This window comes from Macrotis lagotis, chromosome 1 (assembly GCF_037893015.1).
Source record: "Macrotis lagotis isolate mMagLag1 chromosome 1, bilby.v1.9.chrom.fasta, whole genome shotgun sequence".
NCBI lineage: Eukaryota > Metazoa > Chordata > Mammalia > Peramelemorphia > Peramelidae > Macrotis > Macrotis lagotis.
The window spans coordinates 265,733,969-265,878,147 of record NC_133658.1 but is presented as its reverse complement, the minus strand read 5'-3'; the positions used below and the strand labels follow the sequence as shown (position 1 = coordinate 265,878,147).

At 35.5% G+C, this 144,179-nt stretch overlaps 4 protein-coding genes across 8 annotated transcripts; 2 read left to right on the top strand and 2 right to left on the bottom strand.

The window, feature by feature from the left end:
• Positions 1–37,130: 37,130 nt before the first annotated feature.
• LOC141504965 (cadherin-like protein 26) lies at positions 37,131–99,507 on the bottom strand. Its single transcript, XM_074210395.1, has 18 exons — positions 99,433–99,507; positions 85,312–85,374; positions 84,892–84,996; positions 83,388–83,546; positions 75,771–75,918; positions 75,163–75,329; positions 73,636–73,764; positions 72,068–72,253; positions 69,250–69,518; positions 66,464–66,606; positions 64,567–64,800; positions 64,163–64,384; positions 63,238–63,368; positions 58,084–58,143; positions 53,723–53,806; positions 53,301–53,384; positions 52,832–52,915; positions 37,131–38,940 (listed from the first exon to the last, which is right to left on the bottom strand). Exons 1-18 carry the CDS (start codon positions 99,460–99,462, stop codon positions 38,734–38,736), a joined length of 2,505 nt encoding a protein of 834 aa, XP_074066496.1. The 5' UTR covers positions 99,463–99,507; the 3' UTR covers positions 37,131–38,733.
• Positions 99,508–103,887: 4,380 nt separating this feature from the next.
• LOC141504962 (protein FAM217B-like) lies at positions 103,888–123,795 on the bottom strand. 4 transcript variants are annotated; one of them, XM_074210391.1, is made up of 4 exons: positions 123,454–123,795; positions 112,320–112,431; positions 112,143–112,228; positions 103,888–110,360 (listed from the first exon to the last, which is right to left on the bottom strand). In XM_074210391.1, exons 3-4 carry the CDS (start codon positions 112,166–112,168, stop codon positions 109,154–109,156), a joined length of 1,233 nt encoding a protein of 410 aa, XP_074066492.1. In that variant the 5' UTR covers positions 112,169–112,228; positions 112,320–112,431; positions 123,454–123,795; the 3' UTR covers positions 103,888–109,153. The 4 variants fall into 4 exon arrangements, with proteins under 4 accessions (XP_074066492.1, XP_074066491.1, XP_074066489.1 ...); XM_074210390.1 differs by lacking the exon at positions 123,454–123,795 and adding an exon at positions 113,973–114,062; XM_074210388.1 differs by lacking the exon at positions 123,454–123,795 and adding an exon at positions 113,968–115,586 and having other exon boundaries at positions 103,889–110,360.
• LOC141504963 (protein phosphatase 1 regulatory subunit 3D-like) lies at positions 115,282–122,490 on the top strand. Its single transcript, XM_074210393.1, is given in 2 exon segments — positions 115,282–115,627; positions 115,629–122,490. Coding segments are annotated over 2 exon segments (888 nt in total). The 5' UTR covers positions 115,282–115,360; the 3' UTR covers positions 116,250–122,490.
• A 5-nt stretch (positions 123,796–123,800) lies between the features above and the next one.
• Positions 123,801–130,473, top strand: LOC141504964 (synaptonemal complex protein 2-like). Of its 2 annotated transcripts, none has more exons than XM_074210394.1 (4): positions 123,801–124,039; positions 125,697–125,743; positions 127,041–127,184; positions 129,999–130,473. In XM_074210394.1, the coding sequence occupies exons 2-4, from the start codon at positions 125,720–125,722 to the stop codon at positions 130,140–130,142; spliced, it is 312 nt and encodes a 103-aa protein (XP_074066495.1). In that variant the 5' UTR covers positions 123,801–124,039; positions 125,697–125,719; the 3' UTR covers positions 130,143–130,473. The 2 variants fall into 2 exon arrangements, 1 of the variants encoding a protein (XP_074066495.1); XR_012473514.1 differs by having other exon boundaries at positions 123,805–124,039; positions 127,044–127,184.
• The last annotated feature ends 13,706 nt before the right edge of the window (positions 130,474–144,179 follow it).

The following is a 144,179-nucleotide window of genomic DNA, read 5'->3' as shown; positions in this document are numbered from 1 at the left end:
TAGTTGAGAAGTGATTTGATCCAGGCTCATGGGTACTAAGTGGCTGAAGCTGAAACTAGAACCAGAGTCTTCTGACATCTAGGCTAGTGCTATTTCTGCTGTCACAACATTGCTTTTAAGTTGTAACTCTGAGCTTTGCTGTGCCCTTTCCTTTCTCAACTTGCCTCCCAATTGGAGGAGAGGGTGGGCAAGACTGTCCAAGTTAAACAGCTGCCAAGATCCAGTGATATTCTTACCACATCCACATAAGCTAAAACATCCTTTCCTATTAAGAAGCTCCCAGAGAAGCCTTGCTGCTCAGCCCTTGAACTAACCATAGGTAAACTGCAGAGGGCACCTCCACCACACTGTCTCTCTAGTTGGCCACCACTCGATCAAAAGGGCACTGGGTCCTTCCTGGAAGTAGAAAGTATGGGGAAGACTCTTAAGTCTCTGTTCTCTTTCTTCCAAATACAGCATGCAGACTCAAAGGTACTAAAAAAACTGATGTTTTGTGCATCGTTACAATTGTCAAAGTCATAACTAACCCCATCATGCCATTGTTCAGAAATCAGCTGAATTTTCCAAAACCCAATTTTTCCAAGCAGTATTTCAAGTCTGAATTCTGGCCCTTGGGTAACAATCTCATAATTAGTTTCCTTTCTTTCATAATGTTTACATTTTTTAGGCATGAGGAAGCTTCCTCTTTTGTTACCCCAGCCTTGCAGAAGTTGCTCAGGTAATCTGTGGTTACATTAGGTTATGAGAAAAATTTGCCAGTATTTTTCAGTTCCAAAGAACCAGTTTATCTAAAAGCAGTAGGGACTACAATTCCTCTATTGCCAATTCTATTCAGTCTAATAAGGGTAGGTATCTGTGTGATAGGTTCTGGTTTGTGAGTCACGTATATATTAAATCAATTATCCCACCCCACCCCAACTCACCCCCAGTGAATGGATCAAAACTTCAGGGAAACAAAGCTAGAAAACAAGTTTGCAGCTCAGTCTTCCTGGTGACAAACCCTCAGACCCAGGAACAAGGTGAAGCAGAGAATGAAGTGGCTGTCAGTCTTCTGGTTGCCTTACTCTCCAGGCCTGAATGCCACAAAAGTTTCTTCCATTTTTCATAAGACCATGAAAGAAAACATAACATTAGAATGGTGATTATTATAGAATTATTATATAATTTCTATTTCAAGAATTCCAGATTTCACTTACTATATATAAACCAGAGGAACTTAAAATAATTATTTTTATTCTATAAAATTTAATGTGAACCTCCTGAATTAATAAACTAAATCTTTCCAGTGGAGAAATCTGTCAGACACACAAAAAGAACATCTGTGTAATTTAGTCTTATGGGTGGTCATATTCTAACTTTTGCACTTGAAATGATATGCAACAGTATATAAATACCCTAAAGTCAGAAATTTCTCTGATGACAATTGTTTGGACCCAAATTTCATCATATCTTAAAAACACTGAGATCATGGACCTTGGTTTTCTTTATGTTCTAAGAGAACCTTAAAACTACAGATCTCGGGGGTGGCTAGGTGGCGTAGTGGATAAAGAACCAGCCTTGGAGTCAGGAGTATCTGGGTTCAAATCCAGTCTCAGACACTTAACCTAGCTGTGTGGCCTTAGGCAAGCCACTTAACCCCATTCGCCTTGCAAAAAAAAAAAAAAAAACCTAAAAAAAAAAAACTACAGATCTCCCTTAAAGCAGGAAACCCAGCATTGTATAACTCTTTATCCTGTCAGAGCTTTAAAAAGCTTTCTTCTTTTGCAAAGGTTTTCAGGTGTAATGAAATTTAGGTGAGGATAAGAGTGGAGGAGGAGATCCTGGAAAGCCAGGTTAAGTGGGATATCTCTGGCCTCCCCAAAGTAGCAAACACCATGATTCCTAAAATATTTATCACATAAGGTTAATGAGAACTGACAGCTGTGGGCTACTTTATTGACAAATTCATGGTTCAGATTGTCTTCACATTAACTCAAACAAACAATAAAGATCTTTTCCCTTGGTCCTGAAGAGCAGAACTGGGATAATTGAGTAGCAATGACAGAAGCCGATTTCAGTTTAATGCAAGAAAATATTTCACAGGTAATTCTGTTTAATGGTGGAATCAACTGCCTCTACCTCTGGAAACTAGTGATAAAGACCCCTGGACTGAAAGTCAGATAAACCCCAGGGTTCAAATCTGTTCTCCTATCCTAGTGGTGTGACTCTGAGTAAGTCACTTCATCTCTGTCTAGCTGTTTCCTCATTTGTAATTGGAGATAGTGTTAGCTCAGAGCTCAGAGTTGTTCTTCCAGGAACTTGGACTGCACTTAATAAATGTATGTTTTCTTTCCTCCATTTGGCTACCCCAAGATCAAATTTATTTATTCTGAACTCAACAAAAACAAATACAATGAAGATTTCCAAATACATAGTAAAACAGGGGGGAAAAAGGAATTAAATGCAAATTTGTGACTATTTTCTACTTAAAAAAAAAGCATATAATGGATTCAGCAGTGAGTTAACTTTCAAAGCTCTCCTGCTTGTCTGTGATTCCTTCTGGCTTTCCTTCTGTTCTTTTATGCACATTTTAAATTAAGCTTCAATAACCCTGATTTTTTCTTTCTTACTTTTGGCATTCCTATTGCTAGCCTCCCATCCCCTCCCACTTTCTTCCTCCCCATTAAAAAAGAGTAAAAACACAGTGCTTTTAAAATATGTAGAGCTGAGTGAAATAAATCCTCACATTGGCTGTTTGGGAAAAGTTTGAATTTTTCTGCATCTTGACTCTTAACAACTCTTTTTCAGGTGGTAGGTTGCTTCTTCACTGCATTACACAAATATTTCAAAGTTGATTTTTATTACAATTTTGGTTTTAATGTATACATTTTCTCCTGCTTTTGTTGATTTTTCTCCACATTAGTTCAAATAAACTTTCTCATGAATTCTTTGAAACTGTCCATTTCCTCATTTCTTACAGTGCAATATTATTACATTCATAGATCATAATTTGTACAGCTATCTCCCAAATTATGAGTTCTCCTATTTAGTTTCTATTTTTTTGCAATAAAAAAGAACAGGTATTAATAATTTTGCATAGATGAGACCTTTTCTTCTTTCACTGATCTCTTTTGGAATACAGATTTCAAAGTGTTATCCCTTCCTCAAAAGTTATATATAATTTAATAATATTTAAGGCATAGTTCCAAATTGCTTTCCAACATTGCTAATTTGCTTATGATTTGTTTTTTTATATAGAAGTCATATTTGTGGAACTTGTCATGGTATATGGGGTTAAATGTTAATTTCTGCCAGACTGCTGTCCATTTTTACCAGAAATTTTTGTCATATATATATATATATATGCATATATATATATATATATATATATATACATATATATATATATATATATTAATCAGTGTTCTAGGGTGCCTTGTTTTGCTGAAATATAACTACTATCAGTTTTCTTTTTTCTCAATTTACCAAACTATAAGCATGAGATGGAACATCAGTTGCTTTAATTTGAATTTCTCAAATTATTGGTTAACTGGAGTATTTTTCACTTGTTCATCTAAACTCTCTGCTTACAGCTTTGAATTCTTTCTTTAAGAACTGCTATTTTTTTCCTACTAGAGTTCTTTTAAATTTGAACCAGTTTCTTGTGTATCTTGAATATGAGACCTTTTGGGGGCAGAGAACCAAGATGGCAGCATGAAGGCAGCATTTCCCAGGGAACTTCTAGCCAAAATTTAGAGGGGCAGAACCCACAGAAAGACTGAGTGATACATTTTCCCAGTCCAAGATAACTTAGAAGTTCCGCAGGAAGGGTGTGTTTCACCAGGACCAGGAGTTGGAAAAAGCCCCAGTTGCAGCTCAGCCCAGGAATAGCTGGAAGGGGCAGGGAGAGAATTTGGGCTAGACTAGAATGAGTGTGGAGTGAAGAACACCAGCTGCAGAACCTGCAGTGAGAATAGGGAGAAAACAGCCTGAATCTCCAGAGCATGGCCCACAGATGGTACGGGGGCCAGGGGATAATGCAAAAATATCTCTTCTCTCCCTGGGGGCAGGACTCTGCTGTTTTCCCACACTCAGAACCAGGTTGCAGTTTGGGCTTCCATACTAAAATAGCCCAGCAGGGCTCCTCCTTACAGCTTCAGGGCAGAGGGTAATGCTGTAGTCATCTGCATATCAAAGCACAGGAAAGAAAGCATAAGACCTTAAAGAAATAAAGGTCCCAGTGGGGTCCCCCCCAAAAAAAACCCCAAAGCCTTGGAAGTGCTGTAAATTAGTCTTGGGCAGAGGAAAAGAGTAAACAACAGAAAAAGAATATGACCATAGAGAATTACTTTAGTCCCATGAAAGATCAAAACACATACTCAGATATTGACAGAATCAAAGTTTTCACATTGAAAACCTCCAAGAGAAACAGAAAATGGGCTCAAATTATAGATGAGCTCAAAAAAGACTTTGAAAAACAATTTAGGGAGGTGGAGGAAAAATTGGGAGGAGAAATGAAAGCAAGGCAGAAAAATCATGAAAACCAAATCAACAGCTTGGTGAAAGAAACACAAAAAAAAATAGTGAAGAAAATAATATGTTAAAAACCAGTTTAAGTCAAATGGAAAAAGCCAAACAAAAGGCAAATGAGAAGAATGCCTGAAAAAGCAGAACTGGACAGCTGGAAAAGGAGATAAAAAAAGCTCTCTGAAGAAAATAACTCCTTCAAATGCAGAATGGAACTAAAGGAAGTTGATGACTTTGTAAGAAATCAGGAAGGAATAAAACTCTTCCCAAAAAGAGTCAAAAATTAGAAGAAAATGTGAAATATCTCATTGGAAAAACAACCGACCTCAAAAACAGATCCAGATGAAATAATCTGAAAATTATTGGGCTACCTCAAAGTCATGACCAGAAAAAAGAGCCTAGACCTCATTTTTCAAGAAATAATATATCAAAATTGCCCTGAGATCCTAGAAGCAGAGGGTAAAATAGAAATTGAGGGAATTCACTTGTCACCTCCTGAAAGAGATCCCAAAAGAAAAACATCCTGGAATATTATAGCCAAATTCCAAAACTCCCAAATCAAAGAGGAAATTCTAAAAACTGCCAGAAACAAACAGTTCAACTACTGAGACTCCTAGTCAGGATTACACAGGATCTAGTAGCATTTACATTAAGGGCTCGTAGGGATTGGAATATGATATTCTGGAAAGCAAAAAATCTTGGTTTGCAACTGAGAATCATCTACCCAGCAAAACTGAACATCCTATTTTGGGGGAAAAGATGGACTTTTGATAAAACAGAGGGCTTTCAAACTTTCCTATTGAAACAACCAGAGCTGAACAGAAAGTTTGATCTCCAAGTACAGGACTCTGGTGAACCATAGAAGGGGTGGATGAGAAGGACTAGCTATGAGGAACTTAGTGATATTGAACTGTTTGTATTCCTGCATGGGAAGAAGATATTGATAACTCATATGAACTTTCTTATTTATAAGAGCTGTTAGAGGAGCATATATAGATCGGGCACAGAAAGGAGCAGAATATAATGGGATAATATAGTAAAAAGATGGAATCAATGGGTGATAAAGGGAAGTACTGGGAGGAAGGGAAAGGAAAAGAAGAAGCTAAGAAATTTCATGTAAGAGCCAAGTAAAAGCTTTTCTAATGGATCGGAATGGGGCAAGGCAAAGGGGAATGAGTGAGCCTTCATTCTCATCAGAAATGGCTCAGAGAGGAAATAACATACACACTTAATAGGGTATAGAAATCTATCTTACCCTAGAAAAAAGGAGAAGAAAGGAATGGAATAAGGGGGAATGGGGGGAGGGAAGGGAGAATTGGAGATAGAAGAAAGGGAAGATTGTGGGAGAGGGTAATCAGATACCAACACACTTTTGGACAGGGCAAGATGAAAGGAGAGAGATCATAGAATAAATGAGAGTGGGGAGGAATAGAGTGGAGGGAAATACAGTTAGTAATAGCAACTGTGGGAAAAATATTGAAGTAACTTCTCTGGTGGACTTATGATAAAGAAAGCAACTCACCCCAAAGATAGAGCCATTGGAATCTGAACACAGTCTGAAGTACAATCTTTTTTTTTCTCTCTCACTATTCTTGAGGTTTCTCATCTTCTTGGGGTGAAGGGGGGTTTATGTTTACTCTTATAACAAAGTTATTGTAATAATATAAAATAAATCATGAACAAGAAAATAAAAAGAAAATGAGACGTTTATCAGAGAAACTAATTTCAAAAATTTCCCCTAATTATCTATTTTTCTTATCATTTTTACTATACTTCATTTACTTGGGGAAATGATTTTTTAATTTTATATAATTAAAATGGTCCATTTTATCACATAATCCTGTCACTCATTTTTTTCATGGTCTTTTCTCTTGTTCATAGATTCAAATTGCTTCTACAATAAACATGACCAAGCCAAATAAATCCTCACATTAACTGGGTGTGGAAAATATATGTCTTTTTCTGAACCTTTAGTCCATTATCTTCAATTTCTCATTCCTCTAATTTTCTTATGATTTTGTTTTTTTCATGTCTAAGTCATGTTATTTGAAGTTTATCTTGGGTATATATGGTATAAAATATTGGTCTATGCTTAATTTCTTTCAGTCTGCTATGTGATTTTATCAAGCACTATGGTATGTTTGCTTTTAATCTGTGCCACTGATTGGACATTTTTAAACCCATATCATAACATTTAACTATTTTGTAATACAGTGTGAGTTTTATATATCCTTAGTTATTTGTAATGGAACTTCTCTTTCTATTTCTTCCTGATGGAAGTCCCAGTGGCATATATGGATTGACTTTACATCCTGCTAATTTGTTGAAGTTATCAACCATATCAATATAATATATCATCTGTAAAACTATATAGTCATGTTGCTAAGCTAACATTTCTAGCATTATATCAAATAATTCTAGCGGTATTAGAGTACTGATCTTACTGGAAAGTCCATAGGTCTTTTTTTCCATTATATATAATGATGGAGAACTGGCCTTGGAATCAGGAGATCAGGAGTTTGAATCCATCCCCTTGACACTTGACACTTACTAGCTGTGAGACCTTGGGCAAGTCACTTAAATCTGATTGCCTCACATCCAGAGCAATCTCCAATCATCCTAATTCATATCTGGCCATTGGACCCATAGTTCTGGAAAAGAAAGTGAGGCTAATGACTTAGCACAGCACCCCCTCACTCAAATCCAATTCATGTGCTTATCATGGCATCACCTCCCTGATCATGATCTTCTTTAAGAATGAAGGGCAAACATCAATAACGTTGACTCTAGGTTTTAGATAAATGCTACTTACCATGGATCAGGAAGATCTATCTTTCTGTGTTCAAATCTGACCTCAGACACTAGTTGTGTGACTGGGCAAATCATTTAACCCTGTTTGTCTCAATTTCTTCATTTGTTAAATGAGTCAGAGAAGGAAATGGTAAACCACTCCAGTATCCTGGCCAAGAAAAATTCATATATGATCATGCAGAATTATTACTGAAAACAACTGAATAATAATAAGAGTCTAGTAAGTCTCATATTATCCTTATATTGAACATCAAAACAAGATAGAGTATTTTTCTTAATATATTGTTTTATTCTCCTTGCTTTTTCATTTAATCAATCAATAAACATTATCATGTACCTACTATGTGCCAGACATTATGCTTTAATATTTCAATACAGAGATTACTTAATATTTTAATATAATTATTTAAAATATTTTAATATTTAATTGGTGCATCAATATTTATTTGGGATTTTTGTCTCTAGTTTTCTTTCTTTGCTTTATCTCTCATGGTTTAGATATCTAGACCATTTTTTAACGATAAAAAATAGAAGGTTCTCATCATTTTTACAAAATTTATACAATATTTCAATTGATATCTTTTTCTAATGATTTGATTACCTTTAAATTTTTAGACACTGTCATTCAATACATGAATAGTAAGTAATGATATCAATTCCTTATGTAAAGTACTTTGGTTTTTGAGTTCCTTGTTTCTCTCTTTTTATCCTGTTTTTGCCTTTGCCTTATCTGAAATCAGAATTTTTGTCTTTTTTTAATTTATCTGAAGCATAAAAGATTTTCTTCTAGCATTTTATCTTAACCATTCAAATCTTTGTTTCTGGGTGTTTCTTGTAAAACAAACAAATCTATTGTTGCATTCTGCTTTAATCCTTTTCATTTATAAAAAGATAATAGTCACAGTTAGGTTTATGATTAGCAACTGTGCAATTAGTGAATCATCCTGATCTTTTCTTTATAAAGAAGGTGGCAAAAGATAAAAAAGTTGCTTGACACTAGTAATCCATAATTATTCGACTCCATTTCCCATTTTCTCTTGCCTTTGCCCTGCATTTGATCATAAGTTTTTATTTTTTTTCTTTTAATTTCACCTTCACACTCCACAACTGAAATTTGTTTTGCTTATGATTCTTTTCTCGAGAAACCTGCTATCTCTTTAAACCACTCCCTACATAATAAACTTGTGTATGTATGTGTGTGTGTGTTGCAAGTAAATGTGTTCTGTCTTCCTTTATCTAATTCAGATTAAATTGAAGTCCATGGGATAAATATTAACCCATCCCTTCCTCTACGTTTGTGCATTCCTCTTCTCATAAAGTTCTATTAGATAAAATAGCAAGAATTCTCCTTTTCCTCCTCCCCTAACCCAGTACATTCCATCATTCATTTTTTCATTTTTCCTTTCCATTTATTTTTTCCTAACACTATCTAGCATATATACATACATACACACACACACATAAATACACACAAAAGCCCTTTTCTTTTGAATTTAATTTTTAGACTTGAAGACATTAGGCTTCTAAGAATATATTTGTTGCTATAGTTAAAAATTCATCAATGAACCTTCCAAAGGGGAAGGGGAATGTTAAGGGAATAAAATTTTATCAATATCCTAGTATATGTAAGGCAAAAAGAGCACTGATCTGGTGTCATGAAATCCCGGGTTTAAATCCAACCTTATCCACTCACTTACCCTGTGATTCTGGCAAGTCTCTTAATGCTGTGTGCCTCAATTTCTTCATCTGTAAAGTGAGCTGGAGAAGGAAATGACAAACTACTACAATATCTTTGCCAAGACAACTTCAAATGGGTTTACAAAGTCAGACATTACTAAAATGACTGAACAATAAAAATGTACCAGACATTGATAAGTACTGTACTTCTTCTAATACCTTGACAGTACCTCCAGGGAGATACACATTGACAATGAGATTGACATTCACATTGCCAGAGCTAGTTCAGTTATTTGGGAGTCTCTGAAAAACAGTGTAGGAGGGAAGAGGCATCAGACTGACTACCAAACTGAAATTCTAAGAGCCATCAGACATTGCCTGTGTGGCTTTGGACAAGTCACTTGATCTTTACCTATATTTCTTCAACTGTAAAAAATAGGATTAATAACAACACCCACTTCTCAGAGCTGTTGAATGATCAATGAGCCCCTACCTTGAGGATCTCAGTTTGAATAAAATCAGCACCAAGTGCTTTGCCATATGAAAGATGCCTATTGGCATTCAAAACCTCTTCTTCAATTGGAACTTCAGCTTAAGTTGGATTGACTTCAACTTGAGATAAACACCAATGACTTCTGGATTGATTGATGACAGACTATTAAGAACAGTATGAAAGTGTTTAGAATCTTTTCCCTATCACTGTAATCAGTTGTGCCTCCTTTAGCACTGAGCAGCTGAGAAGCACCATAGGCCTTTGTCCCATAAATAACATTCAGGGCATCATAAAGACATTTTGATTTGTTACTATCTGCTGTCCAATCTAATATCCTTTAATAGTTTTATTAACATTTATTGATCTGTATAGTTCTGATTCTGTTAACTCTAATTAAGGACTATAGGTTCAGAATGTTTTTCTCTGCCCCTTCTCAGGATCTGTCCTTTTTGATAGATCAAATGGAAAGATTTTTGTCTGCTCGGACCTTTTGAAATGTGTCTCAAAGAATGACTTTCAAGTTGTGTATCAGATGGAGAATCATCCTGCCAAGGCAGAACTGCTCTAGTCATCATAGACAAGAGATAAACTCTTTCCTTTTAACACCCTGGTAAGAAGAGACAGCAGTTCTAGGAGGTCTTATCAGTATTGACACCTAAACAGACCTCTGGATCAAAGTAATTAATGACAAACAAATGTAAAACCTGATTGGTTATCTGCCAAAGGTTTTATGACTCTGTATTCATTCTGTATAAACTGTCCCCCAAATTTTTTGTTTTTGTTGGCATTTGTAAGAATGTCATCCACCCACAGGTTTCTGGTAAGATCCTAGAGAATTCATTTATAAAATGAACTTCATTGTTTCATTTGAGCCAAAAGGAGAAAATAGTTAACACTGCTTAAAATTGAATTTTATCTGCCCTCTTACTGAGCCAAGTCATTCATCTCTCTAAAGTTCACTCATACTTTACTTTTGATGGAATTAAATGCTGCCTCCTTAAAAATAGATAAAGCCTATGTATTTCTCATTTTTCATTTAGTAGCTTCTGTATTTCCCCATCATTTTCATCAAACCAGTCTTATTATTTGTGAATATTCTGATTCAGATGAGCAAATGCAGCTCTCTGAAAGCTGCCCACTCCTTTTCTGCTCCACTGTTGCCAACTCAGGTGCAGGCATATGTTGGCTCAACTTTGCCTCGAAGTTAGCAGCAAATTGTTCTCCCAAAGAAACACTCACTTCTCTTGACATTAATTCTTTCAGTAGTCACTTTGCTTTGGGGACACCTCTTCTGTTGAATGTAGCTTGGAGAGGATGAATCTGTGATCAGTCCAGGACTCTTCACCACACATTGCCTTTGTCACTCTTACATCCTGTCTGTCTCTTCTCCTATATAGTCTATTAGATATCAAAATTTGCTATGAGGGTGTAAATAGGAAGTTTTGTTGCTTTTAGGTAAATAAAAACAGTGTTTATGAGGAAAAGGTCATGAGTTTTCAGTAGAAGGTGACCACTGTTGTTGCTGTTTCCAACTCCATTCCTCCCAAGGACTCCTGGCTATGTTTGGTAGTCTGAGCCTACTCCATTATTAAAGCCATCCAGATTTACAAGCTTGTCCTCTTTTGGTACATTGATGATGAGGGTCTCCAAGTCATCATAAAATTTTTCTTTGACTCCATCAGTATAAGGTATGGAGTTCCATACTAGAAGAAATTCTGCTTCCACGGTTAGTGCCAAATAAGGAGTTGTTATAGAAGGAATGTTATAGAGACAGATAAAACTGTACTGTTCTGTAAGATTAATGGTCTGAGGCCCCAGTTTTTGGGATGAAAGATCAGTGCCAGCTCAGAGCAGTTTGAACTCAATAATTAATGGCCTGGTTAACATGCTTAATTAACTTCATGCAAATTAACTTCTCCACCCAAGGAGGAGCTTAAGGTTCATTAGTATAACATGCAATGCATGTGGAGGCATGACCAGGGTAGGGGAACATATCAACATATCAATATCAACATAGATTATATGTTCATATGTAAGAAGAGGGTAAGAGGGGTTGTAACCTAGAGAAGTCTGGACTCTGATGGAAGGAGTAGGGTTGAACCAACAGTATGTAAGCTTACTCTGACTTCTATATAAGTGTGGAGATGCAGAGTTTCTCCACCTCTCACTTTCGTTTAAATTTCATTCCTTAGACATAGCATTTTTCCCAGAGGAGTGAGCAAATGATGTGGAGGAGGAAGAGAGAGAGTGACAATGAATGCTGAGAAGAACCATGCATCTGATATATGGGGTAAGGCTGGACAAAGTTGGGGTTCATTGGTCTAGAGTCTGAGGAGGAAAGAGACCTGTCCGTAGTTGGAAAGACTTTCGGGGATAATCTCAGGTGAGACCAGTCCTGCGGTCTGCGGGAACTTTGGAGAAAAAGTCCTGAGATGGGGATGAGTGCTCTAAGGAAAAGAAAGTGTATGGAGGAGTTCCTCCAGAGATCCCTGAGGACCACCTCCTTCTAAGTTTTCTGTTTGGAACAGTAGGGGAAGGACACAAGACACATCGTGGAGTCTCTGACAAAATAGGTAAGATGGGGAAATAAGGGAAATTCTGGATACTTAGGAGTAAGGATGATGGATGAGATGCGTTATTGTACGTGTGTGCTTAAATTGTGCTGTCTCAGTGTCCTGATTTCTATTGTTCTGATTGGCCGATTTTAGCATCTTGGTTTTTCAGACTCCTGGGACAGGAGAATTCTCCATCCCCCTTTTTCTTATAAAATTTGTTAAGTTTTAAACCTGCCAGCTTAGGTTCAGAGTAGAAGGACTCCACCTATTTGATAGGAAGAGAAGAAAAGTGAGTTCCTTTCTTTAAGATCTGCAGCTCTCTTCGGAAGTCTCTTCTGCATCTCACTGGGACCTAAAGCTGGGCTGTGGAGCTCAGCCCCGCCCCCTGCTCTGACGTCTCAAGCTCCTCCTCCCTACTCTGGTGTGCCAGGCTGTGGGATTTGGGAGGGGCTGTTTTTCAAAGTTAAAATAGTTTTGAATGGGAAGGTAGGCTGTAAGAGTGGAATTCATGTTATAAATTAATCCCCTTACTTCCCCATAAAAGTTGCTAAAGTAATTTGAAGTTTTATTGCTAAATCATAAAATATAGTTTCAGAGGTTAAAAAATATTTTTGGTTGATGTTTTTAAGGGGAATATTTTAATTGTGTCTCTGCCTAACTAAAACAATTGGTCTAAAAAGTGAATCCTTAGGGGTGGCTAGGTGGTTCAGTTACTAGGAAATATAATAGAGGAAATTTGGATAGGAAAATATTAGGTAATATAGGTAATATACCCTTAAGCTAAATATACACTCCCACCTTCATCCCATTTTTAAGGTTCTTGAAATAAGGTCAAGTAACTTTTAGTTCCTTAATTATCTCTTATCTGAACTGAGTTCTTAGGGTCATTTTGAGCATTTTACAGAGGAAATGGAAAAGAAAGTCTAACCCTTCTTGCAAGAGTATCAGTGTTGTAAAATTCTGGCAAAATTCTTGCACAGAATGGGGTGTAATTGTGTAATTTAAATTGTCAGGCTTGTTCCATCTCAAAATATACTTGTATCAGTTAAGGTGGAGGACAGAGAGCACATTTTGTCAGTACTAGTCAAATAAACCATCTATGTAGGATTACTTCTAGTGCCAAAGAAACATTGTATTTGAATAAATCTTAATGCCTTGGTAAACTTTATCATTTGTGATAAGAATAATTTAGTATGTTCTCCTTGTCTTAAACCTACAGACCCTTCCTTTTGTAAGCACCCTTAAGTTCAAGTGGGTGGTATTTAAAAGTTATGTGGTAATTGGAATTTACTACATGTGAAGAAATTTGGGGGATTTATTTATGAAATTCCAGTTTTAAATTTTATTTTTGCTCTGAAGTTGAATAACTAAGAGATCTATTACTTATAAGTTCCTAACTAATGTAATGTTTAAGGTTTTGTGATTATCCTTTTAGCATCATGAATATTGGGGTTTTTTTTAAAAAAAACATTCAGAAGCGAAATGTTTTGCAAAAGTATTTATGTATTAGTGTCTTCTAATTCATCAAAATAATGTGACAATATTGTTTATAGCTATGCTGAATCAATTAGACACTGGGTTAATATTAAAAAGCATTTAAAATTACTGTAATAAGTGCAAATAGAAAGGAGTTTGCTGTTTTGATCTAAATTTGCTGCCATAATATGGCATAAGTAAGAGTTATATTAGTGTTTTGAAATTATCATATGTATAGCAGTAAATTCCTGAAGAATATAATTTTCTTTTTTGAGAATATAAGTTTATCTGAGATAGAGGTAAATAAACATAAAACAAAAATGTAAAACCCATTAAGATAAGTTTAATGTTAAGAACTTTTTTGCTGCTTTGTTTTGTTTAAGTGAATAAGATTTCAGCACAGAAATTTTGTCTAATGAAGGTTCGTTATTCATATGTCACTTTATTGGAATCTAATATATCTAATGTGTTTTTCATCTGGAATTTAAAAAACACCTATGAAACTATATGCAAATTATTTGAAAGTAATCTAATTGTTTTAAAGGATTTGGGAAGCAATGAGTCTGTTGGTCATGTTTATTGAACATGAATAATAAATGAGTATATTAATAGAGAAATTTATGTAAATTTGGATTATTGTAGTTATACATCCCAAATCCTTAATTGTTTGCTTTGAAGTAAAAGTACCTATGCAACTTGGATAAAATAATTTGAGATTTTTCTGTGATAATCTCTTACTATTTCTAATGTGAGATCATAATTGATATTTGATCCTTGTGAGTTGAACTTACCTAATGGTATGATGATTTGGAGTTTGATATTTAAGATCTAACAGGATTGTTGAATTGGCCTATTTCAGGTATGATCAGCAAAGGAATTGCTGGGGAGGGGGCAAAGTCTTTAGAAGCCAGAAAACTCAATGGGGGTTTGTTAGGAACTGTTGTATGTGGGAACTATTATCACCTGGTGTCCTTGAGCACCAGAGTCTTATTTTACTAAGTGCCATGGGAGTGGGAGTGGATTAAGGGACTGGGAATGATATTTAAGCAATGGTATTGGATTCAATAAATGGAGACCTTGGTGTATAGGGAGAAACTTGTTTTCCTTGTCTTCCTTGTCTCCGACCCCTCCAACATTCACCTGGGGAAGATTGAGGGAGTCTAGAAAAAGGGACTCAACAGGGGTTGGACATTGCAGGTAAGAAATTCATTGGGATAAGATTTGAGAGTAACTTTCAATAAGTTCTGAAATTGAAAAGTTTCTGACTCAGCTTCCCAAATGTGATATTTGGAAAATATCTCACCTCTCAAATTTAAAGTTTGGCTTAAGGCATTTGGCTACCCACATGACCTCTACCTGGAAACTGATATTTAAATGCATGTGGGGGGGATGGGTGTGTGTAAAAGAAGTTTATTTTTATGTTCCTTATCTTTACAGTAAATTGCTGTAATCAAGTCAGGTGATCAAAAATAAAATCAGTTATAGAAATTTTAAGTCATTTGACTTACAGTAATCTAAATTCTAATAGCAAGGTAAGCTAGTCTAAGGCCTTGACATCTATTGTCAGCCATTTGCTCTTAGGAAAATTCCTTTTAATGCTAAGAGGACATTTAAGTAAAACAATAAGAAGTTTTTATGATATCAAGATATGATTCTCTACTATATCAATCTCAAGTTCTGTTTTAAGGAAAGGAATAAAAAATCAACTAAGTATATCAGAAGAAGGATAACCTATGACCTATTTGGAAATATTTTAAAGAGAAAAATTCATTTTTGTTAAGGCTATTTGTCATTATTTCAATAATAGAAAAAGGTTAAAACTTTTATTTGTAAATCACTTACTGGACATTGTTCTAAAATGATTATCAAATGTATATGTTTTAAGGTCAAGTTAATTTGGCAATCTTCAGTGAATTCACTTTTGTAGTGAAACTTTTATGGAAGTTTACTTTTTAAAAAGGAGTAGTTTCCTCCAAATGCATAATCAAAAGAAGTAAGATAATATCAAAAGCAAAACTAAGTTAATTCCTACTTATAAAAAAATTTTCTTATATCAATATGATAGTGAGCAAGTCAAAATGTAAATTGTAAAAAGTAACTCCATAATTTTATTTATTTATTTGATCTATGTAAAATATTGTGTCAAGAAATTCTTTTACCAGAAAAGAATATCTCTACAAGTTACTTGAACTAGAATCTTTTGGAACAGATTCTGAAAATAAAGAACAGAAGATATCTCCAGAAGAAAGAAAAATTGGACCAGTTCATCTTCTACATTTTGCACCTATTTTGTATAAGTTATTTAGTCAAAGGGGACTTCCCCCTTTTAATCTCTCACTTTCCCCTTGATTCTGTAATTGTATCTCTCATGCATATGCCCCCTCCTTATAGATAAACCTCATATTTGTTGTCTGCCCATTACCAATATTGCATAAGCAAAAAGGCCTTTTCTTCCTTGACAAAGTACAGGGCAAGGAAAAAGACCGTATGAGAAAGAAAATGAAAAATGGGCCAAAGGTGTGGAACAGAACCTATATTAAAAGAAAAGTAGGGAATTGTAAGGTCCATTGTAAGACCCCTTACTAGAAGAAATTCTGCTTTCACAGATAGTTTCGAATAGAGTTGGTCAGAAGGAATGTAATAGAAACAGATAAGACTACCCTGTTCTGTAAGATCAATCATCTGAGGTTGGAAGTTTTGGGGCTGGAAGGCCAGAGCCAAGTCAGATTAGTTGGAACTCACTAACTCAGTCATAGTACCCTAAGTTATTTCACATGCTTAATTAACTTCATACATTTTAACTTCTCTACCCAAGAAGGCACTTAAGGTTCATTATAATAATATATGATAAATGTAAAGGCATGACCAAGATGGGAGAACATATCAAGGGAGTACATGTAAGGGGAGGGTAAGTGGAGTCTGGACCAATCCTGACTCTAATGGGAGGAGTAGGGTTGAACTAATAGAATATGAACTTGCTCTGGCTTCTGAACTGGTTGGAGAACTCTGCAGAGTTCCCCACCTGCTTCCCACAAGAACTTCCTGCAGTCTCGACTTTAGTTTCATTTCTTAAGGGGGGCTTGACTGATCCCCCTTTCTTACATGGGGGTTCATCATGGTGGGAGTACAGGCACTGTTGATGGTGATGTAGCATTTTCCTGCAAATGGCAATCTCCTTGTCGTGAGTCTGTCATTCACAGCTTTTTGAAGACATTCAGGCCTGTTGACTAGATGAGTTTTGATTGCAAAACCTATCCCAGCTTCACGGTGCTTCCCTTCACTGTGGCCACTCCAGAAAAATGTGTGTTGAGCTCCAACTTCAGTAAGCTGGCCTTCATGTGCTAGCCTTGTTTTACTCAGGGTTGCTATTCAAATTTGATACCTGTTGAGTTCTTTAGCAGTAATAGCTGTTTGTCTTTCAGGTCTATTAGATCTTGTATTGTCTATGAGTGTGCACACTTTCCATGCTCTGATGGTGAGTGCAATCTTCTTTGAAGAAGTTTTTGTACATTTTTTTGTGTTTCATCCTTGCATTAGGACTGCCTGCTGTGGACTTGTTCTCTGAGTGAGAGTAAGAATACTTGACCCTGACTCTGGTTTTGAAAGAGAGGACTTTATTCACCTTAAAAACCCTGCCCCTTCTTCACACCAGGAGATGAGCAGTACAATCCTTCAAAGGCTATTCAGACATCCAGGGGGCTGTTGAATCCCACTACTGCTTCCAGGGAGGAGACAACCCTATGGCCTGGGCCACCTTGTGTGCAGGTTTGTGACTACAGCTTCCAGTATATCTGCACCTGCTGTTTCATCACTTCCCATCACCACAGGACTTTGATAGAGGAATGGTAAATGGTATGGATTATGTCTTTTGATTTATACATAAATTGGATTTAAATGAGGCAGAGTTGCACAAAGTTGTCAGCCTCACACTCTCTCCCAAAGTCAACACGGACCAGTGGCAAGACAGAGTCAAGACAACTAGTGATGGCTCTAGATGCAATGGATGACCTTGGATGACTTTGGTGATTTGGATGTCTAAACAAGCTTTAAGTGCTCCACAGCACCTCTTTGGTTACCTTCATGGCTGTTGGAACATAACATTCTCATCTGCCCATTCCATCAGTGGAAGACTTCAAATGCTTGGGGTAGACATCTCCTCTAAATCACCGATGACTGAGACCCTCTTGGTTACCCTCAACCTAGTTTAGACTGTCTACTAAAATAGTTTACCAGCATGTGACCTCTCTGAATGCTACAGCTTCCTGGAACCACAGGTGAGAATTAGGTGACTCAGGTAGACATCAAAGGTAGAAAGTAGCCCTGAAGAAGGCTCATACCAGAGGTACTAGTCTTCCTTGAACACACCTTACACCCCATTTTGGTACAGCTTTGCCAATACTTGTGCTTCACTTCTGATAACTTAGAGACATCTCTTTATTATAGTGGGGCATTGGAGAAGGACTTGATGGTTTGTCTATATTCACAATCACTAAAAATAAATTGTAGACAATGCACAAATAAAGAACATTTAAATTAAGGTGGTGATGTTCTCCTACCCCAAGAAAAAATAATTACTTAATATTAAAGTAAGTTCAAAAACATAAAACAAAATAATATACATGTATAATTTAGAAATTTATTTAGAATTTATTTAGAATAATTTATTCTCAGGTGAGAGAGACACAACAAGGCTGATATGTAACCCTAGAACCATAATCCATTGGTATAGAATATTTTTCTTTTTTGTGGATATCAATGTCCTGTGCCTGATGAAGGATGGGGTAAGACTGGAAAAAATAATAAAGAGAATTCTTGAGTTCTGTTCAAGCTTCAAGTCTTTTCGTATTTTTGGGGGGGGGGGCTTCAGACCTTCAATTACTCAGGTATTTTGGGATTTTTGCTTTAAGAGGGAAAATGGAAAAGGTCAACCTCACTTCCAGTTGCTGAAGGAAAAATTATGGGAAAATATGGGAGGAATTGGCAAACTCCATCATGTCCTAGTTCCCAGCTTGGTATACCATAGACTTTGGGGAGTTTCCATTTGAGTGAGACCCAGGATTCTTTCTTCTTCCCCCCCCTTTTCCTCTTCCTCTTCTCTCTGTCTCTGTCTCTGTCTCTGTCTCTGTCTCTCTCTCTCTCTCTCTCTCACACACACACACACACACACACACACACACACACACACACACACACTTCATTTCCAATAAGAGAGTTTCTTCATTCTCTAATATCTAGTATATTGTTGTTGTTGCTGTTTGTCCTTTGTTCTCAAAAAAGAAAAATCAATCTGGGAGGGGAAGGTCCTCAATTTCTGGCCAAAACAGAAACAACTGCTATTTTAGTTGAATGATTGTCCCAGGATCACACAACAACTAGGAGGAGTACTTGACTTCAAGATCAATCTTATTAATTATACCCCCAGCTATGATGTAAAAAAACATGTAATTCCTCTACTCTACTTGATATGCTCAAGGCCTTTTTTGAATGCTTAAATAAAAAAAGTTAATCAGTAAATTTTTAAAAGTCCAAATCTGCTAATAAAACATCTCTTTGCAGTAAAACTGGGTTTCAAGAAATTAGTTGTTTCTGTGATAGGTAGATATTAGTTGTTGGGGATAAGGCACACAGTGGGGGATATTCATGTTCTGAACCTTCTCCTTTAATTTTTCCACCTTTAATTTAATCAAATTGATTCATGTTTCCTCCCAACCCCACCCTATTTTTAAGTTAAGTCAAACTGGATGAGTTAAATATCACAATTACACCTAATGAAAGGGCAAGAAATAATAATAAAAAGTAGTGTTGATTGATTTTCTTGGGAAGTGAGTAATTCTTAATTTAAATAGAATACAAGAAGAAATTAAATATTGACTTTTAGGACTTTGCCAATTCTGTTATCTGAAAAACTCTCCCCCTCTCTGAGTCTCAAAACCCTACCTATCCTTCAAGTTCTAACTCAAGTTTCTTATCTTCTTAAAAGTCCCAATGGAAGCACTCCTTCAGTCTATATTGTCTGGTATATATTCTTCCATGAATTCTTTCTCTGATTTCCATTTTGCTCTCAAATTGAATAAATGGATTTTCTTAGCCAAATACCATGTATTTATTATGAAACCAGTTCGGTAGGAAAAGAGTCAAACCTTGGATACAAAACTTGGGGGCTTCTTGCCCCTCAATAACAAAGAACAATCAATGGTTAGATTGAAACTGAAAAACTCATCCCTAGACTAACAATATATAAAAGAGCAGATAGGTATAATTCTATTTCTGAAAAGAACGAAGTAATGTCTGACCCCAAATTCCTGCTTCTTCTTCTGGCAGGAATTAAAGTTTCCCCTTAGAAAAGGGTGGAGGGAGAAGAGCTAGTAATGCCTATTCTGCCTCCTTTCAAGTCACAGCTCACAACTCAAGGGACTTTTTTACATGTGGATCTTGCTACAGAATTATAGGAAAAGGAAATAAATCCAAGAAATTATAGCAGGAAAAGGAAAAAGAAAAATTGGAGAACATGGAGGGGGTAGATAGTCAAAGGAGAAAATGTTTTCTGGGAGATGGTAAAAGATGGACAGGAAAGAGAAGACACAAGAAGAAAGGAAGAATAGATTTATGGCATGTTTTTCAGGGCTGTAGCTAGAGCAGGAGGAATACAATTTTTCACTAGAAAGCCAATGTGGAGGAGGAGGAGGTAGCATTGCCATGCTAATCAATGCTGCAAGGGTCTGTCACTGAGGCATGTTTTCCCCTGAAGTTTGACTTCCCCCTGAATCCCTATGTGGCAGAGGGCAATCCCTCCCTAACATGACTGTATGACTTTAAGAATGTTGGTCAAATTAGTCACACCCTATTATACTTCTGAAGCTGTGGTCATTCAATATATATGTCACTTATCAGCACTCTAAAATCTAGAACCCTGGAAATTAATCATATTAGCAGCTGTTCCGGGGAACTTCAATCTTCAGTCATCTATGACTAAAATAGTCGTAAAGACTCGCTAAAGAGAAATTATTTTCTGGGCCAGGAAAAGTAAGATCAAAGCAGCAACTCCTTTAGAATAACACTTGCCCAGGAGCTACATGTAATCTAGCCAAGAACTGTGGACTTGAGGTTTCCCTCATGCTATGAAAAACATCTTTTTAAAAGCAGATCAACTAAATTCAACGATTCCAATTTTAAATATTTTGTGCTTATTGAGTTTAAGGTGAGTGATATGTTGTTCTTATTTTTATATATCAAATACAAATAAATATGAACTAGCTTTGGAATATAGGAAGCATTCTTCTGCAGTCTACTCCTTACCCTTGTTCTATCAGCTTATCCCATCAGTCTGATTCACACTTCTTCCTTTATAAGTTTCCAAGTAGAAGTTCAGTAAACACTCACATTGTTAAAGTGAACAATACTTATTGTAATTTTAGCTTACTTTTATGTAATGGCATAAGATTTTCAAAGCACTTTTCTTGCAACCACCCTTATGGGATAGATGGGATATGTATCCTCATTTCCAAGATCATGGGAATTGGAGGGGACAATGGAGACTACCAGAAATGTTCTCCTCATCTCTGCCTCTTAGAATCCCAATCCTTAGAATCCCAATTCCTAAAAAAAGCTCAGTTTTAGTGCTACTTTCTAAATACAAGCTTTCCTGATACCCTCATTGGTTGGTGACTCCATTTTCCATGCCCTAATTATCTTTTATTTGTTTTCTATATAATTATATATGTACAAAAAGTTGATCTATATTTTATTGTATAATAATCTCAGAGACTGCAGTGAGTGCATAATCACCAGTGAATAAAAAGTTGTGCACCAACTCTCCTTTCACCTTAGTCTTGGTTTGTAACCAATTCCAGTTAAATAATTTACCATCAGGTCAGTAACTGACCTTAATGTTGTTTTCATCCTTGTTGAAGGCATCTGACAACATTGCTGAAAGCATTATGCTAAAACACATGGGAGCAAGCACACAGCCCTGCTTCATTCCATAGTGATTGGGAAAGCATGAGAGCATTATCCTTTATTCAGAACTCCTGCAAGCTTGCCATCATGAAGCTGGCATGCTAACTTCTCCAGGCAAGCAAATTTCACCATGATCTATAAACCCTCACAACTGACAATTGCAAAGACTTGGGTCAGGGAATGTTTACAGAACTTTGCTTTGCTACTGGCATTTCTCCCCAAGTTGTATGGCAGCAAACACCATGTTGAGCATTCCTTGACCTTTCTTTTCATTCCTTTTTATTTATGAATATTTACAATTATATGTAAATATAATTTTCAATATCCACCCTTCCCTCCTTCCACTCTAGGATAGCAACTAATCTGATATAGGTTATACAGTATAATCATGTTACACATATTTTCATATTAGTCAAATTGTGAAAAACAATCAGAACAAAAAAGGAAAAGTCATGAAAAGGAAAAAACAAAAAAATTTTTAAAGTGGAAATAGTATACTTTGATCTGCATTCAGATTCCATAGTTCATTCTCTGGATGCAGATGGCATAGAATTGTCTTTGACTGGGGGTGGCTAGGTGTCGCAGTGGATAGAGCACCGGCCCTAGAGTCAGGAGTACCTGGGTTCAAATTCCGTCTCAGACACTTAACAATTATCTAGCTGTGTGGGCTTGGGCAAGCCACTTAACCCCATTTGCCTTGCAAAAACCTAAAAAAAAGAATTGTCTTTGATTGCTGTATTAATAATGTTGCTGTTAAAAGTATACATTGTTCTGGTTCTTCTCAATTCACTCAGCATCTATTTTTAAGGTTTTTGCAAGGAAAATGGGGTTAAGTGGCTTGCCCAAGCCCACACAGAGCATCAATTCTTGTAAGTCTTTCCAGGTTTTTTGGAAATCTGCGAACTCATCATTTTTTTTGGTTTTTTTTTTGCAAGGCAATAGGGTTAAGTGACTTGCCCAAAGTCACACTCCTAGGTAACTATTAAATGTCTGAGACTGGGTTTGAACTCTGGTTCTCCTGACTCTAGGGCTAGTGCTGTATCCACTGTGCCACATAGTTACCCACTGTTCCACTTAGCTGGTCATCATTTCTTCTTTTTTTTTTTAGATTTTATTTATTTTGAGTTTTACAATTTTTTCCCTAATCTTGCTTCCTTCCCCCACTCCCCCAAAAAAGGCAGTCTGTTAGTCTTTACATTGTTTCCATGGTATACAGTGATCTAAGTTGAATGTGATGAGAGCAAAATCATATCCTTTATGAAGAAAAACAAAGTATAAGAGATAATAAAATTACATAATAAGATAATGATATTTTTTTAAATTAAAGGTAATAATCTTTGGTCTTTATTTAAACTCTACAATTCTTTCTTTGGATACAGATGGCATTCTCCATCACAGTCAGCTCAAAATTGATTGTTGCTCTGATGGAATGAGCAAGTCCATCAAGATTTATTATCACCCCCATGCTGCCCTCATGGTGTACAATGTTCCTCTGGTTCTGCTCATTTCATTCAACATCAGTTCATGCAAATCCTTCCATGCTTCTCCAAATTCCCATGTGTTCCATGACATATACATACCATAGTTTGTTAAACCATTCCCACTAGTAGAGTTTTGCAGTCTATGTCTTCCTGTAGCTCTTTTAACTTCTCCTCTAAGATTTTGGATGCTATACCACTGGGTGTATATACATTTAGTATTGAAATTACTTTATTGTCTATGGTACCTTTTAGGGTGATTTAGAGTCCTCATCTATTTTTGCAACTCTTTTGTCTGAGATCAGGATTGCAACCCTTGCTTTTTTCACTTCAGCTGAAGCAAAATATATTTTGTTAGAACCTTTTACTTTTACTCTATATGTATCTCTCTACTTCAAATGAGTTTCTTGTAAGCAGTATATTGTAGGATTCTGGTTTTTAATCCACTCTGCTATTCACTTACATTTTAAGGGAGAGTTCCTCCCATTCACATTCAAAATTATAATTACTAACTCATTGTTTCCCTCCATGCTATCTTCCCTCTGTATTTCCCCCTTTTTCCCTTTAATACATGTTCCCCAATATTTTGTTTCTGAATACCACCACCTTCAGTGTGTTTGCCCTCCTGCATCAACCCCCCTCCCCTTTCTTTCCCCTTTTCCCTTTCCTTCCTTCTATTAGTTCCCCTTTTTCTCCTCTCCCCATCCCCCCTTTTCCCCTTTTAATGCTTGAAAGGTAATTTAAGTTTCTTAACTTAATGGAATTTGTGTAAATTAACTTTAAGCCAAGTCTGATGAGGTGAAGATTCAGGTGGTTCTCACCTCCTCCCTTCTTCCCCTCTATTACAATAGGTCTTTTGTACCTCTTGATGTAATGAGATTTACCCCATTCAGTCTCCTCCATCTATTTACTGTCCCCTTTTTAAGGAGTTATTGTTTTTAAATCAATCTGAGTCACAGAAAAGTCATGCTTGTCCATCACTTCTGGCTAATTATATTCTCTCCAATATAAAGTTTCAATTCTTGAGAGTTATTAGAGTCTTTCTCTAAGGTAGGGATTTAGCTTGTTTCATTTTATTGGATAGCAGGGTTTTTTTGCTTTACTTTTTTTCTTTTACCTTTTCATTTGTCTTTTGAACCTCTTGATTGATGTCCAAATTTTCTGGTATTTTCATCAGGAAATGTTGGAAGTCTCCCATTTCATTAAATGTTCATCTTTTCCCCTGGAAGAGAAGGCTTAACTTTGCCAGATAGTGGATTCTTGGCTGCATTCCAAGCTCCCTTGCTCTTTGGAATTTCTCATTCCAAGTCCTTCAATCCCTTAATTGTTGATGCAGCCAGGTTCTGTGTAATCCTTAATGTGATTTTGTGGTATTTAAATTGTTTCTTTCTGGCTGCTTGCTGGATTTTCTTTTTATCTGATAGTTCTGGAATTTGGTCACAACATTTCTTGGTGTTTTCATTTCAAGATCTCTTTCTGGAGGGGATTGATGTATTCTTTAAATAACTATTTTGCCCTCTGGTTCCATGATATCAGGGCAGTTTTCCATCACTATTTCCTGTCATAATAAAGTCCAGGCTTTTTTTCTTTTCAATGTTTTCAGGAAGTACTATAATTTTCAGGTTGTCCCTTCTCAATTGGTTCTTGAGGTCATTGGTTTTGCTGATGAGGTATTTTACATTTTCTTCTATTTTTTCAATCTTTTGATTTTGTTTAACAGAATCTTATCTCATGAAGTCATTAGTTTCCACAGATTACATTTTTTTAGAAGAATTTTCTTCATTTACCTTTTGCAACTCCTTTTCCAGTTGGTCAATTCTATTTTTGAAGGAGTTTTCCATTTCCTGATTTGATGATTGAGAGAATTATTTTCTTTCTGTATTTGTCCATTTGTATTTTCCAGTGTTTTGTTTTCTTGTTGCAATGTGTTATTTCTCTTGAGTTTCTTTTCCCAACATTTCCAATTGATTTTAAATTCCTGATTTCTTCAAGGAACTCTTTCTGGACTGGAGAACAACTCATATTCTCCTCAGAAGTGCTAGATCTTTCTCGGTTAGAATCAGGTCCTTCTAAGTATTTCTCCATGAGCCCCCCTTTTTGATGGTTTTTCTTCATTTTTCTAGGATCTTGTGTTGGGTACGTAGGGGCTGGTTCTCGGAGGTTTGCTTCAGACCTCCCCTCCCCCTGGTCAGAGACTCCATGGCTAAGCTGGTTCTCAATCCACCTCTCACCAAGGTCTCTGAGGCTAATGCCTTTCCTTTGACTTGCCCGCATTGCTGTCCCTGCACTGATCCTCTGGTCTTGTCTCCTGGGTCACCCACGGTCCCCTGAGACTGACCTTGTTGGTAGGTGTTCTCCTAGCTTCTTTTTCTGGGTTTTGTTGATCGAGTTTCTGTTAAAAGGTTTCTTTCATGTTATTTTTGAGGGGACACAGAGCATGCTTAACTCAGTGCCTGTCTTCTCTCCATAGTCTTGGTCAAAAGTCTTGGTCATCATTTTTTATAGAGCAATAATATTTCATCATATTCACATACCACAATTTGTTCTGAAGTACAGTATCAATATTTGTGTAATCCCTGTCCAGAAGGGGTCCTTGTAACCTTTCTGGGTCTGGAGAAAATCCTCAAAAATATAAACTTGACTAGTTGCCTTTGGGTCTGAGAATAATCTGATAGGACCCAAATGCTTGACTCTGGAATCATGAAATATACCATAAATTTGTCTGAGATACACAAAATGCTCTTGTTAACCTAATTATTTTGCTGTATCTGTAAAATTCCTGCTTTCTCCCAAGACTGTCTCCCCTTCCCCCAGATGCATCTGGAACCATAAGATAATAAATTCCCCTCGCCTTGAACTTGCGGGAAGCCCGTGAATATGTGACTCCCTCTGTCTCAGGAAACATGTTAATATATAAAGCAAGATTTATACTAGGCCATATGTTTACATATGTTTGTAATAGTCTCACAAGGAAATATATCTAACTGCTATCTTTGCTTCTGTATCCTGCTTGCTCACAATAACCTCCCTCCAAATCCTATAAATACCTTGTTCTCTGGACACATAGGGCTATGTGTTTTGAGGAGGTATCCCCACATAGTCATTAGTAATAAAATATACTCCCCCAAATTCATAATTTGGTCTCCATCTCACTTCTTTGGGTTCAACATTCCAATTCTTTGCTACCACAAGAAGAACTGTTATGAATATTCTTATACATATGGGTCTTTTCCCCTTTTTATGATCTCTTGGGGTACAAACCTAGTAGTGGTGTTGCTGGATCAAAGGTAATGCACAGTTTGTAGCCCTTTTGGTATAGTTCTATATTGTGCTCCAAAATGGTTGGATCAGTTCACAACTCCACAAACACTGCATTAGTGCCCCAGTTTTCCCACATCTCCTCCAATATTTATAATGTTCTTTTTTCTATCATATTAGCCAATCTGAAAGGCATAAGGCAGTATCTAAGAATTGTTTTAATTTGCCTTTATTTAAATAACAGTGACAGAGCCTTTTTCATATGTCTATAGTTAGTTTTAATTTCTTCATCTGAAATCTCCCTATTCATTTCCTTTGACCATTTATCAGATGGGGAAATGACTTGTCTTTTTTACAAATTTGGCTCAGTTCTTTATATATTTTAGAAACGAGGCCTTTATCAGATTCTTGACCCATATGGGCGTTCATTTGCGTGACCATATATCAATGAAGAATTATGTTTCTACTGTATGCCAGAAACTGTTTGAAGTGCTAGGGATACAAAGAGAGAAATTAAGCAGTGTCTGCCCTTAAAGGAGGAGGCCTGAACTGTACAGCATGGTGTGTCCTGCATCAAAGAAGATGCTGTGCTCTATGAGCAAAGCAGAATTGAAGTGGAATAAATTTTTAAAGGGACAATTTGCCTGACCTTCCAAGGCAGAACCTTCTAAGCTCATATTGAACTGATCAGCCATAGTGGAACACACTGTACTTTGACTCCAATATCATGATGTCTTTGATCCTCTTCACATATGAAGTAGAACAACAAACATAATAAATCCTTAGTAAAATGATGGATGGAGGACTATAGGTAGCTAGGTAGTGCAGTGGATATAATGCTGATCTTGGAGTCAGCAAGATGTTGAGTTCTTATTCTGCTTTACACATTTACTAACTACCTGATCCTGGGAAAGTCATACAGCATCCATTTTCCTACCTGTGAAATAAGGCTTATAAAAGCACCTATCTCAAAGGGTGATTGTATGGATAAAATGAGAAAATATGGGTAAAAAGTATCATATCTTTAAATATGATATAATTGATGGTTAGCATTATTATTAATTATTATTATTCATTATCAGAGAAAGTGAAATGACTTCTTCCAAGTCCCATAGAGAGTAAGCAGCCAAACTGGGATTCAAGGACATGTTCTTTGATTCAAGAACCAATATTCTTACCACTTACAGTATTTGGAGAGGTTCAAATGACTTGTCCAAGGTTCACATAATTAGGAAATATCAAAGTTAATGTGTTTATTTGCTACAGTGTGTTTTACATTTATTTAAATATAGAATTTCTGAAACTTCTTAAAAAAGAAAATCAATTGCATTATTTTATGGTCATAGATCATATACTGGAGTTTCTAGGCAGAGGAAGAAGTAGAAAACAATATCCCTTACCACTTCATTCCCCTACCTCCCCTTTTTCTACAGTCCAAGCAAGTCATCTTCCTGGCTCTTTATCTATCCTTGAAGTGGATTGGTTTTGACATATGAGATATTGCTTTTTGAAAGAGAACTATTTGACAAACCCTGCAATCAATGTCTATTCAAACATCATCAGAACTTTTCCATGCAGAGAAGTTTCTAGACAAAATAAAATCATCTCAGAAATGTCCCCTGCCCAGTCCTTAATTCATTTTCTTGATGACTCTACCTACTCATCTTTACTTTTCTGGGATAAACATTGCTTCTTTCATCTCCCATCTGTGAGGGGCTATTATGGGATGTTGCTCTAAAGGAGGTTGTACATAACATCAATGGATTTTGATCGAACTACTCTATAAGAAGTATTGCTGTGGTTTCCCTCTAGGGCCAATATTTCCCTCTTTGGTAAATGAAAGTTTCATTGACTAAGATGTCAAATGAGCAATATCTACTTAGTATTAAAAAGCAACCAATATAACTACTTAAAACAAACACACAGAGAACCAAACAAATTTTTATTATAGAGAAGATGGAAAAGGGAAAATTGAAGGGAAATCTTTATAGAGGAGGTTAAAAATGAATCATAGAGGATATTAAGAAGAATAAAAATGAATAAAATATTTTTTCAGAACTTTGTTTTTGTTAGAAAAAAATTAGAAAATTAGTTCACTGTGGTATTATCATTTACATTATTTTTATTACCAACCAATAACATTAAAATTTGTTCATATTTCATAGATTGAGTATCAAACATCTTAATTTCCCAAAAGGTTTCATTAACATTTTCACGTGCTGATTCTGGCTTATCAAAAAACAACCAAAGTCTTATTTTAACAAATAACTGTCCCTTAGGTACAAAAGTATAAGAAGAACCATAATTCATGAAATTACTTATATATTCTTCCCTATTGTTAGAAAGTGTAGTATCTTGTGGTGGTCATTTGCATTGGAAAAATTAAGGGGAAAGATAATTATATGCCTAATAATAAAGGTTTACAATGTAAAGAGTCAATTTTAAAACTTTTGCTTCAATAAGAAGTCTTATATACATTTTTATGTTCAGATACACTGGTTTTCAAAAATTTTGCAGACCAGGTGCATATAGGTCTCCAAAAAAAAAAACCAAATCATGATCTGGAGGTATTAAATCAATGTGGCAAATAATGTGTTCAGTTATTTCAGTCATGTCCTTCTCTGTGTGACTCCATTTTGCTGTTTTCTAGACAGAGATATTGACGTGGTTTGCCATTTTCTTCTCTGGCTCATTTTCTAGATGAGGAAACTGAGACAAATAGGCTCAAGTAACTTGGCCAAGATAACCCAGCTAATGAGTGTCTGAAGCTGAATTTGAACTCAGGAAGATGAATGTTTCTGATTTCAGCACTGGTGTTCTACCCACCAGATTAACTAACTACCCATGGACAAATAATAACTATTAATGTAATAAATTATTTTGCTAAATACAAACACTGAGTAAGAACATACATTGAAAAGTACAGTTCTGAAAGTTTCCATCCTCAAGGGAGTCATTATATAACTAGGCTTCATGGATTAAAAAATCTGTCTGGTTTGAAGAGTTATACTGCCTTCTTGATATTGTTTTATCCAGGATTCATTTTTAAAATGGCTTTTAATTTAACCCATCCCTGTTCAAAGTCTCCATGATTTAGAATTATTGACATATCTTAAATCATTAAGGCCTTGCTGTCTCGTCAGACCCTTAGGTTACAAGGTCTATGCAGAATGTAGTAATGCTTGAGATATTCCTATCCCTTGATCTTAGTTTTATTATGGCCACAGCAGGGCTATGGCCATATTCTATGTCTAGTAATAAGTGACCCAAATCTTGGTTTTATATACTAAGAAACAAAACACTTGAGGGGAACTATGATACATTTGTCATACTACACACAAAGGAAACAAAAAATAATCACAGTCAAAAGTTGTGGTGTTGCCAAGATAGACTATCAGTCTAAAGATTAAAATGGAGCAATAGACAAATAATAGATGACAACAAGGAGGCAGCAACCAGGAACAGACATATATCTACCAGAGACAGAAGGATTTGAATGATGTCTCTGCTGTACAACATCTGAAAAACAATATCTGGATGCAGAAACTAAGGACTTATAATTCCTTTTTTGCAACTTTTCCCTTGGCCCAAGTTAACTTTCCTCCCTTTGTTCTGTCACTCATTTTATCCTTTCTGAACTTTTTGCTACCACCTCTACCTCATAAGAACATTTACCCATAGATGAGTGATAATGCATTTTCTGTCCTAGAGTGTAATAATTCCCAAGGTCCCCTGGTGACCATACTGCTTATCTCTTGGCTTTTCCACACTAACTTGGAAAAAGGATCAGATGAACAATACCTTCCACCATCTCTCCCCAATATCTCCTATATGGTCAAGGTACACTATTCTTACTCCACAGGCAAACCTTCGTTGGTTTTTAGGAAGATGATCTGTCCAAACCATATGGTAGAAAGGTAAACATTAGATTTAGGGGAACATACTGTCTTTCTTTCAAAGAAAATGAACCTGTAGGTAAGTAGGTAGGCAACAAACATCTATTAAAGCTGAGAATATAAATACAAGCGAAAAGAAAGGCAATCCCAGCCCTCAAGAAGTTTATATTCTAATGAGGTAGACAATATATAAACGGGTTCTGAAAATAGGAGTGAGAAGAAGATAACTGTGAGAGAACAGATAGAGGTGCCTGAGGAGTCAAAAGCAGAGCCAGTAAGGAAATGATTGTGTGACCAACTTGGGTCCATTCTCAAAGTGAAAGACCCAGAGGTACTCATAGATTGGAGGAGGCTGACATAGCGAGGGATGTTTAGGGTGAGAAGGCAAGTAAATATTGGCATGACCCAAGCAAATATACAATTAGTTGACTATATTGGCAAAGTCCTTAGGGGAACCCCTGGATGATCTATCTATGAGTTTCCAGGCTCTGGACCATTTAGTGAGGCTCACAGAAACAGCTCTAGTTTGTATAAATGATGAGTTGCTCTTTCCTGTAACATGAGGCAATCACACAGGCCCAAAGTTTGAGCCCAGTGAGAGGACCATGAAAGTACTTTTTCTCTCAAGGGCTCACTTGATATTGAGTTAAGCTTCATGGAGGAGCAGAAGCAAATGTCAGATACACAGATACAAACTAAGCACTGATGACCAGGGTTTTTTTTTTTATTTTGTTTTAATAATATATGATATTTGAGGTATATCAGGGATCTCCAAATAAATTTTCTCACTATATTAACCTGAGATGATCTCAAAATATCCCAAAGTGGGACTCTCACACCCCACAGACACAAACACAGATCTACCAAATCCATCTCTACTTCATTCAGATTGATTAACAACTATGATACTAAGATGTACTGTTTTCTGCTAGGTTCTGGACCTGCAATTAAAGTCAGGAGCTTAAATACTGCCTCAAATATTTATTAGGTACATGAACCTGGGGAAGTTATTCAACATCTTGGGTTTAGTCTGTCCATGTGTAAAATGGAAATAACATTTCAAGTTGTTGATATGAGGATCAGATGAGATAATATGTAAAGCACTTTGCAAACCTTGAAGTACTATTTAAATTATTGATAGTATCTGTCCTATGGTCTCTGTCCAAAATGTAGTTTCCCTAAATTTTTTTCCTTTTATAAGGATTCCACATCTAAACTGAGTGGGTCCTCAGGAATAATGGTTAATTGATTTATTGAGTCCAACACATTCTGAAAAATATGAAACATGCATGGCTCAGGCATGGGTCTCCAATCCCATTTCAGTCCAATGGTGAAATCCAAATGAGTTTGTGGAACTTTGATTTCAACCTTGAAAGTCACAAAATTTCATAAAATTGGAATAGAAAACAGTTGGAAGAGGCAAGGAGTCTCTGGGCATTAAATCACATTTTCCTTTTTCTTGTCATATTTTTAATAGGATGCTGAAAGGCTGACAATCATTTATCTCTGTTATCCACCCCATGTTTTGATAACTAGATCCATAACTCTGGTCTAGAGAAGGTATCCTATTTTCTCATCATTTGTGGGTAGATCACATGTAAGGAAAATACTGCTTAGTCTGCTTAATATGAATGAAGAAGGTTCATCCTATTAGACTATACTCTCTGAGTGTCAATCCTAGGGAAAGGCAAGGGCAGAAGCCAAGATGAGAGGGAGGAGTCAACATAGAAGGTAAATTATCTCATTGAGTCTCTTCTCTTTTCCCAAACCTCATCTTCAAAGGTTCCTCCTTTTTTCCTGGAGTGACACATTATAGAATATCATCTATCCCATATTTAACTAGGTTGCCTCAAAGTCCATTAAATGGCCTTTCATCCTATATAAGCACAACTAGCCCCAAGTCTCATTTCATCTTATTCTAATCAATTCAGTGTCCAGCTACTCAATGACAACTAGAAACAGTCAGAACTGTGAAGCAGACAGTATTTTTGCTTCTTTTATCCCTCTCCCACAGAACCTATGAAGCCAGTCCCTCTGGGTCTATATTGGTTTCAACATCTCATTAACGAAATTCATCCCATCACCTCACAATACACAGCTCCTGTACTACTAAATAATTTGGGTTATTCAGCTATACTGGTAATCAAAGTGTCCTTTCTTCCTTCCTTCCTTTGCCACTGCCATCCTTTCTTGTAGTAAGCCACAATCACATTATTAATATCATCAGATCTTAGTTAATTATGCTAAAATGTTCTAATTCTGGTACATGTGGGTCCCAAGAACAGTCATGATCCAAGAAGTCAATGAGGCAGATAACAAGAATAGAAACTTTTATTCAATACAAGTACTAAGCAAAGATATAAATTGACAATGTAGTTTTTAGGTTCTTGCCCACAAGGAAGCCCCCAGATCAATCACTGGGGATAAAAGTTTATGCCTTTTTCAATAGTAATTTAAATAAAACTCACCAAAAAGTGAGCCTTGGTGTATTTAGTTTTTCCCTGTCCCAAGTCTCTATGACTAAGATGTGCTTTAAATTATTAAAGCCATCTAGTTATGCGTTATGCTGCCTCTTAGCTTTAACAGAGCAAATTATACTTAAGACAAAAACTTTGGGAGCAGTTAATATTTTTGATAACCCTGGGCTGGTTTGTTTGGGGTATTTTAGTCCTTTGTTTTCAAAGACATCACAAGGTGATGTCTTGACTCATGCACAAATTGAATTTAAGTGAGGCAGAGATGCACAAAGTTAACCACCTCACTATCTCTTCCAGAGTCATCAAAGTCCAGTTGCAAGACATGATGACAGGTGATGGCCAGGAATGATGTGAATGATCTTGGTGTCTTCAATGTCTGACCAAGCTTTAAGCATTCCACATTCCCTGCTTCATCCACCTTCATGGCTACTGGAACAAATTGCTCCCATCTGCTCATTCTGCCTGAGGAAATCTTTACATGCTTGCGATATAAACCCCCTAATTCACTGACAGGTTTGACAGCCAACAGTTACCCTCAAACTGGTTTGCCTAGCCTACCAAGATGGTTTACCAGGGTATGTTCATTATGGATGCTACAGTTTCTGGGAGCCACAGGGGAGAGTTGGATAAAAGATAGACCCCAAAGATAGATGAACAGTTATGAAAAGAACTCCAGCAAGCCCTCACATTAGAGGTACTAGTGCTCTTTGAGCACCCTAATATACCTTTCAGTAGTCCTAAGCATTAAATGAAAATTGATCTGATTTGATGGAAATATTTAATTTGGATACCATTAGAGTTGATATTCAAAAACCTTCTTGGAAAATTCTTTCAACCTTGTCTACCCAAGACTTGTTGCTGAAGGTATTATGTTGACAACCCTGAAACAGGTTTGTTTCTCCAGACTGAAGTTAGGGGGAAAGGCAAGGAGAAAGAGATTAATATTCAATAGAACTTTTAAAAATCTCTTTAAAACCCTAAAGTTAGGGAAAAGAACACACAAGATTTCATTTATAAATTATACTGACTTTAACTCTGGTCTATCAGATGTACTTTCTGATATTAATATGTTCAGATTGTGGTTCACAATTATCTTATTTGTTTTTTTATATATCATACTGACGTGAAAATTTTTGCTTCATGTGACAACAAAATAGTTTTTTTTCTTTATAATTCCTAAGGAAAAAATTAAATATATTTTGCTTTCAACTTTAAATTAAAGGTTGTGAGTTCTCAGGAAATGAATGTTATAATATTTCCAACTAATGTCTGATATGTTTTATATGCTGCTATGTATGTTCAAAGAGCCATTACTTCTATGTGGTAGAGAGAATGTTGATTTGATACTGCCATCATGGGTAAGGAGTAAAACTAGTGGCAGATTTTTGAGGAAAAAAATGCATGAAAATCCAGGTATTCTAAGGGAGAGACTTTGTATACATGTAGGGGTTACCAATTCTTTTACATATCCCTGATTTATCATCCTAGAGACTTCTCTCTTAATTTGATTTCCTCATGTATTTTCTGGTTTATGTATACACACATACACACACACACACATATATATACATATGCTAACAAATATAATTTCTATTTGTTTTATATTTGGTTAGATGTGTTTTCTTGCTATTAGTTATTTGAAAAAAGCTATAATTAGTGTTTGGTGGGAATGACTCAGGTTGGCAGATCTTGGGGTTACCCTCTCCCTTAAGAGTGACTAAGAAAGTAGTTCTATTTTAAACCCTCCATAATTATAGCCAAAAAAGTATTTGAAGGGGGTAGATAAATATAATTCTAGTCTAATAATTGTCTTGGAAATAGATAAGAAAAAGAGGGCACCCAACCATAGCCCTTTCCCCTCCCCATCCCCCTCTCTCACTACAAGGCAGAGATCATAGTGTTCCTTAAAGGAGAGTGGGGCAGATTCCAGAGATTATATATTCATGCAACCTTCAAACCATATCAGCACTTTTTTCAGCAGGCCATGCGGACATATATCTTACACAGATGTAATATCTTACAGGTAAAAAGGAAAAAAAAGACTCAAACTTGTAATATGGATAAAGATTGTATTATTACTCTCCTCAATCCTTCCTAGTTTTTGGTAACCTGTTAAATACAATTTATGGCATAAAACCAAAAGGTTGACCTGTAAGTGTTTCATATTGTGGGAATAGTATTCCTTTTATTGTATAGTTTTAATTAAGGTTTTAAGAGTGATTGAAATCTTCATTTTACTTATCTATATTAATGTATTCATTGCTCACTAATCCTACTAGAAAAAAATCTATACCTAAAAAAATTTCCTTGAAATTTCAAAGATCTATGACTTTCTCAGTGCAAATATTCCTAGCACCAAGATGGATGATAACCACTTTGGTTTTTGCTAAAAAGCTTTTTTGTGAGTTGTAACTGACAAAAAGTTACCAGTTCTACAACCAACCAACACACACACACACACACACACACACACACACACACACATATATGTAAGTATACCTATGCATAATGTTTGATCATTTTTCAGTCTTTATGATCCTATTTAAGATTCTCTTGGCAAAAGTATTGTAGTGGCTTATCATTTTCTTATTTTACAGATGAGGAAACTGAGGTAAAGGAGTTAAATGATTTGCCAAGGATCACCCAGCTGGTAAATATCTGAGGTCAGATTTGAATTCAGATTTTTCTGACTCCAGGCTCAGCACTCTATTCACTGAACCACCTAGCTTTCTATGTGTGTATGTACATACATTTTTAGAAAATACGTTTTCTATTTATATGCATGTACATATATTGGTTCATTTTATAAAAAGTGCATAGAAGCATTCTTTTTAGGTCTTTATCTTTCAATTCCTCTTGTAATAAAACTAACACAAGAGTCAACAAAAGATTAGGATGAGATTTTTTTCTGGTTTAAGAAAATTTGGAGGTTAGATGGAGAAATTTGTAACAATGGGGAAGATCTGTCTGGAATCCACACATGTGGTGGTGGCAGCAGCAGCCACAATAGCAGCTCTCAGTTCAGAGATGGTAACAGGGTCAGACAAATGATCAAAAAGAAATTACAGGGGACCTTTTGCTGTCACTGGGTACAGTTGGCACTGATGGACATTCTATTGCCATTTACATTCTGGGCCACAGTTCAAGGACAGAAAGCAACATCTATGGTTGGTCATCAGAGAGCAAGGACTCAGGTCACAGTTCTTGTCCCTTCTTAGACAAATACATGTCTATTAAGCAGGAAAGCAACGAATATCTCTCTCTAGGATCACATCATTTTGAAAGCATCAAAAGCTTGCATACCCCCAGAACTAGCTCTGAAAACAGTAGCATGAAAAATTCTGAAGCTTGGGATAGTGCCTCCCTCTTTCTAAGGGAGTAGAACCCAACTTTAACATAAAGTTTCAAGTCAGGAGGCTAGGAAAATTATGAAACAACAACAAAAAAAAAATGAATCTGACCATAAAAAGCTACTACAGTGGCAGGGAAGACCAAAACATAATTTCAGAAGAAAACAATGTGAAAGCAGTTATAAATAAAACCTCAAAGAATACTAACTGCATCTAAGCCCATCATGAATTTTTAGAATTAAAGAAAAAAAGATAAGATTGGTAGAAAACTGGAAAAGAAATGAGAGTGATGTAAGAAAATTATGAAAAAGAATGAACAGTTTGGTAAAAGAGGCACAAAAATATGGAAGAAACAATACCTTTGACTAGTGGCAAAAGAATCACAAAAATTACTGAAGAAAATACCTTCTTAAAATGTAGAACAGGACAAATGGAAAAGAAGGCACAAAAATTCACTAAAGAGAATCATTTCTTTTTTTTTTTTAGGTTTTTGCAAGGCAAATGAGGTTAAGTGGCTTGCCCAAGGCCACACAGCTAGGTAATTAAGTGTCTGAGACCAGATTTGAACCCAGGTACTCCTGACTCCAAGGCCGGTGCTTTATCCACTACGCCACCTAGCCGCCCCAAGAATCATTTCTTAAAAATTAGGACTGGGTAAGTGGAAACTAATGAATCCACAAGACATCAAGACATTAAAAAAAAAAAAAGAAAAGAATGTGAGTTATTATATGAGAAAACATTTGACCTGGAAAACAAATTGAGGAGAGATAATATAAGAATTATTGAACTACCTCAAAGTTATAATGAAAAAAAGAGACTGGTGGGACAGTTAGGTGGTGCAATGAATAGAGCACTGCCCTGGAGTCAAGAGGACCTGAGTTCAAATCCAACCTCAGACACTTAATAATTACCTAGCTGTATGACCTTGAGCAAGTCATTTTAACCCCATTGCCTTGCAAAAATCACCCTCCCAAAAAACCTGGGCTAGGAAGGTGGCACAGTGGATAGAATACTACCCCTGGAGTCAGGAGGACCCGAGTTCAAATCCAGTCTCAGACACCTAATAATTGCCTAGTTGTGTGATCTTGGGTAAGTCACTTAACCTCATTGCCTTGCAAGCCCTGCTCCCCCCAAAGAGCCTAAATAATATATTTCAAGAAATTATTAAGAAAAATTACGCTAGTATCTTACATCCAGAGGGTAATATAGAAATCAAAAGAGTCTACTCATCACTTTTTGAAAAAGATTCCACAAAAATCCGAGAAATATTATAGCCAAATTCCAGATCTCCTAGGTCAAAGAGATACTTCAAGTAGTCAGAAAGAAATAATTCAAATATTGTGAGTCATAGTCAAAATACTTCAAGATTTAGCAGTTTCCATGTTAGAGGATCAGAAGATTGGAATATCATATAAAGAGATAAACATGTACAAATAATCATAAGAGATTTAATAAAGTTAAACTTTACATTCCTATATGGGATGATTCTGCATATAACTGCAAAGAATTTTATCATTATTATGACAGAAATTTATACAGACAGAGGGCATAGGACATCAAAGGTCAAAGGATATAAATAGGAAGTTTTCAGAAAAAAAGATATTGAAGCTATCTATGGTCATATGAAAATTGCTCCAAATCGCTATTGATTAAAAATGCAAATTAAAATAACTCTAAGATACTGCCTCATACCTATCATGAATGACAAATATTGGAGGGGATGAGGGAAAATCTGGTACACTTAGAGAACTGGTTCACCCATTCTGGAAAACAATTTGGAACTAGTCCCAAAAGGCTATAAAATTGTGCAGAAATACCACTACTGGTTCTCCATCCCAAAGAGATCAAAGAAAAAGGAAAATGATCTAGACATAGAGGCATATTTGTAGCAGTTCATTTTGTGGTGGCAAGAAATTGGAAATAGTATGCTCATCAGTCAGGCAATGGGTGACCAAGTTGTGGCATATGAATGTGATGGGAGTATTATTGTGCTAGGTGAAATGACAGGAAGTGGATTCAGAAAAAAAAAAACATGGCATGACCTCCATAAACTGATGAAAAGTGAAGTGAGAAGAATTGAACTGGGAGACCATTGTGCACAAGAACAGAAATGTTATGATGATCAATTTGTGAAAGACATGGCTTCTTTCACTATTACAATGATCCAAAGGACTTGGGATGAAAAACAACTATTCAATACCATAGATAAAACTGATGAACTCTTGACTGCAAATTGAAATATAATTTTCTCACTTTATTTTTCTTGTTTTTTAAAAAAATTATGGCTAATATGGAAATATATTTTACATGTGGATTGATATCATTTTACTTGCCTTCTCAGTAGGCAAGAGAGAGGATGAGGAAGGAGAAAAATTGAAATTAAAATTTAAAAGGAAAAGAATGTCAAAATAAATAATAAAACTTTCAAATATTGAAAAACAAGAAAAAGCAAGGGAAATTATTTTGTTTCTTTTATTTGTCCCTAGTTTAAATCAATCCTATTCAAAAAACTTCATAGGGAACTATTGATCTGTCTAGTCATATTTATAGCTATAAAACAAATAAAATAGAACAAGTTCCATTATCAGTAACATTCATATCTGTAGAAAAACAAGTTCTTTCTTTAATCCAACTTTCTTCCTTCTCTCTTGCCTACTATTCCTGTTTCAAGAATTCCCAGCATTTTTCAAATCATTAACTAACTTTCACAGAAGTCCAATAGATTGAATTAAGAAATAAAATTGTCCTTAATAAAGTAAGGCCTCTTCAGGTATGACTACCAATTTTCCAGATATGTGCCTTATTTCAGAAGGACTGATTTGGAATAGATTTTTTCAAGGGCAATTCCTTTTGATCCTAAATCATCCAGAAAATCTTCAGGCAGGTCATTTTCTGTCAAAGCAAGTGAGCTAAGAGATTCAGCTGCTTTAAATTCTCCCTCATCCGTGTAAATGTGTGGCTGGCAAGTAGTGTTGCCATCTTCCAGGAAGTTAATATCGTTGAGCTTCTAGAAGAAGGAAAGAAGATGCAGGTCAGACACAAACTCCCACTAAAGTCTTCACTTTTTAATCATTTTAATGAAAACACAAGGTAATCATCAAAACTCTTATTGATATGTGTCAGTCAAGTCTCCAGATTCCAGGAAGATCGCTATTTCTACATTCTGGAGAGAAGCCTAGGAGAAGAGGTGCTGCCGAGGGTTAGAACTGACTGAGGAAAACAAAAAGAAAGTGATGGTTGGGTAAGGCCAGTCATTTATGTGGAGCACTTGGAAAGAACTGTGAAAGACCTCCTACCTGGTAATGAGAAAAAGTTCAGGAAGACACAGGCCTGAATCATCCCTCAGACCTTTGTTAGCTTTGTGATCCCAAACCTCTCCAGATCACAGCTTCCTCACTTACATATAGTGCCTTTCCTCTAAGATGATCTTCCCTTGGTATTGTGTGTGTGTGTGTGTGTGTGTGTGTGTATACACACACACACACACACACACACACACACACACACACATATATATATATATGTAATTATTTTCATGTTATCCCCCTCATTGTAATGTGAGAGCTTTAGGACTGCTTTTCTCTTTCTCTCTACTTAACAAATATTTAACCTAGTGATCTATCCAAAGTGATTAATAAATGCTTCTTGATGACTTGTTCTATTTGTTTTGGAGCTAACATTTCTTCAGTGTAATCAATACATAATGCTGTTTCTGTATGCTTAGTAAATTCATATGTCTGTTTTCAAAGAAAGACTTATGAGGTTGTAAATGGTTGGGTACAATCTTCTGAGACATCAAACAGATATCTCCCCCCTCCCCAACAACGGTTTACAATTCTTTTGTAATATGTGTAAAGGAAGAATTTGTACAGGCATTTCTCTAAACAGCAGGGGAAAGGGAAGAGAATACAAGCAAAGATAATACAGACAAATATGGGTTTAATGATTCCACTGACAAGATACTGTAGTTGTAGTTTTGGGAAAATTTGACGTACATTCTCTTTTTGTCAGGTAGCTGATGCTGAATTTGTCCACATAAACTGGGAAAGAATTCTGAAAGCTAAGTTGGTAGTGTTTAAGTTATAAATCTTGAAACCATAAAGTGAACAGTACTTAGAACTGATTTTTGAGTGAAGAAAGAAGTTTAAGATGGTAGAGCTGGAGCTTACAAAAAGTAATTCAGTTTTTATGATGGCAGTTTAAGCCTTGAAGATTTAGAAGAAGCCTCTCATATCACTGACAATCTAATGTTGGAGTCTTGTAGCACAAGCTTTGATGCTTATTGTGTAAATAAAAAGAAAATGAAGGGAATAGGAGTTGTAGAAACTAATGAGGCAGTGATACGTGGTAGACCAAGAAGTAAAAGAGGAAAGGGAAGATCATTGATCATATAGACAACATGAGGGATTGAGAAACAACATCTCACCCTCTAAGTCAGGAAAAGAATATGCAAAGACTTTGAAAAACACAGAAATGTGTGAGTAAAAATGGTAATCCCATCAGCAGCAAAAGAAGACATCATTGTACACAGAATGGATGGTATACTTACAACTCAATGCTGCCAACACTGTCTGGGGGCCTATTAAGTGAAAGGGGCTGTGTAAGACTTTGGAGCTATGAAAATGAAGGCAGCCATAATTCATTATGAAATAATGGATTCTGGACCAGAAACCTGGGCTTTTGTCATTCTGCAAGAGTATCACTCCTGGAGGCAGGACTCAGCTTCATTCTTCTCATGAGGCAGTTGATGGCACAATTGACAGAGAACTGGGCTTTAGTCAGAAAGAACTGATTTCAAATTCCAACCTCACAACTTACTAGCTGTATGACCCTGGGATAGTCACTTAACCTCTGTTTGTCTCATTTTTCCTTAGCTGTAAAGTATGAATAATAATATCACCTTACCTCTCAGGGTAGTTTTAAGGATCAAATGAGATTATATTTAATGTTTTAAAATCATATAGGACAGGCTTCTTCCCTTCTTTTGCCTTCCTTTTTCCCTTCCCCTTTCCCTCTGCTATAAAGCTAAAATAATGTTCCCACCTTCACAGGGTTGTTGGAGGGATTGAATGAAATGAAACCTTGAAGCAGTATCTGATGCAATTGTTTTGTTTTACGCACTGCTGCTTTCTCTTGCTTGAAGAATTCTTTCTATAATGACCATTGCATAAAAAAAGCTTAGTTCATCTTAAATTCAGTTGCCTGTATCATCAGCTCCAAGTCATAGAATTCAAAGATAAGGAAGCAATATCACTGACCAAATTACAAGATACCAGGGTGCCAGAGATCATAAGTGGGTATGGGAAGGTACCTCCCTAGCAATTTATGATGTTGGTTATAGAAGGACCTCCCATTATATTGGTGCTCAGATGACTTGATTCTTAACCCTGTTATAACTTTGCATGACCTAGAATTTTGTACAGAAATTGATTTTCTTTAACCAAGATAGGTGGTATGATAGATAGAATGCTGGTCTTAGAATAAGGAAGACCGGAGTTCAAATCTCACCTCAGATATTTACTGGGCAAGTCACTTAAATGGTTTCTCAGTTCCCTCAGCTCCAAAATGGGGATAATTGTATCTACCTCTTAGGGTTATTGTGAGGATCAACACCAAACAAAATATGTAAAGCACTTTGCAAATTTTAAAGGGATATATAAATGTTTACTATTCTCTATTACTATTATTATTGTTATTATTGTTATTATTAAAGGTACCACAATGGATCACACTGATCCCCCTTTCCTATCTGCAAGATATGACCTAAACTCTGGCCATTACTTGAGAAAGAATTCCCCTAGGAAACAGTCTCTTCCTTTTGGGGTAGCAAGCTTGTTCTATTCTTTGTATTTGTATCAACAGCCTCTGTTACAAGACCTGGCATACAATGGGTGCTAATAAATACTTGTTTGGTTGAATGAGTAGTGGATATCATGACCATGTTAAAATAAACCTTATCACTGCCTATTCTTTTCTGCCTCCCTAGCAGAATGAAGCACTTGTCCTACTAAAATAAGTTATCAGATCAATAGACAATCATTTAATGATTTGAGCTGTTAGCTCTGCCAAAAGTGGGTGAATAGGAGATAGGCAAGGAAAGGGTATAAGGAGAACATATGATGTTTGAACCAGTATCCTTGTCTGTCTCTCTAAGCCAACAAGAAAATCAGATGACTCTGTTGACATGCCCCTTGGAAATCCCATCCATTTCTGGAGAGTAATGGAATGGGTTGAGATCACCCAAGAAGATGAAGACTCCTAAGGGGTTATGTTCAAAACTACGATTCCAACTGATTACCTAAAGAGTATGGATAGGTCTGGTCTGCCAACCCTGGAGATCAGTGCTCTGGCAGAAGTCACTGACCCTTTTCATAAGGAACAGATTAAAGAGATTTTTACATACCAAGGGAATGTCCTTTGGGGAGTGGGGAGTGCTGAATCCTCCCAAACACAGGCCTGCTCTGATGAATCTTAAACTAGGATTTTCTGACTTGACCTAAAATATAAATAGGTCATTTGGATAGCCACCTAGGAAATCTTTACCCTGATCTCAGAGATGAGAGTTCTGAATTTTGAGTAATATAAACAGGCCTCAAATAAATAAAAGATTTGAGTTGACATGTAGCTGTGAAAAGGTCACCTGCAGGAGAAGAAATGCTGATTTGTGGGAACTCAACTGGAAAGCTTGGGCTAATTTCCAATTGTCAGGCAAAAAGTAGGTCAGTTGGCCAATTTATGCCCTTGGAGCTCTATCAGCTTAATAAAACTTCTTCCAAGCAATAATGTTTATAATGCAAGAATCATCTAAAATAATCTGAAAACAGGTAACAGCCACAAGGGCTGTTTCAATTGCCTACTCAAGAAGAGCAGACAAGCCTGAGACCCCTATTTATACAAAGACAGGCAATCTTCCACAAAAAGCCAGCAGACATGCAGGTTTGGAAGAAGGAAATGAGGGGAGTTGTAGAGGTGACGACCTCTACAAGTAGGGGTAATTTTTTCTTTTAGGTTTTTGCAAGGCAAATGGGGTTAAGTGGCTTGCCTAAGGCCACACAGCTAGGTAATTATTAAGTGTCTGAGACCGGATTTGAGCTCAGGTACTCCTGGCTCCAGGGGCCGGTGCTTTATCCACTGCGCCACCTAGCCACCCTTATGTAGGGGTAATTTTCTTGTGTAACCTGGATTTCTTTGTGCACACCCCATTCTCCTAACACGGAGACCCTCTTAAGGGCTCCTTTGAGCACAACCAGATTGTCTCTTATGGTGTTTGCTTTATCCCCTACCACTGGAGTGAGGTAGCCTCCTTTGAGTGGCTTCCTAGGACTTTAAAACTGGGCAGACTGAAATAGTCCTTTCTGCTATTCTCTTGCTTCTATTCTCTTCTGTGCCTTGCTCTTCTAGGCCATCCTTATCTGTTATATGTTAATGAACTATCTCAACTCCAAGAAATGGACATTTTTTCCTATACTGTTTATCCTCCCCAGTTTTAAGGGCTGGAGATGATCACCACAGGACTGGGAGTTTGACTCATGGTGACCTTGAAGCTAGAACTGGAAGTAAACCATAGTTCTATTGGGTTTTTTTTGGTATTGTTTCTACAGGCACTGAAAAGCCAAGATGTCTGAGACTAGAGCTCAAAAAGGGTCTTGGACTTGAAACTGAGCTCAGGTATGAACCTATACTCCTTCCTCTCTCCAGAGACTGAGATTATGGGGAAGAGGGAGAGGGAGGAGGGAGGAATACATTTCTCATGTACTGGGGGAGTGAATTTGTATATTTGTGATTATACCTTTTGAAGTAAATAGTTCTATGTAAAAATTCATCTATTAGTAGTTAAAGGGATCTGAGGGAACACTATCAATGGGGACTAGATCCATTTACAAAGTCTAGATACCCCTAAAGCCCTTAAGGTACTGAAGAACCCAAGGGTATATGAGGGGAAGGTTAAAATATAAACATTTAGTCCAGGCAGTGGGGAGCAGGGTAGTTCTGTTATACTTGTAAAGGTAATTTGTAAAGGTGATAACCAGAAAAAGCCTATGTCCTAAAGAGTTTAAAAAATGTCTCCAAGAGGAATAAACCATGTAGTGGTCAGTGTCTTAGAATCTGTCCAACTCTCTCAAAAAACCTGATGAACAACAGGTTCCCCATCTTCCTCCTCTAATATTTGGAGGAAGCCTGGCATTGAGCAAGTTAGATGATCACCTTGGTGTGCACTCTGGAAGCTGAACCCTCTTTAGACAGACTGGTGAGGGAAGGTAGAGCGGAAGTATGGAAAGACAGATTTTGTTACTTATTCTTAATGTTTATATGATTTTATGCACATTGTGATAATGAATGGCTCATATAAGAAATACTGTACTGTCTAAAATTAACCTCACTGGTTAAGCTTCTGCTGCCACCTTGACCTTTTATGGATATGAAGACTGTTATGATACTCATAGTATCCCATGTCTGGTCAAGTGATTAATGAATCTTTTTATGGGAATGATGGGTGGTATATGTTCTTTCTCTTGAATTTTATCTTGTAGCAATAGTTGGTTTCAATAATCATATATATATATATATATACACATATATATATATACACCTACATCTGAGTATATAACATTACATATCATATCTGAAATTGCCATACTCTATTGTGTTCTTTTTACATATTCTGATATGTCATATTAGTATAATATTATGATTTATAGGCCCTCAAGGCTGTCTACCTAAAATAGAGATGAAATTCATCTTTTCTGTTTGTTTAGAAATTGATGCTTATGCTGTATTTTGGTTGTTTAGAATCTTAATAGCAACTGAGGATTAGGGAACTCTTAGATACTAACCAATTGACAATAAAAAAGTGGATTACTTGACACTGCCTATAGGATATTTCTGCTTTTATTAAAAATTATTTATTATTATTATTATTATTATTGAGAGAACTCAGAGAAAGGAGAAAAGGTTCTAAATGTTAAGCAATTTTTATAGCAGCTATTTGTGTTGTAGCAAAAAAATTGGAATCTAAGGAAATGCCTATTAATTAAGCAAAGGCTAAACAAGTAATGGCACATGAATGGCACACTCTTACACTAGAAGAAATTAGGAAATAAGTGATTTCTTTTTTTTTTTAGATTTTTGCAAGGCAATGGGATTAAGTGGCTTGCCCAAGGCCACACAGCTAGGTAATTATTAAGTGTCTGAGACCAGATTTGAACCCAGGTACTCCTGACTCCAGGGCCGGTGCTTTATCCACTGTGCCACCTAGCCGCCCCAGTGAAATAAGTGATTTCAAAAAGATATGGAAATATTTGTTTGAATTGATTCAGAATGAAGTAGGAAGAATCAGAACAATATATATTGTAACATCAATAAGTATGAAGACTTGGATAAACTGAAGAAGAATGAAATGAACATAACTGGGGCAAAATTTATATAATTGCAACACTGTAAAAAATACAAAAACAACACCTCAATGAACACTGATTAATACAATGACCCCAAGATTCTGGATGTTGATGAATAATGCTGTTCATCACCTAAGAGAGTAATGATAAATTCAGGATGTATACTGAGATTTAAATATATATTTTTAATACAACCAATGAGGAAATTTGTTTTGCTTGACCCAGCATGTTGGACAAGGAATTTGCTATTTTTTCTTTTCAATGCATCAAGAAGGCAAGAGTGAGAGGGAAAAAAAAGTTTCTGTTAATTAAAAATTTTAATATAAAATTTTATATAATTTTAATATAAAAATAAAAGTTCCAATTAAAGTAGGAAAAATATCCTGATCTCAACCTTTGGTTTAGAAGGCACTGGATTTTTCAGTTCGACTAACTTGCTATACACCAGAGTCCAAAATCCTGGAATCAGTGTGGCAGCTGCAAGGATGATAGGGTTTGGATATCTGTATATGCTTTTAGTAGTATCTCTGTTGGAAGATTCAGTCCTTGTGATAAGTAAGTAAAATAGTTTCTTTCCCCAAACCTTGAAAGTATATGAACAAATGGACCAAAGGAGAAACTTTGTTTCTCTACACTTTGAGCAGGACCAGGTTGTCTCTTATGGTGTTTGCTTTATCCCCTACCACTGGAGTGAGGTAGCCTCTTTGAGTGGCTTCCTAGGACTTTAAAACTGGGCAGACTGAAATAGTCCTTTCTGCTATTCTCTTGCTTCTATTCTCTTCCGTGCCTTGCTCTTCTAGGCCATCCTTATCTGTTATATGTTAGTGAACTATCTCAGCTCCAAGAAATGGACATTTTTTCCTATACTGTTTATCCTCCCCAGTTTTAAGGGCTGGAGATGATCACTCCAGGACTGGGAGTTTGACTCATGGTGACCTTGAAGCTAGAACTGGAAGTAAGCCATAGTTCTACTGGTTTTTTTTTTTTTTTGTATTGTTTCTACAGGCACTGAAAAGCCAAGATGTGCCTATATAATTTGATGGCAGAAAGTGAAGAATTTAGGGATAGTGCCTAGGATGATAGAATTAAAAGTTAAAAGGGGCCTTAGAGAATGTACAACCTGATTCTTTTTTTTAAGGTACAGCAACTCAAGTTTAAAAAGGTTAAATCACATACTCAAGGTCACACAAGTAGTAAATAAAATAATTGGGATAGAAACTCATGTTTTCTGAGTTCAATATATTATGCAGTCTTTCAGAATAAAGTTTTTGTTCCCACTATTTGAGGAAATACAAATAAAAGGCTCAAATCTACTTCAAACAATTTCTTTATTCCCTCCTGCAATATATATTTTTCTCTAATCAGAAATTTTCTATTTTTCTTCGTGTAGAATTTATAATGCAGTCAGCCATGTTGGCCAAGATTTAATCAGATAAGCTTGTTTTGCTGTGTTTTTTTTAAAAGAGTTCATATTTAACTATAGCAATGAGCCAAGTACATGACAAATTGAAAACTTTAATTTAAAAAAATTAAACAAAAACAGATTCTAAATAATCTTAAGGTGAAGTCAAAATGGAGCAATAGAGGAAACATCATTACCACCAAACTGCCAACATTCTCATCCAAATAACTTTAAAATACTTTAAAAAATCAAATTCTGGAGTGGAATATATAACAAGAGATCAAGGTGACACAGTTTTCCTGGCTAAGGCAACTTAGGAGACCAGAAAAGAGTACTGTAACACCAGAGTGGGGACTAGGTCAATGTGCAGCACCAGCCTTAGGCCTCAAAGGAGATTTGTTCCTCAGCAGCAGCAGTAACTTGGGGAGCTCCCAGCCCAGAGATGGCAAAAAAATTGGACAAATGATCAGAAAGAGATTTTTACAAAGGTCACTGTGCAGGTACCGGACCAGGTGTTACTCAACAACTTCATTACAAGTTACCTAATTCCAAGTTGAAGCTTTAATGCCAAGGGTGGGAGAAAGAAAGGGGGGGGAAGGAGAGGGAGAGGGAGAGGCAGGGCAGGAGGAGGGGAGAGAGGAAGAAGGGGGGGAGAGGCAAGGGGAGAGGGAGAAGGGGAGGGGGAGGGGAAGGGGGAAAGAACTGAAGTCATAATTCCTGGTGATGGCTTCATAGCAGAAAGAATTGTTAGTAATGGAGTCAAAATGCAATCTAGAAGAGAAGTGAACACATAGAAAGCACAGAATATGTACAGAACACCCCAGAACTAGTTAAGGAAACAGAAGGTCTTTAAAAGAACCTGAAGTTTGGGAGTGACCCTCCCCTCTTCTCTTATCATGCTCCAAGTGAGAAGAGCCCAAATCTTTTTTTTTTTTTTTTTTTTAGTTTTTGCAAGGCAAATGGGCTTAAGTGGCTTGCCCAAGGCCACACAACTAGGTAATTATTATTAAGTGTCTGAGGCCAGATTTGAACTCAGGTGCTCCTGACTTCAGGGCCGGTGCTCTATCCACTGTGCCACCTAGCTGCCCCAGAAGAGCCCAAATCTAATACAAAGTTCAAAGTCAAGAAATAGACTTGGAAAATAAGCAAACAATAACAACAAAAAAATCTGGTAATAAGGAAGCTCACAGCATAAACTTAGAAAAAGGCAATGATAAGAAAACATCTATAAGCAAAACCTCAAAGAGAAATACAGATTGAACACAAGTCCAATGAGAATTCCTAGAAGTCATAAAGAAATTTTTAAAAGACAAAAATTATTTTAAAAATTAAATAAGAGCAGTAGAAGAAAAATTGGGAAAAGAAATGAGAATAATGCAAGAAAATTATGAAAAGAAAATTAACAGCTTAGCAAAAAATACCCATAAAATATTGAAGGAAATAAAGTTTTAAAAAGCAAAATTGGCCAAATGGAATAAAAGGTTGTTCAGTCATTTAGTAATGTATTACTCTTTATGAACCCAAAGAAAATAACATGTTAAATCCTCCTACTCTCTACCATCTCTTGAAATCTAACCAAATTCATGTTTGTTTTTTCCATGACACTATTTATCCATCTCATCCTCTGACATCACCTTTTCCTTTTACTTTCAACATTTCCCAACATCAGAGTCTTTTCCAATGAGTACCATCTGATCACTAGGTGGCCAAAGTATTTAAGCTTCATCTTCAGTATTTGAACTCTCCACTGAATAGGGTGAATTATTTTTTTAAGTATTAACTGATTTGATCTCCCTGCTTCTGTCCAAGAGACTCAAAAAGTCTTCTCTAATACCTCAATTCAAAAGCATTGATTCTGTTGAAATTTGTTTTTCTTATCATGCAATTTACACAGCCATACATTGCTACTGGAAAAATGATATTTTTGACTATATGGATATTTTCTGGGAAAGATATAACTCTGTTTTTTTAGTATACTATCCAAATTGGCCATAGCTTTTCTTTTTTCAAGGAGCCAAGCATATTTTAATTTCATGACTAAAGTTATCAACTGCAGTGATCTTTGAGCACAAGAATATAAAAATCTAACACTGCTTCCATTTCTTCTCTCTCTCTCTGTTTGCTAGGAAGTATTAGGACCATTTGCTAAGATCTTCTTTTTCCTTTTTTTTATGTTAAACTTCAAGTTAGCTTTTATACTCTCCTTTTTTCTCTTTGTCAAGAGTCTTTTTAAATTCTTCACTTTCTGCCATCAAAGTTGTATTATTTGCAGATCAGGCTGTTTATATCTTTCCCAACAACCTTAATTTTAGCTTTTGATTTTATCAAGCATGGCATTTCAAATGACGTACTCTGCAAAAAATTTAAACAAATAAAGTGACAACATGCAGCCTTATTGTGCTCCTTTTACAATCTCAGACTAATTAGTTGTTCCATGTTCAGTTTTAACTGTTGTTTTATCATCCACATAAAGATTTCTCAGGAAATAATCCTCAGGATACTCCCTTCTCTATGAGGACTTGCCACATTTTGTTATGATTCAGTCAAAGGCTTTGGCGTAGACAATGATGCAGAAGTAGATATTTTTCTGTAACTCCTTTGCTTTCTCTATATCCAGTAAACGTTGGCAATTTGGTCTCTAATTCCTCTATCTCTTTGAAAACCAGCCTACTTTTTTTTTTTGCTAATTCTCAGTTCATATACTGCTGAAGTCTAGTTTGAAGAATTTTAAGCCATCCATATTGGCATGTGAAACAAGTGCAATTGTTCAGTAATTTGAATATTCCTTGGCTTTGCCTTTCTTTAGAATTGGTACATAAACTAAATCTTACGAATCCAGGGGCCACTATTGAGTTTTCCAAATTTGCTGCCATATTGAGTGCAGCACTTTAACAGCAAGTGCATTAAAGAAATTAATTACTTAAAAATTAGAACCAGGCAAGTAGAAATTATTAAATATATAAGACACCAAGAAAAATAAAACAAAATAAAGAAAAAAAGAAATGGGGAAAATCAAAAAAATGACCTAGAAAATAGCTCTAGGAGAGATTATAAGAATTATAATTAGAATACCTGAGAACCATGATAAAAAGAACCTAAGTATCAAGCTTTAAGAAACTATCAAAGAAAGGTATTTTAGAACCAGAGGGCAAAATAGGATTTGAAAGAGTCCACTGGCCAACTTCTGAAAGTGATCCCAAAATGAAATCTTCCAGGAAAATTAAAGCAAAATTTCAGAGCTACAAGATCGAGGAGAAAATATTAAAAACAATAAAAAGAAACCATTCTAATACTATGGAATAACAGATAGGAGCATACAAGATTTAGCAGATGCCAATATAAAGGAGTGAAGGGTCTGGAATTTGATATTCCAGATGGCAGAGGTGTTAAGGTTCCAACCAAGAATAATCTGTCAAGCAAAACTGAATAAAATCTTTTAGGGAAAATATGCATTTACAAATATAGGATTTTTAATCACTCCTGATGAAAAACCAGAACTGAATAGAAAATCTGACATTTAAACACAAATCTAGAGAAAGGTAATCATATGAGAGTAAATAAAGTGAAACTGTTTACATTCTTATATGGGAAGATAACATATGTAATTCTTAAGAATTTTATCTTTATTAGGGAAGTTAGAAGGATACTAAACAGACTGAAGGCATGACTGTGAGTCTTTTATATTTTGTATGTCTTTTATGTTCAAAAAAAAGAATGAAAGACTAAGAAAAAGGGATATGCTAGGAGAAAGGAGAAGAGAGAGGGAAAATGAAAATTATCTAATGTAAAAGAACATGGACAAGGAAGAGTAAAGTGAAGGGGAAAATTTGTGAGGCAGGCAATGCTCACTCTCATGAATTGGTTTGAAGAGGGAAAATATATATATATATTTCTATACACACACACACACACACACACACACACACACACACACACATATATATATATATATATATATATATATATATGTGCATACATACATACAGACAGACACTCAGTAATCACCCCCCATCCACAGTTAGTTGGGTATAGAAATCTATCTGATCCAGCAAGGAGGTAGGAGAGCAAGGGCTAATAGAAAGGGGTGGTGATAAGAAGAATATCAGATTAAGGAAGACAGTCATCAAAATTAAAACAGACTTCTGAGGAGGGGCAGAATAGATAAAAAGAGGGGGAACAAGGAGAGATGGAGAGGTGAAAAAAGAAAGGGAGGGGAGGGGAAGGGGAGAGAGAGAGAAAGAGAAAGAGAGAGAGAGAGAGAGAGAGAGAGAGAGAGAGAGAGAGAGAGAGTAAATAGAATGGAGAGAAATACAATTCATACATAAGTGTGAATGTGACCAGGAACAGATAGCAGAATAAATCAGAAACCAGATTTCAACTATGAGTTGTTTATAAGAAACATGCCTGATATCGAAATATGTAAACAAAGACTAAAATAAGGCTCTACAACGGAATCTATTATACTTCAGCTTAAGTTAAAAAGGCAAGAGTAGCAATTATGATCTCTAACAAAGGAAAAACAAAACAGATTTAAATAAAAGAGATGAGCAGGAATACTACCTTTTGCTAAAAGGTACTTTAAACAATGAAGTAATATCAATATTAAATATATATATATATATATATATACATGTATGTATATATGTATTTATGTATGTATATGCACCAAATGACAAGCTAAATGAATTACAGGAGAAAATAAATAGCAAAACTATATATTAGTAGAGGACATCAATTTACCTCTCTCAAAACTGGCTAAATCTAATCACAAACTAAATAATAAAGAAGTTAAGGTGATGAATAGAATTTTAGGAAAATTAGATATAGAGATATCTAAATGGGAATAGGAAGAAAAATACTTTTTTCATAGTTATACATAGAACCTTCACAAAATTAACCATTCATTAGGGCATAAAAATCTTATAAACAAATGTAGAAAGGCAAAAATATTAAATGGCTCCTTTCTGGACCATAATGCAATTAAAATTATATTATATAAATGATCTTTAAAGCATAAGTGAAAAATCAATTGAAAACTAAGTATTCTAATCCTAAAGAATGAGTGGATCAAAGAATAAAACACAGACATAATAAAGCATTTCATTAATGGGAATTACAATGAGATAATATAACAAAATTTGTAGGATGCAGCCAAAGCAGTATTGAGGGGACAACTTATATCTCTGAATGCAAACATCAATAAAAGAGAGAAAGTACAGATTAATAAATTAGATATGCAACTAAAAATAAATGATAAAAGGGAAAATTAAACAATTAAACAACAAAATTGAAATCCTATAAATCAAAGGAGAGATAAATAGTCATTAAAGTAAAAATATCATTGAACTAACCAATGGTTTTATGGAGATAAAAAAACACAAAATAGTAAATAATCAGTTATGTTTGTTTTTTAAAAAAGAAAGAAAACAAAATTAATCAGTATCAAAAATGAAAAGGGTGAATGCACTACCAATGAAGATGAAATTAAAGCAATGACTAGGAACTGGGTTACCCAATTATGTGTCGATAAAACTAACAATTCTAAGTGAAATGAATGAACATTTCAAAAAAAATATAAATTGTTCACATTAACCAAAATAGAATGCTTAAATAAAGCCATCTTAGGAAAAAAATAGAACAAGTCATAAATGAACTCCCTAAGGGAAAAAACTCTAGGACTAGATAGATTTATATTTAAAGAACAAATTAATTCCAATTCTATATAAACTGTTTGAAAAAATAAAGGAGTATACTATCAAACTAATTTTATGACATAAAATTTTAAATGAATGTCAATAATAATAATAATAATAATAATAATAACAAATAGAAAAGTTGAAATTATTTAAAAATTCATACAAAATTTAGATGGATTGCAATGACCAGTCTTGGGTCCAAAGAACCAATGATGAAATATATTATGTTCTTTTTTTGGAAAGAATTAGAAGGAGGGTCAATTATTGTATATATTGTCACATAGGTCAACTTATCTTATTTAATTGATTGTTATAAAGAAGAGTTCAAACATGAAGAAGTATGATTGCAGTATAAAAAGAGAAAACTTAAAAAATTAAAAGCACACAAATATAAAACCCTCTTACTTGTGTTAGTATCTCTGTCACTTTTCCTCCCATCCTTTCCAGTTGGCTTTTAATATATAGGCCACTTAAATCATTTGAATAGTACTGTAAAATAAAGAAGTTCATGTTATAGAAACACTGATAGGTATTTATTAGATTAGTGTAACCTACATTTATACCTACTATTTCTGCCCTATAAACACCCCAGACAGAAAATCACACCAGCTCTGAGACACATAAGCTTGTCACCATTCCCCACTGAAAGGAAATATTTTGGGCTATGATGTAGATTATATATACATATATATATATATATATATATATATATATATATACATACATATATATATTATATATATTATTAGATAGATCAGCCTGCTTTATTAACTACTTGTTATAAAGAAGAGTTCAAATACAAAGGAGTATACTGGAAATGATTGCAGTAAAAAAGAGAAAACTTAAAAAGAAATAAACAAAAATAGAACCTTACTTGAGTTGGCAACTCTGCCATTTTTCCTTCCATCCTTTCCAGTTGACTTTTAGAATTCAGGCTGCTTACATCATTTAGACAGTACTGTAACAGAAATAAGTCCAATTTGTAGAAACATCAGTAGGTGTTATTAGATGAGTATAACCTATGTTTATACTTACCATTTCTGCCCTAGAGTCACCATACAAACAACTTAGGCAGAAAATCATACTAGCTCTGAGTCACAAGTCTCCATTGAGATGAATACTTTTGGACTATGGTGTGGATTATTGTATATATTGTTAGTCAGTTCAGCTTCTCTTATTAACCATTTGTTATAAAGAAGAGCTCAAAGGTAAAGAAGTATACCAGGAAATTATTGCAATATAAAAAGAGAGAACTTAAAAAGAAATTAAAAACAAACAAAAATAAAACCTTCTTACTTGAAATAGTATCTCCGCCATTTTCCCTTCCATTCTTTCCTGTTGGCTTTTAGTATACAGGCTGCTTGTGTCCTTTGGATAATACTATAACATAAAGAAGTCCAAGTTGTAGAAATACTGACAGTGTTCTTAGATCAGCATAATCTATGTTTACATCCACCATTTCTGCCCGAAAGCCACCATACACACAACCTAAGCAGACACTCACACCAGCTCTGAGTCACATAAGCTTGTTACCATTCCCTACTATGATGAAATATTTTTCAAACCAAGCTTCTAAGATGTTACTCTGATTCTGATTTGGAGCATCTCCTACCTGGAAGCATATGATCCCAACAGACTAGTCATTTTCTGAACTCATTAGTTAGTATCTTTGCTCATAGTGTTCCCTTTACCTAGGATGACTTTTCTTCCTTTTTTTTCTCTAGCCTTTACAATCTACAACCCCCCAACCCTTAAAAGCTCTACTCTACCTAGTCTTCTCTGAATCCTAGTTGATAGTAACTTCCCCCTTAGGAACTCATATACTTTGCACCTAATGGATGTATCATTCAATATTATTTGTCGTTGAAGTTGTCACTTTCTATGATTTTGTTTCATTTGGCCAGAAGTCATGTCTTATTTAAATTCTGTATTTCTCTCAAAGCCAAGTAAAGCACACTGAACAAAAGACAGCCTAAATAAATAACCAAGAGAATCAGAAATAAATTGTGTAGAGGATAGGCTGAATGGGAGAACACCCAGAATCTCCAACTGCTAGATCTTTTAATACATATTGCTGGCCTACTAGAGATTTTAAAAATAATTGATTAAGAGCAGAAGTAAACAGTCTATCATAATAGCAAATAGATACATATGAAAGAACAATGGATCAGGTACAGAAGACTTAGGTTCCAGTCTCTGCTCTGTTGTTAAATTTCTAAACAATTTGGGGCAACTCACTTCTGATTTACCAGTGGTATTTGTGGCTGGGATTGAGGGTCCAGCATGAGCTCACTCTACTAGGGTCACACTTATTAAGGTTCTTTCATTACCATGCCCTTCCTGCATAGTCCCACCTCCAGGATCACCAGTGCATTAGTAACAAACTATGACACACAGCCCATGGACCAGCCATGTCAGGGACCAAAATCAAAATCAGGATGATGGCTGCATGCTCTGTAGTTGGGGTATCCTTCCCTGTCATCTCACCCTGATTTTATCGGAGTGTTGGGGTTCCAAATGAAAGCCCTAGTCCTTCGGTTCTCTATTTCTGCATCTGACACTCTTATTAATACTTACATTGGGTGTATTTGAAAGCTTTACTTCACTCTTTACCACTTCCTATTGTAACTGTCTTTTCTTTTTAATTCTCTTTCAAGTTATTTCTTTTTTACTTTGTCCTATTTCTTTTATTGATAGCCTGTGTCTTAGTCCTATCAGATTTCTATAAGCTCAGATCTGGCTCTCAAATCTTAAAAGAGAATGCTGATCATTGAATCTGGGCTAAACTTGCTGTACCCCAAATAGTTATAAATTACTACTCTGAGGCTGTGAATTAGAGCTATCCTTACACCATCTTTACATGTGGAGGATTATACCACAGTTACCACAGTCAGGGACTGCCCAAGTTCTTAAGATCTCAGCTATAAAAACAAGAATATATTTGAGAACACTGAAGTCTTTTAGGCTTATATCTTGCTATTAGAAATCTATTTATGAGAACAGCTTCTCATTTACAATGTATATCTATTGTCCCCTAAGAACATTTAAGAATTGGCTTTGTTTTGTCAGAGACAATTCCAAAGTTAAAAGTCTTTCTGTAGCCATTTAGTAATAATTTTTCTAATCACAGTATTGCTGTCAGTTAAATGATTGGTCTTCATATAACATGATTTGAAGAATGTCCCACAACTCTTACATTTAAGTAAATTTGAAAGTTCTTTGTTCTGCATATATCCACATATAAACAGAACAGGTATACAAAAATTATTTTGAAAGGTTCGTCTTTTATTTTTATGCTAACAATAGCTCCAGTGATCTTGAGAAAGCAGGGTTCTCAAATATATTCTTGTTTTTATAGCTGAGATCTTAAGAAATTGGGCAGTTTCTGACTGTGGTTGCTTGGTATAATCCCTTCACATGAAAAGATGGAATACAGACAGCTCTAATTCAAAGCCTCCGAGTAGTAGTTTATAATTATTAAGGGTATAGCAAGTTTAGCCCAGATTCAATGATCAGCATTTTCTGTAAGCTTTGACAACCAGATCTGAGCTAAACAAGGCTTATGACAATGCATGGATACATTACAAAAACCCATACATCTTTCAGAATTGCTTATTTATTTTCATAATTATTTTAAGCCTATGGTCACTTAACTTAGTTGAGGACAGGGATTCAGGTTTAATTCCTAAATCAGATACAGATTATATTTCTAATTCAGATATAGGGGAGGAGAGAATAGTAAATCTAGCAAAAGATTATAGTTTTATGATCCAAAATTAGTTGTCAGACATGGAATTAGTTCAAATACCAATTCAGATGATATCTGTGTGACTATGAGCAAATTATTTTAACCTTTCTAAGTCTCACTTTATTTATAAAATAAAGACTTCTAAATGCCATATGAATGGGTAACATCATTTTATATTAAAATCTATTGCCACAAATGGACAAAGAAACTTTGAGACATATGTTCCATGGATGCTGGATTAGTAACAACATCTCTGCATAAGAATAACATAAAACTACATAAATACTTATGTTATAAATTCTTTATATTCTTTCTTAAAGATCAGAACTTATAGAATAATACTGCCATGAATTTTTTTTATTTTTGTTTTATTTTTATTTTATGTCATCTAAAAATTTTTTCATTTTCTTACTACATAAAAAATTGACAAGTAATATTGTTGTTGTTCAGTTATTTCAGTCATGTCTGACTCTTCATGGCCCCATTTGGAATTTTCTTGGCAAAGATACTGCAGTGGTTTGCCATTTCCTCCTCTAGTTCATTTTACAGATGAGAAAACTGAGGCAAACAAGGTCAAATCTCTTGCTAGTCAATGTCTGAGGACAGATTCAAACTTCAGACTCCAGGTCTGGCACTCTTATCTACTATACCACCTAGCTGCCCTAGGACAGACATATTTTTAAGTAAGAGACACCAAATTTTCTAGAATTTGGTACAAAATGTATTTTACTTTATCAGTACATAAATGAATTCTGACAAATGCAGTAATGAGTTTTATGGTAAATACTCATTTAAGCACCATGATACAGATTTCTCTTACCTAAGTACTAAATTTTAAAGTGTACTTTACTTGACATAAAAATGTTGATGCAGATAAAGTCCACATGAACCCTAAAATGAGTATTCTAGGAGAGACAAAAATAGTAGATTCCCCAGAAACTGTTGACAAAAGCAATGTATAGCTCATAGCTATCTTAAGGAACAGAGTTAGTATTGTCTTTATCACTGAGATTTCACTTTAATGATGTTAATCCATCCAACAGGTACCTGTTGAGTTGCTATGTGTAGGCTATGATGCTTGTCATTGTAAAGGACAGTTTTTAACCTTCAAAGAATGTGTTATTTAGTTACTGAAGAAAAGTCATATATATATATAAAATTCATAATATATGTATGTATTTTCAGGATAAGTCATCTTTACAGACACTTTATGCTAAATGCTAAATGAAATCACAGAATTTTAAAGTTGAAAGAAACTTCAAAGGTGTCTAGTCCACCTCATATCTGAACAAGAGTCTTTTCTACAATATCTCCAATTGTGGCTTTCCAGCCCTCAGCTTGAAAAGTTCCAATAAAGGAGAAACTACTACCTCCTTAAAATTCCATTCTACTTTGGTATATATCTAACTATTAGAAAAATTTTCCTCAAGTTGACCTGAAATCTGCCTCTCTGCAACATTTGTTGTTCCTATCTCTGTCCTAAAGAGAGAGGGGCTTAGTGTAGGCTGAGAAACAGTATTAGATATGGAGTCAGAGGATCTGCTTTCAAGTGTTGGCACTGCTACTTCCTACCTGGTCTGATCTTTATGGTAAATAACTTGATCTTAATTTCTTCAAATGAAAATGAAAAGAGATTGAATGAAATGGTTTTTAAGGTTCTTTTTAGCTTTAAATCCTGGTACCTTAATGAGCCATAGAGGATTTGTGAGAAGACAGGAAGCTTTCAGTTAGGCCTTGAAAGATAAGTAGGGTTTTGAGAGACATAGAAGAGGAGAGTTTTCCAGGTAACAGAATTGGTAAAGACACAGAAGTCAATATTTAATTTCTTTCTGTAGCTATTTAAATTAAGAGTTATTCAGTTTTCAAAAAAAAAAAAACCTCAACCAATCAATGTTACTTTATTACTTACAATTTCTTTCCCTTTGTATCCAAAAAGTTGTGAAGTTTGATCCATGGAGTTTGACGTCATCTAAAAAGGGAATGGGGTTGGGTTGGTAGGAAACATGAAGAAATTTGATGAAATTAACAGTGGGAAAATCAAAGGGGAAAGTCAAGAATATGAATATCTCCCACCCTGTGTCCTGTCCCCAATAACTAGTATCTATAGTCACAGAAAATCTTAACTCCTTGAAACTCAATTTTATTACTAAGAGATGTTTTATTAGCAGATTTGGATTTTTTAAAAATTATTGCCATATCCTTTTTACTTCAAGTGTTCAAAAAAGACCTTGAGCATTTCAAATGTTATGGAGGAACTGCCCATTTTCTTGTATCACAGCTAGGAGGTACAATGGATTATACCGGGATTGAAGACAGGAATATCTAAATTCAAATATAGTCTCATACCTTTATTAGTTTTGTGATACCAGCCCTGGATAGAGCACTGGGCCTGGAATCAGGAGGACCTGAGTTCAAATCCAGCCTCAGACATTTAATAATTACCTAGCTGTGTGGTTTTGGGCAAGCCACTTAACCCCATTGCCTTGAATATATACATACATATATATATATATATATATATATATATATATATATATATATATATATATGTAGTTAGTTTTATGATCCTGAGAAAGTCACTCAACTTCTCTCTGCCTCAATTTCCTCAACTGTAAAATGAGGATGATAATAATAGCAGGACTATTGTGAGGATCAAATGAGATAATATTTCTAATAGCATAGTGCATGGAGCTTACTGGAATTTCCTAAGTTCCTTCCTTTCAGTCCTTAGATCTATCATTAAGAATTGCTAAGGTTTCAGAGAAGGAGGGAAAATATGTGACTGATATGCAGGTTCCTGCCCCAGAACTTGTTCCTCCCTTACTCATTACTGGACTTAAAATGAGGGGTTTCTTTTTGTTTTTTGGGGGGTTTTTTAGGTTTTTGCAAGGCAGATGGGGTTAAGTGGCTTGCCCAAGGCCACACAGCTAGGTCATTATTAAGTGTCTGAGGCCAGATTTGAACCCAGGTACTCCTGACTCCAAGGCCGGTGCTTTATCCACTATGCCACCTAGCCACCCCGAAATGAGGGGTTTCTTATCCAGCCCTCTCAGGGACTGAATTTCAAGATTTTCTCCATTGGATATCTACAGTCTCACACAAAGAAACATATACCCTTCTTTGTATCATCAAATTAAGTAAGAAAATATCACATCAGCAAGGCCATAGAGACTCTAATAGGTGGGGACTAGGTCTATGTCAAACTATGACATGAAATCTGATTCTCCTTTCTGATACCGATTTCCTACACCTTCCATCTCTCTCTGCCTCACTTTTCCTAACCCCTTCTTTGTCCTCACTCCTAACTTCCAGTCTCTTTACACCTCTATTCCTCCTTTAAACCCAGTTCATCACCCCTGCTCTCACTACTCTTTGCTTCTTTAACTCTTATGATAGCAGACTACTCTTTGCTCTTTAACTCTTATGATATCAGACCACTTATATTATGTTTCTCTCTACCCTAGATTCTTCATCACATTGTTTGAAGAAGCTGATCTAGTTTTTCTTCTTGCCTACACTATTATCCTCTCAGTAAAGGCTTGCTCTTCATACTTGAGAAAAATGAGTTCAACTACATGAAACTTCCTTTCCTCCTACTCTACAACTGAAACTTTATCTTATTCTCCAATGTCTTCTATTTTGCCTCAGTCTCTGAATATGCCAGGTTTTCCCCCCATTTCCTTTAGGGCAGGGATTATTTTCTCTTTTCCTCTTTGTGTCTTGAGTACTTAGTATTTTGTATATATAATACCTATGTAATAAATGTATTTTTTGAATATTATTTTATTTTTTCCAACTGCATACCAAGACAGCTTTCAACATTCATCTCTGTAAGCTTCCGAGTTCCTCATTTTTCCACCACCCTCCCTTTCTTCCCCTCTCCCCATGGCTTTACATGTACAATCATAATAAATATATCTTGAGTGATTTTAGAAAGAAGGCTAGTTAGCATTTTTATGCTAGTGATGATAGTGGATGACAACTATGGAGTGATTATATAATTAAGAACTTTACTAAAACTTTGACAGAATGTGTAAGCTTCTTAATAAGGTCAAGGACAACATCTATTAATGTATAACTCTGAAGGTGTCTCATCAAGGACTACCTCATGGAAGGTGAAGGGGATTATAGATGTGTTCCATAAAAATTTTGCATTCTGAAGTACAAAGTATAGTGCTATGTTTTTGTTGCAAGGTGCTATAAAGAAAATTGCTCTATGAATTATGACATCAAGGAGCCAGTAGGGATGGAACACTAATAAGAGGATGAGAGTGAATTGAATTTCTTGATCAGATCAGAGGTCAAGGATGAATGGTAAGGAAGAAGGCAGACATTAAAAGGTATCAGAGAGCTAAAGAGATGGTTCTAAACTTGGTCTTATAAATAGAAACAAAGCAAGTCTGAGACAGGTACAGGGTTAGGGAAAAAAACAGTATTTAAGCTGGAGATCAAGGAAGTAGGAGAAGCATAATGGTGAAAGTGAAGTAGGTAGGAGATAATTAGGAATTGGGGAATATATAATTAGGTTGTGACAGATTATGCAACCTATAGCCTTCCATTTTTCAAATAATTTTTAAATAATAAAAAACTATTTAGGAGCAGCTAGGTGGCACAGTGGATAGAACACCAGCCCTGGAGTCAGAAGTACCTGAGTTCAAATCTGGCCTCAGACACTTAATAATTACCTAGCTGTGTGGCCTTGGGCAAGCCACCTAACCCCATTTGTCTTGCAAAAAAAAAAAACAAACCAAAAAATAAAACTATTTAAAAGTACACAAAATTTTTATCAAACTTCCTCATATAATGTAAAACCAGGACGTGACATTTTTATGGTCTTCATGAATTTTCTGAAACTATTTTGTCACTTGTTCATAATAAAAGTTTCTATTTCTTGCCAAAAATGACACGGGAGGGACAGTTAGGTGACTTAATGGATAGAGCACTGGGCCTGGAATCAGGAGGACCTGAGTTCAAATTCGACCTCAGACACTTAGCTATGTGATCTTAGGCAAGTCACTTAACCTATTGCCTTGCAACAAATTAAAAAAAAAAGATATGGGAGAATCAAGTAATATCTGAATCAATTTTGAATTTATCAACTATTTGGTTTTATCATTTTGCTCTTATATATAATTTTAATTAACATATAATTTATATAGATGTTTTATTCTGATATTTATTAACTGATTGATCATCATGGAGTAAAGTTAACACCTGCTTTTCAAAGATAATTCCAACCCTATCAAGCAAGAAGAGAATCCTCTAAGAAGAGGCAGTCAGGTGAGATACTATATGACTGCATTGAAAAACAGCATTGATAAGCTTGAAGCAGTTCATTACCTGATAACTAGACACCAGGTAAAGAATAATTTTGGCCACAGTAACTCACAAAAATTGTTCTACTAAGGTTTGCATCAATGGAAGGAATGCCATTATCAATATTGTCATATGATAAATATGTTATCATGTATAGATGCTGCTCTGTTTATTTATTTCAGTTATATCTGAATCCTCATGACCTCATTTGGAATTTTCTTGTCAAAAATATTGAAGTGGTTTGCCATACCTTCTCTAGTTCATTTGCAAATGAGGAAACTGGGGAAAATAGGGTCAAATGACTTGCCCAGCTAGTGGGTACAGCTAGTGTCTGAGGTCAGAGTTGAACTCAATAAGATGAGTCTTCCTGAATCCAAGCCCAGTGCTCTAACTACTGGACCACTTCTCTACCCTATTATTCATAGAAAGGTCCTGTTAATATAAGAGGGTGTGCTCCTGGGACACAGCTGATTGGATGTTGATGTTAAGTTAGCGATAACATGTGAGTCATGGTAGTTGTGGATTTCAAACAGATGGGTTATGGCAAACAAGTTATCATACGTCTTTGGGCTCCCATTCCAACTTCCTGCTTGAATGATAGACTGACTTAGGTTTCTCCTTTACTGTGACATGTCCTGAAGGGGGCTAGTACTCAGGGCTTTCACTTTGAAAGGCCTCTTCTGGTAAATGAGAATTTTATTTTTTTATTTCCAAACATGTAAAATAAAAAATAGGGTATTAAAATAGTCAAGACATTTAATTCAACAAACATTTATTTGGGGGTTACTATGTTTAAGGTACAATAATTTCTGGGGGGGGGAAGGATCAAAAAAGTTCCTGTTTTGTTTGTTTTAGGTTTTTTGCAAGGCAAATGTGGTTAAGTGGCTTGCCCAAGGCCACACAGCTAGGTAATTATTAAGTGTCTGAGACCAGATTTGAACCCAGGTACTCCTGATTCCAGGCTGGTGCTTTATCCACTGCGCCACCTAGCCACCCCTAAAAGTTCCTGTTTTTAAGGAACTTCCCAGAGAAATTGTTTTCTTGATTTTTCTATTTAAAATGTGTGTTAGTCAACAAGCAACTATTAAATACCTTCTAGGTAATTAATGTATTAGGCACTGTACCAAGCCCTAGAGATAAAAGGAAAGACAAGAAGTCTCTTCTCTAAAGGAGTTCATAGTCTAATGGAAAGGATACCATGAAAATAACTATAGACAGGATAAATTTAGAATTATGAGGAATTGGGAAAGGTTTCTTAGAGAAGGCAGCATTTTAATTGGATTTAAAGGAAGCCAGGAAAACCTAGAGGTGGAGATGAAAAGACAGAGAATTCCAGGACTGGGGAAAAGCAGTGAAAATTCCCCAAATCAGGAGATGGAATAGATTGTTCAAGAAAAATCAACGAGATCGATGTCACTGGATCACAGAGTATATGGAGGAGAGTGAGCTGGAAGAAGACTAGAAAGGTAGGACAGAGCCTGATTGCAAAAGGCTTTAAATGCCCAACAGAGGATTTTTAAATTTAATCCTGTAAGTGATAGAGAGCCAGTGGAGTGTACTGAATAGGGAGGATTACATAGTGAGACTTGTATGTTCAGAAGATCAATTTAACAGTTGAGTGGAAGAGGGAAGATAAGATGGGAGATAGAGTGAACAACATGTGATTCACCCAAGATGAGCCTATGCAATAGCACAGGCATCATCAATATGACGACTAAAATAAACACATTAAAATACATTTTATTACCAGTGTCAAAGTGTTTTCACTTTCTTCATTATACTTGATTAAGGTCTGATTGCCTTGTTCATAGGGAATGTACATTGGCTGCCTCGTGTTTGCAGATCCAAAAGAAAACTGCAGCAGGAAAAGCAGGGCTACTGTAATGGAAGAAAACTCAAATTCATTTGGTCATTTCAGCAAACACATATTAAATACTTAGCAGGTTTTTTTTAAACCTTCCTTAAAAACCAGATTCTAAAAGTAGGGTCTTATATAGGCTGACTCTTTAGGAGGGAGGAGGATGATAAAGGGGAACATTAGTGATATAAAAATTAAAATATGTTTTTTTAAGAAGTAGGCTACTGGGGCAGCTAGGTGGCGCAGTGGATAGAGCACTGGCCCTGGAGTCAGGAGTGCCTGAGTGCAAGCCCAGCCTCACGTACTTAACAATTACCTAGCTATATGGCCTTGGACAAGTCATTTAACCCCATTTACCTTGCAAAAACCTAACCCCCCTGCAAAAAAAAAAACCCAAAAGAAGTAGGCTACTGACCCATATTTCAAGATAGGATTCCTCCTCCCCACCTCCCACCCCCACTGCATATTAACTAACTCATGTCCAAGAATCTAAATCACTGCTTCATCATAATAGCCCTGAAATTACACTCCTCTTCCCTTCTTACCATCCCTCCCCCCTTTGCCCTGTTCCTTCCTACTATTTCAGGTCCATGACTTTATGCAATGGGTTAGAAATCCTGTCCCTCTTATATGGAAGTACTAGGCCATAGAACCCAGGCTAAGCCTTACAATGGTACCCCAATAAAAATTCTTTAAGATTGACAAAGAATCCTCTCATCATTAATTTTAATTGTAATTCTGAGATCAATGCCCCAGATTACAGGGTATTACTGAAAAATAGGACATGGCCTGAGAATGTTAATAGCTGACTGACCTGTCAATAATATGAATGCTGCACATATTGGGATAATGACACCCCCACCAAGTCCTACAGAGGGCACTGTAGATTCTACACATGTAATTCCATCGGGACAGGAACACAGTCTCACAAACAGGATCTGTTTCTTGAAAAATCCTTGTTTATCTAAGATTCTGAAGGGCACTGAATAATCACCGTTTTGGAGACTTCTTAACATTAGAAGTTCCACAGAATCATCTACAGGGAAGAAGACACCCAGTTAAAGATAAGAAAATTATAAACCTATTACATGCAAATAGTAAACAGCATTTAAAACTAAATCAACTAAAAACCACAAATACAAATTTTTTCAACATTTATTAAGTGCAAAGCACCATATAACATATAACCAAATTCTACAACAAGGGAGGAAAACTTACTAAAACTTCTTCCTAGCTTCCAAGTATCTTTTATTTTTCCAGAGGTATCATCTAATTCAAATGTAAAAGGACTGGAGAATGGATCCAGGTCTTTATCCTCAGCTTTCACAAGAATATGTGTGTTCTGCTCTGTCTTGCAAACTTCCACCAAAGGTTCAACAAGAGTAGGTGCATTGTCATTCTTGTCAGAAAGAAAAAGCATCATGGTTCCCATACTTGTCTGGGGTGGGACACCTCAAAAATACAAAGAGAACAGAGCAATGAAAGAATTTTCATCCCTCCCATTGTTTAAGGGGTATTCTCCTCATTCTACACCAAAAAGAAAACAAATAAGAATAAAATTAATGACAATGAAATTGTTTCAGGAAAATGACTTTAAATTAACCAATGGTCTATTTTTCATGCAAAATCACAAATTATTTTGAAAATAGCTTGAAACTGTTTTCTTATATAATTAAAAATTCAAAATTTTTCTAAAAAGTGTTTTAAGATAATGGTTTAATCAATGGTGGACATGTCATGTTAATGAAGCAGTGTGGTATGGGAAGAAAGGTGATCTCCAAGTCATGAAGACCTGGGTTCCAATCCTGTTTTTGACACATTCCATATGTGTCATATTGGGTAAGTCATAAGCTTTTAGTGTCCAGTGCAATTCTAAGATTAGGATGCAGAACAAGACTGATCTGCATTTTTCAGCAGCTTTCTCACACAGTTTCCTAAATCAATGAAATCACAGGCCCAGTTAAAAACAAACAAATGATATATTAAGGTTAAAGACACCTGGTATAATGGAAAGTACATGAGATTTACATTTAAAGGAATTGTGTGCAAATTCCAGATCTAACCTTTACTATCCCTGGGCAAGTCTCAGTCTCTCTGGGCTTTAAATGCCTCCTTCACAAATGAGAATGATAGCATTTAATATCCACCTCACTTGGTTGTTGGGAGAAAGTCAATTATAAATCTTAGAAGTACTACAGAAATTAGAATTGTTATTATTTTAAAAAACCAAATCAGCATCAAACATATAAAACATGAATCCAGATTTCAAGTCTAAATTTCTTTAGCTAATACTTAAGAAAGTGAGTTTAATATTCTAGAAATTAAAGTCGTTTTAAAATGTGCTACAGACTTTACTGATAATCCAGCTTTCAGTTTACAAACTTTTAAAAATTTAAGATTATCCAAATAGTTTGAAGATTAACTAACTTTTACCTACCAAACTTGATTGACTTGTACTTTGATCAGCTCACAAATTCAGATTTGAAGGTTGCAATATAACCATACAACTATCCCATTATATTTTTTAAAAACTGTTTAACCATTCCATTTTAAAGATGTGTGCCTTTCTTAGAGCTGGTGGTGCCTAGAGTAATGAAAACTTAAATTCAAATTCAGCCTTAGATATTAGCTGTGTGACCCTGGGCAAGTCACTTAACTTTGGTTAGCCTCATTTCCCTCAATGGTAAAATAAGGATAATAACAGCAACTACATCATAAGATTATTGTGAGAATCAAATGAGAAAAAAATTGTATGTGGCAAATGGGCCTGGTAATTTATTCCCTTCCCTTTCCTCCTTAGGATTCAAAATAAGGGGAAACTAAGCTAAATATTTACCAGAGATCATTTGCTTGGAAAAAGGACCTGAGAGTACACGTATGAAAAGATGGTAAGGTTATTAACTCTGACTACAACTTTCATAACTTACTAATTGCCTCCTTCTGAACTTTCATAGTTTTTCCTCCTAGAACATTGTTCTCCCAGGTTCCACTGTATGGGAAAAGCAAGAATAATTATTTTAATCTTATGGAGTTGTGCTGGTCCAGGATTCTCATGAATGTGATTTGCTCCTCCAGCAGGGGCATCAAATTGTGAATGCCTGAATTAGGTACTTACCATCATCAATAGCACTGACTATTATTGTGTAAAAGCTGTTATTCACATAGGGGGATTCTCGATCCATATCATTCACTGTGGTAACCACACCAGAGAATTCATCCACAGTAACCCAATTGGCAGGATCATGAACCAGTTTAAACCTTGTCGAAGAAAGGAAAAACTAATTTAAAATAACTGCAAGGGGGAATCATGAAAGCAATATTTACAATGACTACATTGATGTAAATGAAAGGATAGTAACAACCACAAAATGAAACTGAATGCTGTGTGATTATAATGATTAAGTTTGGCTAGGAAGAATATAGAAAAATCATCTCCCGTCTTTGCAGTAGTGGGAGATTGGTTGTAGAATAATGAATATACTGTTAACCTTGGTTGATGTGTTGGTTGGTTTGATGAATTACTTTTTTACTTTTCCTCTCTATTTTTTTTTTGTTTGGCTCTCTGGGGAAGAGTCATGGAAGGGGTATTTAGGAAATAAATATTACACAAAAACAAAAAGATTAAAATTTTTAAAATGCTTTAGGGAAATCACAATGCCTATGAAAAGGAATCTAGAATTAGGCTACAGTTCATTAATGGGGTAAAAAAACACAAGGTTATCACAAGGTTAGAAACTGATGTGTATCAAAATATATGCTACACAAGTACATGAAAATTCATAGTCCTCAGTCCCTGTTTCCCATTGCTCCCCCTTGTGTATTAATAGTGGCTATACTGAACTGGGGAGAAGAACATTATGTTTGCAGAAAGAAACAAACTCCTCATTTGACTACTTGCTTAATGGTCACATTCCACACTTGGAAAATGATTTGAAGAAACATGAAATCCCAATTTTGTCTGCTATAAAATGAGAGAAGGGGTTCCTCCCAGTCATGTCATTCTATTTTCCTTCCATCTCTACCATTCTATGGATATACATTATACAGATCTCTACCATAGAAGGTTCTAGGCAGTTAGGTGGCACAGTGGATAGAGTGCCAGCTCTGCAGTCAGGGAGACTGCTCTTCCCAAGTTCAAATCTGGCCTCAGAGGCTTATTCTCTATGTGACTTTGGCCAAGTCAATTAACCCCATTTGCTTTGGTTTTCTCATCTTCTCATCCAGATGAACTGGAGATGAAAATGGCAAACCACTCCAGTATCTTTGCCAAGGAAAACTCCAGGGGGGTGACAAAGAGTCAGGCACGATTGAAATGACTCAACTACACAACCGCACAGAAAATATTAGGTTCTAAGGACTCTTCTTTCAGCTTTAATGTTTGCTTTTATGGTCTCCATCAGCTCTAAGACTCTGTGAGTCTCTTGTCTCTGGTATCTTTATTTTATTTTATTCTATGGATTAGTTTGTTCCATTATATGAAGAGAGACTTCTAGATAAGTACTTAAGGTGGTATAAATACTCGTTTATCTTCTGGTTTGGTATATTTTCAGAAGAACTGGGTTCTAATCCCAGTTCTGTTACTATGTGCACTAAGAACCCTTCTCTAGTTCTTCTAGTGTGTGATATACATGTATCCTTATTAAACAGTAGGATGTACAGTCTATCTAATCTTAAAGCTTGCAGTTAACAGGTCTTGATAAACAATGGATAATTCAGAGACATAGATAAAGCTTCTCTTCTTCCCGTCCTTTTCAGCTAAGTAAACAACCAACCAGAATATTTCGGGCCATTAGGAGGGTAAGAATAAGAGAAGGATCCATTTATTTCCCCTTTCCTCCTCTCCTTCTGCTTCTCAAAAGTCAGAACTTTTTATCATTTCATTTTAAAACTTGAAGAACTAAAATTTTTAAAGAACCTGCTGCCTTCCCATCTACAGTTTCACATCATCAAGCAACTAAAATTCTGCAAACATAAATGGCATCAGTGTTTACAAACCAGAGGTACTCTAAGTGGTGAACCATTCATCCTTATAGTATCTGAAGCATTAAGAAAGCAATTCTCTAGTAACCTTGGCTCTGAGACCTCATTCCAATTAGATGCAAATGGAGTGGAGAGGAAAGATTATGTTTCACTCTTACTCAACAGTCTGCTGTGGCAGAAAAAAGAATAGCAGTTGGAATTAGAGAATCTAGATTCAAATCTTTATCCTGATAATTGTGGATGGGCAACTCACTTAATCTCTCCAAGTCCCTGTTCTGTAAAATATCAATCTGTAAAATGAAGAAATTGGATCAGAGAATCTTTTAGATCCCCTACAGTACTATGATTTTTAAGGTTAAAAAAGTAGCTGTGAGGATCAAATGGGATAGTATATGTAAGATATTTGCATCACTTAAAAGTGTTAAAAGAATGTCAGCTATTATGTAGTTTTAAGGTTAAAATTTAAAAGTCCTTGTCTTTTCTTCTTTGCAACAGCAAATGTGGTAGTCCATGGACTCAGAATTGAGCCAGAGGAGAAATTAGTTGACCAAATAAAAACTTTACTAAACTTTACTGGATTCTCAGCTTCTTGGAGTCTCAGTCAGGTCTAATAAAGTTAGAAAAGTTCTATTATAGTTCTGGAAACAGTCTGTGCATCTGTCATCTGAGGACCAGTCTAGTTAAGTACAAACACCACCAGGTGATGATATTTTAAACTTGAACAATGCATTAGGTTGATCCCCTAAGGTGTGGGGGGATTGTAATTTATACCTGTATGAGTTCCTGTGTAAATGAAGCCATAGCTTTCTGAAATACCAATATTGAAAAAGTGAAGATTTTTAAGCAATAACAACAGCATCACGGGGTTGTATATGATTCATTCCAAATGGAAAACAACTCTCATTTCCTCTATTATATCACCTTATGTTCTTGTTGTTCCCATCTGGGTCTGTGGCATTATATCTTCCCAACTGGGTCCCAGGTTTGGCACCATCATCTTCATGAACGATAAAAATAGAAGGATGGAACTGAGGAGGGTCATTGGTATCTATAACCTCCACAATCACAGATGCAGTGCTGGACTTTATGGTTTCATTACCAAGTTGGTCTTTTTCACATGAAGAGAATGGCTCTTCATTTTCAACTATAATAATTAGTTTTCTCTCCGACAGGCTTTCATAATCCAAAGGCTGTAAACCCCAAAGAGGAGACTTCATTAGCAAATGTTTCTTGTTGCTGACATGAATTAGGGAGCTTGTGGCCTTTGCTCTTGATGTATTATAGAATCAAAGAATTACAGAAATTAATAGGTCCTCAGAGATCAACTACACCAAAATAAAGTTTGAATAAGATCCTCTTCTACAAAATTTCCAGCAAGTACCTTGATAGGTACCTTGGTTTGAAGGTGTCCTTCTAGTGATGGGAAATCTTATGAGGGATCTCTCTTATTTGTAAATTTATTCATTCAGTTATATATTTATTTATTCATTCATTCATCCATTTATTTATTTGTATTATTTAAAATATGACAAACACCAATTAACATGAATCTTTATTTCTATTTCTACTTTTCTATTTCTACTATTTCTATTTCTATTTTATTCCTATTTCTACTTTTTTCAAAAGTATATAGTTAATTCAAAATGTTCCAAAGATGCCTTTTTTGTCTATTGTCCTCTAGATTTTCTTCACTGCTCTTTTGAACATTCCCCTTCCTTGCTTAACGAACACACTTTTCTTCCTTTTTTTTTGTTTTCCCCCCACCTTGGTTTCAGTATCAATAACTCCCTATCAAGTCTCATGCTGTCTTTCTCTTTCTTTCCCCTCTAAAAACCCTTTCGTTATTATAAGTTATTATAGTCAAGCAAAAGAAATTCACATACTGGCCATGTCCTAAAATATCTGCTTCATTTTGAATCTTTAATATATCACATCTTTGTCAAGTGGTAAGAAATAGGCATTAGTCATCACTGAGGGGAAGGGTAGCTTAGTGGATAGCTTGCTACACTAGGAAACAAGAAAACCTGAGTTCAGTCCTTGTCTCAGACACTTACTAGGGGTTTGATCTTGGGTAATACATTAAAACTCTATAGGGCCAAGTCTGCTCAACCATAAATGGGACAGTTAAACTCAACTACCTCTACAATCCCTTTCAGTACAATCTATGATACTATGATCAGTCTTCAAGAGTCATGGATGGCTCTTACATGAATCAAGTTCTTAAGTTCTATTTTTTGGAGGCTAATTGAATAAATTTAATTTCTCCTCTATGTGTCAGTCCTTCAATTTCTTCAAGAGGATTATTATATCATCTCCTATCCCCACAAGTCTTCAAGCTAAACATCTCCAGTTTCTTTAACCAGTTCCCATATGGCACATTTACACTGTCTCTTACAAGAAAGTTTTCAGATCATTTTCAAATCGTTTATGGATTTTTTTTGTCTTTTCATGGTTAAATAAAACCACCATCAATACAAATACAAAAATACAATGAAAATCAAAACTGAATGAAAAATTAATAAAATCCAAGTTTTAAATCGGGGAAATTTGAGAGAAATATGTAGTTATAATATAGTTGTTCAGTACATAAAGTACTGAAAGTGATGTTGGTACAGGTGCTGAGACACAGAGGAAAAAATGTTAACTGCTAAGAAAGCAATGAAGACAGGAGGAATGTGGCAAACCTGAGAATTTTCTTTCCAAGATTTCAAACCTTCTGGGTTATACTGGCCATGTAAAGGGTCCCCTAGTTGTGTCTGGCTATTGGCTAGATAGAGAACGTTGGTTTATAGCACCACAGCACAGTTTACTAATTCAGCTTTGGAAAGTGCCTTTGACACTTAAAACCCTGAACACATGAAAATTATCATTAGCAATAAATCACTTTATTTTTTGCCCTTTGTCAGGAAGAAGACTAATGACAGCAGAAGGATGATACTTCAGAGTGAATTGGATTTAAGGGAGGCAGGGTTATACAAAGTCATCCTCTACAGTCATCAAGTATAAGACATAGGTCAGGCTAGATCTATGGCCTGGGGGATGGCCCAGATGCAGTGGAAGACCCTGGTCTCTTTAAGCTAAGGTCCAAATAACTAATGATAAAATGGACACAAATATAACAATGATTTTTCATTGTGGTTCAAAGCATTAATTTTGACATCAAAGGACTTGAGTTCTTATTCTTCCTAAGTCACAACTATGACTGGGTAAGTCTCTTAACCTCTTTAGGCCTCAATTTGCCTTTAAAATGAGGGGCTTGAACTAGATGACCTCAAGAGGTCCCTCTCAGATTTAGATCTATGATTATAAAAAATTTTATACCCATTGAATTTTTTAAAATTAGACAAGATATAAATAGCTATTATCAGTGTAAGATCTGGAAAGAGCAACAATCCAATGTGCAATTAGTGGAGCTGCAAATTAGTAAAAACTTCTAGAAAAAAATGAATTATACTAGGAAAGTCACTAAAACGTACAGTCTATTTGACTTAAAAAATAGCATTATTAGGCATATTCCTCTGAAGAAGTCAAAGTCAATAGGAGAAGTTTTCATAGCCATCTCTTAGTTACAAAGACCTGAAAATTATGGGGGAATGTCTGAACAAATTTTCACATACATATATAATGGGATTTATTTCACCAAGAGAGAAGAATTATGAAGAATCCAGGGAAATTTGGGATGATAATAGAATCTACTAGATTCTAGATTCTAGCTAGAACAATTTATTAATGACTTTACCTTGATGACATTTAAAATTCCTTCATTAGTCCTAGGATCTGTCACAATGTTGAAGTGTTCTTCTGCATTACCTCTTAGTATTTTGTATTTTACTCTCCAGGCAGGTGTGAATGGAAAATCCTGATCTTGCACTGGAAGCCTTGCCACATTCTGTTGTATTTGGCCTTCAGCAATCTGTATTTTATACTGAAAGAAGCAATCATCATTTTAGTGTCATTGAGATCAAGAAAACTACTATCATTTTCTTTTTTTACCCAGGCTAGTTAACTCAGAAGTCTAGACACATCTCTTTACTGAAATCTCTAAAACAATTTGAAATCCAAATTATTTGAAAGCAGGATAACCAATGATAATGCAGAATGTTCTCTGTCTGCTACTTGGATTGTAAAAGCAGAATAATTTTTAAAAATGTTCTTGAATATGCTGTTTTCTCAATATTCTAAAAATCTCTTTATTTTTTTAAATTAATGTGTTGTAATATAAGGACTAGGACTATGCTATTCTATTAAAAATAATGGTAATTTCTTAAAAGGAGAGGAATTCTAGAATAATAGAAAGAGTATTAGAGAGTCTGGAAATCTGAATCCAAATTCTGGTTCTAATACTTATATGCCAGGTGACTTTGTGCCTCTTTAAGTAAAGTACCTTTTTAAAGTATTGGTTTATTTGTTCCTTGTACGACCTACCTTATGGTTGCTACCATAGAAATGTGAATTATAATAACTACACAGATTCAGAAAACAATTTTATGTTAAAAATAAGCCTTGAAATAACTGGTTATTCACTAATTTTAGTAACATTTTGGTGCCTTCAAAACTAAAACCACAAAAAAGCAGTGTCTTATTTTCTGGGCTTATCTATCAAGCAAAAGATCTTTAGCAAGTCAGACAAAAATAAAGTAGGCTCAAAAATAGCATCTTTTAGGGCAGCCAGTTGGCACAGTGGATAGAGAACCGGCCCTGGAGTCAGGAGTACCTGAGTTCAAATTGGGACTCAGACACTTACCTAGCTGTGTGGCCTTGGGCAAGCCACTTAACCCCATTACCTTGCAAAAAACCCCCAAAAACCTAAAAAAACAGCATCTTCATCACCATAATCAAATTTATTAAGAATTTTTAAAAATCATTTCACTTAGATTTAGAGAAGAAAATGGAAAATAAAATTGTTTCTAGGATATTTATTTCAGGAATACTTTCTTTTTTATCTATACAAAAAAAAAACTGCGAGTAGGGGTTAAAAGCTTGCTATTCCCTTAATTTATCTAAAAGTACATCACGTACACTGAAAATTATACACTTGTGTTGGTCAAGAATAATGTTGCCCGATCTTTTTCATTTGTGATATCCTATCATTTTGATATCATTTTCTGACATCCGAATCACACTTCTTCACTAACTCCCTCCCCATAGTATCATGTTATTAAAGTAAAACCAACCTGATTTTGCAAATTTCCCCACAACCACCACCCTGTCAAGACAACTGGAGATGCCCTGGAATGATGCAAACTGGCAACCAGATCTCATTGGTCTTTGTAATAATTAAAAAACAGAAGATGCTGTTGGACTTACATCTCCCTTAATAAATATGGGCATGTGATTGTTTCCATCTTCAACAGCTATGTTAACAGTAGCAGTGGATGACAATGGTGGCTCTCCATGATCACTTGCTCTAATCAGTAATTTGAACATTCGGGCAGCCTGTGCATGGGGGGAGGGGGGAAGTTAGCTTCTTCAACATATGGCAAGAAAACACTTATTAATAAGTTAAAGTTGATTAACTTTCATTTCTAGTTGTTTTATAGTAAGTCCCTCCAATGATTCAGTGTGGCATGGATATGGGTTCTCATAGGCTATGCCAGCATAAAGCAAGATCAAGTCAGTTACATCAAATTGAAAAAGTATGGGGACCAAGTCCAGCAATGGACTGTGATTCTAATGCCCAAGAACCAGTCTAGTCATTCTCAGAGAGGTTCAACAACCTCTGACTGGCAGATAGTGAAATTCATTGAGAGTTACTGTAATTCATGAATAACGTTTACTTGATTATGGAAAGGCTATAATTTTCATAAATTAGATAAGCATCTATTCCAATGAAACCCTAGATATTTTGGAATATTTTAGAAATAACTTTTCTAGCTCTCCCATTTGAAAGATGAAGAAATTGAGATCCAGAGAAAATAACTTTCTTAAAGTCAAATAAATAGTAGATAAGCAAAGCCAACATTAAAACCCACATTCCATGATAACTTTTGCTTTTTCTTATGTACATATACATACTTATTTCTATATATTTGGATATATATATATAAAATATGCATGTGCATGTATATATGTATGTGTGTCTGTATGTATGAATATGTATATATATATATATTTTTTAATTTTGGATTTGCTTATCTAGTATTTATATGAGCAGCTTGGTGGCATAATGGATAAAGTGCTAGGCCTGGAGTCAAGAAGACTCATTTTCCTGAATTCAAATCTGATCTTTAACACTTATTAACTGTATAGCCCTAAATAAGTCATTTAACTCTATTTGCCTCATTTTATTCATATGCAAAATAAATGGAAGAAGGAAATGGTAAACCACTCCAGTATCTTTGCCAAAGAAACTCCAAATGGGGTCATAAAGAGTCAACTATGACTGAAACAACTGAACAACAACAACAACAATCACAAAGGTCTTTTCTACTGCTGAATCCTATAATCCTATAAAAAAAATTGAAAAGATCTAGGGTTTCATTGGAATGTATGCTTTCTCTATTCATGAATATTATAGTCTTTCCACAGGGTGTGTCTGTGTGTGCGTATATGTATGTATGTATAATTATGCAGTGCATTTGTTTGAGCCAAATATACAGTGCAGATATAAGAAAAGCATCACTAAAGTTTCTGTGTTTGAGTATTTCTTATCTATCAGATTATCAACTCTTTGAGGGTAAGATGCCTGGCACAGTCCTTTGAACATATCAAGCATAGTAAATAAATGTGAATGAAAATAAGCATATACATTTACCCTTAGAAGTCATGTATAATAATCACATGTAGGAGACAGAATTCAAACTTTTAAAAAAAATCAAAATAGCCAGTTATGACCTCATTCTCCAAGCATCTTGAAACACGAATTTCTCCACTATGATGATCAATGTAAAATCCATTGTCTTTTATCAAAGGCACTTGTGAAACAAGGGAATAGGAGATATCAGAATTGGGAGTTTCCTTTTGATCCAAATCACTAGCTTTTGCTTGAAAGATAGGATACTCTAGAAGTAAAGAAAATAAAAATCAGTTGTTATAACAGATTAAAATTTCATGGTGTAATTTGGATTTATTTAAATTTAGGCTGTTAGAGGTCCATCAGGAGTTCTAAATGTTAATGAATTATTTTCCAAGTCATCTTATTGTTAGTACAAAATTTAGCTTAAAAACCAGAATGAGACAGAATAGGAAGCTTCAGGCCTACAATATTAAGAACTGAACAAGAAAATATATAACTGAAACCATTCAGTTGTACCTCCTTTTCCCCCTCTTCATCTTTCACTATACAAAATAAAGAAATATCCATTAAGGAAGTTAAGGAATATTCATCTCTGTTTTTACATGCAATTGAGGAAAAATAAAATATTAAGAATGTAAAAAAATGATATTTACACTAGTTAATAAAAGGGAATATGAATCTCACCCAAGAGATAAAAAGGTCTCACCCAGTTTGTGGTTAGTTTTGATAGTGATGTTAAATTCTTCCTTATCAAACTGTGGTGCATTATCATTAATGTCACCAACTTTGACAATAAAAAATAAAGATCTATCCATAGTCTTCCCAGTTGAAATGTCAGCAATATCAAAGCGTATCTGGAAAACAATAGTCAACATTAATACAAGACCAATTATTTTAGGGAGGGGAACATTATTATATTATCTTTTATGATCTGTTATTCTTTTAAAAATTTTTATAATGTTATATCTTATCCTCTAGTATCTTAAATGAATCAACTTAATAAATACCCCATATGTTCATACACTTAGAACATATTCTAATTATAATTTAATTGATAAAGAGAAAATCCAACTAAAGTTCAATTTCAATATTCTTCTCCATGCTACATAATTGATGCAAGCCCACAAAGACTTAAATCAACAAAGTAGAATTTCTGGCAATGACTAGTGAAAGACTATGCTTTCAAAATAGAGAGATGTGGGATTCTCTACCTCTGAAACCAACACATGGTCCACGAGTATGGGTTTTAGTTCTTTATGTACTTTTATTTTAGGTGAAGGATGTTGGAAGCTCCACTTTTGGGAATTTCAAAAGGTCAGAAGAAGGAAAATCTACACTGGGACTTTTTAGGCAGTTGAACATTGATGTCCCAAGAAGCAGGGATTGATTTTGGGAAATAGCATAGCAGTAGCACTCAAGTGGATGCAATATCACATTTGAAAGTGAACTTGGGGGCAGCTAGGTGGTACAGTGGATAGAGCACTGGCCCTGGAGTCAGGAGTGCCTGAGTTCAAATCAGGCCTCAGACACTTAATAATTACTTAGCTTTGTGGCCTTGGGCAAACCACTTAACCCCATTTACCTTGTAAAAAAGAAGAAAGAAAGAAAAAAGAAAGTGAACTTGATGGGACCAATGCAGTGTAGAGATTGCATTAAACCTGAGCCTTCTCTTCATGGTGACTGAGACAATATAGAGTAGAGCATTCCCTTGAGTCACTGAAGGGGGGGGGCTTGTATTTCTGTTATTATATTATTATTATTATTATAGTTTCATATTTTAAGGTAAATATCCATTTTAAAAGCCAATCTATATTAACCAGTTAATGGTTCTTAACAGTGGAGAAAAAACATACCTCTAATGAGATATCAATATGATAGCAATAGAGAAAGATATGCTTGAAAGGATGTTGGTAAGCCAGTCTGGCTCTGACAATAGTGAGCCTAGACATTGCTATGTTTAAATGAATTAATTCATAAAACTACTTCCCATTTCACAATACTGTCTCTTCAAAGGGAGTTTTGTTAACAGAAAAACCTCACCTACAATTGAGCTACTCTTTGTAAATATTTTAGGGGAATTGGGGTGAAAAGTAAGACATAATGAGCCAAATTTGATAAGATCTGGGGTAAAATGAAGAAGTAGGGTTTGAGAAGGGAGACAGAGTGGGCATTTTAACAAATCCCAAGAGCAGAAAGAGAAAGCTACCTAAAATCATGGATAGAAGTAGAAGTCACAAATATGGGATCAGGAACAATGGAGAATCAGGACTGGGAGTTGAAAGGGACTTGGAGTTCACCCACCTTTTCTTTTTACAGATAAGGAAACTATGAACCAGATAAATCATAGGATCATAACAATCACCTAATTCAACTTTCTCATTTTTCATGAAGAAAATGTCTAAGAAAACTGAGGTCTTAATAACTTTCTCAAAGTCATACAAGTAGAAAGTATCAGAACCAAGATTCTTTAACCCAGGTTTTCTGACTCCAAGCCCAACTTTCTAATATGTCTGCTACTTCACAATTACACAGTCAATATTGGAGTCCTCTGATTCCTTAGTCCAATACTCTTTTTTTTAGGTTTTTGCAAGGCAAATGGGGTTAAGTGGTTTGCCCAAGGCCACACAGCTAGGGAATTATTAAGTGTCTGAGGCCTGATTTGAACCCAGGTACTCCTGACTCCAGGGCACCTATCCACTGCGACACCTAGCCGCCCCCAGTCCAATACTCTTTATACTACTACTATTTTCCAGTACAATACACTACTACTACTTTACAAATCAGACCCTGATATTCTAAGGGCTAAAAGATATCCAGATTGTGATCATTGTCCAATAATCCAGATATATTATACAAGATAAGAACTAGAAAGGATCTTAGAGATCATCTAATCATGAATCTTGTTGGAAGTTACTTTAGAAGTTTTCTAGTCCAACCTGTATCTTACCATGAATCTTCCTTGTAACATTATCAATAAGTAGCCATCTAGCCTTTGAACACTTCTGGTGAATGTGAATGATTTACCTCCTATGTAATTTTTGTTTACTCTTCATTGCTGAGGTTTCTCTTGAGCTCCCACCTATTTATATCTAATTATACCGACTCAAACTGAGCAGAAGTATAATTCCTCTTCCATATAACAGTTCTTCAAATAACTGAAGATATATCTCCTAAATCTTTTCATCTCCTGTATCTGATCCTCATATCAGAATCATGTAGTACTTCTCTGAATGCTTTTTAACTCTTCAAACAATTCCATGATATGGTACCCAGAACCAAAAATAATACACCTGATGGATGTTGGTTAGAATAGCCTATTGTCTCAAAGGAACAAGAGGCAGGGAGAGAAACACGGAATTAGCTAGAACAATGAATAAATTTATGGGCATGACATCTGATACAAAAGAAATTCAACCAACCTCCTTACTCATCTTTATTTGGGTCTACTTGTAATTGGCATTTTCTTGGACTCTTAAAGAGGGAAGGCCTTCAAGAGGTCATTTAGTTTACTACATACCTGAACAAGAATCTTGCTGAATCATACTCAACTAATGGACAGTCAACCTTTTGCTTTTTTAACTCCAATCTGTTTGAAGGATGTCAAGTACTATTCACCCTGGATTGGTGCATTTGAAAGTTTTCAGTTCCCTTTGTTCCACTAAATAAAGAACAGTTCTGTCCTAATGACCTTATTCTACTCAGAAACAGTTTTTTTTTCTCCTGAGTTGTCATTAAATGTTGTATAGTCATTTCTCATGATGAGTATACACCAGAGATGGCTATGAAACTGAAGCACATTTCCTTGTCTTCTTAATGTGAGTCTGTAGACTCTTAATGGATGCTGTAATTTGTTTGGAGATGGCATGACTGTGATTCTTTTCCCTGATATTCTGAATCAGACAAGAGAAACTATAGATAATGTTATAACAGAGGAACAGCATAGCAGGAATAACACCTCTATTATTCTATACACTAAATTCCTTATTTTGGCCAGAGATCAGATCAGGTTTTTTGGTTGACATGTTGCATTGTTGATTCATGTTGACCCTTTGCAGCTCTTTCATTTTATGCAAAAGGAAAATAAGCTTCACAGAGTCAAATTATATCAAGGAATCAAAAAGATCTCTCTCACAGAGGGTAATGGAAAATGTCTACTGAACAGCAGGGCTGGCAGTAGAAACTTCACCTCAATCTAACAAACTTTCTATTATAGCACAATGTCTATACAAAGTGACTATTCAAAAGAGAAACTAAAGAGTTAATCAATCTATGACACTATAAGAGAAAGTTCACTTACCAATGTGGTTATTGTTTACTGTTGCTGTTGAGTCCTTTTTCAGTTGTGCCTAACTGAGACCCTACTTTAGGGTGTTCTTGGCAAAGATACTGGAGTGATTTAACATTCCAGTTCATTGTACAGATGAACCAAGGAAGAATGAGTTATGTGACTTGTCTAGGGTCACACACCCAGTTAAGTATCTGAGGTCAGATTTGAACTCTGGAAGATGAGTCTTCCTGACACTAAATCCAGTATACTATCCATAATCCATCTAGCTGATTACAATGTAATTAACCAAGTTCCAAATTTTAGAATTTACAAATTGTTCCAACACTTATTAATTATATAAGCATGAACTTAACCTTTTTGACCTTCATTTTCAACAACTGTAAAATGGGAATAATTTCATTATCATTGCACTCATTGCCTATCCCACCTGAGGAAAGTACTTTGTAAATATTAAAATGATATAGTGGGTTGAACTAGATTAAAATATACATGGGGAAAGTTTAACAAAATAAATAATGCAATAAAACCTAGATAGTGCTAATTTCTGACTTTCTAAGTCAGTATTGGCAATCAGGGATCCATTTCTATTTGAGTTTGATAGCACTGATGTAAATTATTATGATGATTATGATGAATATTCTTTTCATCACATAAACCCGGTAATGAGTGGCAATTGACTTTGGAATTTTTAGAAGAGGTAGGTTAAATATTAAAAGAGATGACTATGCTATACCTTTCCACAGAATTCTTTTATCTTTAATTAGTTGATAAAAATAGATTTTGCTTGTTGAAAGTCTAAAGGTCACAGTAGGACCTTTAGTATAGATTTATAATATATATGTATATATATATATATATATATATATATATATATATATATTTAGCATGGTTTATTCCTTATAAAAACATAGATATTCCTACAAGGGGCAAAAATTGAGTCAAAGATGGATGGAGAAGGGGCAGCTAGGTGGCATAGTGGATAAAGCACTGGCCCTGAAGTCAGGAGTACCTGGGTTCAAATCCGGTCTCAGACACTTAATAATTACCTAGCTGTGTGGCCTTGGGCAAGCCACTTAACCCCCGTTTGCCTTGCAAAGACCTAAAAGAAAAAGATGGATGGAGAATAGGAACGGGAGTCCCAGATGAAGAAACTTATTGATACAATTAGGCAACTTCTTTATAACTTACAGTCAGATAGTTGTCTAGGGCAATAAGAGGTTAAGTGACTTGCTCAGGGTCACAAAGCCAGAACCTGTCAGAGGCAATACTTGTTCTTGACTCTGAGATTACCTATTCTGCTATGTTGCCTCTCATATGATTTCATATTTTATTATTTTCCCTACAAAATAGGACAATCTAACCATTAAACCAGTAATTTCCTCAGAATATGTGTCAGGAAAATGGGTAGAATTTCCACCAGTACCCTAAAAGTTAGAGTAGATGTAGGAACAAGAGGACTAAAGGAACAGGATGCTAGACCAGAAGATCTCAAGCTATCATTCCATTACCCCTCAAAAGTTATCAAGAGTAGAATGTGTTCTCAACTCTTGTGACTCTCCCATACCTTACTACCATTGATGGGGTAAGTTGTTTAAAACCTATTCTGACTATTCAAGAGTCTAAACTGGAACATTCAACTTTCTCCTGAGCCTTTCCCCAGTGGGTTATTTTTTTTTAATGCAGCACTTACTGTTGGCACTATTTATTCAGCTCCTATCTTCTGAAAGCAAAGGGTCTTATATTAAGGAATTGCAAAGGGGTCCAAGAGAGACCTTAATATGAAGTAGAAGCAGTGTAGGGCTATTTTTAAACATCTGGGTTTGTGCTTTTGACTTCCCACCTGCATGACTTTTGACAAGCCACAACTTTCCCTGGGAAGTTGAGCAATTGGACCCCTTCTGGTTGCTATTGTTATCTGGGAGTCACTTTCATGACCACTTAAAGTTGCTGTGTGTTTTGCCTGGAGAGGTTCTTGGGATGAAAGATTTAAAGCTGGAAGAGACTTTAGAAGTGGAACTCAACTCGTTCATTTTAAAGATAAGGAAACTGAGACCCAGAGATGTTGCCTTAGGGTCTTACAGCTAAGTCTCAGCCTTGAATCACTTCCACTATTGGTGATTTTGTCTCCTATATGCTGTTGAATAAGGGTATTTTACACACCTCAACTAGTCCTCATTTCAACCCTTATATACCTGCTTTATCAACTATGACTCCACTCCTCACAGGTACTCTTTTAAACTTTCATACCTCTTCAAACCTTCCCTGGCTCGCCCCCACCCACCTTCTCAGCTGAAAACAATTGAAATAAATTGTTACCAACTCCCTTTTCCTCATCTCATCCCACCCATATGCCTTCTGTTAGTATCTTCTCCTTTGCCTTGGTTTCACAGGTTGAGGTGGTCTTAACTCCTTCCCAAGGCTAACCCCTCAAGTAATCCCATTCTACCTTATCTCCTCCAAATAGATTGCTCCTCTGTCATTCCCAGTTTATCACTTATTTTCATTTTTTTTTTTTTTTTGGTTTACTGACTACATCCTGTGGACTCATAAACTTTTTGATCCTTCCTTCCAGGCTATCACCCTGTATTCTCTTCTGCTCTTTGTAACTAAATTCCTTGGAAAGGTTATTTAAACAAGTGCTCCTTTCTCTTCTATCATTCTCTTCTGACCTCATTTCATTAAACTGTTTTCTCTGAAGTAATTGTTTTTAAATTGTCAAATCCAATGATAAGTTCTCAATCTTTATTCTCCTTGCAACTTCTGTAGCCTTAGACACTATTTGATCAACCTCTCCTTTCTCTAGATTTTCAGGATAAGTCTCTCTCCTGTTTCTCCAGATAGGTAATCTGATCATTCCTTCTAAGTATTCTTTGCTGGATGCACTTCCATGTCACATTTGCTAATCATAAGTGTCCCATGGGCTTCTGTCTTGAGCCCTTTTATATTCTCCCTCTATACTACTTCACTTGATGATCCCATCAGCTCTTATGGACTTAATTATCATCTCAATGCTGAGGATTCTCAAATTTACCAATGCTGCTCCAATCTCTCTGTTGAATTTCAATCTTTTCCAGCTTCCTTGCAGACATCTCAAACTGGATATTTGATAGACATCTTAAACTCAACCTATCCCCAATCACCAGAACTCATTATCTCTGAACCTGACCCACCTCCCATCTATTACAAAGGTTCATTAATTTTGCCTGTGCAATATCTCTGGACTATGCCTGTTCTCTCCCCTGGCACTGCCACCACTCTAGCACAGGCCTTCATCAACTCATACACCTTGTCTCCTGCAAGAGCCTGCTGGAGGGTCTGCATGCCTCAAATTTCTCTCCACTCCAACCCATCCTCTATTCCATGCCTAGAGTGATTTTCCTAAGTACAGGTCTAACCACATCACCCTCCACTTCCAATAAACTCTGATAGCTTCATATCACCTCTAGGATAAAATACAAAAATCCTCTGTTTGGAATTCAATGCCCTTTATAACCTGGACCCTTCCTACCTTTCCAGACTTCTTAGACCTTATACTCTAGATCACATACTTTGATCCAATGACATGGGCCTCTTGGCTATTTATAGAATAAGACACAGCATCTTTTGACTCTGAGTATTTGCCCTGGTTGTCCCCCATGGATGAAGTGCTTTCCCCTACTCTGCTCCAACTACTGACCTCCTGGGCTTCCTTTAAGTTCCAACTAAAATTCTACTTTTACAGGAAGCCTTTTCCAACCCCTCTTCATTCTAATGCCTTCTTTTTCTCAATTACTTCCTATTCAACCTGTATATAGCTTATGAATTTGTTTCCAAGTCATCCCCTCCTTTAGTTTATAAACTCATTGAGGGCAAGGACTGTCTTTTGACTCTTTTTTTTGTTTCCCCAGAACAAGGTGCTTATTAAGTATTTATTGATTAACTCAGCTCTGAATTTTTGGTGGATTAAATTTTCTTCTTTATTGTCTTCCTCTGCTACTCCAAATACTTTTTTGGAGAAGAGAAGAAAAGAATTAGAAAGGTAAAATTTATAGTTACCACAAAAGATTGTATTTCCTCTCGATCAATAGAATGGTGGACATAGATATTCCCATTAAGATTATCTTCAATAGAAAACAGACCAATTGGAGGCTTATCCACACCAGGCCCACTGACTATATATATTAAGGAATCATTGTAGTCCATATGATTGAATAGCTGTAAGTAAAAAACACCAAAAAAATGTTTTTTAAAAAAATCATCCTTCAAATAAATTGTTCCCAACCATTGGAGCAGGATATTTCCTCTCCCTCGTGTCCTATAACCAGTTTTCAAGTCTTGACCAATCTAATACTGCTACAGTGCCTATCCTATCAGCACCCTTATCTTTACCCACACTTTCTCATAAATCCTTAGCACCTCTCAGCTTGGCTATTGAAATAAAAAGAACTAAATAAAAGACTTAATTGGTCTCCCTACTTCCTTTATCTCCATTTTTCACACAGTTACCAAATTAATACTTCTAAAACGCAAAATTTACCTTGTTATTCCCTACTCAAAAATCTTCAGTGGCTCCCTACTGCTTTTTTTTTTTTTTTTTTTTTTAGTTTTTACAAGGCAATGGGGTTAAGTGGCTTGCCCAAGGCCACACAGCTAGGTAATTATTAAGTGTCTGAGGCCAGATTTGATCTCAGGTCCTCCTGATTCCAAGGCCAGTGCTCTATCCACTGCACCACCTAGCCACCCCTTCTCTAGTGCTTTTTATATAGATAGAATAAAAACTTCAATCCTAAAGCCCTCCCACAATATGTCTTTCAGTTATCTTTCTGGTCTTAGTGCCTGATATTCTCCTTCATTTACTCCCAGTAAAATTGGTCTAAAAATTGTTCCCAGGACACAACATTCTATCACTTACTTCTATCTTTTTTTCACAAATCATGCTCCATGTTAAGTGTCACCTCCTCACTATTTTCCCTACTGTAGAATCCTTAACTTTCATTGTAGCACAGATTACAAAGCCTTTCCTTAAGCCCCCTTGTAGTTAGTGCTCTGTAAATTACTTTGTATACACATTGCTTTTTTTTTTGTTGTTTATCCAAATACCTGTTGGTTCAGGGAAGTTACTGAAGTAAAATTGAACTGCTTTAGAGAGTGGACTGTTAAATTTTTCAGTGTGAGCATTAACACTTCAGAAATTGCAAAATATTACAAAACAGGACTTTAGTCATTGTTTTGTGGATTGTCTAAATTTAAGAAATTGTTAAGAATGTGCATTGTACTTAGAAATGTTTTGGAGAGAAGGTTCTTAAACATTTACCATCATACCTCTCATATCATATCCAGAGAGCATAGAATGAATGTAAGGTTCTCAAAGAAAGGAAGTTTTGACGTTTTTTTATCTTTGAATCTTGGCTTGCACATGGTATTGTGGCATTAATTTTGAAGAAGCATATATCTTTGATTAAGGAATTATTGTTGTGAATCCTTTCAGGATTTTTATGTTTCCAATTGCTAGATTTTTAAATGTCGACTAGAGATAAAAGTAGATGCACACAAGGCTTACCTCTCCAACAAGCTTGGGGAATGGTCCTGGGTCTTCCTCTTTGAGCTCCAAGGTAGTGATAATCCATCTTCTTTTAAAACGTTTTAAAGGATGATGATCTTCTGCCTGGAGAATGTGTTAACAAAACATTGAAATCAAGCCATGATAAGAAAATTGTTGCAATATTGCTTTGAGGTGACATTGTATTATATGTTTATGAGTCTCACAAACTGTCCATAGCCTTACCTGAGAAGAAATGTCCTTTACCTTAAATCCCTGGTGACTCAATGTGACTTCATAAATATAAGCATTTTGGAGCTATTTTTATTTTGTTTTTCTGAAAACCAACACAAATCAGGGCACTGCAAATCTCTAGAATTTTAAACAAACTTATCAGAAAAAAATGATTGTAGCTTACACATTATTAAGCTTAGTACCTACCCTCATCTTTTCCTGATTGCTAAGTTCATCTTTTGCTGGTTGGAGACAGCTGGTTACAGTGACCTTGGAAACAAAAACTAAGTTAGTAGGTAATATACACATTGAAATATTCTTTTATAGGTCCATGCTGCAAAACAACAAAAAAAATGACCTTCATTTTAATAAAAAGGGGATGGGGCAGGATATTAGAAACTCTAATCACATGCAAAACCCAAAATAAAATTCAAAAATATATAAAAATATACTTTGTATATTCAGCTATTTGAAAATGTTAATTTGTTTAATTTTTTTATTATTCCACCCCAGTTATCTCATGCTATGGGGGATTTATTGTTGTTTAGTCATTTTTCAGTCATATCTAACTCTTCAAGATTCTAATTTGTGGTTTGCTTTTGGGGATTTTTTTTGCAAAGATATTACAGTGATTTGACATTTTTTTAGCTCATTTTACATATGAAGAATTGAGATGAACGGGATTAAGTGGATGTCCAGGGCAGAGCTAAGATGGCAGCACAAAACTAATAAGCTCTGGAACTTTTCCCTGCCAAAGATACATGAAGCCTCTACTCTGACACTCACACCACAGATACCACCAAGAAAAAGAGAAGATTCAAAGAAGTTTTCAACTGCAGACACTGTGGAGGATCTTCAGTGAACATTTGTCTCTTTGGGGGAAAAAGGGGAAGTAAAGTTCAAGAGGCGAGAATTTGGAGAAAGCAGCTCTTAGCCACAGTGCAAGCCAGGTCCCAACGACTTAATAATAATAGAGGTCCTGGCAGCTGGATAGGAAGTCAGCAGAGAGGATCCCAACCCTAAACAAAGTCTGAACCCTGAAAACAAGGGGTAAAAGACAAGACTGGGTTCGGAACATTCCTCTATTAAGTAAGAACCTGGACATAAAGGAGGGAAAAAAAAACACACCTCTACAAAAGCAAGGCCTAGACTGCATAGGCAACATTTTGGCCAACAACGAGCCAGGGACCAGACCCCAGTCCCAGCAAAATAAAAGCTTGGATCTATATTTCATATACCAAAACAGCAGAACTACAACAAAAATGAACAAAAAAGCTAAAAGTGTGCTCACTATAGAAAAATACTTCACAGATAAAGATGACAACAATGCCATGTCTAGAAGAAAAAAGCAGTGAAACATCACTCATAGGAGAAGTATCAAAACAGTCTATAAACTGGACTCAAATACAAAAGTTCATTGAAGAGCTTAAAAAATAATTTAAAAACCAAAGAAGAGAGGAAGAAGAAAAATGGAAAAAAGAAATGAAAGTCATGCAGGAAAATTGTGAAAAGTTGAGCAGAGAATTCAACATCTTTAAAAAATTAACACAAAAGGTAATTGAAGAAAATGAAATTCTAAAAACTAGAATTTAACAGTTAGAAATCAATGAGTCTACAAGACTACAAGATTCCATCAAACAAAATGAAAAAGTTGAAAAAAACTGAAAAAAATGTAAAGTACCTTCTATACTATAAAGCAACAAACATTAAAACTGCCTGGTACTGGTTAAGAAATAGAGTAATGGATCAGTGGATTAGGATAGATTCAAAAGAAACTGCAGTAAATGGCTACAGTAATCTACTATTTGACAAACCCAAAAACATCAGCCTCTGGGATAAGAACTCATTATTTGACAAAAATTGTTGGGAAAAGTGGAAAAAAGTATGGCAAAAACTAGGAATAGATACACATCTCACACCCTATACCAAAATAAGGTCAAAATGGGTACAGAATTTAGACATAAAGAGCAATACCATAGAAAAATCATGGACCAATAAAATATTCTATCTACCTGATCTATGGAAAAGGGTTAACTTTATGACCAAACATGAATTAGACCACATTATAAACTGCAAAATGAATGATTTCCATATTAAATTGAAAGGCTTTTGCAGTAATAAAATCAATGCTGCCAAAATTAGAAGAAAAGTGGAAAGCTGGAAAACAATCTTCACAACCAGGAGGATTATGATAGAATACTATTGTGCTGTAAGAAATGATGAGCAGGGATGCTTTCAGGAAAAAAAAAACCTGGAAAGACTTATATGAATTGATGCAAAGTGAAATAAAAAGAACTAGGAAAACATTGTACATAGTAACAGCAATATTGAAAATTCTTAGAAAAAGGCACAAAATCAAATTAATTTTACCCACTACAAATTCATGGAACAGAACCTCAAGTGGTTCCTTCCTGCTCATGACTATCCATTTAATCTACTTATATAAACAATGACTGCTCCAAGATATTTCTTCTCTCCCTCTTGTAATTCGAGTACATCAGCTAGCTGCTTCTTATACTGAAAAGATTCAGCTATCTTCCTTGAATTGCCTCAGCTTCCTTATTCTTCAAATCTTTTCAGCATCATCACCTTCTCTCACCTCTTTCCCCCAGTAACAGATTAGATAATTCTATTCCTGACCAAATCTAATTTCTCTCTACACAAGTTATTGATCCTATTTCCTTTTGCTTCCTCCAGAACCTGGCTAAAGTTGTAGCATCCTCTTTCTCTTTCCCCTAAATCCTCTGCAACTTCTCAGAAAAATTTGAAGGAATTCTTACTACAGGCATACCTTGTTTTATTGTATGCAAGTCTAATGGCACTATTTTCCAAAAGCATGAGTTCAGCTACTGTGAATTTGTCACATTTTGGTAATTCTTGAAATATTTCAAACTTTTTCATCATCATAATTATTATTATGTTAAGTTGATCAGTGATCAGTGATTTTTGATACAACTATGTAATTGTTTTGGGGCACAGATGTTGAACTTAATTGATAAATGCTGTGCATTTTCTGATTACTCCACTCTTGGACTCTCCCTTTTCTTGGGCTCCCTATTTATTTCCTGAGATATAACAATATTGAAATTAGACCAATTGATAAGCCTGCAATATCCTCTAAGTCTTCAAGTGAAAGGAAGAGTCAACTAATTCAACAAACTTCATTATTATCTTATATTAATAAATTGCCACAAGCATGCCAGACTTCAGCAATAGCCAACCCAGACTTTAGCAACAATTACCCCCCACCACCACCACCCGATCAGTCAGCAGCTATCAACATCAAGGCAAGACTCTCTACCAGGAATAAGATTACAATTTACTGAAATCTCAGATGTATTAGCATTTTTATCTATGAAGTATTTTTAATGAAAGTACATGCATTTTGACTTTTAGATTTAGTACTTACTGTTATACACTTAACAGACTACATTAAAGTGTAAACATAACTTTTATATGCACTAGATAACCAATAATTTTGTGTGATTTGCTCTGGAATTGAACTAACAACATCTCTGAGGCATGTACGCCTGTACAAAACAAAACCCCCAAAACCTCCCAATCCACCAATTATCTTATTTTTATCCTCCTAACAAATTTTTTTACAAAGCTGTTTATACTGAATATTTAACACCTGAAGTATATAGGGACCTGTTAAAAATGCACAAGGGTAACTTCCCAGGACATGACAGATATTTAAACAAAAGAACAGATAATCTTTAAAAAGGGAAAAACAATCACTTGAAAAAGGTTTAAGTTCATCAGTAAATGAAAAGATATAATTAAAACATCTTTGTGGTGCTATGTCAATTCATTAAATTGGGAAAGAAAGAAAAAATCAACACTGTAGCAATTTTAGAAAAACAGGTACATTCATTACTGGCAGAATTGAAAATCTCTAGAGTAATTTTGGAAACAAAATAGTAGAAGCTACAAAAAAGTAATCACAAAATTTGACCCAATCATCTCACTGTTGAAAATATACTTTAAAAGTACTATCAAAGTCAAAAAAATAAAGAAAAAAAGGAAGAAAAAAGAAAGACTTATGTGCTCAAATATTTTCATAGTATCCATATGCTGTTCCAAAAACATAAAACAAAACTGGAAGCAATACAAATGTCCAGCAAAAGAGTAATGTAATAAAATACCATAATTAAATCATGACTGATATTCATGAGGAATACAAAAAATCTGGAAAGACATTTATGAAATAACACAAATTGGAAAATAGCAGAGCTAGAATTAGGCACATATTAAGACCACACTTAAAAAAAAGAAGAAATTAATAGGAAGGGTCAAAGGATCATAAGAGATGAAAAGCAATGATATTTTATATGTTTAGATCTTTTAATATGTACTTATTGAGCAAATTAATTGTTTAATTTTTTATTGTTTTAAATATACAATTGAATTAAAAATAATTTCTATCTAATGCTACTACTTCTGTTCTACCCACTTTTAATAATCTCTCTATTAGACTTCTTCCCTTATCATAATACTAAAATTGTTTTCTTTAAATATTACAGTGACCCACAATCATCAAATTCAATGGTCTTTTGATTCAAATTTCATTTCTCTTGATTCTTCTGAAATTTATGAACTTTAACTTTTTTTTCCTTCTCATCTCTAATTGCAAGGAAGTTTTTCCTTGCATCAAAATTAAATGTATTGCTTTGCTGCCCTTTGGGACTAAACAGGGGAAAAAATTCTCTTTAAGTACTTAAGAGATCTCAAAATCCCTACATCTCATATATCTTCTCTCATTTAACATAAACATCCCCATTTCCTTCAACTAATCCCCTTAAGGCATAAGCCCCAAACTCTTCACTATCCTGATTGATAAATCATTGATAGCAAGATTTTTATTCCTCTAATCTTAGAAATTACTTCTTTTAACATAGCATTAGAATGTTCTTTGTTGACTAACATATCACGTGGTTGAAGCAAATTAAGCTTATAGTTCATCCCCCCATCTATTATCAGAAAATTGCTGTGTCTTTTCTATCTTTCATTTGCAAAACTCATTTTCTAAAATCAATTGTAAGACTTTTTCTTCATGCCTAATAGAATTTATCAGATATGACCCCAAGTTCTAAAATCCTTTAGACTGATTACTATTTTCAATGATTACCATTCCACCAATGCCTTTTGGTAAGTCACTGATAAAATCGTTAAATTCAAAAAGTCAAGCACAGATCCTTTGGGTACTTCTCTTCCAAACTGACATAGAACCATTAATGAATATTTGGTGGAGTCCAATCAGTTCAAAATTCATATAATTATTCTATTGCTTAGTCCAGATTTCTTCATCTTTTTTACAAAAGTAACATGAGAAGCCTAGTTGTACAATTTGCTAAACAGTTTAAGAATAGCTAAAACAGTCCCCTAACAATTTAATAACCTGATTAAAATAGGTTTAGTCTCATAAGACCTGTTTTTAATGAAGATATGCTGGTTTGGGGGATTACTACTTTCTTTTCTCTATGCTCAGAAATCATCTCCTTACTAGGACATCCTAGAATTTGGTCAGAAATCAAAACAAACATACAGATAAATAATTTACATTGTTGAATTCTTCTTTTATTAAAAACTGGACCATTGACCTCCAATCCTGCATTACAAAGATTTTTCAAAGACCACTGACAATATCTCAGCAATCACACCTACTGGTTCTTTTAGTAGGAAAGATATGATTTAATAGGTAGTATACTGGACTTAGACTAAAGAAAAGTTAGGTTAGAATACAATCTCAGATATTTATTAGCTATAGAACCATGTAGCGGTCACTTAATATTTCTAAACCTCACTTTTCTCATCCTCAAAGATGGGAAAATAGTACATAGCTTGTAGAATTATTGTAATGAAATGAGATGTCTAGTGCTTCTCAGACTTCAAAGTTCTAGGTAAAAGTTAGCTTATTTTTACTACAACAGGAGGGAGCTCATCTGCAAAGGAGATAGCTAAGAGTTATCCTCCTTATCTTGGGTATCAGTTCACTGTTAAAAAAAAAATCAGAGGGGCAGCTAGGTGGCAAAGTGGATAGAGCTTAGACCCTGGAGTCAGGAGAACCTGACCTCAGACTTGCCACTTATTGGCTATGTGACCATTAACTTAACCCCTACTGCTTTGCCCTCTCCCAGTAAAAAAACATCTACTATTAACCATTTTTCCATTCTTTCCAATTCACAGATGATTCTACTTGTAAGAGAAAACAGAAATAAAACCAAAGAGTTGAAGTTATCTTCTTTCTATCACTAGTTAATTTATTAATAATTTAATAAGCATCCACTATTGGCCAGAGACCAGATGCTAGGGATATAAAAAACAAAACAAAACATAACAAACCAAACCAGTTTCTACCTTCAAGGAAGAAACATCTATAGGCCTATAAAAATAAATGCAAAATAGACATAAAATAATGGGGAGGCATGCACTGGCAGTTGTGGAAGGTCAGGAAAAGTTAGTAAAAAAAGATGACGCTTGAGTCGAGACTTGAAAGAAACTAGGAATTGTAAGAGCTAACGTAAAAAGACAAGGCATTTCAGGCATGAGGGATAGTAGATGCAAAAGTATGCGACAAACAGGAAGGTCACTTTGACTTAATTGTAGAGTATTGAAGGGAAGTGATATATAATAAGGAGGAAAGGTATATTAAGATCAGGTTATGCAGTTTTGAATGTCTAAAGAAGAGTTGATATTTTACTCTATAGATGAAAGTGATATGGCTAGACCTGCCATTTAGGAAAGATCATTTTGGCAAAATCATTTTGACAGCTGTGTAGAGGATGGATTAGAGTGAAAAGAGGCTTGAGACAGGGAGAAAAATTGGGAGACTATTAGAAAATTCAGATGAAAGTGATAAGGAACTGAATCAGACTGTTAGTTATGTGATTAGAGAGAAAGCAACAGACTGTGGATGTAGGGAACAAGACTTGGTGGGATGAGGATGAATAACAATACACAGAGGAGAAAGGGAAGGAAATAGACAGCAGTTGAGTTTTAATTTAAAAAGGGGAAAAGATAAGAGGCAATTCCTGAACAAGAAGGGGTTAAATGCTCCTAGTAGGAAGAAGCTGTTTGTCCTCCAAAAAATCAAGGTGAGAGATCATCCAGAACAGATCAGAGAAAGAAGTTTTTGGTAATTTCCTGATCAGGAGAGCTGAGGTAGCCATGTGTCTAACTCAAAAATAAGAGAGTGATTTATTGACTTTTCAAAAGCAGAGATTCTCCCAGGACTTATCAAAGCGGAAGACAACTTCACTTCTGGTAAATCATATGGCTACCAATGAAACTGAAAGAAGGAACTTAAATAAATATTGTCCATAATTACGATGTCTTCAGCAGAAACCTGAATACCATAGAGACATAGATCATATTATCCTTATTGTGACCTTTTGAAGGAAGGGGATACAGAAGACAAAAATCCATTTGTGAAGCAAACATTTGGTTTGCCTGGGAATGGGGTTTGGACTTCTATGTCATCAATTAAAACACAGGAGTGACAAATTCCTGCATAGAGATAAAGTATACCTACCAAAATCCTTTAACAGTAAATTATTTGCTGTATCTCCTATAATCTAATCATTAGTCCTTGAAACTATAAAGGATGATGGGGGTAGAGATGCTTCAATGAAGCCAGCACGCAAGTTAGATGCCATATGAAAAGCTACAATAAAGGAATACCAACTAGGATACCAATGTGAACACAGGAGACAAAATGCAAGAAAAAGGTAAAACCTATGGCTTCAAATGCCTCTACACAAGTAATGGGAATCATAAGTTCCAGCCTCCTGCTGTGTTCTGTCTAGACTCTAAGTATACCCCCTTGGGGCATTCAAGAGGCTCAGTTGGGCTCACTGGCTCTACTCCTCTCTGAAACTTGAGTACAAACTCCCCAAAGAATTTTATCTTCCGTGTATGACTGGTTCTCTTCCATGCTACCAGGGATCATGATCCTTGAAACTATTTCCTATCTGAACCCTTCCTTTCTTCCATCTCACCTCTCTGTCTGTTTCTCTCCTCACCCAGTACCCTCAAAGTCAACTTCACTGTGCCTCATCCTTCTCTAGTTATAGTCCATCTTTTTCTACTCCCACAGAAGCTAAAAGTAAAAATCCTCAGGATTAATAAAATTTGCATTCTTTACATTTCCCCTACAAATGCATATAAGTAATTTCTATCTCACAATGTCCAAGCATTTTTCAAACTGTCATCATCATCATCATCATCATCATCATCATCATCATCATCATCATCATCATCATCATTCTGTACAGATAAGGAAGAATAAAGGTTTCTTTCTTAGATGACTTGGAAAATATTTTATCTTTGTATCTTAGTTTTCCTTAGAAAAGAGTTCAAACTAGGTATTATAACATACAAGGGTTTAACTTCATATAGAAAATTTCCCTTAACTCTTGAGTTAACAACATTTCAGAAATATGGGAATGACAGGAAAAAAAAGTCAGTCACATATTGGACATGCATAATGATCACACCTTCAATTATACCAGTTAAAATGATTGTTGATTATGCTCCCTTTGAATAAAATCTGTGATATATTAGTACTTTAGTTATAACATTATTTATCAACCTATCATTATAAGGGTAAGAGTAAGAAAATAAATCTCCATCAAAGTAAAAATTTGTACAGTAGATTAATTTTGTAAATTAAAATGAATAAAATAAAGGCATAAAATAATCAACCAAAGAAATAAATGTAAAGAGGAAGAACACAAGAAAGCAGCAAAACAAAGGATATCCTGGAACTTTGTTGAAGAATCTTATGCTTGTTTCCAACCATTTTACAGAATGAGTTAGTATTTTTATCATTGAGTTGTTGTTTTTTAAGTACATAAAGAAGAAATTTTTAGAGTCAAATGTCACTTGGCAGAAAGTGTTGATAGGTTACATTATCGATAAGGGTAACCACAAAACTCTCTTTTAAAAAATTAATTTAACCTCAAATATTCTTTGAGTGACCACTCTATAATCAAGACTTATGGAAAATAAAAAATGTGACCATAGTTCAGCTCCAAGAATTAAGGGCCTGGAGTCAGGAAGATCTGAATTCAAATGCAGCCTCAGATGTAAATTAGCTATGTGATCCTGGATAAAGTATAAAATGGTTGTCTGTTTGCCTATATAGAGTTGTCATGAGGACTAAATGAAACAACATTTGTAAAGTGCTTCTTTGCTTCATCTCTTTCTCCTTTTCCCTCTTACTTCCTTACTCCCTTCTCCTTCCCTCTTACTATCCTTTCTTTCTTCCCCAAGAACCCAGGTTCACCTTGATGTTACAATGATGCACTGGAATAAGATTTTTTTGGATTTGATTTTATTTTTGTGGAAAAGTATCAATGTAAACAACAACCCAGAAAGTCAAATTTCTTACCTAAAGAAATCATTCAAAGACCAACAAAAATTACTTTGGAGTGCCTGTTGATTTTGTATCTGTCTCTATCTCTCATCATTAAGATGGAAAAACAGTTTTAATTGCATTTTTCCTTATATGAAATATAAGGTTTCCATAACTGCATGTCATTGTCTCCATTCACTTGTAATTTTCAATGAATTTTTTTAGGAGGAGACTGAAGACTGATCTGAATCAGTCTTCTAAGTTTGAACAATGATCTTGAGCAAATGGAAAGAGAAGTTTGTGTTAGTATGTCAATTTCGTTTTCATGAAATTAAAGCTAATTAGCTAAGTAGAATTTCCTTTTATATTGGCTATGTAGGTTAAAATCAAAGTGAACTCATTTAATTCTCCAAGTCTCTTCCCAAGCCTTTCTTACTGGCAAGGTCTTTAAGTTTTGTACAACTAAAGTGGTTTACAGAAATTTAAAGCTAAAAGGGACCTTAGAGAACAGTGGTTTCTTTTCTTTCCCCTCGCTACTACAGTAACTGCATTAAGGAAGAAAATCCACCAAGGAAAGTCTAGACTTTATAATTTGATACCTATTCACAAAATTTTAATACAAGAGTATATAGAGGGGAGGGGGAATGACATTACATTTCAGCTGCTCAAATAGTACATACAAATTTCGAGTCTGGAAACAAAAAAAAAACTGAGTAGAAGAGTCACTGTTCTTGAAGGGTAGAGAAGTAGTAGGGCGTGAAGTGAAAAGAATATTGGATTTTTAGCTAGAAAACCTGTGTTTCATACTCAATTTCTGTTAATTATCAAGAAAGGCCCTTACCATATGGTCCCATATGTAAGATAAAGAGACTGGACTAGTAGGTCTCTAAAGGTTCTTTCTGTTCTAAAACCTATGATCCTACAAACTCAAAGTTCAAGCAAAAGAGTAAGCAAAATCATAAGCAGGAAACCTAGCATGCAGGGTGAACTCTGTTACAAAGGCAAGAATGGTGGTGTCATTATAGAAGATGGTCTGAGCCAGGATTTGGTTGCACCAGGAATGGAAGAAGTTCATTTCCTTAAGAGTGCATCCACTGTGGTAGTCAGAGCCATAGTGTTGGAAGAAGTGGACTCTAGGATCCTTAGAGAAATATGTCTCCATAAGGGCTATTATGCCATAGGTTTTAAAGGCTGGTAAGGAACACATGGTGAGGTAAACAAAGAAACTACCTTTTTCAACCTTGTTGGTCCTCAGGCCAAAACCCCAGTTTTCTGCTAGTTATGGTTCTGAATGAAGGGGAGGAACAGAAGCAACTTTTAACTTCTTAAAGTGTTAAGCCTTCTTATATCTAATCACTTCCATGTACTTTCAACAAATATCTGATTATTTTTCATCAGATCACTTTATCATTTGGTGCTTCATAATTCAGATGTAACTATTTTCATATAATAGTCAAATCAGTAATTGAAACAGAAAACACCAGAAGTCTCATAAGTTTACTTCATATTCAACTCTGACTCAAACACTGAAGGGAGAATTGAAAGTTCCAGCAAAGTACTTCACCCTTGAAGGAAATGAGCACCTTTGGTGGGATTATGGGATTTTATTATAAATAATATAAAAATAATTTAATCCAGTTACAGATGAGGAAACTAAGATCAGGAGAGAGAGAAAAGAGCCTTGCCCAAGACACACAGGCAGTAATAATAAAATATTGGCAATAGGGAATATTTTGTGTAAAGAGGTGAACTGACTTCCAAGATTTGTAAATATTATTCTATTTCAAGTCCTTTTGGAGTGCTTGGGGTACTATTTAAATAGATATCAAAGGGTCAGATCAGGAGTTTATTTCCTTTTTCTTCAGAATAAAGTCCACAGTATAATCCTATCTATATGTCAATTAAACATTAGAGTAAAATTCTGTTTAAGTTTGAAAAATAAAATCATTCATCTGATTCAATAGGAGTAGAAAGCTGGCCTTTGAATCAGGAAGATCTGGTTTGAACCTTTGCCTTCAACATATAAAGTCTGGCAAGTCACATAACCTTTCAGTGACCCCAGTTATTGGCTGCACTTTTGTAGAGGAAGTTTGCTCTTTAAAAGTTCTCTCCAACCCAATTTAATCACAGGTGCTGCCTTTTATCTTATATTTATTTTTATTATATATATATATATATATATATATATGTTTATAAATGGTCACCTTTCACTGAAATCCTCTTCCAAAGTATTCCAATGGCATAGAATTAACCCTGGATTCTCAACACCTGGCAAGCTCTGATAGAAGGTCAAATATAGTCCCAGAGATGAATTATAGAACCTGGTTAATTGCTAGGGACTTTAATTCCCTGAGAATTGGCTACTAGATGAGAATTTTTTGGGGGGTGGGTGGCAGTGCAACTCATGAAGACTTCCACTAAAGTATAATTTGTATGGGTGATAGTAGAACGCATGTTGATGAAATTGTGGAACTTTTCAAAATGGAAGCAAGAAAATTCTTTTGATGGTATTGATTTGGACCATGAATGTATCCCAAACTCCTGGCCACTAAGATCAAACAAGACATGACATCTCTTCCCAGAATTAAAATTTCCATTTCATGCTGCAAAACAGGGAACAGCAAAGAATGAAATTTTTCTTTTTTTTTTTAAAGAAGAAACCAGTTGAGTGGAAAATGATATTCATGATCCTTTTTCCTCTCTAGAAAACCATTTCTTCATAGTCATAGTTCACACTTATATAATACTTTAAGCTTTACAAAGCATTTTCATCCCAAAACTGTACAGTTGATAGGTAACAACCAAATCTGACAATTTTGCAGAGCCAAGTGTTAAACACAGATTTTTTTAATCTTAATTCTATGAAAAAAATGAATTCTTTATGTTCTAATACCCTTACTGTAAGGCGAGGTCCATAAAGAGTTGGCCTCAGAAACATACCTGGCTGTGCAGCCAGGCCAAATCATTTACCCTCTCAGGGTTGTAGATCATTCTCTAAAAAACTGAAGAAAAAAAAAATCTGCATTGATAGAAGTTGTTTTCACATTTCAGGGGTTCCCTACCATTCAGCTCCTTCACCTTATATAGCTGTTTCAGTTCATACAAGGCTTGTTAGATTTTTCTGAAACTGTCCCTTTTCTAATTTTTCTTCATTTTCATTTTCATAATCATACAATGACTAATTTGATTCAGACATGTATAATAATAATCATGCTTCATTCTCAAATTTTGTTGGGCAAAACCTAAGAATTGTACTTTATAATACCTCAGAAATAATTTTAATAAGAAAATAAATACAATCGTCATTCATGAAATGCACTGACCAGGTGCAATATCCTTTTTTCTCCTCCAAAGAATACTCTTTTTTTTTAATTTGCAAGATCATCAGGGTTAAATGACATGACTTGCCCAGAAATACACAGCTAGTAAGCATCAAATGTCTGAGGCTGAATTTGAACTGTGGTCCTCTGAATCCAAGGGAGTGCTTTAACCACTGCATCACCTAGCTGACCCTGAGAGTACTCTTGCAGTATTATTTTGCTATACACCCTCCTAAAATCTCCTTTTATAGAGGGCTCACAATTTTCTAGCATACTTTTAATTTCTCAATAGTTGGTCTTTTTAGTTTGGATTGTACATATGTCCGCTGCCCCACAGAAATAGGTACCTTCTGCCAGGCCCTTTTGTCCTCCTCATGAAATTATAAACTCCTTGAGGGTAGGGACTGCCTTTTTTTTATCCCCTATCCACATTAATTAAAGGGCACATAGTAGGAATTTGATAATTGCTCATTGCCTATACCTACATGAACAGAGATGTGAAATTTTAAAATAAAATAAAAAAAAAACTGCTGCACAGGTTTCATGAGAAACTTCCCAAGGTTCTATTAATTAATAGCAAACTGTCCCTATAAGCAGCAACATTATATTGCCCCTATTAGAAGGGGTTCTTCAATTTCTTTGATGGACTTATGATAAAGAATGCTATCCAAGTATCCTCCTCAGTTTTTACCTACATCTGTGAAATTTGAGAAATGGATCAGATGCCCATTATGGTTCCTTCCAGTTTTATTTTCTATTTATCCTGGCTATAGCTTGCTTTGTCTATATTATTATTTTTTTTTAGTTTTTGCAAGGCCATGGGCTTAAGTGATTTGCCCAAGGTCACACAGCTAGGTAATTATTAAGTGTCTGAACTTGGACTTGAACTCAGGTCCTCCTGACCCCAGGGCCGGTGCTCTATCCACTAAACCACCCAGCCGCCCCTGTCTATATTATTTGTAAATTGGATTGTGAGCTCCTTGAGGGCAGGAATTGTCTTTAGCTCAGTAGTGATAATGGCTCATTAATAAGTACAGACTGATTTAAAAAAAAAAAGAATGCTATCCACCCCAAAAGGCACAGCCGATGTGCCTGAATACAGACCAAACAAAGCCCACTTTTTTTTTCTGGAGTTTCCCTCTCTTTGGGGGGGAGGGGTATGTTTACATTTACCACCTGACTGCCAGCTCTGTTTACCGCGCTATGCATTTTTAACCCGCGCCTGGGTGGCTTGCTTTCTCACCAGAGTGGGAGGAAGGAGAGAATCCGGAGCTCAAGGTTCTGGAACCTAATTCTGGAACTTGCTTTTGCATGAGCTGGGGAATTTAAAAATAAAAAATGAAAAAAAAATCATCTATTTTTGCTAGATATTGTATGAAGTAAAGGTTAAATGTCCCCAGGTCTGTGATTGTATTTCGGGAGGCGCCTGGGGAAAGCGGCCACCCTCCGAGGAGGCTCGCGCTGTGCTCCCCTCGCACCTGCCCGGCGCGGTTGGGCCGGGCTGGGCAGCCTCCGGGAGCCGGAGCCGAGGTGGAGTGAGCGCATCTTGCAGATCTCTGGGGGTGGCGCAGCCCGATTCCCGCGAGTCCAGATCTCGCCTCCTTACCCCTCCCCGCCAGTTTCTGAACTGCGGCTCGTGCCCAGACTCACCAGCATCACAAAGGCCCCGAGGACCCGCATGCCTGGAGCGGACGAGGCGCGGCGGCCGCGCGGTCCTGGGCCGGGATGCTGGGCCGACCTCCCGGTAAGAGTCCCAGGCTTGCTGCCAGCTGTCCCTTAAGAAGGCTTCCCCCGCCCCTCGCTCACGCCCTGCGCTCCCTCCTCCGAGCCCCGGGCGCAGCCCTGTAGAGCGACTGCCCGAGCCTTGGCTGAGCTCCCCCGCTGCTGCCAGCCCCGCAGAGGCTTGGCACGGCAGGCACCGAGGAGGGGCGTGGGGAGGGGCCGGGGTGGGGAGCGAGCTGAGCCCATCAGAGTGGGGGTAGGGGTGGGGCACGGGAGAGTGGAGGCCCTCAAATGCGGCATGCCCTCCCGACAAAAGAAAAAATGCGGGGCTCACTTCTCAGGGAAATGCCCCACAGGTGCTTCGGGCGCATTTTGATATTCAATCTGTCTTTGAAGGATAGAAAAATGTTCTAAGAGATCTAAAAGAAATGATTAAATTTGCTAGTTTTAATTCAGCGGCAGGTGAGTCTTCAAGGTAGCCCACGAGTCCCCCTCAAAGAAAGCCTCTGAGAAAGAGTCCACAAGGAAGGTTCTCTAACTCTGAACTGCCAGAGCACCGAGAGTAGGTTAAGGGAGGGAGAGACAGACATCTCTACCCGGGATCTCTTACCGGCCTAGTGGAAAGACTGCTGCTGCTGTGGGAGCAAATGTCGGTGCAGTTTCCTGGGCAAGTCACTTGCTTTCCATGGGATTTGTCCCCACAACTTTAAATGAGAGTTTTATACTAAGTCGGAGGATCTTCATCGTTTTGTGTTTCATGGACTCTTTTGGAGGTCCGAAGCCTAGGCCCTTGTCGCAGAAAGCTTTTAAATGTGCGGATGGATAGATAGCTAGATAGATAGGTAGCCTTTGAGCCTTATCTCAGAAAGTTTTTAAATGTGTAGATGGATAGATAGCTAGATAGATAGGGTAGCCTTTGAGCCCTATCTCAGAAAGTTTTTAAATGTGTAGATGGAGAGAGAGAGAGAGAGAGAGAGAGAGAGAGAGAAGAGAGATGCCAGTGGGCCCTATCTCAAAAAGTCTTTAAATGTGTAGAAAGATGGAGAGATAGACAGCCAGACAGAAGGAAAATAATTATTATGAAAGTTAGCAAAATTTTAAATTATAAAATTTCATTTTTTTTTCAGCTTAAAAACAAGACTCCTATGGCAGAAAGAGCATCACACCAGTATTCTGAGACCTGGTTCTACTTTTGGTTCTTTCAACTATTAAGCTAAGGGATCTTGGAATTGCTTCCCTTCTCTTGATCTCAGTTTCCTCATCTTTACAATGAATGACTTGGATTAGCTCTCTAGAACTCTGTCCAACTCTGACATTCTGGAATTTTTTTTAAAGCTTCACTTGACACTCTTTTTTTTTCCGGTTAGTGCTGTGGGTTAGTGCTGTCACCCCCTTGTGGTGGTGTTAGTGAATGGATTCTTCTATCCTCTAGGAAAAACAACACCTTTCTTAAACACTTAGATTCGTAAGGAGTAATCTTAAATAATTCGATTTGAACTTCTGCCTTCAGATCAGAAAACTGTTTTCATAGTAAAAAAATTCTTTGTTTCAAGTAGAAGGCAAGTTTAAATGATTATATTTACAACAATGGAGATAAAGTGTACAAATTTTCTTTTAAGAGATTCAGCTTGGTAGAGTGAAACTAGTACTGGACTTGGGAATTAGGGAAAAAACTCAGGTTTTGAATCCCACCTTTGCCACTTTCTGTATAATCCCTGTGTGAGATATTTACTTCTATGAGCCTCAGTTTCCTCATTTGTAAAATGGGGTTAACTATTCATGTTCTTCTCTCATATTTTTATCTGAAGACAAAATGAAATGACATATGTAAAGTCTCCTGCAAAAATTTAAGAGAGATATATAAATGCTATAGCATAGGATCATAGAGCTGAAAGGATTGCAAAAGCTATCTTTTCTAAATAGTCATTTCACAGATGAGAAAAACGAGACTTGAGATCACTTGCAATATTTCAGATTTTTCATAATTAGACTGATTTTCCTTAAGGAATCCAACTTATGTATTATTATAATCTAGAAAGGCAGATGTACTTTTAAAATATTTCATCAGCCACAAGGTGGCAATTCTCATAAAGCAAAATTATGCAGAAGGTGTAAATAACAGCTCCAGGGGAAGCTTCACAAGATGAGAGATTCTGAACCAGAAGAACTTTAAAGATATAATCCAACTTCCTCATTTTACACATGAAGAAACTGAGGTCCAGAGAAATGGAAGTTATTTCCTCGATTGTAACAAATGTAGTCAGTAATATACCTGGAATTTGAACCCAGATTTTTTTATTTGAGTGTTGTTCCCCCCCACTATATCAGAAACATTAAAATACTTTAATGGTTCAAGAGATATTTTAAAATTAACTACCCATTAGGGGCTTCAATTTATATGTTGAGTTTTGTTTCCCCCCCTTGGATATTCAGTATTATGCACAAAGTGTAAGAGATAAAAGAATCTCTAAGGAGGAATGAAGATCAGAAGTTAGATAGTCTGCTTCTATACATCGATACACTCAATCAGCATAGCTTCATGACTTTTCCCCAAAGGGGTAAACAGTATAGGATCAGAAATGATAGAATTGACTTTTTTTGAGATTGGGAACTCCTTTGACAGTCTGGTGAAACCTGTGGAACCCTCTCAGAATGGTGGTTTTAAATGTATAAAATAAAATACATGGGATTATAGTACCATTATAATGGTACTAAAATGGCAGATATTTAGATTAGAAATCCCTTGCCTTGTTAGCTGTTATCTTAAGTTAAATATTGGTAAGACCGGAATTCCATATCAAGGTAAAAAGAAAAGAAAGTGCTAGGTTGAAATTCTTAAACTACTAATTTAAAATTAAGAATTTCACTCTCTACCAAGATGAGGTCAAAATGGATAATGATATAGACATAAAAGGTGATACCATAAGCAAATTAGGAGAGCAAGGAATAGTTTACCAGGCAGATCTATGGAAAAGGGAAGAATTCATGACTAAACAAGAGAGGGAGGGAAAATATTAGGAAATACAAAATGGATAATTTTTATTTTATTAAATTTTTGATACATTTTGATTAAATTGCACAAACAAATCTGATACAATCAAGATTAGAAGGAAATCAGAAAGCTCAGAAATAATATTTACAATGTTTTTGATAAAGGCTTCATTTCTCAAATATATAGAGAAAAGAATCAAATTATAAAAATACAAGTCATCCCCCAAATGAAAAATGGCAAAGGATATTAGCAAGCAGTTTTCAGATAAAGTAATTAAAGCTATCTGTAAGCATATGAAAAATGATTTAAATCATTTTTTCCTTTTATTTTTAAAGTTTTTTTGCGAGGCAAATGGGGTTAAGTGGCTTGCCCAAGGCCACACAGCTAGGTAATTATTGTCTGAGACCAGATTTGAACCCAGGTACTCCTGACTCCAGGGCCGTTGCTTTATCCACTGTGCCACCTAGCCACCCCTAAATCACTATTGATTAAAATAATTAAAATTCTGAGGTACTACCTCACTCACATCAGATTGGCTAATATGACAGGAAAGAAAAATGATAAATGTTGGAAGGGATATGAAAAAACTGGAATTTTAATGTATTGTTGAAGTTGTGATCCTAATCATTCTAGAGAGAAACTTGTAAATTTATAGTCCAGAGGGCTATAAAACTGTTCATATTATTTGATTGAGCAACACCACTACCAAGTCTCTATACCAAAGATAAAAAAAGGAGAAAGGAACTGTACAAAAATATTTATTGCCACACGTTTTATGGTACCAAAGAATTGGAAAATAAGGGGATGCCCATCTTGGGGAATGGCTGAACAAGTTTTGGCATATGAATGTAAAGGAATACTATTGTTCTAAAAGAAATGATGAGCAGATAGATTTTGGGAAAACCTAGAAAAAGTTAACATGTACTGAAGCTGAGTGAAGTGAGCAGTAGAACATTGTATAAAATAACTGCAACACTGTATGATCAACTATAATAGATTTCACTCTTCATGACAATTCTAAAAACTTGCAATGGAAAATGTCATCCACATCCACAGAAAGAACTATGAAGTCTTAATGTAGATTAAAGCATATTTTTACATTTTTATTAATGTTTTTGTTTTTTTTCTTCCTCATGGTTGTTCCTTTTGTTCTCAAAATATATGATGTGGTCATGTAAAACCTGATTCTTTGCAGTCTTGGGGAGGGGGTGTAAAGGGGGAGGAGAAAAATTTGTAATTTAAAATCCAAAACTATATTTACATGTAATTGAAAAAATAAAATACTATTAAGTTAAAAAATAAAATTAAGAACAAACCTTGAGCAATATGCTGGGTCTCGAGTAAATATAAAGTTTAAATAAGATTCATACTTTCATAGAGCTTATAGTATAGTAGGAAATGGGACAGATGAAGATATAACTTTAACATATGATACCTGCTAAGTGCCTTTGAGTTATGAAATAAGGAGCTACTTGAGCTCCTAGAGAAGGGATCATGTGTTTGTATGTTAAAGAAGAGATGGCACTTTAATAAGTCTGAAAGGGTGAATAGCAATTTATCATGCAATGGAGTCCAGATTAGGAAGGGAGGAAAATAAAGCCAAATGAGATGACAGAAGAATTAGGGAAGAGACAAGAGGTAGGTAATAATGAGATCATGTGAGGTCTGAAAGAATGAAGGAATGAGAGTCACAAAGGTGTACTAAGATATGACTCCATTGCATATTTTCAAAGTGGGACTTATTCTGAGTGACCATGAGGTAAACAGTATGGATGAATTGGTGAGGAGATGAAATGACCTGAAAATGGGAATCACTTAATTTCAGGTCCAGACACTGTAAGACCAGGATTTCAAATAGTCATTAATTTGGGCACTGAAGTTTTTAAGATTAGGTGATGAGAGTGACAAAGTTAAGATTTGTGGACCAGTTGTTGAAATCATTCAGGAAAGACAAGAATATGCTATTTTAGTCAATACTGGCAAAAAAGATGAGAAAAAGATGTCATGTCGGTCAAAAGGTAGGTATTCTTTTGCATTTCTATCTCATTCCAATGAATATGTATTTAAATCAGAAAAAAAATTTTATGCAATAGTATGCTAGTGGTCTTTGAAATGTGAAGTAACCATCGCCACCTTGTGGATGACAAAATAGCAACATCCAAAAAAAGGGAAAGAAATCACAATATATTCCCATTATGGGGGGGGGGGGGTGCACATTTTTTTTTAACTCAGCTGATCACCCTCTGACTGGACTTGGCTCTTTATACTTTACACCTAGTTCCTAAAACCAAACCTGCCCTCAAAGGATAAAGATTTTTCTATTATCATGGATATTTGAAGGTTTTTAATGTCATTACCAAAAGTGTTTGAAAGATGGCAGTTCAAGGCTTATAGATGGAACAAATTCCCAAAGTCACAATTTTGATATACTTTCTAACATGTCTCTACTGAAAGAAACCTCACGGATTAATGGAGAGATGACTTGTTATTAGGAAGGTTTGTGTTCAAATTCTCCCTTTGACACATTTAGGACCCTAAACAACTTAATCTTTTTGTCCTTAAAGCTAGTTTCTAAAACTGAGATTTTCTCTCACCTGGACATGAGAGATTAGACAGAAGACAGAGATTTACAGATAGATAAAAAGGCCCAGTGTAGGAGCAGGAGTCAAGTGTTATCCGATACAGATTGGTTGTGTAATCAAATCAAGGTACTGTAAATTTAAAACAAAGCTTTCAGGTTGCACTATACTTACCCACACCAATGAAATTATAGATTATTCAAACACACAAGTTACTTTTCAAGCACTTTCAAAGATCTAATTGCATTTTTTAAAAACCTCCTATGAAGAGTACAGATTAACTTTCTGTTAATGTACTTCCCTTTACCTATTATAGGTTTGTATCTTAGATAAGGAGACAGACCACCATTTACCATCCGGGTGGCATAGTAGCTAATGGGCTGGACTTGAGTCAAGAAAATTTTTATGAACTGCTAAAACTTAGTAGAACCAGGAAAACAACATGTAACAATGAAATCAGGGATTACAATAAAAAATTGAAGTGTCTGCTGTGAATTCATAATGATCAAGTTTGACTCCAAAGAACATAGGAGAAAAGTTCAATTCTATATGAATTAAAAACAGAGGCCCAAAGAGTCACATATGTTTATTTTATTCACTCTCATATGCAAAAGCTAGCATACAATAATTATAACAGCAAATAATTCAAGCATGCTGAGGGTCTTCATGCTGTTGGTTAGTTCTCTGTTTAACTGCACCTTTAAAAAATATTGCTTCTTTCTTATTTTCTAGGAATGTACCTCTAATAGTTATACACATGTAAATTCAGAGCTAATGTGTGTATAAGGAAAATTAGGACAATATAATTAAGAAAAATCAAAATCCATGGAAATTTTTGTTCTTGTAACAAAACAACAGGCTCAACATTTTCTTCTCTCAAGCTACTATACAGTCAATCACATCTTTCCTTTGACCTTCCATTGACTTCTAAATGTCAGTCATTCTCAATTTGTTTCTGGAGCTCCAAATCCTCCCAGATATTTTCATGGCAGATGTTGGGTAGCTATTTAGTGATAGTGTGATCATCTTATTGTACAAAGTCTGCTTAAACCTCTTACCTTGGTAATCAGAATTTAATGTCTTAGAAACTTCTTGAGACACCTTAAAAGGCAACTGATAAGTTTCTTCTACCTAAAACCTCAGCTGTTATCAGTAGTATTAATACTGTACTATTAACCACTGGATTTTTATTTTCATTTTTCAATTCTAGGTTTAATTCAACAATTAAGAGATGCTTCTAAATAAATATTAGCTGACTTGGTGGCTTTTGTACTTCCTCCTGAACTATTGTAATTTTCATTAACCTAAGCACATTGCTCAAGTTGGTCTATATATATACACATGTACATATATATTCCATAAATATATATATATTCATATGCATATATATGTATATGAACAGTAAGAGTCTTAATTAATGTGGGTGACCTAAGACAATATGAAGTGTCAGAGTAAACCTCTGTGATTTGCTTCATCAGAGAACTAGTATTCTAACTATTGGGACAATTCTGTTATCAACCCTGGGGACAAAAAGAGAGTATCAAAATATTATGGAAAATCAAAGCAAATGGAGATGGGACAAAGATAAGTAAAATCAATCCCTTTTCCAAGTGCAAAAATACTGTTTTAGTATAATAATATTCTTCCCATTACATAGTTCTTTTTTTTTGAAAAGCAGTAGCTCTCAAGCTTGAAATAGATGTGTTTGCAGAAATTGATTTTTGGTCAGTGATGGATAGCAGTTCAAAGTGAAAACACATTCAAACTAATCTAGGCTCTTAAAACCACCACCCAAGTCCTTCACTAGTGAGAAAGGTGGCAACTTAATTTTAGTCATTGCATTTCATTGCAAGCAGCCTCTTAAGGTTGTTGCAGGATTCTGATTTTTTTATAATTATGATACCACATAAAAGTACCACATGCTTCCAGCAAAGAACATAAAATACTTCAAAAACTGAGCAACCCCCCCCCAAATAATGACAAGTTATAGTCCTATATGTTGCAACTTTATATACAGAAAACCTGTTTTTAGGCTATTCTACTATAAATATAGCTGGGGCACATCTATGAGCAGAAATGGTAGAGAAGGATGTATGACAAAGCTGCACATTTGCATAGGGAACCCTTTTGTCAATAGCATTAAAGGTCAGCAATCTATGCAAAACATTTTCCATGTATCATGCATTTACCAGTGCAAAAATTATCACAGTATGTTTAGAATTTAGGAATGTTAGAAGTAGGACTTAGAAGTATATATACATTTTTTCTTTTTTGGACAAAATACATACAGGAATTATTAGATGCTTAAAGGAGAGCTCCTTAGTTGATTAAATCCTATCCTTAGGGGCAATTAGTTGGTGCAATGGATAGAGCACTGGCTCTGAAGTCAGGAGGACATGAGTTCAAATGTGGCCTCAATTTAACAAATAGCCTTGCAAAAGTCACTTAACCCCATTGCCTTGCAAAAAAACTCCCCCCAAAACCAAAAAATCATATTAAGTAATTTAAAATTTAATGTTGGCACATTTTTGTTGTAAATGTGTTTTTGTTTATGGTCCTTTGAAATTTCCATTTGTCACTTATACAACTAAATGACATTTAACCTATGGAAAGATTCAGAAGGCATCAAAAGGAAGTCTTTGTATTTGACTTTCAAGTTTGCAAGTTCCAAATTAACTTTTATCATAACCTTGACAGGTAAGATTTTAAAAAGGAGTAAAGTATATAAAATAGATTAACCATTTAAATGACTGAAATAAATAGCCATAAAGTACACTATTTTTCAAGGAGTATATCACCAAGAATTTTGAAGCTTATGAAAATTAACAATAAGCTGAATAGCACAACTATTAGTATAACAGAGTGTTATTAATCACAATTTGTATGGGGACAGGCAGGATAAGCTGGGTGCCTTAGGAAAAGAACTGGAAGTTTCAGAAATAGGTTTCTGTATAGACAAACTGCTTCCTTTAACCCACCCACTCCCTCAGCTGTCCCCGCCCCCAAATATATTTGTGCTCTTTAAAACCAAACAGGACAGTGCTGTGTTTGTATTTAATAAATTATATTTAAGTTCTGCAGAATCCAGCTGTCAGACCTGTAACTTAATATCTGCCACATTCAATGTGGTTCCATGTTGGTTTATTGCACTATTGGCACTGCAATTTCAAATCTTTAGTTTTTCTTCAGAGAAAATTTGACTTCCAAGAAATTTCTGGTATACCAACTGTTTCTTCTCAACCCTTTACCAAAGTGAAATAATATTCAAACAATTTTTAGCTATAAAAAGAAACATTCTGTGAAATATATACATTTAGAAACTGGTTTTATTTTAAACCAAGTTTTAAAGTTCTTAAAAAAGGATCTTTCCAACAGTCCTCAGTTTAACATATTTGCTTCTGATGTCACTGTTAAAAATATTAAAACACCAGACTTTTAAGAGACAGCAATTTAGTGATAAATGACTTAGCTCAAAATAGAAACTCCATATTTCATAACCCTGAGGACAAACTGAAACGCTCTCTTAGAGCGTGAAATGAAGCTGACCCTATTGCTTCTATGGCTAGTGCAAAGGCAAGTGAGAGAAGGAATGCAAAGAAGTCTTTACAACCTAACCTCTGTAAATCCAACATCATTTTAAATAGTGTATTACTTATGTGCAAGGAAAATCAGGAGAGACAATAACACTTTATCCATTCTGCATAGTTAAAACTGAGCTAGCTAGTTATTCCAGAAACTTAGTTGGCTCTTCTCCAGGAAAAAGAATTCCGTCTTACTCATTCAATATGGCACTTACCATAGCTTCTCAAAGGAGAGAGATTATTTTTACCTAAAGGGTTCTCATCAGCCTAAGATTATTGATATAGAAAAAAGTTCATTAAAAGACACTTCTGAGATGATGCTGTTGGTATAGGAGGGAAAAAATCCAAGACATCGAAAAGTCAAGGAAACATAAATTTCCTACAGATGTTCCCATTTAATAAGACTAAAGTCATAGTCTTTGTTCATTAGAATTCATATTGATGTGTAGCTCTCTGGATGATTTTTATAATTTAATTGTTATCTACTTAAAATAAAATTACTTGAACATATAGGAGGCTTGCTTCCCTCCATTAGTTTTGAGTTCTCTCCCTGCTGTGGCTTTATTGGTAAGTCCACAGTTATTCGCATTTCCATTTCTCTTAGGGTTTGGACCTATGGGTGATTTGAGGGGCTTAAGATGCTCGAATGAGGACAGAAGCATCTGTGGCTGTTTGGGAATTCTAATGTTACCACTAGCCTGAATCTTAGAACTATTATCACCACATGGCAAGTCGAGAAGTTGCTGCTTTGCCCCTTCATTTGGCTTCTTCTTCTTTTCCTTCATTCTCATTTCATAGTTTTGCTTCTGGGGACATGACCTGCTACTAACTGCATCAACAGTTTTGGGAGAACTCTGGAATACATAATATGATGGGTGGGCTTCTTCACAATGAACTTCTCTCTTTCGAAGATGAACTGCCTGCCCAGGGACAAACTTTGTAAATCCTTCAGGATGCGTCAACAGCCTGCTGGATAAAGCACTTGGAAACAGCTTGCTTTTCCCAGGGCTCTTTGCAGACCATAAGGTACTAGGAGCAGTTTGAGGCCTTGCTTTGGCGAGCTTTATTTTTTCATTTTGTATGGTTTGCATTTGGAGCCACTCCAGTTGAACAAGTCTGTCAATGTACTTCCCAAGAGACTCTATTGTCTGTGGGAGGGGCTCATTTTTGTACTGGGAACTTGTGGAGGAAGCCATGTTATTTAAATCCCAAGAGTTATAAGGAGGCGGGAGAAAGTCAGGATAGTAATATTCAGCCTGCTCACAGCCTTGATCAGTGTGGGGATCAAAACAAACTGGATCAATCTCTTCAGCTCTAAGGTTAAGCTCGGGTGGTGTGAAAGGAGAAGGTGGAATAGGAATCCTTTCAGAATCGGAAAGATCACTTGCACTGTCCTCATCAGCATTTTCTTTAATAATACTCAATGACTGAACATCAAGAAATAATTTGCCCACTGAAGGTTCTGGAAATCTAGAACCAAATGGAGTAGCCTCAGCAACAGATCCTGTAATATTTCTTTTAGGGTCTCTTTCTATACAATTATGTGCTTTAAGTTCATCCTCAGTCCTTTGGGGGACATCTATAATACTGCTTTTCAACTGAGAAGGAATGAGGGGTAATTGAGATTTACTCGACTTTTTTTCTACGGGATTCTTTTTCTTTGAACCCTTTGCTCTATTCAGAGGTGGGCCAACATTCGTACTGCTGCAGAAAAGAAAGCAACCATTATTCATGGAATAAATCATAATACAAACACAAAAATTCATCCAATGGTTATTATAAGTTAAACAAAATAGCAACCCTTTAGTTTTACTTCTCAATTATTATCCAGTCTTGGAAAATTGAAGGTTCCCCCTAAGTTCCTTTGCAGAAAGGATAGAGACCCACAATAATTAATTTTTTCACGTAATAATAGAGGACATTTAGTACAATCACATTTTTCTAAACATAGTTAGAAGTATTCTCCCCCCAGAAGTATCCAGAGTGAATAAATTAATTCTATTTCACTTATCTATTAAACTTTAAAATGGTGTTTGGGGAGAGAGGAGATTTGCTTCAATTACAGCATTATTATGGTTTTAGAGAAATTCTGCATGCTTTATAAACATTGAAAAAACTGCTGTCAAAATCCTAATTCTGTTGTGTTTGTGATAAACAGTGCTTAATAACATTAACAAGTAAAATCCACAGCTTTAGTTTGCATGGCCATCTTTAATTTAAATGTAAATAATATGCAAAGTGCATGTCTCACAGAACTTAATCATCAATGAAATCGGTGGTGATTGTGAGCTACTAAAAATTCTTTATATTTAAAAAGTGCAGCAAAATCACAAATCACCTAAACTCTTATTAAGATATATTTTCAGAGAATTAGAGATACATTCAAAAAGAATTGTGATTAACTGAATGGAAAATCAGTGCCTCACAAGAAGCAGCAAAACCTAGCAGTTGGAAAGAATGGAAAGAATAAGAACAGGGCTGCACTTTAAAAGTTTAATGGATTTAATGAATACTATAAGCACCATTAGTAACGTCATAAAAAATTCTTATAAGATTTTACTTTTTTTTAATTTCTTAGTTCACAGGATTATAAACTGAAAGAAAAGAACGTTCTTGAGACTACACATCAAAATTTGTACAAAGTTTCATTTTTAAGTATCATGGGGGTTCAAAAAGCATAAATGAATAGCTTGCAATTTGATTTTTTTGTTGTTACATAAAAATGGGGAATATGGGGCAAGCCTGATGTCCAGGAACCTTTCTAGGCAAAGGCTATAATTCTGCAAAAAACAATAATTGTCTTTGATTCATAAAAATGTGTCTTGTTTCAAAAAGAAATCTAAAATTATAATGATCATAGATTTACAACTAAAAAGGGTCCTTAGAAGTCATTTCATCCAATTCTTAATTAAATAAGAATTCCCTACACAACATGCCTAACATGTAGAATGTGCCTTTACTCAAAATAACCATCTTCTTGCCCCCCCTTCCCTTCACTCTCTTGCTTGACAACTCATCTCACATTTCCACATCTCTGTAAATATTATATCGCTCAAGTAAAATAAAGTTCCCCATTCCATGTGGGAAAGAACTGATTTTTGTCTTTGTTTGTTCTACACAGATTCTTACAGGTAGGCTCTTAATAAATGCATAAATCTTAATTGAATTATTCAAATTAAAGAAAATAAGTAAAGGTGATTAAGTGATTTGCTTTTAGTCAAAGTTATACAAGAAAATCTGTAGAAAGCCTTTAGCTTGTCTATTAGCATGTCTATGAGTATAGTATAGTAGAAAAGGCAAAAATTTAAGAGTCAAGAGTTCTGGGTTATGGTCCTATGACCTTGGATTGGCAATACAGGTGGCAGTAGAAAAAAAATGCTTAATTTACAATTTCAGAATTAGGAACTATTTTTAGGTACATGTACGATATGTTAAGAACAAATTTGTAAAACAATGGAATTATACAAAAAACAAACAATACTTTACCTGTTTTTCTGAGAAGACTCATTCATCCTATTCCCTTTCTTGTAAAAACTCCGTGATTGAACATCATCTAGGTTGCTATGAGATATCTGTAAAATAGGTATATGCAGTAAGAATCATGGTGAAAATGTAGAAACTGAGCATGAAACCTGAGCAAGTTCATTCTACAAAGTACATTACCTTTTCTGTAGTACTGGAGATATTCTTACTCAACCTGCTTGAAGATGGTGTCAACTGAGGAAATGGTTTCTTTATTCCTTTTATATTTGGAAGGGATGTTCCACTGTTGGAACTAGAAAGAACATAAAACCTCTTTTAATTTATTGTTACTATCCCTTGCAAATAAACCTATCATCAGTATTGGATTGTTTAAAAGCGAGCAAGATCTTAAAAGAAAAAAAAAAGAAAGCTCAATACAAAACCTGTTAAGAATAAAATATTTACCATACTCTTCAGAGTATAGTAATATTTACCATTCTCTTCAGAGATCAGCTAAGAAATGTACAATGATTTTATGCATAATCATGTCTCCAAGATATAAGATCATGATGCTATAATTGCTCTAAATGACATCTCAATAACATATATATAATATTCATATATATAAATATATATATAATATTCATATATACATAAATATATATATATATACACACAAACATACTTTTTTAGTTATAGTAAGTTGGGTAATAATGTCTTAGAATGTAGTAATTGACTCTTACATAGCCCATTGTATCTGGAAGAACCCATATAATAATATTCACTTTGTTCCAATTTGTTGACAACTTGATTTTGCTGCTCTTAGGCTACCCTTAGAATTACCCCCACCCCACCCCCAATTACAATTCTAGTTCAGCAATAATCAATAATCAACAGAACAGTGTCACTTTTCTTGGAAGAGATGTGTCAATCTACTCTCCTTAAGGTCCCACTCACCTCAACTTTGCAGACCAAAATGCCTCAACCTGGCCACCATTCTCTTAGTGTCATCATACTCAATCAATTAGATAATGTAAGCTCCTATCCTAGAGAACAAGGGTAGCCTTTGCTTTTGTATTCATGTCCTGAGCAATTAACACAATGACAAACTAAGGACAATCAACAATTTAACACTTCTTAACACAGTAAACACTTAATAAAAGCTTTTTCTCATTCATTCATTCACATATTCCTACATAGAAAAAGTAAAGTGAAAGTTTATCATCCAAGACAGGTGCAGAGATGTTTTTTTAAATTACCTTGTCCAAAAGAAATCCAAGGCCTTAAAGTAATGGTTGGATGACTACACAAAACCAAAAGAAGGCTCCCTAAAAGTTAATTAGTGAAAATTTCCTTAAATTGTATTCAAATTAAAAGGGAAAATATCCTCGAATTTCTGGAAAGAAAAAAGTCTCCAGCAAAGACAAATGGGAATTTACACACTCTTCAAGAAACGTCTTTAATGAAAATATCTTAAAATTTCTCATCAAAGGAGTGGCTGACATCCTTTGGGGGCCTGGGGCACAAATACTCATTGATTGTATTATATATAAAATCAATGAATTAAAAAATAAACCTCATTACGAAACCTTGGGTTTTCACAAACATCACCCATGGGTCTATTAAATCATGAATAATCTACTGAAACAGCCACATCTATCTGGGGCTAGTTTCTTATGAATATGCTGCATACATTCAAAATAATTTCCCCCCCAAAGTGCATACAACATATAGACATATATCACATATGGATTTAATTCACTTATCGCTCCAATAAATCACAATCACTTTACTAAGAATGAAAATTGTTTACTAACATAAAGGAGGAAAAAAAAACCGGTTTCCTTACATTACCATTCTCTGGCGTGTTTCGTAAGTCTGGTTTTCCTTTTTCTCTGTCCCTCTGGGCAGTAACGAGGGGCAGTCTTTCATGCCTGGTCCCATCACTGCTCCCAAGAGAGTACGTCTGCACCTTTTTCATATCACTTTTCCCTGTAAAGCCAAAGGCTCCTGCTCTTTTGTATATTTAAGTCAGAAGTTGAGATAAGAAAAATTCCATCTGGCCCTAAAGACGCAGTAAGCAAACCTGCATCCTCTCTCACGTGGCTTTAAAAACCACCCAGCTGATTCCAGTTCACAAATTGCTTCTCGTGCTCCACTGCTTCATTAAGGTCAGTGCAATCGTTCATCACACAAAATGAACGAGACCTTGTCTTTCTGTCACCAGCTAGGGCATGACTGAAAAATAGAGGCACAGCAACCCTCCTCCCCCCATTCCTGAGTCCTTTGGGCCAGCAAAGCATTATGGGCGATGTGCAGAATGACGCTCCCCCTTACGTAGAGCCGCTTCTACCTACAGGTAGAAATGATGCCTCCTTGGGGCTGTGGTTAATGCGGCCAAAGGGACTTTCATGGCGAAGCTGGTTCCTCAAATGAGCTTCCGCCACCAAATGAAATAACATCATTCCCCAAGGGAAGACAAACTAAAAAGAATAAAAATCCTGGTATGTGCAGCAATAATTCAGTCATCTTTTGCTTAGGCAAAGACACGTAGGCATCTATAGTCATCCAGATGCATTTGGAAATTAATTGCGCCTGCTTATCACCCGCTGATGCAGAGGGCTCCCAATGGATTAGAGAAATACGAGCCCCGGCCGCCTGGCGGACTTCCTCCCTCCCAGCCGCTTGTCATCGCGACTGCGGCCACCGGCCCGGCGGCTGCTAAAGGAAATTTAAAAAAAAGAAGCAGCGGGGGAGGTAGCTCTGCGGCACGCAGCGGAGGGAGTGGCCGGACGGGCTGGCCGAAGCCGGGGAGGAAGGAAGAGAAGACACTCGGGGAGTGGTCGGCCGGGGCGGCCCAACTCGAGGCCCCCGAAATTGGGGATTCCGGTAAGGGCGCCGGGCGTCACGGAAGGGGCGGGCCGGGGGCTCGGCCCCGACGAGGTGGGGCTGTGGGTGGGGCAGGGAGCTTACCCTTCCCTAACCTTTTCTCAGTCTTCCTTCTAGGAGGGAGAAGCCCCTACCCCGCCCCCCACACGCCCCCGGCCCGGCTCCCAGACCCAAGGAGGAAGGAAAGGCGCCCCTTTACTACGCCTTTTTAATTGCAACAAACGGAAAAGCCGGCGAGCGCAGGAGGAGGTGCCCGGCCCCGGGGCCCCCGGCCTCGGCCCTCCTGCTTCGGGTAACGGTACCGCGACAAGGGCTCCGCAGCCGCGCCGGCGTTCTCCCCGGCGGCCCCGGGCATGTCCAAGGGGCCGGATTCCCTGGTCCTGGCCCCCTCCCCTTGTCTGCGGCAGCCCGGGCCCCGGACGGCCCTGCGGAGCCTCAGCAGCCTCACCGACTTGAACCGGGGCATGTCCCAGGCGCCGAGGCCGAGCCACGCCTGCCCGGCGCCCCCGCGGCCGCCGGGGCCCTCCAGCTGCGACCCCAGCCTGAGGCCCATCATTCACCGCCGGGCCCGCTCGCTGCCCAGCTCCCCCGAGCGCAGGAAGAAGGCGTCGGGGCCCGCGGGGGGCCCAGTGCAGGCCCGGCTGCAGCAGGCAGCACCGGGTGCGCTTTGCGGACGCCCTGGGCCTGGAGCTGACGCAGGTGAAGGTCTTCAACGCCGGGGAAGACCCCTCGGTCCCGCTGCACGTCCTTTCGCGCCTGGCCATCAACTCGGACCTCTGCTGCAGCAGCCGCGACCTGGAGTTCACCATCCAGTGCCTGGTGCCGGACTTCCCGCAGCCAGCCGACGGCCGCGACTTCCCCAGGCGGCTGCAGGGCCAGCGGCTCTGCCTGGAACGGGCCAGCGGCTCCGACCTGGGCGTCAGCGGCACCATCCGGGTGCTTAACGTGGCCTTCGAGAAGCAGGTGACCGTGCGCTACACCTTCAACTGCTGGCGGACGCAGCAGGAGGCGGGCGCCCACTGGCGCAGCAGCGACGGCCATTCGGACCTGTTCACTTTCGGCTTCCCCGTACCCCCCTACCTTCTGGGGCCCAGTTCCGTGGTCCAGTTCGCAGTCAGATACCGAGTCGGGGGGAATGAGTATTGGGACAACAATGAAGGCCAGAACTATAGCCTCAGGTGCCAGAGCCACCCTCTCAAAATGCCCCAGGAGTGCGAGGAGAGCTGGATCCACTTTATTTGAGTCCGGGTCGCAGGGGGATGGGGTGAACAGTTTGCTTTGGGGTAGACTGCCCTAGGGGCTAATTAAAAGTTTTGAAGTTTATGTCCACCCTGTGAACCTCTTGGAACATTTCCAGCACGTTACCAAGTCGATCCTTAACAGGCCTATTTTAAATGGGAGCCAAGCTTGAAGAAATCACAAGGAAATGTTAAAATAAGAATGAATAAGCCCTAATAACAGTTTCCCTTTCTGCTGGACTCCACCCCACGCTCCTCTAAAATCTAGATCATTTAGCTATTAGAATGGAGCTCTGCCAGGCCTCCTTTCAGCAATTTTCTTTATTCTAAAGCTAGAAAACAAACCTATTCTAGTAAAGTTTTGAAGAGTGTGTATGTGTTCTAGAAAATTAATTTTTTAGTTTGGGAGACCGATTCCTACTGTGTAAATGTGGTATTTATGGATGTTTGTAGTCATCTGGCAAGCACTGCCTTCACAGCTTAGGCTTTGCCAAATATTTTTGGAAAGGTCATTTCTTAGATTTGTAGGAAGAACTCTGATTTTTGCATGTGACCATAGAGCTTAGGCATGGTTAGCATTTGTGATCTTGATATGTTTTCCTATAGACAAATGCCTTCCTAAGAACAGGGACATTTAGGATTTAAATAGGCTTAAAAAGAATGAGTAGTGTTGGTTGTGTTGTGTTGTGCCAGGCTTAAACAGACTGTATCACTCTCTCGAGTATGAAGAACATTATGGTACCTCATGGAATTCTGCACATGTCTCCAGTCAAATATGAGATCACCGTTTACTTGTCAATTCATAGTTTACATCTCTGTAAGAAGAGAGGACTATTAATAGTACAGAATTGTAAACTGAATCACAGAACCGTTCATGTGTTGTGGCTTCCCTACCATGTGGGTCTATATTGCACATGGGCAATACAGAATAGATTGAAAGCATAATCACTTCTGCCAAAATACAAATACTCCTGCAGTCAGCTTTCCTACCTAATATATTTCATTATAAGTCTAATAATTATTTGTCTACACTGTTATGTGTTTTATCGCATTATTCTATTTAGATCTGAAACTACTTGAACATTTTAAGAAATCTTGCCTTAAATTATTGAATTTACTTATCCCTAAACCAAGAATACAGTTTCAGGTGAAATAGGTTTTTACTATTCCATTTATGACGTTAAAATGATTTCTTACGTTTGCTCAAATATCAAGATTATGTTAGTCATTTTTGAGAGTGAAGATGTTCCGTAAAATTACAAGACATTCATCAAGAGCAAAAGCATGGTGGTAATAAATCCATAGATCCATGTACTTTTAAAAAACTATTTAACCTTTGTGTTTGCCAATATCAAACACCTGTAAATTTTAGCGATGATCTCTTGTGCCTTCAGGAAATAGAGAATTTTACATTCTAAATCATTTTTTAGTTTTTTTCCAATTTTGTAATTTTAGAAATGTTTAATCTCTCTCTCTCTCTCTCTCTCTCTCTCTCTCTCTCTAGCCTACAGATAACATGGATAGGACTGTATTTTCTAAAAACATACCACAATTATATAAGAATTCATTAGTACAATAATGACTTCTTTTGGTGCTAAGTGGTATCACTAGTATAACAGATGTCAACAATTTCACTAAGGTTTCAGATGGAAAATATTGTAACCAATACTGTGATTTAAATTTTTGAAAATTAGTTGAGATTTGTTAAATCAGTAATTTTAAGGTGGTTTTGCATTTTAATCCACTTTGCTTGTGTTTTAAGAAATCTAAAGAACAGCAAGTTCTGTCTCTGTAATCTCTTAATCTTTTGATCAGTCAATTCTCTGAATGGCAACTGAACCATAGCTGGTTCTTAAAAATTGTGTACTACATTGTCATGCAAGAGAGAGACAGGCCCAGTTACATTTCCTGTTTTACTGTCCAACTAAGCCAAAGGCTAGGTCCTGGCCTCCATGCACTTATCCCCTGCCAGATGGGGGAGCACAGATCATTGGTTGGGTGTTGTTTGCATTATTTATCAGTGATTGCTAAATTTTTGGAACATAGCTAAAGGATGAAAGAGAATGAGTAAAATTCACACTCATAAAGAATTAAGTGTTTAAAAAGATAGGAAATAACATAATTATCCTACTTAAATAGTGCATCTTTAGGGTTTGATAAGGTAAACTCAAGGTGCCTTTAAAATGATCAAGATTTAGAAGTTTTAAAACCTGGACTCTATGAACAATTAAAAGACCAAATGTGGCTAACTATTCAATAGGGAAGCTATGGAACACCAAAAGGTCTTTTAAAAATATATATATTAATATCAAATATCAATTGTGTGGTTTAAATATCATACTGGATTGTATAATTAGTAGGTTTTCTCTTTGATCATTTTTTCTGGTAATTTTTAAATTTCTGCACCCATTTTTTTCACTTATTAAAAGTTTTAATATATTGCACATGTTGCTGCTCATTTCTAGAGGTATTGGGTGTGTTTTCTTTGCCACTTTGGTATAACTGCTTTAAATTATTTTACTCATAAGTTTTTCTCTCTTAAAATGATTAAGTCTATTTTAGTAAAAAAAAAAAAAAGTGGTGGTTTTATCCTAAAATTTCAATGACCTCTATATATGTAATAGGGTAATCTAGTGTAAAGGAGGAATTTTTGTTTATTGGAGTGGTAATGCTAAATTTTCAAAAGAATATTAAGCATTAAAGTCTATTCACATATCTTGTACTATATGTCAAAACATGGATGAAAGTCATGGATTCAGAAAAAAAAAACATTTTTACATTTACCTCTGTGAAATGACAAAATAGCCATACAGTATAAATATCACTTTGTCTTACCTCTGATTTAGGAAGCGTTAAAAACTGCATAGTTATCAGGTGTGGGATTAATTTTAAATCATTTTTACATTTTACCTCTATGAAATGACAAAATAGCCATACAAGTATAAATATCACTTTGTCTTAGCTCTGATTTAGGAAGCTGTTAAAAACTGCATAGTTATCAGTTATGGGATTAATTTTGAAACCAGAGTTTCATTATCTCAGAATTCATTAAATACATGGCACATCTCTCATTTTTTCTGCCAATGAAAAGTATTTAATGTTAATAGTTAATTGAATTACACATATATGTATATACATAATGTATAGTAGAAAGTGACCCAGGAAATTTTCTTATGTATTGAAATTCTTGTGGCACTTCCAATACCTAGTTGTCAATGGCCCATACTTTTTTCTAAGGAATTGTTTTATTATATACATTATTTATAATTAGTTATAGGGGACATAATCACAAATATTTCATTTAAAATCAGGTTTTCAAAATTTAGAACTAGAATAAGTGTTGGGTAAAGTCCAGTATCATGACTTAAGTCATTAAGAAGTCTGTCTGATGGAGAGAGTTCCCTAGTTCTTGAGTCAGATTTTCATTGAGGAGTTATTTGCCACATCTTTTGGAATAGTAATGATTTTTAAAAATCTGAAATAGTTTGAGGCTTTTATTAAACATTTAATCATTAGTACTTTTGGTGTGAGTATGAAGGATTATTGTTTACTGAAATATTTTAAAGACCAGAGTCTGATAATTAAACTGAAATACTAATTGAATTTGTTCTTCAAAAATTGTAATAGTCCATGTATATAAATTATAGGAACATATAAATTTAAAATAACGAGACTTTAACAATCAAATCCAACTCCTTAATTTTTACCACATTCTATAAATGTAAAATTACTTTCCCTAGGGCATCCTGCTAAGTTATTGGCAAAATAAGATGACATCATCCATGTCTTTGAACTACCTCTAAGTTAGATTCTCTTTTTACTACCTCCTACCTCATACAACATCTCCAATGCTACATTGTGGAAAAAATAAAACACTATTTTCATGTCTGAGTGGATTATCTGTAGTAACAGTAATCTAATTATTAACTCATTTTCCACAACAACCAATCCAACACAACAAAAACTAGTATGCTCTAAGAAGAAATGAGTTCCCTTATTCTTTTGGCCAGCCATTCTTTATAAAGGGGGGGAAAAAAGTCTACAGATACTAGGTTAACTCTAAGTTAAGATAAATTGAGTTTGTTTTCAGAATTATTTATAGACTATTGTGAAATACCTATACTACTCCATTTTCAGACAAAAACTAGTTCTTTGTCATAAATACTGCCTACTTTGTCCAAGTTAGAGGACTGCTATATACTTTTAAAAGCACAACTTATCCTTTTAAGTATTTCCTTATTTAAAAGAAATTCAGTTCATATAAAGTTATTGAGTTCTGTTAAATTGAAAGCACTGGGCTGAGAGTTAAGAAACAATTCATTTGCAATCATAGTATAATTGGGGATAGAGTAAATACAGGGTGTCCCAAAAGTTTTAATGCAGGTTTGTGGAAGCTTTAAACTAAAAAAACTAATTTTAGTGTTAGGTAAGGAAAATTATCTACTAAAATCTCAGGAAGCTATATGAAGGAGGAAGAATTTGAGTTAGACTGTAAAAGCTGAATGGGATTTATGTGTGTGGTAATGAAGGGCAGAAGTGGGTAACAGGATTCTCTTTAATGCAGATGCTCCTACTTTTTTTTTGAGTTAGGAATTCCTTTAGCAGTCTGGTTAAACAGTATGAACTTTCAGGAAAAAATGTTTTCAAATGCATAAAATAAAATATAAATGGTTTCAAAACTAATTATACTGAAATAAGTTATCAAATTTTTTAAAAAGTTGATAGGCTTAAGATTAAAAACCCTCCTTAAAAAGGAACTTTTTTTAACGTTTTTTTTTTTTGCAAGGCAAATGGGGTTAAGTGGCTTGCCCAAGGCCACACAGCTACATAATTATTAAGTGTCTGAGACCAGTTTTGAACCCAGGTACCCTGACTCCAAGGCCGGTGCTTTATCCACTACCCCACCTAGCCACCCCAGGGAACTTCTTTTTAAAGGTTAAGTTTACTTTTTTTTTATGAGATTTCATTCCTAAGGGTAAAGCTTTTGCTGAAGTCTGAAATCTTGCAGTTGTGGAAACAAGCCTCCCAAAAGTGCCTTGGCCAACTTCACACAAGCAGTAAGTAGTATTAATTAGTCTTCCATACTATGCCATTAACTATTTGTCCAAATTATAATAATACAACTTGAGTAATGGATCTTAATAGTTTAAAAATTGATGAGACAACTTTTTAAAGCATCTGAACCTTACTGTATGTCTTAGATGCAAGATAGCAAATTTCTTAGGCTGTAGTGACATCTACTGGCTCTTTGATATTTTCTCCTTTAAGACCATTAGATGAGATTCTTGGAATGCTATTATATTGATGATTATCCTGATTATTTCAACTTCCTGAACAATGGAGGGCCTCCTCAATTATCCATTGGTTCTCAGAGCCAATGCTATAGAGCCAAGATATCTATATCTATATCTATATATCCATATGCAATTCTCAGATTATAAATATAGTTTATTAAGTTAATACATAAATCTTAGATGCTGCAAGTGGATGAGCGGGACCCAGGATTGAATAGGAAAGTAATCTATATCATTTAGAAATCTGTACAATGTTTTTTAATTATTTCAAACCTTACTCTTATAGAAAGCCATCATTCCTAGTGACCCAACTGATTGTTCTGTATGGTTATAAATAATGTGACATGACTAAATATTCACAGTAGCAGAGAATTAGGAAAAATTAAAAGATTGCATAGAAGTAATCTAATATTACTATGACTTTCTGTGGCTAAAATGTATTTCAGGGAGCATATTAATATCTTGTTAGAAGAACTGTGAATTGATTTAAATATTTTGGAAAGTGATGTTTAATTATTGAAGGACAGTGACTAAACATGTTTATATCCTTTAGCCCAGATTCCATTGTAAAATTATTTGACAAAAATAAAGGCTATATTACACCAAAATCTTTACAGCAGCATATTGTTTCTCTTTTGGGGAGTGAGGGTGGGGGAGATGTGGTAATAGCAAACAAAAGGAAATGGTCGAATATTAGGAAATGGTTAAACAAACTATTGCAATGTAACGGATATTACTGTCCTGGAACAAGTAATGACTGAAGAATAGAGATAAGCATTGGGAAGAAATGATGAAGTGACACAAAGCAAAATAAGCAGAACCACTGCAGCAATGTAAATAGAAAGGGCAACAAGGCAATTGGCACAACATACTGCAAAATTACAATGACCAAGTTGACCTTAAGGAAGAGATATGAGAAGATACTTCTCCCTGTACCTTTCCAGGGATGCAGTAAAAGTCTATGGATATGCAACATTACTTATAACTAGTTTTTCAATATGTTGGTTAGTTTTACTGAACTCTTTTCCCTTTTATTTCATTAGCTATATTATTTATAATTTATAAATAATAGTTATTCTTTATTATTTTATTCCTTATTGTTCTCTAAGCTAGGGGAGGTTGGCCTGGAAGTGGTGGGGGAGATGAAGCTGATGTAAATTCAAAAATATACCAAAATGTATTTAAATAAATGAAAATTCATTTAAATCATCAGTCTTTCTAAAAATAGTATTTGCAAAATGAGTAATAAATCCATAGGCTGTAATAACAGCCTATAAACTCTCTAAGCATAACAGCTAGGGAATGACAGAGGTGTTATTAAAGCCAATTAAAACCATGACTATGACCACAGAAAAACTCTAAATTGCTTTGATTTTTAACAATGTTTGGTGGCCATCTACATTACTTTCTTAAGGTTTTAAATATTAAAGCATCACCAGTCAGGAAGCATCTCTCAGCAAACATCTAAACAGATTTGACAACATTAATCATGTAAAAGTTACATGGAAGAATTTGCCATCCTTGTCATTAACAAGTAGAACTTTACAAACCACAGACTAATCACAGCAAACATCTAAACAGATTTGACAACATTAATCATGTAAAAGTTACATGGAAGAATTTGCCATCCTTGTCATTAACAACTAGAACTTTACAAACCACATACTAATCACAGTTTTGTTGCTATATTAGAAAATAGCGCGGTTTCCACCGTCATCAATGAAAGATTTGAAGTAAGGCCTCCAGCATCAAGGGGCTGAAGAACTTTAATGAGCATCTGTGGGAGGGGGGCAAGATTGGCAGAGGAGGTGAGCTGTGTAAGCATGGTATGCCCCTCACCCCTGTGACGGGCATCCTTTCTCAGGGGCGTTTTCATGGGGGTGTCTGGAGGGAGGCTTAGAAGCAATAGATTACCAGGGGCTCCTGGGCTCTGGCCATGCTTCGTCCCCTCCGGAGGGCACATCGGAAAGGCCTCAGCAAGCATCTGGCTCCGGTTACGTTGCACAGTGGCGGCTGGGCCGGGTCGGCGGCGGCTCCCCGCCCTGTCCCAGTGGAGGAAGCCGGGCGGGGACTTGGGGGCCGAGGCCTAGGGGCTCCCCTGGGGCTTCGGCCCGGACTCCCGCCCGTCCGCGCCGGGGGCGACCCCCTCACCCACGGCCCGGAGGCCGGCCCGGGAAGCCGGGAGCCCCGTGGAGAGTGAGGCCTGGGAGGGCGCGGGGGCCGGGCCGCCCAACCTGGAGGAGGTGGGAGGGGGGACAGAAACGCCCCCGACTCCCCCCCCATCCCGCCCTGCCCCACCCGCGGGCCCCGGAGCGGAGGCGCCACTCAGAGAGGAGGCGGGAGCAGCCTCGGCGAGGACGAAGGTGATTGGAGGAAGCGTTTCGCGCCTTTTTCTCAAGAGTGAAGTAGCCTCCGGGAGCAGCTGCCGGGGGCAAGAGGAGCGGGGCGGCAGCCCCGGGGTGCCCGCCAAGACGACGCATTTGGCGAGACCGGGCGACAGGTCCGCATTTTATTTCCCTATCAACCGCCGGGGACACCGTGGGGTGGCGGGCAAGGTCGAAAAATCTCCTGGAGACCCGCCGGAGAGGCCCTCTTCCCCAACGGCCGGCCGAGGTCGGGCTAACGGCCCCTGAGGGGCGGCGGGAGAGCGGGGGCGGGCCTGGCCCTGGCCGGGGGTGGGGGGCGCCTTGCATCCCAGGGGCTTCCCTTACCCGAGGTGGGCCGCTTGGGCACCAGCGCCTTCATTTTCGCGGTTGGTGCATGCCTCCGTGGTGGGAGCCTTTCCGCCCCTGCGCCCCCGCTCCTCTCCGGGGGATGATCCGGGCCGGAGGCACCGGGCGCTCCGCAGGACGGGAGCGGGCAGCAGGGGCCTTCCGGGGGCACCGTCAGTCCTCTCGCTGGCACTTTAAAACCCGAGTTAGAAGGATCACGTTTGGGCCCCGTCGGGAGAAACCTAGGCCTAACTTTGCGGGTTCCCTAAGCCAAGCGTCGTGGGGGGCCGGCTGGGGCGGGCGAGGGCCTACCAGGCCATGGTGAGGTGATGAGCAGTGAGGGGGATCTTCGGAATAACTGCGTTTTCCCTCCCGTTTCTGGAGGAGAATCTTAGGATCCTCGAAGGGGCCTTAACACCCCGACCAACCCTCCTCCTTTTACAGATGAGGGAACTGAGGCCTAGAGAAGTGAAGGTGACTTACCGGTGCTCACACCGGTAATAAAAATGTGTGTGGCAGGAATCAAACTCAGATCTTTTGACTCCAAATCTGATCCGAAGTCCACTTTTCCTAACAATCACAGAACCATTTTGCCCTTCACAGAAAGGGTGGATTTCTAAACCCAGAAAAAATAAGATTTTGTCAAAGAATGACAATTTTAACATTAACCCCCACGTTGCAAAACTTGACAAGAAATTTGTTGTCCCCTTCAACAAATTACCATTTCTTAGGTCTGATTTTATCTTCAAGAAGAGTAATGACTGAAAAGTTAAGGATATTATATTCCATCCTGTCTCCTGCTTAATTTCTTGTTTAAAATTGAGAATTTTTTATAACAGTCGCCTCTAATAGGTATTTTGTATCAGGAGTTCAGCTGCTCCCCCCCCCCCTTTTAATTAATGTGCTTGGAAAATTTTTTTTCCTCCTTTCCATTTCCATCTGTCTTAAGGGTTTAACTTTCTCATTTTGTTTACTGATCTTTCTATATTTATTTATTACTAACATCTTTGCATATTTTAAATTTTAATATTAACAGAGGAAGTGAAAGGATCTTGGTTATGATCCTTGCCTCCAAAGTAGGGTCTTTATACTCAACGAACAAATATAGCATAGGATAGTGGGAATGGTAAAAGATAGGAACTTTTGCTTAAGATTATGTGTGACATTAAACAATTCACTTTACTTCTCTGACCTCAGTTTTCCAACATACAAAATGAGGGAGTCAAATAATCTCCAGCACCCCTTTCAGCTCTAAAATTGTTATATTACATCGTTCAAGTAAATATGAGTGATTTGATTCGTGCTTAATAAAACAATTTTGAAGGAAAGAAAAAAAAGTTTCTGGTTTTGGTTTGAATCACTCAATAGTGCATGCCAAATGATTTTTTGGAAAAAACTTATGAAAATAGTTGTATTTATGTTTTTCTTCAAATATTTTTTATACAGCTTAGTTATTTGAAGTTGCCAAAATGCCAGTAAGACCTGAACTTCAGGTATGTTGTTAGAGGTTATAATGAGATTATATTATGATTAATGGTAAAACTATTTAGAGAAGTTTTATATTTTTATATGTTTATATACTACTAATAAAGACAGATTCTTATAAATTATTATCATGTATTAAATATTGTAATAAATTTGAATGTCATTTTCAAGTACTTTATATGATGTTCTTGAAAATTATATTAAGTCAATTTATAACTATGCGATTAGAAGTGACTCTAAAAGAGGCTTTTAAAACACAAAAAATCATTTTCTAATTAGTACAAATATAGATTCTTTTACATCAGGTTTTTTTCAAGTGACATTTTCATATATTTGAACTCCAAAAGTCTTTGGATAAGTCTTAACTAAATATTATTTTTAACTAAAATTTTTAAAATAGCATTCAACATCAAAATCACTAAACATTGAATAGCAACTATGTACATTACAATAAAATTTAAAACATAAAGTATTCCATCAGTTTTCTAGTTATTCTGCTTAAATTCCCATCATTTTTCCCCCTCATTGCCATTTTTCATTCTCATTCATCTTTCCTCTTATGTGATTGTAGTTTATATGTATTATATTCTTTTGGTTTCACTTTGGTATGGGTTTTTTGTTTATTTCTAAGTGGTAGGTGCAGTTTTCTACAATTGTGATTAGTTTTCACTTTGGAAAGTTCTAGTATCTAGTTATTTACATTAGACCTAAATTTAATGTCAAGGATAGCAAATTCATCCATGTAAATTTAACATAAAATTCGTATGATAGTCAAATCTATTAATTTGCTCAGTGATACCTTTCCCTTTCATTTAATAGCTAAAAACTTATGAGCATAATATAGACAACCAGTAAAATATGATAAAATCAAAACAACTAACATTTTTCTGTTGACATAGTCATGCTTTTAATTTGATTAACAATATTTCATTTTCCAAAATCAGATTTTTAAAAATTTTTTTGCCTTAAATTGAATATTTTGAACATAAAGTTGGCTCAGCACCTTGAGAAGAAAAAAATTTAAATCAAGATTGATCTCCTCTCCCCTCCCTCTCTCACCCCTTTGAAGAAGTTTTATTACTGGCAAAATAATCCACTCTTTTTGTTTTTAATACTTGGCATTATAATCTTAAAGTAGTGCGTAAATATATGGCTGGTTTATTACTCTTATTAGAACCAATGATAACATTTATAAATTCTTCAGAAATTTTTATTAATTTTTTGGTAAAACTTCAGGTTTTGGGGTATTTAAATTGGTTTTGATTTGTAATTTAATCATATGATAGCACTAATTTATTTCTTTAGCAGTTGGAGAAATGCATAGATGATGCTATAAGAAAAAATGACTTCAAACCTTTGGAGCAATTTGTGCAGAATGAAAATTATGAAGATATTACACTTAAATGTAGCAAACAGTTTTTCAGCAAATTGGACAATCTCATGTGCAAGGTAAATTTTCAATTCTAAAAAAAAAAAAAAGATTGACTGTGTATCACTTAACACAAGTGACTATTATGTTTAAATATTCCTCCCAGAAAGAAATCTGCCATTGTAAGAATCAACTTAAAATTAGCTATTTTAAAAATATCTTTAAAATGCTTGTTGGTTTGTTTTGATCAAAGTGATTTAAACACTTTGCAAATATTTACTTAGTTATAAAGTATTTTCAAAGAAAGAAAATGTTTTGGTTCTTCCAAGTAAAATATGCAAAATAATTTGTCTGCACAAGATTACTATATTGACCAATATCTTATTGAAAACGTTTTAAACTAGTTGTTTGATATTTCGATATAAAACTACTCCTTGGCTTATTTTTAAACCTTTTAGATTTTATGTAGACATACATGAGGTTGAAAACCTGAGATTGATTTTGTTAATAACATAATCTTTATTCACACACACCTCTCCCAGTTACATGGTAAAAAATTTAAAAACTTTTGTTTTTATTTTTGAATTCCAATTTCTATCCCTCCTTCTTCATCCCCCTCTCTGAGACAATAAGCAATCATATGTATGCAATCATAAAAGAAAAAGAATGAAATAAAAAGTGAAAATAATCAAACAGTTTCAGTATTTTTTGGGGGGGATGGATAGTATGCTTCGTCATTAGTCCTTTGGGATTTGTCTTGGTGAGAATAGCTAAGTCATTCACAGTACTTCATAGTACAATATTGGGGCAACTTCTCCTGATTCTGTTCACTTCACTTTGTGTCAGTTAATGTTAGTATTTGCAGATTTGTCTGAAATCATCCCGCTTATCATTTCTTCTAAAACGACAATATTCTATTTCAATAACATACTGCAACTTGTTTAGTCAATCCCCAATTGATGGGCATCTCTTCAATGTCCAATTCTTAATTTTAAAAGAACATTTTTTTATAAAATTAAAGAATGAAAATCTATAATACCTCTTAAATAATGTTATATCACTCTCCCCTCCTCCCCCCAATACCAAAGGACCTGGCCTCATATTTTACTTAGAAATAGAAGTCAACTGTTGTAACTCCTATTCCTCCTCCAATTCTGTATTTCAGATGATTTCACCATTTACCTTCTCCCCCCACCCCACATTCTCTTTTCTTCTGGTGCAATCTCTGAAAAAAGAGGTGACTTTTTGCCAAGGCCAAGTCTTCCACTAATGCCCTTGTTTTTCTTATAATTCTCCCTTCATCCTCTCTAATCTTCAGTTTTTCTCTTAACTCCTTTTTGTTCCTTCTTTGCTGCTTATAGACATGCCCAGATTCCTCCTAACTTTAATTCTTCATTTAATATTCACTATCTCCTCTCTTTCAATACTGAGCTCATAGAAAGCAGTCTACACTTATTGTCTCCTGTTCTTTATCTCAACCCCATGCAGTCTGATTTTCAGCCATACAGTTAAGATAAAACTGTTATCCCTAGGTATTACCAAGGATTTCTTAATTACCAGATCAATGACCTTTTCTCAATCCTCATCTTCTTGAACCCTGTTGGACTTTGTACTTGTCTGATCACTCCTCAGTCTCCTTTGCCTACCTCCTCATCTGTGATCCATTCCCTACTAATGTATCTCAAACTCAGTTCTGAACTCTTGAAAACAAATAGAGTCTGCGATCTCATCAATTCCAGTGTATTTATTTATTATCTATTTAAATATATACCAAATTTACCTAGCCAGCTAGTCTATCCATCCTAGTCTAACTCCAAGGCTCTGGTATTGCCATTCCAAATGTCAGCTGGATTGCTCCACTGGGTTACCCCTAGATATCTCAAAATCTACATGTCTAAAATGACATTCATTTTTCTCCCCCCCCCCCCGCCTTTGCCAGTCCCTCAAAACTGTCTCTTCCTAAAGTCCTTTCTTTAGAGAATATCATCATTTTTTCTAATTACCAATCTCAGAATTGATTCCTCACTCTTCCAACCTCATATATATCCAGTCAATTGGCAAGTCTTATTGGCAGTATCTTTGACTCACACGATCAATATCTCTTAGTCTATGTAAATTCTTGCCTGAAACAAGGCAATAACCTCCCAATTAGTCTCTTGGTTTGCAGCTTCCCTTCTCTAGTCCATCAAATCATCCATGTTGCTTTCACCTCTGTGGTGAAATATAAACTCCTGTCTCATATTTAAAATCTTTCACAAGTTGACCTGCCTTTTCAAATTTCACATTACCTATGTTGCAGCTAATTTATTTATTTGCTTTTCCCCATGTATGTTGTTGCTCACCTCTATGCTCAAGCTAGCCCACTCCTGGAATACTCTCCCATCACTTTTAATTGCTACTTCAGATTCAGCACAGGTTGAACCACCCTTCAATGTCCAATTCTTAGTAATAAAAGAGCATTTTTTTCATAAAATTAAATAATGAATATTTATAATACTTCTTAAATAATGTTATATCACTCTCCCCTCCTCCCCCAATACCAAAGGACCTGGCCTCATATTTTACTTAGAAATAGAAATCAAAGGTTTTACTGATACCTTTCTATTGTTAGTATTATCACAAAAATTACTTTGTATTTCTTCTTTATATTTTACATTTCCTTATCTATGTTTTGTGCCCTTAATAGAATATAAGGAGCTGGTTTTATTTGTCATGCTATTATAAGAGCTATAACAGTTTCTTTAACATAGTAAGTAGATAATAAATGCTTGGCATTGTTTCTATATCTTGACTGAATAGAATTCATTTTGTACAATGAAAAATTATATGATTTTTCATTAAATATCTTTTGTATATATAAGTGGTATTTTATATTTTATTTTATTTTATTTCAGGAACTTAATAAAAAAGATATCCAAAATACTTCAACTATTTTAAATTCTCTTGGAAAATATGGCAAAAATATTCACATATTTGGGGAAGCTGGACTTCTAGTAATGATGAAACAAGGTCTTGTAAAAAAGATAAGTATATTATAAACAAAGTATGTCTTAGAAGGTGAAATGTCAAGAATAGTCCATTTTAGCAAAAATTTATAAGTATCTTTGTTGAAGTACATTTAAATTACTGGCTATTTCTTCCTACCTAAGAACATATGTTGATCATCCTTACCTTTAAAATATCTCCCCTTAACTCTAACATTACTTCCAGTATCTGTGCTTGATAGGCAGCACGTTTTAGTGCATAAAATTCTGTACTTGATTCAGAAAGACTTGAATGTTGCCCGCAAACACTATCAGATGTTTGACCTTAGACAACCTTTCTCTCAACCTCAGTTTCTCCATCTGTTAAATGAGAATACTGATAGCATCTTCCTCACTGGGTTGATGTGAGGATTAAATGAGATATGAAAAAATAATATATACTAAGTGTAACAATATGCCACATATATATATATATAGTTTATCATACATGATTGCAAAATACTTTGTAAATGTTAAAGTCATTATGTTATTTTGTTCTTTTTCACCTTCTGTTTCCTAAACTATTTGAGATATTTCTTCTGATCTCCCCAATCTATTGATACTACTCTCTTAAATGCCAATTTTTACATTCTTTTGTCATTTCTCATTCTCCTTGACCTTTCTTTTCTGGTATTTAGTTCTAGTACTTTTTAAACATATCTTCCAGATACTCCTTTGTTTCAGTCCATTTAGCCCAATAAACATTTATTAAACATCTATGTGCCAGGTAGGCATTATGCTAAGCTCTGGGGATACAATTAATAAAAAAAAAAAGGCTGTCCCTGCCCTCAAGGAGTTTACAGTCTAATATTTGAAGACATCCCATTAAAGGAGGCAGGAAAGCAGTGTTGGTGATAGAATAAGAGACATCTTGTTACATGTAGTTGAGACCAGATATAGCAGCAGATTCAGAGTACACTTCTGTGACCCTGTTCTTTTCTACCTTCCTGATTGTTCCTATTCAGTAGCGTTTTTTCCCCCTTTTGCTCCTTTTTCCCCTCTTTGCTCCTTTTCCCCCACTTTATATTCTTTGCCTCAATAATTTCATCTGCTTCTCTGGGTATAATTGTCATCCTTTTGTGAATTACACTCAGATTTTGATGCCTTCCTCTGATAGCTCCCCTGAGTTTCTGTCCTATGTCTTCAGTAATCTTGTAGTCCAAAGTCATCTCATGATACTTCTGGCTCCATATTTCTAAAGCTAAATTAATAATTTTCTCTTCTTAATTTACTATCTTTCTAAAAAAATTATACTATTTATAGTACTACCTTCTAATTATTAGTCTTCAAATCTCAGTCATCTTTGATTCTTCCTTTTCTCTCACCTTCCACTTCATCAGCTAGTTGTGAAGTTCTTTTTCTTCTGCTCTGCCTATAGCTCATTTCTCTTTCATTGTCTCAGTCACTCTTTTATTTCCCTATTCTAGTCCCTCATTACCTCTTATGTTTAAACAAGGTTTTTAATTTTATGTTAATTTAATTAGAATTCTTTTTTGTAATGGTGCAGTGCTTTCTAGTTTTATATGAATTATTATTTACCCTCCAACCGGGCCTTCATACAATTATCAAAATATTCTTTGTACAGAAATTGAATCCGTTACTCCCTCTGCTCAGAAACCTTCAATTTTCAATTTTTGAAGGCTAAGGTTCCTAATCCTGATACTTAGGTCTCACCATCTTTCCAAACTTATTTTGTATTACTGTCCTTGCACCTGTTCCCAGGCTTAAAATACTGTCTTCTGTTACACTGTACTTGGACATACTGTTCATAATTCTTGGAATGCACTCTGTCCTGATCTATGTCTATAACTTCCACTCTCTGAGTCATAACTTGGACATTTCCATATTCCTTCCTTGATTCAGATAATTTCTGAGTGTCTCTCATTCAAAATGACCTTTTTTTAGTTGGTTTTTTTTTGTTTTTTTTGGGTTTTTTTGGCAAGGCAAATGGGGTTAAGTGGCTTGCCCAAGGCCACACAACTAGATAATTATTAAGTGTCTGAGACCGTATTTGAACCCAGGTACTCCTGACTCCAGGGCCAGTGCTTTATCCACTGCGCCACCTAGCTACCCTCAAAATAATATTAAAAGCACTTTTAACTGGATCTCAACTTTCCCCTTTAATATTATTATCTTCTATTATACTTATCTTTGTGCTTATTCTTGGAAGCATATAGGACAGTGTTTTACTCACAGGATATGCCAAAAAATGTTGAATTAAAACAAAAAATATTTTATAGTGTTTATTAGCAGTTATATTTGTGTGCCTTTCAGGAAATATAAGAAGAAATAATTTAATATTTTCAACCTACTTGGCTTAATGCGAATGTGTTAAATATATATTGAAATTAGAATCGTTTAAAGTACACAGTTATAACCACCCTAGTTCAGGTCCTCATTACTGCTTCTCTTATGAACTTTAGTAATAACTTTCTTTTTTGTTTGTTTTTTTCTTTTTTGCAAGGCAGTGGGGATTAAGTTATTTTCCCACTGTCACAAACCTAGGTAATTATTAAGTGCCTCAGGTTCTGATTTGAACTCAGGTCCTGACAGCAGGGTCAGTGCTCTATCCATTGTGCAACCTAGCTGTCCTGACAACAACTTTCTAATCCTTTTCCTATTTCTTGTCTTCTTATGGCTTCATTTTTTTAATAATCAGGTTTATTTTCTTAATATACCAGTCTAATCTTGTTATTTTGATATAGTCTACTGAGTAAACTCTAAACTTCTTAGCATGACATTTAATTTCCTTTATAATCCAGCAACAACCCAAGAGGCAATAGATAATAGTAAAGGGGGGGGACTTGTTCTGAAGTCAGAAGTTCTGAGTTCAGATTCTACCTCTGATGCATACTATATATATGATGTGGGGCAAATTTTTTAAAAGCTCTGGGCCTCAGTTTCCTCATTTGTAAAATGAGACAGGTTGGACTGGATTGCATCTGAAATTCCTTTCAACTCAATCCAACCTTTGATCTTGCATTTCTCTTCTTATTTATTGATTCATGATTTACTTTCACTTCTTGAAGCCCCAACCTAAATGAATTATTTGCTATTCCACAAATAATTCTAAGTTTTCTTGCTCTTATATCTTGTTTCTTGTGCATGCAATACTAATCTTTCCTTTCCCCTCTGTCTTAAAAATCATACCTGTCTTTTAAGTCTAACTTCATAGATTTCCTCTTGCATATTACAACAAATCTTATTAATGTTCTCTCCACCCAGAAATTATTTTTTATTTATCTTTCACTTCCAGTAAGATGTAAGCTTCCCAAGGGCAGCTATATGGCGTGGTGGTTATTGCACCAGTCCTGGAGTCAGGAGGATTTGAGTTCAAATTTGACTTCAGACACTTGACTAGCTGTGTGACTTTGGGCAAGTCACTTAACCCTAATTGTCTTGCATCCAGGGCCATCTCCAATTGTCCTGATCCATATCTGACCTCTGGATTCAAATGACTCCAGAGGAGAAAATGAGGCTGGTTACTTTGTATAGCAACCCCTCTTTCAACTCCAATTCACATGCTTATCATAGCTTCACATCTCCAGTATCATGGTCATCTTCAAGAATGAAGGATAAACAAACTCCTTGAAGGCAGAAAGTTTCTTTTTGATCTTTGTACCCCCAGGGCCTTATAATGTCTTATAAATAAGTAGATGTCTGAAAAATGGCTGTTGAATTGACCTGAATTGAACTCTCTCTGATCCCCTTCATATCAGACTGAGTATGGTTTTTCTTTTCTAGGAACTTTTGCTACAACTAGTATCCGTATTTTGTACCTATTAGAGATTTTTGTATTCGTGTTTCATATCCTACAGACTATTTTGAAAGTAGCCTAACGTTAAGAATTATATCTCCTTTATTTTTGTACATAAAGACATTTACTACAGGCTTAATATTAAACATTTTACATAGGCTAATGGGAACTATATAATATTAGCGTGTATGAACATATGTAAAATTAAGAAAATTTTGTCATTTTATTTATAATGTAAATTACTTAAAGTAAAATGGAATTGTAAAATTCCTTTTTAATTAGAAGACAAAAATAATCTAAAATGAAACAAAATTTCCATTTAAATTTAATTCAGTGAGTATTTATATATTTCTGCTATATGTAAGATGAAAGATACAGAGATAAATATGGCCTTACCTTTAAGGAACTTATAAAAGGAGAATATCACCAATCTAGACTAAGATAGAAAAAGGTTCAAATAGTACAACTAGGTGAAGAAACTGGGAAGGGCTTCTTAGAGGAGGTGATTTACAAAATAAGACTTGAAATATGGACTTCATTGGACAGATATAGATGGAAATTGAATATGTATTCTAGAACAATCAGCATAACCAAAGATTGGGAGGAGGGAAAGGGTTTAGGATAATGAATAATATTTTGCTGAAATATAGGGTATATTCTAATAGATAATGACTAAGGTTTCCCCCAAGGGCAGTTAGGTGTCTCAGTGGATAAAGCAAGTTCCTCATCTGTAAAATGAGCTGGAGAAGAGAATGGCAACCACTAAAGTATCTTTGCCAAGAAAATCCCAAATGAGATCTTGAAGAGTTGGACATGACTAAAAAGTGACTTAAAAATAATGAAAGGTTTTTTCCACTGTTAAGATTCTGCAAGTTCTGTGTATAAGAAAGATAGCCTGTTATCTTTCTAGCCTATCTATTAAAATGAACATATTAAAACTAAGGGACATTAAAAAAGTTTTTAAAATCATGTTTTTTAAATTAATAAAGCATTTTCATTTTTCCCCATCATCTTTCTCTTCCCCTCATTTAGGAAATAAAAGATCAAAAAGTCCTTTTAAGAAATATATGCAGTTGGGGCGGCTAGGTGGCATAGTGGATAAAGCACCGGCCTTGGAGTCAGGAGTACCTGGGTTCAAATCTGGGCTCAGACACTTAATAATTACCTAGCTGTGTGGCCTTGGGCAAGCCACTTAACCTCATTTGCATTGCAAAAAAACCCTAAAAAAAATGAAATATACGCAGTCAAGCAAAATCATGTAGAAATCTATATGACCATGTCAAAAAAACAAATGTCTCATTTTCCCCTCTTGAGCCCCTCACCTCTCTGTCAAGAAGTGGGTAGCATTCTTCATTATCTGTCTTCTGGAATTGTGTTGATTAGAGTTCTAAAGTCTTTCAAGATTGTCTTTATACTATTATAGAATAATTGTTCTTGTAATTCCTTATTTGGTTGCATCAATTGATACAGTGTCTCCAAAACCTTCCATTTCATCATTTCATACAGCAGTCATATTCCAGTACTCATATGCCGTAATTGGTTCAACCATTCCCCAATTGATGGGCAACCTCTTAGTTTTTAGTTCTTTGCTCCCACAGAAGGAAATAACAATTTTTTTTTATACATATAAGTTCTTCCTTTCTTTTTGATCCCATTGGGCTGCATTTTAATATGATTTTTGTTTGAAATCTTTCACTATCAACAGGGAGATGGCTCTTGTTCTTATACATTTGAAGCATTTCTTTATGTCTTGGAAATTATATCTTTATTAGAAAAATTGCTGAAAAGATATTCTTTCAGTTAACTATTTCTCTTAATCTTAGCTGCATTGGTTTCATTTTGATTGTGAAAATTTTTTTAATTTGATGTGATAAAAATTGTCCATTTCATCTTTTTTTTGACTTTATCCTTTGATAACACTCTTCCTTCATCTGTAGATTCAAAAGGAAATTTCTCTCTTGTTCTTAAAATTTGTTTATAAAATAATTTTTAATATCATTACTTGTCCATACATCTGGAACTTATTTTGGCAATATCTTAGGCTACTTTATAGTTGTTGGTGAATGGTGAATTTTTGTTCCATTAGTTTTGGCCTATGAGTTTATTGAATACTAGCCTATCTGGTTTATTTGCTTCTGTTTGTTGTTTCCCTAATCTGTACCACTGATCAGTCTCTATAGTTTAACCAACATCAAATCATTTTTATGATTATTCATTGTGGTTGAATTTGGGCTGGGCCCACGTCCTTCTCTCTCATCCCACTTTTCATTGAATGAATTTTATTGGGGGTTTTTTTTCTATATAAAAGCAGACTTTTGGTAGTTTGAATGGTATGGAACTGAATAAAAAAAAGTTAATTTATGAAATATTTTTGTTATCTTGGTCCAGTAATTGATATTTTCCCCATTATTTAGGTCTTTATTTCTACAAGGTGTTTTATAGTTATATTCCTATAAATATCGTGCATTTCTTAATAGGTAGATTCCTGAGTATTTTATCCATTCTGTACTTATTTTAAATGGAGTTTCTCTTTCCATTTCTTCCTGCTGGGTTTCATTGCTGGTATAGAGAAATGTTTATAATTGATTTGAATTTATTTTATATCTTACTATTTAGAAGCTGGTTTAATTTTTTGTTGTTGTAGCCTCTTTAAAATTCTTTAAATAGACTATCACATATAATCAGCAAAAAGTGACAATTTTATTTTTTCCTCGTTTCTTTTTTAATATTTTTAGCACTGCATTAGAGCATTAGTGATAAGTGCCATCTATGCTTTATCTCTGATATTACTGGAAATAATTCTTGTTTATCTATATATCTATATCTATATATATATATATGCACATATAGATATGTAAATGTATAAAAGTAGCTCAAATTCGAAATAAAAGTAATTTTCTTCCTGGAACAAGGATACTGTTAGCTTAAGCCAATACAGGCATTAGGAATTTATTTTTTGGTTTATTTTTGGAAAGAAATGTTTAAATAAATTACCTCAAAATATTGTTATTTTTAGAAGTACATTTTGGGACTTAAATATTTTTATTAGTATGTTACCTAGTTATATAATGATAAGTGACACATTTCATAGTACTTAAAATTGAAATTAAAATAATTTTTTCCCCTTTACATGGTGGCCTGGTTTGAAAAAACCAAAGAGATTATTTTAAGTCACGAGAATGAAAAAGATGGAGCCATGTCGAATCTGATAGAAGATTTCTTTGATGTCTTAATGGTAAAAAACAAAATAACCCCCATTAAAAAGTAATTTTACAAAACAATAATAATTAAAGGAAATTGTGTACTGTGTACCTTGTGCATGAAAAAATGCACTAATATAGGACACAGGATAGCCATTCAATCTAGGTTTTGTAAACTAATAAAATAATTAAATGCTCATTTTATTTTTAGTTGAAAATTTGTATAATTTGCCCAAATTCTTTAATGTTTTGGTAGCAGTTTATAAAATAAATTTTGTAATATGAACTATACTAAATATAAAGTAATCAATTACAAATTGATCACTTTTTTCTTTCAGACTGTTCATGATATCAGTAATGAAGGTATGCTAAAAGAACAGGATTTAAATAATGTTATTTAGATAATAATTTACTGTTTTGGTTATATTATGCTAAATTAGTAATTTCTAATAGTGCTATGGTGAATGATTAGTACTTTATAATTTAAAATATTTTAAACAGCAGAGTAGGCTTTAAAACATAAGGCCTACATGATAGAAAATAAGCATTTGATTTGTGGCTATCCAGTATCTTAATAGCCTATGTAGCTTCTGTAGATGTATGTACATACAGATATACATACACACATATTTATATGTGTGTATATTTATGTGTATATAAAAATACTGTGTGTGTGTGTGTGTGTGTGTGTGTGTGTGTGTGTGTGTGTGTGTATAAAATTGCCAAGCTAGAACTTCATTCTCAATGTTAGATTTTGGGGAAAATAACTGATTACTGAAGATTTATATTCTTCTTCAAAGACCTTGAATGTTTAAATGCTGGGTTCTGAAATGGTGAACAGAAGGGCAATAGCTCTGTTATAATTCATCCACAAAGATTATTAGTTTGCTTGCTATATTTCAATCATTGTGCTAAGTCCAGGGGTTACAAATATAAGAAAATCATTTATACTAAGTGTTTGCTATCTAATGGAATAGACAGTAAATAATGAATAAAAACAAATAAATATGAATTAGTTAAATACATGGTAATTTGGAGGCAAGACACTGTCTCAAGATGGAAAATAGTGTTTATGTATGAACAGAAAGATGACCAGATTGGCTAGATTGCACAGCATGGGAGGATGAATAATATTCAATGAGACTGGAAAAGATAGGGTTTAGGCAGAACATGTAGGCTTTAAATCCTAAACAGGGGAGTTTATATTTATCTTAGAAGCAATAGGAATCTCCTGGAATTGATTGATTAGAGGAGTTATATGGTTAGATCTGGCCTTAAGTAAAATTACTTTGCTAGCAATTTGTTTGATAAATTGGAATGGTGAGATACTTGAGGTAGGGAGACAAATTAGTTGGAGTTTATTACAATAATATAGGCTAGAGAGGAAGAGGATCTAAAGGGGTAGCTGTGTGACTGGCAAGAATAGAAATCTGGGATTTCTGAAGATTGAAACAGCATGATTTAGCACTTGATTGAATATGTAGAATGAGGGCTTTTTAGGAGTCTAGGATAATGCCTATCTGGGAGAATACAATGGAGAATGGAATCTGGCAGTGCCTTCAAGAGAAATTGAGACATCTAAAAGAGTTTAATCTCCTTTGGGAGGAAATATAATGTGTTAAAATTTCAGTTTTGTTGAGTTCTATGTGTTTTTAAGACATCTGGTTGAAATGTCCAAGAGAAACCTTGTGATAAAGGAGGGAAACTCAGGAGAGAGAGTACAACTGGTTGTATAAATCTGGTAGTCATCTGCAAAGAGATGTTGGTTAAACCTTTGGCAGATGATATGGAAAATGGAAGTGTAAAAGAAGAGAAGAAGGCTTAAATCAAAACCTCGGGGAATAAAATATAGATAAGCTAGTATAGAAGACCAAGGAGTTGCCAGATAGATAGGCCAACCAGATTAGTGCTTGCATTCATAAAGGATGCTGTATACAGGAGGAAAGATTTGATCAAAAATGTCAGATGGAGCATGAGAGTATTGAGAAAAGATCATCATTACATCTTAGAATTAAAAGATCATTGGCAACTTTTGAGAGAGCAGTTTCAGTCTGATGAAGTTGGAAGCTAGAATGCAAGGGGTTAAGGAGTGATACAGAGAAAAAAGAATAGGAGGCAGCAAGTATAGTGAACTTTTAAAAGAAATTTGAGAGAGAGAGAGAGAGATACAATGAAGAGGATAGGATCTAGTAAAAGTTTCTCAAAACCAAATCATTAAAGGAATCAATCTATTAACACTTGTTTTTATCTAATCAAATGGATTTTGAAGTTGAAGGTAATTTAGAGACTCAAAGCCCCCTTTTTTTTCATATGATAAAACTGAAGCTAAGGTTAAATAATTCATTTGATATATAACCAGATCTAGAATTCTGTTTACCTCACTCTTAGTTCTTTGTTCTTTCTATTATATCTCACTTAGTTTTTGCTAATTTATCTGAGAAAATGGAAGTCATTTATATATGTATACATATATACATACATATGTATATATCTTGTATTTTAAAATTAACTTTCAAAAGCACTAAACTTTAAAATTTTGACTAGGTAAAATGGAAGTACTGGAAAACTTTATTTTGAGGATCTGTGCCCTCATAGTCGACATGAGAATACATATCTGTATTCAGCAGGAGGTAAAGTTATTTCTTTTACTTTTTTTACTTGAAGGTTTTACACAAAAATACTTTGAAGTAATTTCAAAGAAGGTTTCAGAGCAATATTGTTTTAAAGTATTAAGACTTTCTACTATTCCTTTTATAAAGCAAAAAATTGTATTTGTTTCAAGGATCCACCATTTCTGAGTACTTGTCCTTCCTCTACTGATACAGATTGCAACCTCTCTACACTTCAATAGACAGTTTTTATGAATTGCTGTGGCTGAATAAATTTATCACTCGTTGGCCAGCCTGATGGCAGTGAATGTCTTTGGACCTAGATATGTTGGGTCTTGGACAGGAGTTGTGCAGTTTGTCACCATGTTTAATCTTGATGCCTTTCCAACTTGGTAGGATCTGCCAAAACTTGTATTTTGCTGTCATACCCTTTGAGAACTCAAGGAAGGTACTATGTTGGCATCTTTTTTTTAATCCCAAATTTAATCTGAGGAACTGCTTTACAGGCACTGCTAATCTTGCAAATGTATTTCTTCTGAGTTTTGGTTGAGAATCAAGTGTCTTATAATGATGTGCATACAGATAGTTTGTTTAACTATCTATTGAAGATTATCACAGCTGGGAGATACTGATTTGAGATTTGGGATGTTTAAGAACAGAATCTGAAGTCAGTGCTATAGTGTTTGTATTGCTAAAAATAATTTTCTTTTTATAAATGTGGTATGTGTATGTGTGTAAATATATGACATAGATATCTGTATATGTACACATTCAATCTGTTTCATATGTATATGTATGTGTGAATATGTTTGTGTATACAGATATATAAATATACCATATTCAGTCTGTATATAGAAACTGATGTGCATATGCATATATATATATACACATACATATATATATTATACTTTGTAATGCAAATAGTTGTTAGATTATATTTACTTATCTCTGTTAACTCAACCTTTTTCTATTATAGAATATTTTTAAAAAGTTTAATGTGACAACTCTTGCCTACACATTTTAAATTTTATTTTTGTTTCTATAATTAATTTCTTTCGCTTGTTTTTCTAAATGTTTTGCTGACTATGTGAAACAATAGCTTTCAAATATTTGGTCTCAGGACCTCCTTTGTCCCAAAGAGCTTTTGTTTATATGGGATACATCCTTATTTGTTTAAAAATATTTATTAATTCATTAAAAATATTAATAATAACATAATAAAATATCTTTTAAAAATATATTAACAAAACAAAAATAGTAAGAAGAGTGAAATTATCTTACTTTTTGCAAATATCTTTAATATCTGACTTTAAAGAAGACAGCTGGATTCTTATATCTGTTTCTATATTCAATATGTTGCAATAATCACTGTTGTTTGGTTGAAATGTATGAGGAAAATGTAGCTTCACACAGACATGTAGTTGGAAAAGAGAAGAATATTTTAATATGAAGATAAAATATCTTAGAATTATTAGGAAAATAGTTTTGACCTCATGGTCTCCCTGAAAGGGTCTCCATGTCTTCCAGGGGTTTTCAAACCACAATTTCAAAACTCCTGGTATTAAGATTTAATGCTTAAGAAAGCATCATTTTCTTTCTTTTCTAGGCCATCAAAAAGTTGAATGCCATGCTAGGCAACATGCCTCGAGATGCCAAGAAAATAATTTCCAAACCAGAAATGCTCTCTCTCATGTAAGAATTTTATTTTGATTATTCTGTTTTGATTATAGGATAAAATGAATTTTAAGGGGGGATTAAATTAATGGTGATAATCTATGATTTTATATTGCTATTTTATTTCAAATTAGTTTAGGAAAAATGATTTTTAAAAACTTCCTTTTGGGGTGGCTAGGTGGCACAGTGGATAGAGCACCGGCCCTGGAGTCAGGAGTACCTGAGTTCAAATCCGGCCTCAGACACTTAATAATTCCCTAGATGTGTGGCCTTGGGCAAGCCACTTAACCCCAATTGCCTTGCAAAAACTAAAAAAAAAAAAAAAAAATAACCCTGCTTTTGTACTGTCCATAATCACTTGGCATTACAAGTATGTAAAATTATAATGAGATTTTAAATTGTAGTGATAAGCACTTTTTTCTTATTAGTGCTTATGACCTTCAGAAGTAAGAAGTTAAAGCTTGTGCTATGTGATTCTTGAAATGTTAAAAAATTATGATATACCCTGTTTATTTCACAGGATTGATATGGGAAAACGAATATTAAATGCTGGGGGTAAGGATATCCTTTCAAAACATTCATGTCTGAAATAACTCCATATTTTTTCATCAAAATTCATGAGTTCATAAAATATAAAAAAAATTATGTATGCTTGGAAATAATTATTAGTTCTTCAAAATCCTTGCTCAGATTTTATATGTTTTCCCCGCCATTACCATAGATAATGTCAACTCCACTCCCTTGAACCTGAATTTAATGTCTTTTACAACCTGTAAATAGCCTAGATCTTCAGTTCACTTTTTTCCCCCTCCTCAATGAATTCTAATCTAGTCAAATTGGACACCTCTCTACGCCTGAAACTTAACACAGTGGTCTCATGATTCTTTCTGTTTGTACCATTTTCCCTCCATTTCTCTTTTTTAACATATTGAACTCCTATTCTTCCTTTAAATCTCATACAAATGTCACTTCCTCCCCGATGGCATATAATTTTCTAATAAACTTATGTAATATTGTATATTAGAGCTGTCTGTGATGATGTCTTATCCCCAAGTGTTCTTTATACAATAGACTCTTTGTGAACCTTTATTTTTGTGTATCTTTTAGTAGAAAATTTTAATGAATGCTGTGACCAAAGGAAATAATCATCTAGTTACCAATCTTGTGGTGAGGAAACAATTCTAAGAAAGTAGACTGTTTGTTCCTAGCATAAACTTTTGCAATTTCATAGGACCTACCAGAGTTTGTGTTCTGATAACATGATCATTGAGGACTCTGGGCCATGAACCCTTTATATGCACTATGGAATTTTGGAGAGTTATTTTAGTAGAGGCATAGGGTCACAAATTTGTAGTTATTTTTCTAGCTTAGAAATGAGAACCTTCAATGATTATAAATGCAGATAAGTTTGAACTGTGGGAGAATAATTGACATAAGCAGCAATGATATTATACTAAATATATCTTGGACCCCAAAGTAGAGTTACAGAAACCTACTGGCTAATTTGTAAAAATATTCGGTAATAATAAGAGATGTAGTTTAATAATGATATTTTATGAGATTTAAAAGTTTTAAATTGAAAATTAAATAACTTCTCCAAGAGGAGTTCAGATGTATATTCATGGTGTTACTAGACAGAGTTAGGTTTTTTTAACTTTTATTTTGGCAAAATTCCTTTTATAAGATATTCTTGGATAAGGAAATTCCATGATGTCTCCATACAGCAGAAACCATGTTTAAAATTATTCTGTGGAATGATCATAATTTTTTTTACAAAAATACTCATACTGTTCTAGATTGTATACCTTTAAAATTATGGAATATAGTAGTCTTTGAATGATTAAAATCCTTTGAAAATAGATTTGGAAGATGAATATAAATTCTCTATATATTATTTAGACAATAGTTATTTTAGGTATTCTCTATATTCCTAAGTAGAGAGGCAGGTGGCATAATGTATAGAGTGCTGAGATGTGAGTAAGGAATGTCTTGGTCTAAAATGTGACCATAATACTTATTAGTCATGTGACTTTAAGCAAGTCACTTAAATGTGTTCTAAGCAACACTGAGAACATAAACACAATTATGATTAATTTTGAGGGAGATGGTTCCCACACTGAGTTTGGCAAATCTTTCATGCATTCTTGTGATGAAAGGTGATTTTGATTTACTATGGAATTAAGAACATAAAATATATATTTGGCTTTTCTTATTTTTAATAAAAAAATTTGGAGGCTGTCAGGGTCAAGTGACTTACCAAGGTTGACACAGGGAGTAAGTCTGAGGCCAAATTTGAACCCAAGTCCTCCTGACTCCAAGGGCAGTCCTCCAGCCAGTGAACCATATAATTGTTCCTTATTAATTTTTTTAATTTCTACTTTATGAAGGTTGAAATAGGAAGCATTTGCATACCATAATATTATTTTCCAATTATATATTCATAATTCAATTTGTTTTTATAGATTATGACTTTCAAGTAGGTATCACAGAAGCTTTATGCAGAATGACCTCTGAAAGACAAAGACGAGAACTGGCAAGTCAGTGGTTTTCAATGGAATTTGTTGCTAATGCATTTAAAGGAATTAAAGACTCTGATTTTGAAACAGTAAGTAAAGAACAAAAAAAATTATTTGAATGAATTTATTATTAATTTTTTGGAACCAAAATCTTAAAATTTTAAAAATCTATTTCTTACTAGGACTGCAGAAGATTTCTCAACTATGTGAATGGCATGCTTGGAGATAAAAGAATGTAAGTTTATAGATTGTCATAGTTTTTTAACTTTATGACTTTTGAAAATTAATCTGAGGGT

Bases quoted from the DNA above. Each gene is read 5' to 3' on its own strand.
- LOC141504962 (XM_074210388.1), bottom strand. From the start codon at position 114,062: ATGGGACCAGGCATGAAAGACTGCCCCTCGTTACTGCCCAGAGGGACA. The intron at 112,229-112,319 runs GTAATGTACTTT...CCTATTTTACAG, and splicing joins TCTCCAGTACTACAGAAAAG to ATATCTCATAGCAACCTAGA. The intron at 110,361-112,142 runs GTAAAGTATTGT...TCTTTTCTGCAG, and splicing joins GAGTCTTCTCAGAAAAACAG to CAGTACGAATGTTGGCCCAC.
- LOC141504965 (XM_074210395.1), bottom strand. From the start codon at position 99,462: ATGCGGGTCCTCGGGGCCTTTGTGATGCTG. The intron at 84,997-85,311 runs GTAGGTACTAAG...CACATTCTCCAG, and splicing joins GCAATCAGGAAAAGATGAGG to GCAGAAGATCATCATCCTTT. The intron at 63,369-64,162 runs GTCAGTCAGCTA...CTTCCATTACAG, and splicing joins AGCATTCATATTATTGACAG to TAGCCCTGCTTTTCCTGCTG.
- LOC141504964 (XM_074210394.1), top strand. From the start codon at position 125,720: ATGCCAGTAAGACCTGAACTTCAG. The intron at 125,744-127,040 runs GTATGTTGTTAG...TTATTTCTTTAG, and splicing joins CAGTAAGACCTGAACTTCAG to CAGTTGGAGAAATGCATAGA. The intron at 127,185-129,998 runs GTAAATTTTCAA...ATTTTATTTCAG, and splicing joins TGGACAATCTCATGTGCAAG to GAACTTAATAAAAAAGATAT.